The following is a 144,179-nucleotide window of genomic DNA, read 5'->3' as shown; positions in this document are numbered from 1 at the left end:
ATATATCGTATCTTTTTTATACTTTTAATTTTTTTTTTTTATATTTGTACACGGTGTTACAAGATGCACGTTTAACACTTGGGTAACATTTATTACTGTTATATAGCGCCTCCTATAGGTAATCTGTGGTACTATTAGCACAGATATTCCGGTTTATATACAAACAAAAAAAAGACAACAAGAGGTGGAAACCTTACAAAAGACCACCCAGTCCATTCTCACAAATGAGACTGACTTAATGCAAGTGACCAATTTGTCCAGTAAAATGTTATCTATTGAACATCAGAATGTACTAAAGAAGGGTCTATCTTTCTGCCTTACAGGCTGCCTTGATAATTTTGAAACAACTAAAAACATACAGTTGTACCTAAGGAACATACTTTTGAAGAAATAATTTATGAAAAACAATGACCTCACATGTGAAATTGAAGTTATAAATACAAATTGGACAAATGAAGAACAAACAACTCCTAACAGTACAAGAGCCTAAAATTGCAACATTTTATGCCCTACCTAAGATCCATAAAAATTCTACTATACCCCCCGGTCGTCCAATTGTCTCTGGCATTAATAACAACTGAAAAAGCGAGTCAATATGTTGATTACAGACTCAGAGAATTTGTCACGCAGCTACCATCTTTTGTGAGAGACAAGATGGGAGTCCTGCACCATGTAGAAAATATCCAAATTAAACAAGACACAATTCTAGTACAACAGATGTTGAAGCTTTATATACTAGCATATACCATCAACTAGGCATTAAAGCTGTCTAAAGCCTCCTAGAGTCATCATCTAAAGAAGATAAACTACATGACTGCTTTATTTTGCAATTACTAATATTCATACTCTTTCATAACTATTTTGTATTCGACTAACAATTTAATTTACAAATAAGAGGTACCGCGATGGGTACAGCATGCACACCAACTTACGCAAATCTTATCCTTGGATGGTGGGAACAACATACAGTGTTCTTAGATGATAAGGCATCCTTTACAGATCATATCCCTCTATGGCTGCAGTACATAGATGACGTGTTCTTCCTGTGGGAAAGTCCATTAGAGACACTCACACAATTCTTACAAAAATTAAACAGTAATAACCTAAATATCAAACTGACCTATGAATGGAACTACAAAGAAGTGACCTCCTTGATTTGCAGATATCCAAAGATGAACTGGGCACTATTCAAACAGATCTTTTCAGAAAAAAGACAGCAACCAACAAAATCCTTCATGCTACAAGTGGACATTCACCTAACACAGTAAAAGTATTACCAATAGGAGAATTTCTTAGAGTTAAAAGGAACTGATCTGGGGGGGCGTTGCTAAGAAGAGGCCATGATCGGTCGCTTTTCATGAAGCTCCTGGGGCTATCTATCTAATATACAAGTTATACGGATCTTATCTCATCCTCTACCTACAGCAATCTACTACTACTTATCTTGTAATTTTGAACTGAATTAAGATGGGCTTATAATAATACCCAGGACCTGAACTAGCCAGTAACAACTTTCGTCCGTTATCCGCACTTGATCCTGCACTATCTCCTTCAGTTTACTCAAGCTCAACAGATTCACTATCGGCAATCCGAGTGTGTAAATTGATAATATTCTCAACCTGAGGAATCTACTTTTGAAAAGCTTACACATCTTGGACTCTTAATTCCCATAACGAATTAAGGCCTAGATTTAGAGTTCGGCGGTAGCCGTCAAAACCAGCGTTAGAGGCTCCTAACGCTGGTTTTGGGCGCCCGCTGGTATTTGGAGTCAGTGATTAAAGGGTCTAACGCTCACTTTGCAGCCGCGACTTTTCCATACCGCAGATCCCCCTACGCCATTTGCGTAGCCTATCTTTTCAATGGGATCTTTCTAACGCTGGTATTTAGAGTCGTTTCTGCAGTGAGCGTTAGAGCTCTAACGACAAGATTCCAGCCGCCTGAAAATAGCAGGAGTTAAGAGCTTTCTGGCTAACGCCGGTTTATAAAGCTCTTAACTACTGTACCCTAAAGTACACTAACACCCATAAACTACCTATGTACCCCTAAACCGAGCTCCCCCCACATCGCCGCCACTCGATTAGAAATTTTAACCCCTAATCTGCCGACCGCCACCTACGTTATACTTATGTACCCCTAATCTGCTGCCCCTAACCCCGCCGACCCCTATATTATATTTATTAACCCCTAACTTGCCCCCCACAACGTCGCCGCAAGCTACTTAAAATAATTAACCCCTAATCTTCCGACCGCAAATCGCCGCCACCTACGTTATCCCTATGTACCCCTAATCTGCTGCCCCTAACATCGCCGACCCCTATGTTATATTTATTAACCCCTAATCTGCCCCCCACAACGTCGCCGACACCTGCCTACATTTATTAACCCCTAATCTGCCGAGCGGACCTGATCGCTACTATAATAAAGTTATTAACCCCTAATCCGCCTCACTAACCCGATCATAAATAGTATTAACCCCTAATCTGCCCTCCCTAACATCGCCGACACCTAACTTCAAACATTAACCCCTAATCTGCCGACTGGAGCTCACCGCTATTCTAATAAATGTATTAACCCCTAAAGCTAAGTCTAACCCTAACACTAACACCCCCCTAAGTTAAATATAATTTTTATCTAACGAAATAAATTAACTCTTATTAAATAAATGATTCCTATTTAAAGCTAAATACTTACCTGTAAAATAAATCCTAATATAGCTACAATATAAATTACATTTATATTATAGCTATTTTAGGATTAATATTTATTTTACAGGCAACTTTGTAATTATTTTAACCAGGTACAATAGCTATTAAATAGTTAAGAACTATTTAATAGTTACCTAGTTAAAATAATTACAAATTTACCTGTAAAATAAATCCTAACCTAAGATATAATTAAACCTAACACTACCCTATCAATAAAATAATTAAATAAACTACCTACAATTACCTACAATTAACCTAACACTACACTATCAATAAATTAATTAAACACAATTGCTACAAATAAATACAATTAAATAAACTATCTAAAGTACAAAAAATAAAAAAGAACTAAGTTACAGAAAATAAAAAAATATTTACAAACATAAGAAAAATATTACAACAATTTTAAACTAATTACACCTACTCTAAGCCCCCTAATAAAATAACAAAGACCCCCAAAATAAAAAATTCCCTACCCTATTCTAAAATACAAAAATTACAAGCTCTTTTACCTTACCAGCCCTGAACAGGGCCCTTTGCGGGGCATGCCCCAAGAATTTCAGCTCTTTTGCCTGTAAAAAAAAACATACAATACCCCCCCCCAACATTACAACCCACCACCCACATACCCCTAATCTAACCCAAACCCCCTTAAATAAACCTAACACTAATCCCCTGAAGATCTTCCTACCTTGTCTTCACCATCCAGGTATCACCAATCCGTCCTGGCTCCAAGATCTTCATCCAACCCAAGCGGGGGTTGGCGATCCATAATCCGGTGCTCCAAAGTCTTCCTCCTATCCGGCAAGAAGAGGACATCCGGACCGGCAAACATCTTCTCCAAGCGGCATCTTCTATGTTCTTCCATCCGATGACGACCGGTTCCATCTTGAAGACCTCCAGCGCGGATCCATCCTCTTCTTCCGACGACTAGACGACGAATGACGGTTCCTTTAAGGGACGTCATCCAAGATGGCGTCCCTCGAATTCCGATTGGCTGATAGGATTCTATCAGCCAATCGGAATTAAGGTAGGAATTTTCTGATTGGCTGATGGAATCAGCCAATCAGAATCAAGTTCAATCCGATTGGCTGATCCAATCAGCCAATCAGATTGAGCTCGCATTCTATTGGCTGTTCCGATCAGCCAATAGAATGCGAGCTCAATCTGATTGGCTGATTGGATCAGCCAATCGGATTGAACTTGATTCTGATTGGCTGATTCCATCAGCCAATCAGAATATTCCTACCTTAATTCCGATTGGCTGATAGAATCCTATCAGCCAATCGGAATTCGAGGGACGCCATCTTGGATGACGTCCCTTAAAGGAACCGTCATTCGTCGTCTAGTCGTCGGAAGAAGAGGATGGATCCGCGCTGGAGGTCTTCAAGATGGAGCCGGTCGTCATCGGATGGAAGAACATAGAAGATGCCGCTTGGAGAAGATGTTTGCCGGTCCGGATGTCCTCTTCTTGCCGGATAGGAGGAAGACTTTGGAGCACCGGATTATGGATCGCCAACCCCCGCTTGGGTTGGATGAAGATCTTGGAGCCAGGACGGATCGGTGATACCTGGATGGTGAAGACAAGGTAGGAAGATCTTCAGGGGATTAGTGTTAGGTTTATTTAAGGGGGTTTGGGTTAGATTAGGGGTATGTGGGTGGTGGGTTGTAATGTTGGGGGGGGGGTATTGTATGTTTTTTTTTACAGGCAAAAGAGCTGAAATTCTTGGGGCATGCCCCGCAAAGGGCCCTGTTCAGGGCTGGTAAGGTAAAAGAGCTTGTAATTTTTGTATTTTAGAATAGGGTAGGGAATTTTTTATTTTGGGGGTCTTTGTTATTTTATTAGGGGGCTTAGAGTAGGTGTAATTAGTTTAAAATTGTTGTAATATTTTTCTTATGTTTGTAAATATTTTTTTATTTTCTGTAACTTAGTTCTTTTTTATTTTTTGTACTTTAGATAGTTTATTTAATTGTATTTATTTGTAGCAATTGTGTTTAATTAATTTATTGATAGTGTAGTGTTAGGTTAATTGTAGGTAATTGTAGGTAGTTTATTTAATTATTTTATTGATAGGGTAGTGTTAGGTTTAATTATATCTTAGGTTAGGATTTATTTTACAGGTAAATTTGTAATTATTTTAACTAGGTAACTATTAAATAGTTCTTAACTATTTAATAGCTATTGTACCTGGTTAAAATAATTACAAAGTTGCCTGTAAAATAAATATTAATCCTAAAATAGCTATAATATAAATGTAATTTATATTGTAGCTATATTAGGATTTATTTTACAGGTAAGTATTTAGCTTTAAATAGGAATCATTTATTTAATAAGAGTTAATTTATTTTGTTAGATTAAAATTATATTTAAGTTAGGGGGGTGTTAGTGTTAGGGTTAGACTTAGCTTTAGGGGTTAATACATTTATTAGAATAGCGGTGAGCTCCGGTCGGCAGATTAGGGGTTAATAATTGAAGGTAGGTGTCGGCGATGTTAGGGAGGGCAGATTAGGGGTTAATACTATTTATGATAGGGTTAGTGAGGCGGATTAGGGGTTAATACATTTATTATAGTAGCGCTCAGGTCCGCTCGGCAGATTAGGGGTTAATAAGTGTAGGTAGGTGTCGGCGACGTTGTGGGGGGCAGATTAGGGGTTAATAAATATAACATAGGGGTCGGCGATGTTAGGGCAGCAGATTAGGGGTACATAGGGATAACGTAGGTGGCGGCGGTTTACGGAGCGGCAGATTAGGGGTTAAAAGTGTAATGCAGGGGTCAGCGATAGCGGGGGCGGCAGATTAGGGGTTAATAAGTGTAAGGTTAGGGGTGTTTAGACTCGGGGTACATGTTAGAGTGTTAGGTGCAGACGTAGGAAGTGTTTCCCCATAGGAAACAATGGGGCTGCGTTAGGAGCTGAACGCTGCTTTTTTGCAGGTGTTAGGTTTTTTTTCAGCTCAAACAGCCCCATTGTTTCCTATGGGAGAATCGTGCACGAGCACGTTTTTGAGGCCGGCCGCGTCCGTAAGCAACTCTGGTATCGAGAGTTGCATTTGCGGTAAATATGCTCTACGCTCCTTTTTTGGAGCCTAACGCAGCATTTGTTTGAACTCTCAATACCAGAGTTAAATTTATGGTGCGGCCAGAAAAAAACCCGCTGAGCGTTAACAGCCCTTTTACCGCCAAACTCTAAATCTAGGCCTAAGTAAGGAGACGACCTATAATTCATTATCTAACCCCCCCAGCCTTCCGGGTACAACTGGCCTACCTAAATACTGACTCACAGGATGGAGGATTTCCTATTAACCATAGAAGCTTTGCTCCTTGATCTGGGTCGGAAGATGGACATCGGGTTTGCCAGACTCAAAGCTTGCATTTTGGAGGCCTGTATAAAAGATGGCGCCCGACTACCACGAGCCACGTATGACACTACTAACCCAGCTGCGCATCACCTACTTGCAAATCATACCTCAATCAGCCGACCAGAAGAGTTTAGACAGACTCCGGATGACACCACAGCAGGACTCTATGTACGCAGTTCAGAGGCATCTACCGCAGTTCACTTGCACCGCTCCTGTACAGTCTCACAGAAGCCCGGGAGTTTGAGCGCCACTTTGCTCCCAGACATGGTATGTCTGACTCACCCTCAACTACCCATCTCTACTTCAACCCCAATCGGGGAAATGATACTCTCCCTCTCATCTCCAGTGTCCTGGTCGGGGGATGCGGCCGGCTCCTGCTCGGGTCACCCGGGGCTCCTTCAGAATCACTCTGCCCCAGAGTCACCAAACGAGAGGAAAGAGACTTTAATGTGTATCTCCCTAGATCGGTTCAAGGCAGAGCTCTCCCGGGTATCTTTATTTGTCCTTGACACAACTATCGACAAAGAGTTGGTCCTGTATAACAGCGGTACAGACCTGAATCGCTCTTGCGTAGGTGAGACTCAAAGAAGGCTTTGTTATGCATCATAAGCATAAAACTAAGGGTTAATTTCTGAACGTTAATATCTGCATCTGTTTTCACACTATTATATGTTATCTGTTTGCTGGTTGGGGTTCTGACATGTTTCTACTGTGTGGTGGGCTAGCAGATTACCTCCTAACATGAATATGCATTTATTTAATTGTGATCATATGGAGAAAAACTTTAGCAAAGATTATGTGTAGAACTAGTTGGTTATTTTGCACACAAATTCATCATCAGATGGAACCCAGAGATAGATTGTATAAATCCTTACACACTCTCATCACTTTTATGACGCATCATTAGAAATCATCTTTGGAGTAACTTTTAGCTTCTCCCTACTACTGGATCCCTAAATTTTAAAGGAATGGTTATAGTATGGTGTCCCATGGCTCACTCTAATAGTTCAGGTATCTCACACATTCACCCTAAGAAATTAGATTTGCTTGAGACAGGTACCCATTTGTACTATGTTATGCCATATGCACCTTAGCTCTCCTATGTCTCTTACAGTTCATATTGGTTATGTTTAAGGTCTGCACTTGATCTTGATTTAGGAGTTGTATGAGAGTATGATATGTTGCTAACACAGTGACCTGTAATCTTGACATATATCTCAAACAACGCTACGCCTTATGGGTAGCTGTGCTTATGTTCCATTATGAAGACTCTATTACTTTTGGATTCACATACTTCCCCATAGTCTCTTGATTTTAACACCTAATTAAGAACTAACATAGTCCAATATGTATTCTAGTACGCCCTGAATGAGTATCTCACTATCTTGATGTAGTTCTCAGTAGCAGCTCCTAATAGCCTTCACACCATGTAGACTTCCATATCCCCCCATTAAAAAACCCCCTCCTTGCAAGTTATTCCATATCAACTCAGACAACATACTCCCCTAGACTTTAATATTCCATCATACTTCACTCCCTATCAAAATTGCCACGCCTTTAGAATCACCCACTTGTTCTATAAATAGTTAATGTCCTGGAACTGTACATATAAGAATTTGTAAAATTAGAGGTGCAAGATACCTGTTTATTACAATGAGCTATGATGTTGTTTTATTTGCGAGTTCTAATAACTGTCACTTATGTCCAATTCCTGTTCTATATGAAGCACAACTTCAAAGAAAGATACCTTCTCTATTAGAGATATACTAATTTGCTCACCTCCCCACCCCATTGATTTCCCTCTTAAGCTTACTTATTACCTATATACTTAGTTATGGTTTTTAGTGTATATGTACCCTTTGTTTTGGATTCTTGTTTAAAAATACTCCATCCTGCCTCTAATATTGAGTAATGTTTAAAGGCCCGATTCCCCCCTCCTACCTTCTTACAGAGCAGCTCTTGCCTGCTGATCTCCCCCTCCCCCCACCTTCCAACACTTAGGTCCAAAAGTGACCATCCCAGAAGCTAACTTCCTCCTTATAGATTTCATTAGTCTCCATAGGTCCAAAAGTGACCTCAAGTCAAAGAGGAATCAATCATAGAAATAATATAAAATAGAGGTTTAAAATACTGGCTCATAAAAAACCAATGTGATGCTTTACTTTTGTAAAATACTACTTGTAAGCGTTACTTTATTTTTGTTATTTGTGTTTTATGATGTCTCATTTATATTGTATAATCCTCACAACCTCAATAAAAACATATATATGTTATTGATCTGACGCAATAACATATACAATACGTACAAATGAACTATGACAAAGATTAAAACAAAGGGGTTATAGCAATCAAAGTATCAAAAAAGCAAGACAAAGGGTGAATTCCGCCAATAGACTGGAACTCCTGAAGAAAATGAATAAAGCCAAAGATCAAACAACTAGACTGATACTAACATACACGCCCCAATCGCAAGATGTAATACGCATTTTGAACAAACATCTTAATATTCTCAAAGCAGATCCTAGTCTCAATACTATCATAGGTGAGAAAATACAGATAGGATACAGACGCACCAAAAATCTGAAGGACATGCTAAGACCTAGCCACCTTGTAAAGAGGAAGGTTAAATGTGACCCTATAGCTTTAGGCAATTTCAAATGTAGGAATTGCTCAGTCTGTAAACACATACTCCCAGTTAAATCAATAACTGACAGATTTGGGAAATCTCACAAAATCCAATCTCACATAAACTGTAATACAGAGAATTTCATCTATGCTGTCAAATGCAGCTGTGATCTTTGTTACATAGGGTTGACCTCTAGAAAACTACATATAAGAATGCTTGAGCATCTCGGTAATAGAAGGAATGCTGAGAAAGACAAAAGAAACCACAAAAACCTAACAAGCAAGACATCCCATTTCTTTACCCAACATTAAGGTAAAACCTCAGAATTCCAATGCTATTGTATATAGAGAATATCTATGGGAATCAGAGGTGGGAATTTGGAAGAAACTTTATTAAAGAAGGCAGGCCGCTGGATTTATCTGTTGAATTCAGTATACCCATATGGTCTCAACGAACATAATAACTTTTTTACATACCTCTAAGACCTGTACTTTTACATACAAGAACAAAAATCTGAGGTTCTTTCATATTTTATTTAATTAATTAGAGCAGATCTGGGAATTTCTAAACAAGATAGTAAATAGAATACATTCTGTAATACAGTTATCTATTATTCAGTTTAAAGAGAACATTATACATATTTTTTAGTCACTTTAAGAGACTTAGTAAAATATATTAATTCGAATCACTGTCACTTTTTTGTATACTTTTTTGTAATACACATGTTGTTTTTTACATTTATAGAGCAAATTGCACTGCAGCACTGTATCCAATATCTACATAACCACAATCTTTAATGTCTTATCAACACACAATAGTGTCATCATTCAATAAGAATTAACATTTATCACAGACTAGGGCCTCTATTTACCAAAGTCTGGCGGACCTGATCTGACAGTGCGGATCAGGTCCGCCAGACCTCGCTGAATACGGAGAGCAATACGCCCCCTGCAGACTCGCGGCCAATCAGCCACCAGCAGGGGGGTGTCAATCAACCTGATCGTACTCGGGTTGAATTCCGGCGATGTCTGTCCGCCTGCTCAGAGCAGGCGGACAGGTTATGGAGTAGCGGTCTTTGTGAACCCTGCTTCATAACTGCTGTTTCTGGCGAGCCTGCAGGCTTGCCAGAAACACGGGGCATCAAGCTCCATTCGGAGCTTGATAGATAGGCCCCCTAGGTCTCATTTTCACAGACCCTCATAATCATTTTTGCACCTTTACTGCCAAGAAGTACAGTATATAAATATACCACTGATCAGCACTTTTATTTGTTACACACCACATTTTAAAGTCACACAGATTGTCTCTTTACTGAATCTATACACAGTTGTTAGGTGGTAATAACCTAAGACAAGTTTTAGTATAAGTATCATATTTATTCTAGACATAGATTACTATATGTCCTACAATATTTCTGTATTAGCAGAATAATAATTCCAGAAGTATTAAAGTTTATTTCCCAATATATTCATAGACCTGATCCACAATTAATATGGTTGTCATGAAATAGAACCATCAAACAGCTGAATACTTCACAAATATATGCAACACTAAATCAGCTAATAACTGCCTATAATTCCTATAACCACAGTAGGATCCCATGTGCAATGATGCACAAGATACAAAAAGGATCCGATTCGCCGACTACAACAAAGAGGCATGGCCTACGTCACAAAAAGCCGCCAATGACGTGGCGCCTGCCTTAGAAAAAGCCGGAAAACCGGCGATACATGTCAAGGGCTTATGGGACCCTTTGTTTTTAATGATTCTAGATCAGTATAACAGCTGCTAGTTCAAATCTGAGTTGCCATAGAGCTATATACTCAGACTCTCTCAGGTTATATGGGGTATAGAATTACTAAGTCGACTATCTTTAATAATTAAGGTTGCAAGTGTAATAATTGGTATAAGTGGGCAATCACACTTGGGGGCCTATCTATCAAGCTCAGAACACAAAGGCCCGTGTTTCTGGTGAGTCTAGACTCGCCAGAACACAAGTTATGGAGCAGCGGTCACAAAGAGCGCTGCTCCATAACCCTGTCCGCCTGCTCTGAGCAGGCAGACAGGAATCGCTGGAATTCAACTCGATCGAGTACAATCGGGTTGATTGACACCTCCCTGCTGGCGGCCAATTGGCTGCGAGTCTGCAGGGGGCAGCGTTGCACCAGCAGCTCTTTGAGCTGCTGGTGCAATGCTGAATACGGAGAGCGTATTGCTCTCCGCATTCAGCGATGTCTTGCGGACCTGATCCGCACTGTCGGATCAGGTCCGCAAGACATTTGTTAAATTGGCCTCTTAGTGACCACAAGCTATTATTATTTATAACAAGCTCAAAACTTTTGATAAACACTAATATACATTTTAAGTGGGCGATTTTATGTACAACCACAGTTAATTATTAGCAATACTATAGCAAGTAAAGCACACTTATAAATAACACTAATGTGAGTGGACAATCACATTTATTACTACAGTTTGCTATTATTGATACAATATCTGCTAATTTAAAGACCAATATCTGTACTTAATATCAATATACAGTAGTTATTATATAGAAGTGATTACACTAGTAAGCCCAGTTGACATTTCCTACCAAGAACTTCAGTTTATGGTTCACCTGTATTATTATTATTATGATCTCCGCCAGTAGATTATAGTGACACAATATTGCTATATAAAACGAGTGGTAGAGTAAACCCGCAACCACAGATTCATAATACTATCAATAATTTTATTAACAGTACTGAACATTAGGTGATTACCTAATCAGATTTGCGATCACAATATATCCACTTTTCTGAGGTTACCATAAGTAGTTGGTTGCAGCTCTTACTTAATTTTAACACGAATACATCGATACATGCCACAGAAATAAACCTACCTCTGTACAAATGACCCGGTATAGATATATACTGCTTTAAGTTTGCACCAAGCATCATTACCTAACCACTGCCAATCAACTTATTTTACACTTGTCGACACTTATATCACAGTATGAGCCATATCATTACTTGCTGAATAATTGGTCACCCCATATAATACTCAACCTACAATGTTGTATTTATTTATATCTCCTGGTTTGATTCAATTCAGGATGTATACTTTACCTATCAGCCCGCATTTGTCTAGTTGTTTTTAGTGTACCTATTTTTTAATCGTAACCAATAAAGAATTATTTTTACTTGATGTTGACGTAACCACCAACTAAAACTTTTTAAAGGAAATCGGAGTGCTACAGTTTATTCTTTTTTCAGCTTTCTTTAGCTGCATCTGTAAATGTTGTATTAATACACAGCACCTCTGTGCCACTCAGATAACATATTCAAGGTCAATAAAATATTACTAAGACCCTATCCCTTATTTGATTACAGGTGACCCTCGTTTTACAACGGTTCAATTTATACCGTTTCAGAATAACAACCTTTTTTTCCAGTCATGTGACTGCTATTGAAAAGCATTGAGAAGCAGTGCATTTATTAAAATAGCCAGTAGGTGGAGCTGTCCGCTTGTGTTGCAGCAAAGCCAAGCAAGCTGAAATTAGGCCCTGGACTTTGTGAATGAGAGTTGGATTATTTACATCTCCAAAGATGTAAAATATTTACATCTTTGGAATAGAAGTGAAATGTTATTCTGTATTTTTTGGTCTTGCCTTAATAAGTTTGCCAATTCCCTTGTTTGCTTGAGTAGTTAAAATTGCCTTTTGTGGTATTTCATCTTATGAATATTATCCAAATTTCTGTATATTTTCTCTTTGATGGGCACTGAGATTTGTTTTTATAAAAACTATTGTTTATTGCACAGAGAACAGAGGCAGATAAATATTTTATTACCTTTTTGTACCAACGTCTACATCCACTCTATATTTGTAAACCTAGAAAAAAATATCTTCCTTAAAAGAAAATGACACTATTTTTTATTTACTTTCTTACATATGGCAAACATATGATTTGTTTTATAAATGGTTTTGATCATAAATAAATAAAATTATAACATGGGTAGATTTTCTTTATTAAAAAAAAATCTCTAAATATTAATTACAATTTTTTTTTCTCATATACAGTATTCTTCATATTGTTATAATAGGCAATCATAGACTACGATCAATGAATAGACCTATGTGTGAAATTCAAATACATTCAAACATACATATATAACTGTCTACTCATATATTACAGTAGTTTCACAGGACAGGTTCCACTCCGAACAGGCCTCGCCATGGTCGACCAAAGAAGTTGAGTACACGTGCTCAGCGTCATATCCAGAGGTTGTCTTTGGGAAATAGACGTATGAGTGCTGCCAGCATTGCTGCAGAGGTTGAAGTGGTGGGGATCAGCCTGTCAGTGCTCAGACCATACGTCGCACACTGCATCAAATTGGTCTGCATGGCTGTTGTCCCTCTTCTAAAGATGATGCACAAGAAAGCCCTCAAACAGTTTGCTAAAGACGATCAGACTAAGGACATGGATTACTGAAATCATGTCCTGTGGTCCTATGAGACCAAGATAAACTAATTTGGTTCAGATGGTGTCAAGCGTGTGTGGCAGCAACCAGGCGAGGAGTACAAGACAAGTGTGTGTCTTGCCTACAGTCAAGCATGGTGGTGGGAGTGTCATGGTCTGGGCCTGCATGACTGCTGCCGGCACTGGGGAGCTACAGTTCATTGAGGGAACCATGAATGCAAACATGTACTGTGAAATACTGAAGCAGAGCATGATCCCCTTCCTTTGGAGACTGGGCCACAGGGCAGTATTCCAACAAGATAATGACCCCAAACACACCTCCAAGATTACCACTGCCTTGCTAAAGAAGTTGAGGGTAAAGGTGATGGACTGGTCAAGCATGTCTCCAGACCTAAACCCTATTGAGCATCTGTGGGGTATCCTCAAACAGGAGTTGGGGAAGCTCAATGTCTCTAACATCCACCAGCTCTGTGATGTTGTCATGGAGGAATAAAAGAGGACTCCAGTGGCAACCTGTGAAACTCTGGTGAACTCCATGCCCAAGAGGGTTAGGGCAGTGCTGGAAAATAATAGTGGCCACACAAAATATTGACAGTTTGGGCCCAATTTGGACATTTCCACTTAGAAGTGTACTCACTTTTGATTCCAGCGGTTTAAACATTAATAAGTGTGTTGAGCTATTTTGAGGGGACAGCAAATGTACACTTTTATACAAGCTGTACACTCACTACTTTACATTGCAGCAAAGTGTCATTTCTTCAGTGTTGTCACATGAAATGTGAGGGGTGTACTCACTTTTGTGAGATACTGTATGTATATATATATATATATATATATATATATATATACACATATACACACTTTTTATTTGACTATATATGTATACAGTATATATTTATATTTATATACACTGTATATATATATATATATATATATATATATATATATATATATATATATACTGAATCCAAGTAGTGCACTCTCACTTGCCAACCAAAAACATAGACCAGGGTGCTTAAAGTAATAAAGTGTGCTGTGCTTAAATCCAGTGAGTGCTTATTACCTGACTTGATTATATATATATATATATATATATATATATATATATATATATATATAGTTTTTATTTGAGTCTCTCTCTCTCTCTCTCTCTCTCTATAATTATGTATTTTTGCTATCAGCCCTTCCTCAAAGTGACCAGTATACAATTAAATGAATAGAGAATATTACTTATGTCCCAAACAAAAGAATTTCAGACAATGAGTAATTAGCTAGTATGAAAGTGATACATAAATCCTGGGGCACTTGGGACTGCTGAATGTCAGTTTAAGGGGCTTATAGAGTTATGTACTGTATAATGATAAATGGGTCAACCATATGTAAAGAAATAGAAACACAAATAGAAATGACCTTAAGAACTTATCTCGCCTTAGAGGAGTGTAATGCAAGACTTTTGGAAACTTTAATGAATAGGTTGATTTCATGCAAATATATTATTAAGAAACATTAGGAACTTTTGTTAAAATGTGTAAGGTTTTGTAGTTTAATAATATTTAGTTTTTAAGTTTTGTTATAACAATTAGGGGTTAATTACTGCATTGCATTAGATCACTCCCTGAATTTTATTTTAATACATGTATCTACTATATTCAGCTGAATATTACCCAAAATATACAGTATTAACAGCTGCAAATGATATGCATTTGGTAAATTATAATTTTAAAGGACATTAAACACGTCTTGCTTTTGGGTAAACATGCTTGTGCCACGCCCCCTAGGAGGTAAAAAAACAAATTCTAGAATCTGCCGATATAACAGAAGATTTATGTAATGCACATTACAGTATTTTGAAAACCTCTGCTACAGGTTTGACTTTTTGGTCTCTCTAGGATTTGTCGGACAATGTACAATTTCTAGCCAAGCCCTAGCCAAGACATTACTACTGTATATACATTTGTTTAATATCAGCATTACAAATAATTTATTAATTTACTGGATAAATAAGCAGGAAATAACAAAATAAATATATCATACAAATTTCCTGGAATAAACTGTAACCATGGAATGCTGCCACATATTAAGTAAAGAAAACAAGAGAGAAGGGACAATAGGATAGGACTTCTGCTGAGAAATGATTTTACTACACATTGTGTTATTATCTTAATTAGAGAATGGCTGCTCCACAGTTGCTATCTAATGTAAATACCAATTTTAGCTTCACTACTTGGCACTTGGTACCCAATTCACAGAGTCTTCCCATATTTTCCTATAATTTCAAAAATAATTAATTAAAGGGACATAAACCCAAACATTTTCTTTCATGATTCAGATAGACCATACAATTTAACCCCTTAAGGACAAGTCCATTTTTCAATTTCTTTCCCTTAAGGACCAGGGCTATTTTTACATTTCTGCGGTGTTTGTGTTTAGCTGTAATTTTCCTCTTACTCGTTTACTTTACCCACACATATTATATACCGTTTTTCTCGCCATTAAATGGACTTTCTAAAGATACCATTATTTTCATCATATCTTATCATTTACTGTAAAAATAATTATAAAATATGAGGAAAAATGGAAAAAAACACACTTTTTCTAACTTTGACCCCCAAAATCTGTTACATATCTACAATCACCAAAAACACCTATGCTAAATAGTTTCTAAATTTTGTCCTGAGTTTAGAAATACCCAATGTTTACATGTTCTGTGCTTTTTTGTAAGTTATAGGGCCATAAATACAAGTAGCATTTTACTATTTCCAAACCACTTTTTTTGAAAATTAGCGCTAGTTACATTGGAACATTGATATCTTTCAGGAATCCCTGAATATCCCTTGACATGTATATATATTTTTTTTTAGAAGACACGCCAAAGTATTGATCTAGGCCCATTTTGGTATATTTCATGCCACCCTTTCACCGCCAAATGAGATCAAATAAAAAACATTTTTCACTTTTTCACAAATTTTTTCACAAACTTTAGGTTTCTCACTGAAATTATTTGCAAAAAACTTTTGCAATTATGGCATAAATGGTTGTAAACACTTCTTTGGGATCCCCTTTGTTCAGAAATAGCAGACATATATGGCTTTGGCGTTGCTTTTTGATAATTAGAAGGCCGCTAAATACCGCTGCGCACCACACGTGTATTATGCCCAGCAGTGAAGGGGTTAAAAAATAGGGAGCATGTAGGGAGCTTCTAGGGTTAATTTTAGCTTTAGTGTAGTGTAGTAGACAACCCCAAGTATTGATCTAGGCCAATCTTGGTATATTTCATGCCACCATTTAACCGCCAAATGAGATCAAATGAAAAAAAAACCTTCCATTTTTCACAATTTTAGGTTTCTCACTGAAATTATTTACAAACAGCTTGTGCAATCATGGCACAAATGGTTGTAAAAGCTTCTCTGTGACCCCCTTTGTTCAGAAATAGCAGACATATATGGCTTTGGTGTTGCTTCTTGGTAATTAGAAGGCCGCTAAATGCAGCTGCGCACCACACGTGTATTATGCCCAGCAGTGAAGGGGTTAATTAGGGAGCTTGTAGGGTTAATTTTAGCTTTAATGTAGAGATCAGCCTCCCACCTGACATATCACACCCCCTGATCCCTCCCAAATAGCTCTCTTCCCTCCCCCACCCCACAATTGTCCCCGCTATCTTAAGTACTGGCAGAAAGTCTGCCAGTACTAAAATTAAAGGTATTTAAAAAAAAATACATATGCTGATGTTTAGGATCCCCCACCCTTAGCCCCCAACCTCCCTGATCCCCTCTCAAACAGCTCTCTAACCCTCCCCCTCTAATGTATTAGTAGCCATCTTGGGTACTGGCAGCTGTCTGCCAGTACCCAGTTTACAATAAAATATAGTTTTTATTATTTTTTTTTATAATGTTTCTGTATTGTAGCTTGCCCCCCACCTCCCTCCCTCCGAGATTCCTTAGATCATTTTTATTATTTATTTTTTTCCCCACTTTCTGTTAAAAAAAATTCTGCAGTGTAGCGGTTCCCACCCGCTCCCTACCCGTTCCCGGCTCCCGTGCGCGTGACCCGTGCACGTGCGCATTCCCGTGCTCGCGCCCCGGCAATCCCGCCCACGATCCCGCCCTCCTCCACATCACATGGCCCATCGATGGCTGCCCACCCGCCTCCCAGACTGGCTCCCACCCACCAACGATACCGGCCATCGATATCCGGTGCAGAGAGGGGCACAGAGTGTCTCTCTCTGCATCGGATGGCCAAGGAGAGTTATTGCAGGATGCCTCGATGTCGAGGCATCACTGCAATAACCGGAAAGCGGCTGAAAGCGATCAGGATCACTTCCAGCCGCTTTAAACCCTAATGTCGTACAGGGTATGTTGCTGGTCTTTAAAGACCAGGTTGTGTGCGACGTACCCTGTACGACATGCGTCATTAAGGGGTTAAAACAACAACTTTCTAATTTACTTCTATTATCAATTTTTTGTTGAAAAGCAGGTAAGGTAAGCTCAGGAGTGTGCACGTGTCTGCAACACTATATGGCAACAGTTTTTCAACAATGTTATACATTAGCAAGAGCACTAGAGAGAAGCACTATTTCCTGTTATGTAGTGCTTCAGGCATGTGCACGCTACCTATCTAAATATCTCTTCAACAAAGAATAACATGAAAACAATAACATTTGATAATAGAAGTAAACTGGAAACTTTTTTTAAAATGGTATTATCTGTCTGAATCATGAAAGGAAAAATGTGGGGTTCATGTCCCTTTAAGTAAACAAAAAATTAATAAACAATAATTGATGGGTGAACATCTGTTAAAAACCCCATAATAAATACCTCCTTTGTCATTTCATCTATTATTCAATTGCTGCAATAAAGTAGAAATATGAATGTTAAATGTAACAAGTGAGGCCTAGATTACAAGTGGAGCACAAAAATATTAGTGTGATTGTGCATTAATATCACTTCTGTTCTTGCTCTCCTATTACAAGTCCAAAGTAATTGTTTATAGCTCAAGCAATCGTCTACTGTGTACTAACATCTGCATGTCAGATACTTGCGTTAAATTCGCCACATAATAGACTTCTGTGGGGATGCGCAGTAATATCAATGTCAGTTAAGCAGAGGGTGCATTAAACCATTTGTGTGCAAGTATTATTATTATCAGTTATTTGTAGATCGCCAACAGATTACACAGTAGTAGAGTTATTTATGTAGTTTTGTGCTATACTAATTATAATGGTTTTGCTACATTTTACAACAGTGTTTTTGATTAAGCTTAAAGTGACGCTGAACCCACATTTTTTCTTTCGTGATTCAGATAGAGCATGCAATTTTAAGCGACTTTCTAATATACGCCTATTATCATTTTTTCTTCATTCTCTTGCTATCTTTATTTGAAAAAGAAGGCATCTAAGCTAAGGAGCCAGACAATTTTTGGTTCAGTTCCTGGACAGCACTTGTTTATTGGTGGGTGAATTTATCAGCCAATCAGCAAGAACAACCCAGTTTGTTCACAAAAATGTTCTGGTTTCTAAACTCACATTCTTGCTTTTCAAATAAAGATCCCAAGAGAATGAAGAAAATTTGATAATAGGAGTAAATTAGAAAGTTACTTAAAATTGCATGCTCTATCTGAATCACAAAATAAAAAATGTGAGTTCAGTGTCCCTTTAATAACAACACTTAACTCACCACTTGTAAAACTAGCGCAATGAATGCCCTAACAGCGCTCCCAGTACTAGCCATTAAACATAGACGGCTCTGTAATATAACAAAAAAGTTTCAACTGCGTTAAAATGCTTTGGTTAAAATATTTATCAATCCTCTTGTAATACCAGATAATGAATTATTCTATGCATAAGGTTGTGCAAAAGATAACGCACCCTGGATCTATTTATCAAGCCGTCAACTTACTTGCATTCAACGGCACCAATACGCTCGCCTAAGATCGCCTAACATCGCTGCCGCAGACCTGAATACGCTCTCCAAAGTTACCAAAAAAGCTGTCAAAAAGCCACGCACCAAATACGGGGCGATGAGCAGCGGACTGTTTTTAACTAACAGTCATCGATTTCGCTGCTCTTCAGCTTTTTCCCAGCTTTATTGGTACCCTGTCACTAAACACCCACACTATACTATACTGTTTACCCCTATACCGCCACTCCCGGAGCCCACCGCAACTCTAATAAATGTATTAACCCCTAAACCTCCGCCCATGGACCCCGTCGCAACTAAATAAAGTGTTTAACCCCTAAACCGGCGCTCCCGGAGCCCACCGCCACCTACATTATACTTTTTAACCCCTAATCTGCCGCCCCCTACACCGCCGCCACCTACATTATACTTATTAACCCCTAATCTGCCGACCCCTACACTGCCGCCACCTACATTATACTTATTAACCCCTAATATGCCGCCCCCTACACTGCCGCCACCTACATTATACTTATTAACCCCTAATATGCCGCCCCCTATACCTCCGCCACCTACATTTTACTTATTAACCCCAAATCTGCCACCCCCTACACCGCCGCCACTATATTAAATTTATTAACCCCTAAACCGAAGTCTAACACTAACACCCCCTAACTTAAATATAATTTAAATAAATCTAAATCAATATTCCTATCAATAAATAAATTATTCCTATTTAAAAAAAAATACTTACCTATAAAATAAACCCTAAGATTGCTACAATATAACTAATAGTTACATTGTATCTAACTTAGGGTTTATTTTTATTTTATAGGCAAGTTTGTATTTATTTTAACTAGATAGAATAGTTATTCCAATCAGCCAATAGAATGCAAGCTCAATTGCATCAGCCAATAGGATTTTTTCTACCTTAATTCTGATTGGCTGATAGAAGTCTATCAGCCAATCAGAATCTAAGGGATGCCATCTTGGATGACGTCACTTAAGGGTACCTTCATTCAACAAGAAGACGTCGTAAAAGGAGAATGCTCTGCGTCGGATGTCTTGAAGATGGAGCCACTCCGCGCCGTATGGATGAAGATAGAAGATGCCGTCTGGATGAAGACTTCTGCCCATCTGGAGGACCACTTCTGCCCGTCTGGGGGACCACTTCTGCCGGATTTGTTGAGGACTTCGTCCCGGTTGAGTGAAGACTTCTCCCGGTCAGGTGATCTTCAAGGGGTTAGTGTTAGTTTTTTTAAGGGGGTATTGGGTGGGTTTTAGAGTAGGGTTGGTTGTGTGGGTGGTGGGTTTTATTGTTGGGGAGGATTTTTAATTTTTTTTTACAGGTAAAAGAGCTGATTACTTTGGGGCAATACCCCGCAAAAGGCCCTATTAAGGGCTATTTGCAATTTAGTGTAGGGTAGGGCTTTTTTTATTTTGGGTGGCTTTTTCATTTTGTTAGGGGGATTAGATTAGGTGTAATTAGTTTAAAAATCTTGTAATTTGTTTATTATTTTCTGTAATTTAGTGTTGTTTTTTTTGTACTTTAGATAATTTTATTTAATTGTATTTAATTGTATTTAATATAGGGAATTAATTTTATTATAGTGTAGTGTTAGGTGTTAGTGTAACATAGTTTAGGTTTTATTTTACAGGTACTTTTGTATTTATTTTAACTAGGTAGTTATTAAATAGTTAATAACTATTTAATAACTATTCTACCTAGTTAAAATAAATACAAACTTGCCTGTAAAATAAAAATAAACCCTAAGCTAGATACAATGTAACTATTAGTTATATTGTAGCTATCTTAGGGTTTATTTTATGGGTAGGTATTTAGTTTTAAATAGGAAAAAATTATTTAATAATAGGAATATTTATTTAGATTTATTTAAATTATATTTAAATTAGGGCAGATTAGGGGTTAATAAGTATAATGTAGGTGGCGGCGGTGTAGGGGGGGCAGATTAGGGGTTAATAAGTATAATGTAGGTGGCGGCGGTGTTGGGGGGGCAGATTAGGGGTTAATAACTTTATGTATGTGGCGGCGGTGTAGGGGGGCAGATTAGGAGTTAATAAGTATAATGTAGGTGGTGGCGGTGGCGGGGGGCAGATTAGGGGTTAATAAGTATAATGTAGGTGGCGGCGGTGTAGGGGGGGCAGATTAGGGGTTAATAACTTTATGTAGGTGGTGGCTGTGTCGGGGCAGCAGATTAGGGGTTAATAAGTATAATGTAGGTGGCGGGGGGCGGATTAGGGGTTAATAAGTATAATGTAGGTGGCGGCGGTGTAGGGGGGCAGATTAGGGGTTAATAAGTATAATGTAGGTGGCGGCGGTGTAGGGGGGGCAGATTAGGGGTTAATAAGTATAATGTAGGTGTCGGCGGTGTCGGGGGGGCAGATTAGTGGTTAATAAGTATAATGTAGGTGGCGGCGGTGGTGGGGCAGCAGATTAGGGGTTAATAAGTATAATGTAGGTGGCAGCGGTGTAGGGGGAGGCAGATTAGGGGTGTTTAGACTCGGGGTACATGTTAGGGTGTTAGGTGTAAACTTCACCATAGGAATCAATGGGATATCGGGCAGCAGCGAACATGAGCTTTCACTGCTTTCAGACTCCCATTGATTCCTATGGTATCCGCGGATTGAAAACCAGGTATGCTGGGCCGGAATAGTGGCGAGCGTACCTGTTAGGAATTTGTTAACTAGCAAAAGTAGTCAGATAGTGCCGAATTTGCATTCGGAACATCTGTAATGACGTAAGCATCGATCTGTGTCGGACTTTGCCCGGCGGATCGTATGTTACGTCACAAAATTCTACTTTTGCCGGTCTGTAGGGTTTGATAACTAAGGGGAATCAGGCTCGCCACAAATACGCTGCGGAATTCCAGCATATTTGCAATTGACGGCTTGATAAATAGATGCCCCTGTGCTAATGTGCCCTAGCCTTTAATTTTCACATGTAATGAAAATTGTTGAAAACTTTTTTAGGGTTTAGTACTATTATACTATTGATTGATTTTAACATTCCCTAAATATCAAAGATATAGAGGTATTAAAAATGCTCATCTCTAACATGAATGATATATTTTTAATATTAAATGACATTACTTATTATTTATATTGCTACCCTATTTACTGTATGCATACATCCTGACATTTTCTGGAGGTTTTTAGTGACAGGGAGTAGAAAAGACTTGTGGGTAATAACTTTAGTGAATAATCTGATTTCATGCAGTTGCATTAAATTGTGGTTTGTTCCACAATCCCTATAGAGACCAAAAAGCAAAATCTATAACATAGATTTTAAATATGCTGCACATTGCATATATATTAGCTATTTGATTTGCAGCTTACACAATTTGCTTTTTGGCCTACCTGGGGTCATGGGACACAGAGCCGTCTTTAATATTGATTGGATCCTGGGCAAACATTTTCTTGCCCCCCCCCCCAAGCCAAACCCGAACACTCTATCGCTGTGCAGCAAAAAAAAATTGTAGTGTATACCTATGGATATGTTTTGTGATTAAATAATTAAAAAATATCACAAGTAGAGCACATACTGGGAGTTTTCCAGCACTGAAATCTGCAATGTCATTTTGGGTTGCCACTTGCCAGTCACCCCACCAGGACCTATGCAAATTCGCAGTCCCCTTTGCCTCAAACATAGCCCCCCTCGGCCTTTACCCTCATAACCCCAATCTCTGCACCCACAGCTCCCCCTCATCATCCTCATCAAGCGTTCCAGTAAGCTGTCACCTGTTTTCTGTCACTGTGTCACACATTCAGAAGTCTCCCCAATTCCCATGTTAGCTGTTGCCTGTGGTGTGCATGTGCCCTCAGGTGCCGTCAGAGCCTTGCTGTAAGACCATGGCATGAGAAGTCTGTCAAGAGTGTTGTGTCTGGATTATAATGTATAGTATGAAGACATGTGGTGATCTGCCCTCTGGGGATCACAGATTCATGTGTGCTTCTCCAAAAGGACAAGCAGACAGATTACAAATATCAGGTACAATTCAATATGCTAAGCAGCTTCCTGTTATAGGTTTTGTGACAGTGACAGTGCTGAGCCTGAGCTCTAGGTGAAAGGGCCCAACCACATGCCTGAGCAACACGCTGCATAATTTTGTCTCAGATCCTTGTGACATTTACTTTAATTTAAAGTAAATATCACAAGGATCTGAGACAAAATGATGCATTGGGAGTTAAGCTAATAGATTCTGCTTAGCAGTAAGCCGCAGCACAGACTTGTTGAACTTGTCTGCAGTTTTTAATGTGGGAATAGGAATACCAGAAGGAGCTGCTAAATCACTTTTATTATCTACCTGGTAGCTGCTGCTAGATCCAGTCCGTCCGGCTAAAGGAAAAGAACCAATATCACTGCAGTCACGTGGCTTCCGTTCTGACTGTGAGTTCACCGGACCCGTCCTTTAGCTGCACAGTGTCTAGATGCTACTCTAGCCAGGTTTATAATTTGACTTTCTGACTGTAGTGAAGACAGTAGCTGTCCGGTAATTTTAAATAATGTGTCATGGTTTCAGGTGGTCTGAAACCCGGACGGGTGGAAACCCTAGGGCAGCGTGGGCTAAAGGGGCAGCTCAGCTGCTATGGACCCCACAACAAAGACTGCCCATTTTGCCCCGTGTTAAAGATGGCCCTGATGGGACAGAAACAATTTTTACACACAAGCAAGAGATATTTGATGACTTTTTATATGATCCATTACCAGTTGTTTGCATATCATTTACAGCTGTAAATAATGTATTATTTGTCATTTCAATCTAATCTATTTAAATAGTATAAAAAAATAAAAAAGGAACATGAAAGCCTTTTTTTTTCTTTTGGGATTCAGATAGGGCATACAATTTCAAACAACTTTCCAGTTAACTTCTTTTATCACATTGGTTTCATTGCCTTGAAATCCTTTGTGAAGGAGTAGCAATGCACTACTGGGAGCTATCTGACCACATCTGCTGAGTCAATGACAAGAGGCATATATGTGCAGCCACCAATCAGCAGCTAGGTCTCAGTAGTGTATTGCTGCTGCACCTTCACAAAAGATATCAAGACAATGAAACACATGTGATAACAGATGTAAATTGGAAAGTTATTTAATATTGCATGCTCTATCTGAATCATAAAAAGGTTCTTTTTGACTGTCCATTTGAGCATATTACGCTTTCCATGTGTTTGAGAAATAAACATTTTCTTTATGGTTTGACAAAGTTTATATCGTATAACAATCTCAGATTCTGCTGAGAGTCTTTATTTTGTTTAACAATTAATGTTGTAGTAAACACAGCATTTCCCTCTGGTTATATGGTCTTTAGTACTAACATTTCCAAACTTGAGTGTCTCTCTTGGAAAAACAAATGAAGGAACATTATCACGTTTTTTTTCCCCTGCTTGCAGCTAGTGAAGTTATTGATCACTTTGTTAATTGCTTCAGATGTTGTAGACCATAAGGAGTTATTAAATGGGTGAAAAATTGGACAGTTGCCATTATATGATGAATCAATAAAGAAGAACATTCATATTTTTATTAATATAGCCATAAGTTGGTTGAGAAATCTTTTTTTCTCTTTAATGTGAATATCTGTAGTAAATGTCAGTCAAGTGTTTTACTCTGAGGCAGAGCAGTGATTAAGCAAACAAGTAGGGTCCTTATTTTAACTTTGGATACTGGGATTTGTTAAACAAAAGGGGAACCTGTGGGAGTGACAGCATGGCAGAATACTTAAAGGGACACTGAACTCAAATTTTTTCTTTCATGGTTCAGATAGAGCATGCAATTTTAAGCAACTTTCTATTTACTTCTATTATCAATTTTTATTTGTTTTCTTGCTATCTTTATTTGAAAAAGAAGGCATCTATGCTAAGGAGCCAGCAAATTGTTGGTTCAGTACCATGGACAGCACTTGTTTATTGGTGCTGTCCAATCACCAAGGACAACCCAGGTTGTTCACCAAAAATGGGGAGGCATCTAAACTTAAATTCTTGCTTTTCAAATAAACATACAAAAAGAATGAAGACAATTTGATAATAGGAGTAAATTAGAAAGTTGCTTAAAATTGCATGCTTTATCTGAATCACAAAAGAAAAAATTTGGGTTCAGTGTCCCTTTAAATATTTACAGTACAGGATGGTTGAAAGCTCGGTCAATTCAAATTATCCAAAATTCACATAACTAGATATGGATAATTATTTTATTTTATTTAAATGCACCATATTTCTTCCAAAAAAACAAAAAAAACAAAACAAAAAAACAAACAAAACAGTACAAATCACTGATATGAATTAAAACTTTACTAACTAATAGTTGATGCTCAGTCATATTTTAGGTGCTATAATTCAGCATCTACTAAATTGTGGGATTGGTGAAATATGATGACACTCACTAAAGTATACATGCAAGAATATATTTTGGACTAGGCAAACAAGGCATTTGCAGGGTGGTAGACTGGGGGTGGCACTTGTCTAACAATAGCCTTCTGGCACATATTGAGCCGCCTATGGGGAAAACTTTGGGTCAATTGATAATCACAGCACTGGCTCACATAAAGACACTGTGTTACTAGTTCTCTGAGTGCTCTTTCCCTCAAAATAGGACCTGTAGCTGCAGTTCCTACCCAGGGCAGTGCCATCAGAGCACTTGTTTGGAGTCGACTTTTATTCTGGAGTCTGGACCCATAGCTCTGGATGCTAAAGGATATATAAATGTGCTGTGATGTGACTGCCTGCCTCAAGGTAGGACCTATTGCCTTTAGTTTTGTTGGCTTTCAACACTTAGTATTGTGTTTGGGGAAGTATTGTTTTAAGGGCAATAAGAACATGTGTCTCCATACAAATCAACTTGTCATATCAGAATATTTAAAAATTTGGGTGCAGACTAATAGACAAACATCTTTTTTCTTTTTTAAACTCTCCTAAAATAAACAAGAACACTTTTGAGCCTGTAACACAGAAAACAATAATTATCAGGAGGAATACATAAGAAGAAGGCCACTCTTGGATCTTCATAGTAAAATATTACTCTACATGAAAAGATTACTGGACTATATATTATGGTTCAACAAATATTAAGAACATATAAACATAAATAACTTATGTCGCTCTCATTTTTCTTATAGGTATGGACAAATAATAAGTAAGCATATATAGATCGGTCATATGTCTTTTTGTGAGCTAGTTAATACCTATTGATAGAACTGAATAAAACTCTTATTGCGAGTATTGTTTACAGCTCCCACCTTGAACACTAGAGGCCACTTTTGGACCTTATTATCACAAAAACATTAAAATGGGGGGGGGGTATAATAATAGCCATTGTGTTGGTAAGTGAATAGATAAACATGGCACTTATCAAACTTAATTAGGCTCCCTCACCATTATCAGAAGTCACTCTTGGAACTCGAGTGTCCTTTCAAAATTATGTAAGGGAATATAATTGCACTGTAACTATCTTGAACATTACTTTTAGTAGGTATGTACACTAGGGAAAAGACAGGAACCATAATGTTACAACATATAAATCATACATAATAAGCCATAACAATAATGACCCATAAAGTATTATACCAAACCATAAGTGAAAAAAATGTGTGGACCACAGCTGGAAGAAAATAAAACTATGTCACTTGTAGGTAATCATAATTGTATAAGTAAACACAAATGGTTACCTGGTTTGTGAAAATTTTCTAAAGGAAATATTGTCTTCAAACATAGACCTTGTCTCATATTTATTACCCTTGAGAGATATCAGCAAGCCATTAAAAATAGGCAATAGTTCCTATGCAGCAATGTAGTGTTATATCAGCAGCAGGGAGATAAGACCTACATAAATGTACCATTAAGCAATTGTAAACAGAGAAAATCTATTAGCACTGACTTCTGAGATAGCTATGCCACTCCTGCCGCTAGCAGCACAACCAAATTGCCAAAAAAACAGCAGGGATGTCCAAGAAACTAAAATAGAACCAATCTCCTCTTTAAGCTGCATCTCAATAAGTTTAGGGTATCAGGTACCATTTTCCTAGTATAGAAGGACATTCTAGCAGCTTTTATAAGATATTTTGGGGTGTTGACAATTTAGATACATTGTATCAATCATGGGCAAAATAAGTAATGCAATATAGTGTAAATAAATATATATATATATATATATATATATATATATATATATATATATATAAAACTTAGAAATCACAAATCCTAAAAAACTGTTTGAAAAATTGGAGAAACTAAGCAAAAAGCAGTACAAAATTGGCATGATAGCTTTAATCTTGAAAGATATGTAAAATATAATATTGTACCCCAGGGTCTCCAATTAGGGAAGTATTCGAATATACTGAAATAGAGCTACTTTCTGAGTGGGACACAGCTTTACACAAATGTTCTACAACTCTTATGAATATCCTAATTAAATATAGAAACAGAAAAGTAGACACCCTTACTGAACAGATCACTGATATCAGACAAAGACTGAATAATTTTAAGGGAGATGTCTACTATAATGAACTGGATAGGGACAATAAAAATATGATTTTAAGATATGAGAAAATAGTGGAGAATAGAAAAAGAGATACGTTTCTAAGAGATCTCAATATGCATAAAAACAAAATAAGAGAAGACAACACTATTTCCCAAAATTTGGGTTTCACTTGTGAAACAAATGATACAGATGGAGGAATAGAGAGTCCACAGATTGCACATATAGACAATAGGGATGATGAAAACTATGAACAAATTTACTCCCCTAGCTTCTCATTGGTCTACCAAGGAAGCAAAAATAATCCAACCTCTGAAGAAGGGAACAAAGTTACTCCTCACAAAAGTAATATGATTATGAATGAACTTAAAATTAATAAAAATAATAAAAACATGAATAAAGATCTCACTAACAGACCTCTTTCTAACAGCAATGGAGGGCCTATAAGTAATAAACCTAAACCACATTTTTTAGGGTATTGACCACAACAATATCGATCCCACATGAATCAGGCTCAGTATTACAACCCTGTCTATTCCAACAGGAGGTACGATCAAAACCCCAGACCCCCTATAAACAATGGGACTCAGGGAACACCAACTCACTACTTACACTATCCTCATCACATATATAATCAGCAATATCATCACAAGAATCAGAGCCAGCATTACAGGTAACCACCATTTTATAACCCCCAAGAAGGACCAGTGAATACTCCAAACTGGAGGAAGAAATCTTACCAGCAAAAAAGGAGAAGAGAAGACGAAGAAGAAGGCAACGCAGAGCAGGCAGAAGAATACAACTTAAAAAGAATAAGATCAACATAAATGTAGATCCTACTCTAAACGACCCTAATACTGAAGTAAAAATATTTAACTTATCATCTAAAATTTTAACAATGGAAGAATGTAATATTCTTAGCAAGGGATTGGCCATCGCACCCACAAAAGGACCAAATTCTTTTAACCTATTTATTGATCTACACAAATTCATTAGAAAATTAACTCTTAACAGACATTTTCAGAAAATTAAAAAGGAGAGAATAATAGAACTAAACACAGTGAATACTAACACATTGGACGATAAGGATTTGGAAGCTCTCATAAACTTAGAGTCCCTATTTGAGGAGGATCTTACATGTATTGATTCTAGTGATACGCCCTCTAATATTACTCCCACAGTTATATTCCCTCCACATTCCAACTTTAAACCTGTATCAACTTTTTTTCCAACACAATCCAAAGGAAACTACATACCTGTGTTTGAAAAATTAGTACAGGAAGATCTTTTAAATATGTGTGAAAAGTATAAAATAAAGAAAGATAATCTAACAAAAACGGAAAAAGTGATCTTGAAAAAGATCAAAGATGATAGGGATATAATTCTAAGGGAAGCAGATAAGGGAGGTGGCATTATCCTACAAGATAGGGTAGATTATATTAAAGAAGCAAATAGACTTCTAGGGGACACTGATACTTATAAATTGCTGAAGAATGACCCCTCTAAACCATACCTCCATGAATATAATAATCTATTGGATACGGCTAAACATGAGGGGATCTTAAATGACTATAAATTACAGTTTTTAACACTATCTACACCCAAAATTGCCACCTTATACCATTTACCTAAAATCCACAAAGATCAGATTACCCCTCCTGGGAGAACAATTATCTCAGGCATAGGGTCTCTAACGACCAAATTATCCGAATTTGTGGATTCTTATCTCCAACCCTTGAAACCAAAACTAAAATCATATATTAGAGACACACCAGATATTATTTGTAAACTATTAGGAATCAAGTGGCAGGGCCACTACTGATGGGTAACATTAGATGTGAGTAACCTATATACCAATATTTCCCATACAAATGGTATTGAGGCAGTAGAATACTGGCTCATTGAATTGACTAACTTGAATAAAATTAAAATGGATTTTATTAAAGAATCTATTAAATTCATTTTAGAAAAAAAATATTTTAATTTTAATAGTGAATTTTATTTACAAGTAGGGGGTACAGCAATGGGAACCAAATTTGCCCCTAGCCAACCTATATATGGGACTATGGGAGGAGAATTTTATATGGAGGAATAACCCTTTTATGAAGAATATTAAAACGTTTTATCGACGATATTCTAATAATTTGGGAGGGTGATGATTCAAATATCTTTATAGATTTTTTAAAATTTATAAACAATAATGATTTTAACTTAAATTTTACAGAAAAAATCCATCCTGTTGAAATTGAATTTTTAGACTTAATAGTATATCATGAGAACACTAATATCCAAACCAAACTCTACAGGAAATCTACTTATAGCAACAGCTATCTTAACGCCCACAGTAGCCATCACCCAGAATGGATAAAGAGTATCCCCTATTGCCAGTTTCAAAGAATAAAAAGGAACTGTTCCAAAGGGAATCAAAGATTCTAGAAGGGAAACTTATTAGCAAAGGATACAAAGTAGACAATATACAAAAAGCTTTTACAAAAGTAAATGTAATGGATAGACAAGTAATGCTGAATATGAATAAGAAAGAAAAAACAAAAAGGAAAAAAATCCCACTCATGATCACTACTTATAATGAGGGAGCTAATAATATAAAAAAAATCTTAAATAAACATTGGCATGTCCTCAAAAAAGACACACTTTTGAGTGAAGTAACAATGGTAAAACCTCAACTTATCTTCAGAAAAGGTATAAATTTAAGATCTACCCTTGCACCTAGTAAACTAAAATCAGGAAAAGAGAATATTGGAGATAGGACAAAGAACTGGTAAAAAACTAACACTAAAGGTTTCTTTAAGTGCAATCGTCTAAATTGTGAATCCTGCAAATACCACTACAATAGGAATAAACCTACTAAATTACAAATTGTAGAACTGATCATGTATTTTATCTAATGTAATGCGACTGTAAACTTCAATATGTAGGTCGCACTATTAGACCGTACAAAATAAGACTTTTGGAACACATTAGGAATATCGAGACAGGTTTTAAAAAACATAGTGTCTCCAATCACTTTCAAATAAAACATAATATGGATCCAAAAAGCCTCAAAGGCACTATCCTGGAACATATTTAAGAACCACCGGGGGGTCTGAGTAGGGAACTACATTTAAGGCGGATGGAGACCCAATGGATCAATAAACTGGGTACTATGTCCCCAAGAGGTCTAAACAAGCATATAGATAGAGCAGAATTCTTAGTCTAACTGTTGAAAAATACTATATTATGTATAAATTCACTTGCTTACACCAATAAATAGCAATCCTTCGTAGTCTTTCTCTATACCCTAGGTGTTAATACAATCCATACAGGGTTATCTGTATTTTATCTCATTATCCATTCACTATGGAATTTGGATACTTAAAAATATATATCTTATTATATTCAGGATATTTATCACCTGCTTCCTATTTGTATATATTTGTATAAACATGAGAGAATATATATATATTTTTCAACACATATATTACAATAGGTTTTTCTCTCTTTTTTTTGCAATATTATAAACATACACTGTTTTTTTCTTGTAAAAACTTGCTATATGTATCACTTTACCCTATATTCACGATTTCAGTAATATGTATGTGAGAGGGTATATCTGATTCTGAACATTTCATCAATTTATTACCATATCATATCACTTGACGTATTTTTTACTTGTATATAGTGGTATAAAATTGTACTACAGATTTATTGTTACTAGTATGTACAGAAATACATATACCTTTTATCTCACTACATTATTTTATTATTATTTGCACTTGGTTTTCAAATTTAAAATCATGAATCTACTTACCTACTTATGGGGACGCTATCTCAATCACATACTATCCCTCTGAGGAAGAAGGAATTCATCTCGATCCTTTGAAACGCGTCAGGGTATATACTTTTCTTTATTAATTGAATGAACTCATTTAAACTTATTCTAAATACGTTACTATTGGGTACCTGCTTCCAGATTACTTGTATGACATTGCCTTTTGTTCTATGTGGATTTTGGAAATTTTTGCTACACTGTCTACTGCATTGAAACCGATTGGAGTTACTCACTGTTACGCTAGAAACATACCTCACACTGTTTGAGGTTACTACATGTGAGTTTAATGATTGTTTGTTTTGTCTATATTGCACATTAAAACAGTATTACACTATTTGTGATTTCTCTCTTCTATGGGCTCATCCCTGTGAGGAGGCCAACAGAAGTTTAAAGCTACATACTCCAAGAGGAGGATGGAAATCCTGAACATTCTGGGAGGAAACTACTGGATGTGAACTATCCCATTACTACCTACTACAAAAGGTGGATGAGAACATAAAGACATCCTTCTCCATACCGGACACACCTGTACCAGTACCCAAATACCCCTTGCAGTGTGGCTACTTACCTCATTAGATTAAGGTAAATTATGGTAAGGGGATTCACACTACTAATAGTATTACAGTGGACTTGCTACCAATTTAATACTTGTCTACACATTCATTTTTTTATCAAGATTTTATCTTTTTAATGATAACCAATCATTTATATTTTATGTTTTAGATTATGAATTTTTAAGCGCTGTTATCCCTTGTACCTATTTTTAACCTTTTCATATATTGGAGTGTTTGCACTATCCTTTCATGAATTTATTTTGGTGCTGCCTATTTTAAGATCTGTTCTCTGATCTGTTACATTCTACTTGGACATACATATATATATATATATATATATATATATATTGCCTCTAAACTTCAGTCTTGATAAAGGCCTGTATTAAGGGGCCAAAACGCGTTGACTGAACTGGTAAGCCTATTTTCTACACAATTGGTATTTTAAGAAGCAATCTGCACTATTGTATTTTATTTTCACACAGGAGAACTCAAAGAGGATTTTAACTGACCACTGAGAGACTGGAAACATCCAATGGACCCACATCACTAGAATTTTTATTTTTATTTGAATTTGAATTTTTTATTTTTATTTCTATTTTTATTTTCATTTTTATTTTTATCTGTATTTTTATATACAGATATATATGTTTGAATGTTTACATTTTTCACTTTTTTCACTTCCTCAATTATCGGCATCATTTTCATTTGATTACGACACTGATGACACTATATTTTCAAGGTTATTCTATTTGACTTTGGACATTTCCTTTTTATATTTTTAAGCACATGTCACTTGACTTTGGACACTTCTTTAAATTTATTTATCTTTCTATTATTTAATTGTAGTTTTTTAATTGTGTTTTTTGAATTGCGTTTTTTGAATTGTGCTTTCACATTATGTACACCACTTAGTCCCCAAGAGAAGTTTAGATAGGTAAGTTTATATAGATCATACAAGGTTAGCAATATCTGCAAGGATTTATTTGCACTGGTTTCAGAGTTGCACCTCAGATAACGCCTGCTTGAAGTTTCTGTGATTTTATGTATATTTTATACACCTTTTTTCATTTAATATTGTGCATGGATCCATGTTTTTACTCTGTTATAATGTATGTTATTATATTTTAGCAATAAACATCATCTTTTACATACATACTAGTTACCACTCCCTCAAGCCCACCAGTACCTTAGCTTCTTTTTGCTAGGCAATACGATCCCACCTTCTGTCTTTGTAGTATGTCTGTATGTGTGCATGTGTATAACTCTTTGGAGAAGATTTATTATGAACTGTCGAGCGGACATGATTCTCTACAGCTCAACATTGCTAAATGCGGACAGCATACATTGTCTGCATTTAATATTGCACAAGCATTTCTGGTGAAATGTTTGTGCAATGCCGCCACCTGCTCAATGGCGGCCAATCGGCCACTAGCAGGGGCTGTCAATCATCATCATCATGATTTCAATCTGCCACCTAATCTCTTTATAACCATTGACTGTCCATTTGAAAAATTAAACAGACTAATTTTTAGTGCCCTAAATAATGGTGCCATCTGAAGACTGTAGAAAAGTCAAAAGCCTTTGCTTCCCTGAGCAATGGAAAGGGAATTTTCTGGCAATCAGTTAATATTTTCTACTTTTGCAAATGCATTTTGATCTTGCAAAAACACTACAGTTTGCAGTTTTTCCTTAGGGAACCGTAACAAGCAAGCATCTAAGGACATCTACAATGAAAAAGCGTCAATAGAATTGCAAGCATACAACTCATTCCGTTCAAGCCGCCTATACTCAGGTGAAGATAATCTCAAATCCTATCCTTGAGGACAGTTTTAACTAGAACTTTATATATAAAAAAATAGGATGGGCTAAATCAATAGTTCAATCAGTATTTTTTTGGAAAACACAAACAGATCTATAATGAGCTTATCAGAATCAGCGGAAACTAGCTTCTTGTCAACTACTGCACTAGTATTAAACTTGTATGAAAAGGCTGTCATTTTTAACATCTGTATTTCACTTGAAATCAATATGAATTCATACTTTTATTAACCTTGCAGCACTGAATGTCTTTTAAAGTAATAATTCAATTTAAAAAAAAAAAATGCTTTTCACTTCATATGTCAAAAGGAGACAAATCAACATTTTCTTCATATAAATCTTAAAGTATATAATGCATATTTAATTAGCGGAAAAAAGTACATTTTAGTGTGAAAGTCACATTAAAAATGTAAATTTGAAAGTACTCTGAGCATTTAACTGAAAAATGTACCTCTTGACTTCACATTTATGAAAAGAAAACTAATGCCGCTGAGCTGTAAAAACTAAATTACCACAAAACAGATTGAAAGAAGCCGTTTTAATGAACAAACATGCCATTTTCCCCATCTCATTTAGTGCAAATGGTTTCTTGTGTTAAATTCCCGAATAGTTAACAAAAATATTGACTTTCTCCCCACTACTGACAGAATTGATGTAAAATAGACCCAGACTAATGGCCCAGAACTACAATTCCCAAGACCACATGAAAGAAATCTAAAGAAAAGATTATATTTGCATAGGGAACTTATGCTACTAAACAAATTTAGTTTTGTCACCACATTTTGTAATGTTTTTTATAATATTAATGATTGCAATCTTTTTAAACCAGTTTGTACTTTTAAAACATAAAGATCTCATCATCAATGTAAACTCTTTTAATTATTAGTTTGTAGACTTTATGTGCTTGTTAAAAGACCATTAAGTACAATAAAATGCCATATTTAACAAGTGCATTATAAATAATAGAATGCAATAACACTTATTTTGAGTTTCTGACAAGCAGTAGATTTTTTTTCTGAAAAATGTTTTTCCCCACATCTGTTAGCCCCCTGTATCATGCAACAGCCATCAGCCAATCATATACTAGCATACTTATGCACTGTAAACCTGTGCACATGCTCAGTTGGAGATGATGCCTCAGAAATTGTGCATATAAAAGGACTGTGCAAAATTTGATAATGGAAGTGCATTGGAAAGTCTGTTAAAACTGCATGCTCTGCACTATTTTAGTGTTTCTTTAACCATTAGCAATATATCATATTCTAGCAGTAACAGCAACCATCTTCATAGACTTTTGAACCCTTCAGTGTCACAAACATTCAATGATTGTATGCTTAGATATTAATGCAATGTAGTCTTCTGAAACCTGACCACCTGCCAGATTCACTGGTGGGATAGTGGAGGGGTGGTGATAGAGCTTCATAAACTTTGCAGGGTTACCTATCGAGCAAAATTGATGGTTGACTAGAGTCCAACAATGTGCGTGTATGGTCCAGAAGCATTTACCTGAGAAGCATTGCAGAAACAAGAAAGCATTTCCTCCAACCTTCTACCTAGAATTGATGACTTGGCTGTATTATAATATGTAGTGGGGAGAGAGATTGAAAGACATGCTTGCTTGCCATTTAAGTATTCTGCAAGTTTACATTTTTATCAAAAGGTGCTATTATTGTTAAGTGGAAGCATCTACGAACAACAACAGATCATTGATGAAGTAATAGATCCCTCAAGCTTTCAGAGCTGGGCTGCCGAGTGCTGCAGAACATTTTGAGTAAAAATATTTTTTTCACCATTCACTACAGAGTTTCATACCACCTCTGGAAGCAACATCAACACAAGAACTGTTTATTGGGAACTTTATGAAATGATTATCCATGCGAAAGCAGCTGTACATAAGCCTCACATAATCATGCACAGTAGTGTAAAGCATGCCATCACTGGAAAGTAAATGTGTTCTCTGGAGTGATGAGTCATTCTTCACACACACAATCTGGGTGTTGCCGATGCCAGGAGAATGCTACCTGCCATAATGCAAAGAGCCTACTGTAAAATTTCGTGGATGAGCTATAATGGTGTGGTACTATTATTCAGGTCTTGGGCTAGGTCCCTTAGCTCCAGTAAAGAGCCATCTTAATGCTACAGGATACATAGGCATTTTAGACAATTGTGTGGTTCCAACTTTGTGGCAACAGTTTGGGGAAGGCCCTTTTCTGTTCCAGCATGACTTTTCCTATGAGCAAGGTCAAAACAGACATTGTTTGATGAGTTTGGAGGGGAGTAACTCAAGTGGCCTGATCAGAGCTATGACCACAATCCTATTGAACACCTTTGGAATTAATTGTAATGCTGATTTAGAGCCAGAACTTCATGTCCAGCATCAGTATCTGACCTCACAAATGCTCTTTTAGCTGAATAGGCACAAATCTCATCTTGTGGAAAGCCTTACCAGGGTAGACAGATTGTTGTTATAGTCAGAAAAGGGGAGCCAACTACATATTAAAGTCCATTGTTTGGAATATGATGTAGTACAAGCTCAAGATCATATAGGCATGATAATCAGGTGCTCACACCCCAAGCACTGATAAGTGCCATACCAGGGCTGACTAAAAAACACAGTACCATATTTTTTGGAGGGGCCATATTGGCTTGCACTAGATATTTACAACTAGTATTAACTTTGCGGTATGATGCCCTAGGAACTGGGTTAGCACACTTGAGAATATGCATTCAGGTTAGCGAGAGAGTGGAGTGTTAGCTTTTTTTCCACTTTTTTTTCTCCTTTGTCTTCTATGGGGGAATGTGTTATCATGCATGCAATAGTCTAACTTCTGCGTTTTGCGTGCATCAGGTTAGCATGTGAGCGATAACTTTTTACTTTCAACTTATAATACTAGTGCAACCTGACAAAAGTTTTCTTCTAAAGCAGTTAATGCTCAAGCTGGAGCGTTAAATACTGTTCCACTTGTAATCTGGCCCAGAGTGTCTTCAGTTTAGCTTAAAAGAACATAAACCCTACATTTTTTCTTTCATGATTCAGAAAGAAAATGTTAAACAACTTTCCAATTTACTTCTATTATCGAAATTTCTTTGTTTTCTTGTTATTCTTTGTTAAAAACGAGGGATGTAAGCTCAGGAGTGTGCACGTTTCTGTTTTGCTACAATGTTTTACATTAGCAGGAGTACCAGATGGCAGCACTATTTCCTGTCATGTAGTGCTTGCACGTTACCTACCTAGGTATATAGAATAACATGAGAATGAAGCAATTTGATAATAGAAGTACATTGGAAACTTTTTTTAAAATTGTATTTTCTATCTGAATAATGAAAGAAACATTTTGGGTTTCATGTTCCTTTAATATCTTATGTGTGTTCTAAGAATAATACATAACCTGTTTATTGAATCGGTATAATTACAGTATATTGAGTAAAACTAATTTATCTATTGAAAGTAAAGAGGTTGTTTGATAAATGTTTTGGCTCATACTCACTAACCGAACTTGGCTAATTAGCCATATTGTGCAATTTCTAGATATGATCTTGTCCTCACTAGTGATGAGGTGTAGGTTTATTGAGAGGATTGTGTCAGATCCATAGACAAGGAAGACCAGAATAAAACAAAAGGCTTGTTAGGAGAGGATATGAAGAAAAAGAATTGCAGGAAGTAAGAAATAGAATGAAATTAGCAAAACGGGAAAAAGGGAAAAAAGGTTGACAGATTGTCATTTGTTAGTACATATAATACTTTGTTATTAGAAATACAATATCATTAAAAAGAATTGGTATATTCTACAAAAGACATGTCCTAATATTAAGACATTTTTCCAACTCCCTAGGGCATCATTCCGCAAAAGTAATACTAGAGGTAAAAGTCTAGTGCAAGCCAACATAGCCCTCCAAAATGAAAAAAAAAGATTACACTGTGTTCTTTGTGCAGCCCAGGTATGGTATTTATTCATGTTTGGGGTGTGCACAGTGACATTTAAGGTGGAGAAATTTCTCATCCATACACTAATAAAAAAAAAAAAAATGTTTTAGAATACTATGCATGTAAGTCAAAGGCATGTGGTCTATGCCTTTAAATGTTCATGTGGGCTTTTATACATTGGAGAAATGACTCAAAAATTCAAGGAACAAGTATGCCAACACAAGTCCACAAGTAAAAATCCAAAAACAGCAGATCTGCCAGTACTTTCAAAAATAGGGAATTCAATTTAATCCCCTTTATCTAATGGCAATTATTGATATTGGATTATGTGCTATAGGTAAATTATGTATAAATGATAAAGAGGTAACAAGTGTAAAATATGCTGGACATTTGTTCTTATGTTTATATATCTCCTTTATCTAAACACTCTTCTTAAAGGGACACTGAACCCACATTTTTTTCTTTCATGATTCAGTTAGAGCATGCAATTTTTTTTTTAAACCATTTATTTATGTCCAACAATGAGTACAAGTTCCATGAAAACAAGAAGCCATGATTTTAGAGTTCATAAACAACCAACAGACAGAAAAAGAAAGACAATGGGGAGAAAATAATGATTATTAACCAAAATTACATATTACCCATCATGTGCACAATTGATAAAACCTAAGCCGTCTGCCTAATTTTTTATTACTCATTGTTGGAGTGTTTTATTTATAAGGATTGAGGAAAAAAGAAGAGGGAAAAGGAAAGAAAGAAGAAGAAAGAGAAAAAAAAAAAAAAAAGAACAAGGGAAAAAAAAAAAAAAAGTCCCGGATCTCTCATTCCCTCCCCAATTCACCACATACCCAACACCACTAATTCCGAATTCTTAAATGGGGAGATTAAGTAATCGATTTCTCTCTCAGGGAAAATCTTAATAAATGGAGCCCACTTGTCAAAAAATTTCTTTACATCAGGTTCATTGTCTATGTTAGTATTTTTCTGTTCTAAAACATATTGTTTCTTTAAATGATCCCTGATTTCAACAATGGTTGGCACCGACCTCATTTTCCATTTCTGACAGAGCAGATATCTGGTAGCTAAGATAGATAGATTAACTAGTTTCTCATTAGGCTGTCGCCCTATTCCAGATTTCAGACAGAATACAATCTGGAACAGGGAGAGAGATATTTGTTCAATTTTAAGTTTACTTTTAAGCCAGTATTCCAGCTTGCTCCAAACATTGCTCACTCTAGGACATTGCCAGAACATATGAACTATGTCAGCAGCAAAATAAGAACATTTGGGACATTTATTAAATTGATGATTACGGACTCTGAGGCCTCTTTCCGGGGTGAATTATGCCCTATGCAAGAGTTTTAAATGAGCATCACGCCAATTGAGGGAGGATGTTGTTTTTGTTACTTTATTAATTGACAATTGGATAGTTTCTGAGTCAATATTGCTGTGTGGTATTAAAGTATCCCAGGACCCGGCCAGTTTTTCCAATATCGGGGTTGCTTTGGTAAGGTTCAATGAGTAGTAACATGGGGCAATAGACATGGAAGAATTTTTAGTTATCATTAACCAGGTTTCTAAATTTCCCAAGGTCCAATTCCATCCGATCTTGTGTACAAGCTCTGTAATATAGTGTCTTATCTGTAAATATGCATAGAAATCTTTATTTAATAAATTGAATTCATGTCTCAACTCCTCAAAAGATTTAATACATTTTCTCTCCTGATTGACAAAGTGAATAACCCTGTCCAGCCCCTTGCTATGCCATCTATTAAAGATAACTGAATCCAATCCTGGTTGGAAGTAGAGCATGCAATTTTAAGCAACTTTCTAATTTGCTCCTATTATCAATTTGTCTTCATCCTCTTGCTATCTTTATTTGAAAAGCAAGAATGTAAGTTAAGAAGCCGGCCAATTTTTGGTACACAACCTGGGTTGTCCTTGCTGATTGGACAGCACCAATAAACAAGTGCTGTCCAGCGTTTTTAAAGCAAAAATTAGCTGGCTCATTAACTTACATGCATTCTTTTTTAAATAAAGATAGCAAGAAAATGAAGAAAAATTGATAATAGGAGTAAATTAGAAAGTTACTTAAAATTGCATGCCCTATCTGGATCACGAAAGAAAAAATGTGGGTACAGTGTCCCTTTAAGTTTGATTTTAATCTAGGGCATATCCTTTAAAGGTATGGCAAGGGTTAAAATAAAGAAAAATATGTAATGCAGGAATTCACACTCACTTGGTTGCACAGGATTGGCTCTTGTTTTTTACGGGATTGGGTTTAAATGTCTTTATGGCATTGTGTTGTATTAGCTTGATAAAGGAGCAGGAGCCCCGAAATGTTGCTGAAGCTTTAATAAAGTTTCTCACTTTTGGTCTTATACTCTGGAGTGCAACTTTATTATGACTTTAGACCATGATCATAGATATAAGTTTAAAAGTCTCACAATTCTGACTTCAGGGGCAGGTAACAACTCATTCTGAATGTATTATGCTTTAGCCCTTATAAAACATATTCAGCTTAGTAAAAAGCAAACGTTCACCAAACATAAAATATTTACACTTATAACTATTTTAACTATTACCCCTTCTATCATTTACTTGTATACACCAAATGTAAATGTACTTATATAAAAGTTAATAGTTGCTAGAGGTTTCTGTCAGGTGGCCATTATTACTGATGATGTGATAGCCATAAGGATATGAAATATGGCAACCCCTGCCCCCCCCAAAAGAAAAACATGAGACAAATGCAATTAGGAATCTACCATTGTTTTTAAACTCCCCCAACAGAGGCTTAAGTCATTCCCTTAAATACTAAAAGCTAGATTACGAGTAGCCTTCTAAACCGCCTATTCAAACCCTAAACTACAAATAAAGCCCTTAAAAATTACTTTTGTAGGGCATTGCCCTAAAGCGTGTTAGCTATTTTTCTTTAAAAAACAAAAGCAAAAAAAACCTCTACCATTATCCCCCCTAAAAAAAATTCTATCTAAAAAAACTACTCTAAAAAGTTCCTTTTAGGGGATTTAGCCCTAACGCCCCCCCCCAAAAAAAATCTAACACTAACCCCTGAATATGGTACTTACCAAAGATGAAACCGAGCGGAGGCACTCCATCTTCATGCCGGTGGCGATCTTCTCATCTTCATCCGAGTGGAGGTCCATATTTATTCCGGTGGCGCTCCATCTTCTTATCTTCATTGCGGCGGCAGTTTTCATCTGAGATGAAGATGGAGTGTAGCTGACTGGATTCATTTTTGGTGAGTACCATCTTCGGGGATTTAGTGCTGGATGTTTTTTTTTTCTAAAAGAGCTAAATGCCCAGCCAAATGTCCTTTTTGAGGCAATTTTAAGAGCATTTTTTTAGATAGACTTTTTTTGGGGGGATTGGATGTTAATGTTAGAGGTTTTTAGTGTTTTTTTGTTTTTGTTTTTTAATAAAAAGCGCTAAGACACTTTAGGGCAATGCCCTACAAAAGGCCCTTTTAAGGGCTATATTTGTAGTTTAATGTCAGAATAGTATTTTTATATTTTGGGGTGTTTTTTTTTAGTTTTAGAATAGGCTTAACTCTTTTTTTGTTGTTGTTAATTTGTTTGTTATTTTTATTATAATGGTAAGGTTTGTCTGTTTTGGGATAACTTACTCAGTGTTAGATTAGGGGGTTTAGATGTTAGTGGGTTACTTTGCGGTTGAGGGTGTGATGGTTTAGGGGTTAATAGTGTAGAAGGTTACTTTGCATTGCGGCGGTTCAAGCGAACGCATTTACTTTCACCTAGTAATACAAATGCACCTTACCGCCCAACTTTGCCCATAGAAAATATGTGGGGCGTAAATTTGCGATAATTTTAACAGCGCCACTTGTAATATGGATTTGAGCATATCGCATTTATACTCCTCGTGCTAACAATATCGCTCCACTTATAATCTAGCCCTAAATGTCATAACTTTGAGAAACTCAGTGTAGGACAATTTATATTAATAAAATCTGAATAAAGGAACAATCATTTGTACAGCTTGAATAGCACTTGCTGCTTGTATTATAAGCAAAATGTACCACTTTTTTTTACTAGTGGCTGGTGAAAACACTGATTTTAGAAATGTACCTATCTGCAGAATATGGTGTTTATATACAATGTTCTACAATGCTATCTGTCTGTTGATTGGGCATAGGCCATGTTGGAGATTGTAATCAATAAAGATGGTGCTGCGACTGCAAATAAGCCAGGAGGTATGAGCCTTAGATAGAATTCCATTTTGCAATTACCAAATAGCACAGCTATTTCTTATGGGTTCTGTTTATATTTGCTATTGTTTACACAGATAGGCATGATTTCTGTTTACTGTTATGGCAGTGACGGAGAAAAGCTTTTGTTTAACAAAACAATAAATTATTTTTGCAAAATAATAACTATTCAAAATAGTTAATTGTATAATGCATAGACTCCTTTACTGAAGATCTAAAACCTTAATCACAAATAAAGCATGAAAATGACATATTATGTTCTTTTAAAACAAATTATAGGTACAGAATTGGAGAATTGGGGGTCATTGTGAAGTCATTGTGAATTTAAAAAAGATCTAATTATCTGTGACAGACATCTCAGTTGAAAAAACTATAATTAATCTTTTCAATACCAGTTCTAGTACTAGCCTGACAAACTACGGTATACAATGTTTACATTTTTTATGATGTTTGCCTTTCCCATTAGTGGTTTTTTTCCAACTTTTTTCTTCTGTGTAAATACTTAAAATGTTTACGAAAATGTGTATGTTCTTTTTCAATTTATGTGCATTTAACATATTCGGTGTAGAAAATCCAGACGTAACTTTTCTCTAATATATGATGTGTGGCCTAAAATAATCTTTTTTCTTGCCATGATTAGAAAAATGATTTTAACGATGACACCAAATAAGACATTTGTGTAAAGCTTTCAGCTAACAGAAACTGAAATATTGAATAAAACAAAAAACAAAACAAAACAATAATACTTCATTGAACTGGAGATGATTGCAAAGTCTACTCCACAAGCTTCAGATAACGCATCTCTAAGCTACCTATATGTTTTTTTAATTTCTACAATCATACAAACTATACAAGTGAGTTTAGCTTGAACAATTAGTTGTATTGCTCTGTTTTACTTGTTATTGGTACTATACTTACACATATATACCAATCAATGCATTCTACAGTAATATTATATAGTTATAGTGATATAATTAATAATAATAATAATAGTATGTTTATCAAACATTTTATTTTGATTTATAATTGACAAATGCAGCAGGGTCAATTCTTGTTATTATACAGTATAAATCACAGATAATAATTATAGGTTATAAATGGATATGTGCGTTTTTGCAGATGATACAATTATTTGTGACAGAGCTGACATTCCAGAACTGGTAGAACAAATGAGCAATGAAAACAAAATGTTAGGATTATGCAAATTACTGGGAACTAAAATTTAACCCCCTATGTTGCTGGTCTTGGGCCTTGCTTTTATAATAGCGTGGCTCTCGCCGACAGCCACAAGACTGCGCTATTATAGCCGGCCTGCTGGAGGGAGGAAGGTTGTAATAGAGCTGCACTATTATGGGCCAAAAAAACCTTAATGACCAGTGACGTAAAGGAAACGTTGTGGTCGTTAAGGGGTTAATAACGCAAACTATTGTATTTAGGATGCAATAACCCAAAGGAGAGAGTGAATGACACTTTACTGATAGTAACAAAAGATAAATGCAAAAATATTTTTTTTGTATTTTGTTCATACAAATAAATGATTAAAAATGACATTTTGTAAAAATTATCATAGCATTTTATATGCTAAGGGCCAGCTTTGACCTGCTTTGTATTTAAATAACTCTTCCATTGAGGTTATGAAAGACGCATGGCCAAACACAATGGTTAAACCTATAAAATAAAGGTCTGTCTATATCATCTTCCTCTTCATATTGCAAGTGATGACAGACAAAACAAAACAAAATATCTGAGGAAGGTTCTATCGACAAACTCCTCCAGACAATGTGGAAAATGGTGAAAAGCCTTATAGAGTTTCAAAGGCTTTCCATGCTGTGTATTGATGTATCTTGTTTTTAATATTCTGAGTTTATTAAAACAACTTTGAGGTTGATCACAATATTTTAGAAAAGTGTATCAAACAATTCACAAAATCATTAGACTTTAATGTTGAATTTGTAGAAAAACAATTTGGTAAACTCTTCTAAACGATTGTGATCGACCTCATTGTGTGTTAAATAAACAAATACTCTTTACAATAGAGTGAAAAGTAACTCTCTCCAGTAACCTTTAATAATCTTTACAGCAGCATGTGAAAACCTTTAATTTGACCTGAAAATTATAAATCTCTAGGCTACTCTTTATTTTGTTTTATTTTAATGACATTCATTCTCTAATGCAGAGCTACAATTAAAAAATGTTGCCCTTCTGAGAGCTGACACAAAAGTCAATTCAGTGCCAGAGTAGAAACACACAAGTGAATGAAAAGTCTCAAGCTAAAGAGCTCCCTGCTCTGAAAACAGAATTTCAATTGGGTTCACATAAAGACCTGAATTTATAACAGCAAGCTTTGCTATAATTACCAGTGATAACACAAGGGACGTAGAATGTCCTTTAGAATGCAGCTGTAGGCGTGCGGCTGTCTATCTAAAATGTAGTGCAGTTTAATCATTTGTAGTTCATAATGTGATTCAATAGAGCAAGAAGGAGTTGCAAAGATTGACATGTGTGCTGCTGTAATTCCATCAGCCTGATATTTTATGATCATACTATCTAAGCTGTTTTAAGCCTTAGGTGATGTAACTAAGCTATATTTGTAAGATCCAATGACAGTTTTATAAATGTTAAGCTTTTTGCTGTTTACAGATAATAACACTGCAATCTTTTACATTCACCTTAATGTTATGAAAAAAATTGATACTGGTTTATATAGCTCTGATTTTTCTCTCTAAGTTTTAGAAGTATTGTGTCTTAATGTTTAATAATTGCTTGAACTATTTATTTTTTATTTATTTTTTAAATATTTTTTTTATTGAGGTAATGAGTTACAAATTCGGCAGAATGGTGTACAATCAGGAAAAATCATGTGCATATACTTAACGATAGAGTGAGACAAGCATATTCAAACTGTACATTTGAAACATTGGGATTAGCCATTCTGGTTCAATGAAATACAGTAATTATATTAAAGATAATCTTGTTTCCTGAGAGTTTAAAGTCCTGATCGTGAGGGATTATACCTACTTTTGTGTGAATTATACTGATATGATATGGAAAGTAATGGATAAAAATAGATGCAAACTTGTATAGAACTTTATTAGGAGGACAGGGCGACTGGTGAGAGTGTTGGTAAGAGCTTGAGAGGGGAGAGGGAGAAAAGAAAGGAAAAAAATAAATTGTTGCGATAATTGATGCATATATTAAAGACATTAGTCGGGAAATAGCTCCGCCCAGGGGGACCAAGTTTTATAGTAAAAGTCAACCTTGTCGAGGTCCTTGTGGGGATGTAATTCCATATTTCTGATGTACTGTATTGTGGAGATGACTTGGGACAAAGCTGGGGGTTCTTTATTCTTCCATGTTCTGGCTATCGTTAGTTTAGTGGCCATACAGAGATAGATTATGAGCACATTGCTAGCTGGAGTGAGGTTCAGAATTCCCATGTGTAAGAGGCAGATCTCCGGATTGTAAGGTATGGCTATACTTAGTTGATTGAGAATAGTGTAATGTTTAAGCCAGAGGGGCTGAATTTTAGGGCACGGCCACCAAGTATGGGCGGCAGAACCTATTAGTCCACAGTCTCACCAACACATGGGTGAATGTATGCCGTAAATCTTATGGAGAGCGGATGGAACTAAATGTCATCTTATGAGGATTTTGTAGTGAAGTTCCCAGAGGGTGAAACAATGTAAGAGGTTTTTTATTAATTAGAGTCTCATAGTGCCATGTATCGGTCTCAGACTCGAAGCTAAGTTCTCGTTCCCATGAACAATGTTGTGCTATTTTGTGGTGACTGTGGGGTTGAAGTAAGAGGGTATAGTGGAATGAAAGAACCTTTTTATTAATAGTGGCTTAAAGCCACTTTTGTTCCCAACATGTGAGATTTCCAAGGTTCTGTTTAGGATAGGCCCATGATCGTAATAAAGAGCTAATGCAATGCACTTCATACTTGATGGGAGTAGGAATCTGATACATTAAACAAAATTGAAGATGAGGCATCCAGGTATTATAAATATAAAAGTCTGTAACATGAATAATTAGAAGAGTCTGCCAGATGTTAATGTGGGAATCCAGTAGACAATAAAGATCACTGGCCAGAATAAGCACAGGGGAAGGGTGAGGAGCTATATCTAGCTTATGTCTTACTTGGTCCCAGAACTGCAGGGTATCTAGAATTATGGGATGAAGATTTCCCAAATGCTTTCTATAGTGTGTAGGGATCCAGGGGAGATCTGAAAGTTTGAGCCCCAGCGGTAAGAATGAAGCCTCTATTCTGTGCCAGCACGGAGCTGGTTCCAATGAGTTCCAGCTTAATATGTGTGAAAGTCGGGCAGCATGATAGTATAGAATGACATTGGGCAAGGCTAGGCCCCCCTTTTCTGATAGGTCTTTGTAGAGTTTGACTGGAAGTTCTAAGTCTTTTGTATCCCCAGAAGTAGGCATTAATGATGCTCTGTAGTCTATTGAGTATTGACCTGGGGATGTTAAGTGGGATGCACCTGAAAAGGTAGGTTAGTTTGGGTAAAAAGGAGATCTTGATAACAGCTATTCTCCCTGTCCAAGATATCTCTCTGAACCTCCAGGAGTTCAATAAGTTACTGAATTCCAGGAGTCAGTAAAATTCCTAGAGATGGTTAGGGAAGGATCTGATCTTAAGTATGTGCCCAGGATTTTTATAGTTTTTGAATTCCAGAGGAATTTGTACCATTATTGTAGATGGGCTAGATCATCAGGTGGGATGTTAATATGACGTGCTTCTGTTTTGGATATGTTGAGTTTGTAAAAACCTAGTAAGCTGAAGTAAACAAGGAGTATAAAGACTCTGCTGGGATGGATGTTCCTGGGGAGTTTAAGAGTAGAGTGATATCATCAGCATATAATGAGATTTTATGTTGTGAGTTCCCCGAGTGGAAGCCTACTATGTCAGGGTCTAGTCTGATAGACTGTGCCATTTGCTCTATTGCTAGAGCAAACAAGAGAGGGGAAAGCGGGCACCCTGTCTCGTGTTGTTAGATATTTCAAAGGTGTGGGATAGGAAGTCTAATCTGCTTACTTTGGCTGTGGGGGATATATATAGTGCTTGTATTGCAGACAGAACTAGGCATGTTAAATGCCCTCAAGGTCTCCCAGAGGTAGTCCCATCTCACTCTGTCAAAGGCCTTTTTGGCATCAAGAGACAGAGCAAGGAAGGGAATTCTGTAACTAACAGCAGCTGATAGAATGCCCAGTATACGTCTAGTGGTGTCTGGACCCTCTCTATGTGGTATAAAACCTACCTGGTCTAGATGGACTAGTGAGGGGCTACCTTTATATAGTCTATTGGTGATTATTTTTGCATAGAGTTTTGTTTTAGGCTACCTCCGGTATTTGGAGTCATTAAAAAAAGGGTCTAACGCTCACTTTTCAGCCGCGACTTTTCCATACCGCAGATCCCCTTATGTAAATTGCGTATCCTATCTTTTCAATGGGATTTTTCTAACTCCGGTATTTAGAGTCGTGTCTGAAGTGAGCGTTAGACATCTAACGACAAAATTCCAGCCGCAGGAAAAAAGTCAGTAGTTAAGAGCTTTCTGGGCTAACACCGGTTCATAAAGCTCTTAACTACTGTACTCTAAAGTACACTAACACCCATAAACTACCTATGTACCCCTAAACCGAGGTCCCCCCACATCGCCGCCACTCGATTACATTTTTTTAACCCCTAATCTGCCGACCGCCACCTACGTTATACTTATGTACCCCTAATCTACTGCCCCTAACACCGCCGACCCCTATATTATATTTATTAACCCCTAACCTGCACCCCACAACGTCGCAGCCAGCTACCTACAATAACTAACCCCTAATCTGCCAACCGCAAAGCGCCGCCACCTACGTTATACTTATGTACCCCTAATCTGCTGCCCCTAACACCGCCGACCCCTATATTATATTTATTAACCCCTAATCTGCCCCCCTCAACGTCGCCTCCACCTGCCTACACTTATTAACCCCTAATCTGCCGAGCGGACCGCACCGCTATTATTATAAAGTTATTAACCCCTAATCTGCCTCACTAACCCTATAATAAATAGTATTAACCCCTAATCTGCCCTCCCTAACATCGCCGACACCTAACTTCAATTGTTAACCCCTAATCTGCCGACTGGAGCTCACCGCTATTCTAATAAATGTATTAACCCCTAAAGCTAAGTCTAACCCTAACACCCCCCTAAATTAAATATAATTTTAATCTAACGAAATTAATTAACTCTTATTAAATAAATTATTCCTATTTAAAGCTAAATACTTACCTGTAAAATAAGTCCTAATGATCCGGCTGAAGTCTTCATCCAAGCGGGGCAGAAGAGGTCTTCCATCCGATTGAAGTCTTCATCCAAGCGGGATCTTCTATGGTCATCCATCCGGAGCGGAGCGGCAGGATCCTGAAGACCTCCGACGCGGAACATCCATCCTGGCCGACGACTAAACGACGAATGACGGTTCCTTTAAATGACGTCATCCAAGATGGCGTCCCTCGATTCCGATTGGCTGATAGGATTCTATCAGCCAATCGGAATTAAGGTAGGAATATTCTGATTGGCTGACGGAATCAGCCAATCAGAATCAAGTTCAATCTGATTGGCTGATCCGCGTCGGAGGTCTTCAGGATCCTGCCGCTCCGCTCGGGATGGATGACCATAGAAGATCCCGCTTGGATGAAGACTTCAATCGGATGGAAGACCTCTTCTGCCCCGCTTGGATGAAGACTTCAGCCGGATCATGGACCTCTTCAGCCCCCCGCTTGGGCTTGGATCAGGACATCGGAGGAGCTCTTCTGGATCGATCGTTGAACCTGGTATGGTGAAGATAAGGTAGGAAGATCTTCAGGGGCTTAGTGTTAGGTTTATTTAAGGGGCGTTTGGATTAGATTAGGGGTATGTGGGTGGTGGGTTGTAATGTTGGGGGGGGGTATTGTATGTTTTTTTTTACAGGCAAAAGAGCGGAACTTCTTGGGGCATGCCCCGCAAAGGGCCCTGTTCAGGGCTGGTAAGGTAAAAGAGCTTTGAACTTTAGTAATTTAGAATAGGGTAGGGCATTTTTTTTATTTTGGGGGGCTTTGTTATTTTATTAGGGGGCTTAGAGTAGGTGTAATTAGTTAAAAATTGTTGTAATATTTTTCTTATGTTTGTAAATATTTTTTTATTTTTATTTTTTGTAACTTAGTTCTTTTTTATTTTTTGTACTTTAGATAGTTTATTTCATTGTAGTTATTTGTAGGTATTGTATTTAATTTATTTATTGATAGTGTAGTGTTAGGTTTAATTGTAGATAATTATAGGTATTTTATTTAATTAATTTATTGATAGTGTAGTGTTAGGTTTAATTGTAACTTAGGTTAGGATTTATTTTACAGGTAATTTTGTAATTATTTTAACTATTTTAGCTATTAAATAGTTCTTAACTATTTAATAGCTATTGTACCTGGTTAAAATAAATACAAAGTTACCTGTAAAATAAATATTAATCCTAAAATAGCTATAATATAATTATAATTTATATTGTAGCTATATTATGATTTATTTTACAGGTACGTATTTAGCTTTAAATAGGAATAATTTATTTAATAAGAGTTAATTAATTTCGTTAGATTAAAATTATATTTAATTTAGGGGGGTGTTAGTGTTAGGGTTAGACTTAGCTTTAGGGGTTAATACATTTATTAGAATAGCGGTGAGCTCCAGTCGGCAGATTAGGGGTTAATAATTGAAGTTAGGTGTCGGCGATGTTAGGGAGGGCAGATTAGGGGTTAATACTATTTATTATAGGGTTAGTGAGGCGGATTAGGGGTTAATAACTTTATTATAGTAGCGCTCAGGTCCGGTCGGCAGATTAGGGGTTAATAAGTGTAGGCAGGTGGAGGCGACGTTGTGGGGGGCAGATTAGGGGTTAATAAATATAATATAGGGGTCGGCGATGTTAGGGCAGCAGATTAGGGGATCAGGACCCTGGGGAAGTCTCCCTATGGGTGATGGGGGAAACCAGACGTGGACTCCTTGCCCAGTGTGCTTAGAGGAATGTGGCTGCACCTCACTGACGAGGCCCATAGGAGGCCGAAACGATCGTCTGGGGTTGTCATGTTCCTTGTTCAGAGGAGAATTGCCTGGTATTTCGGGGCTGGACTGACCTTACTTGGCGGGATCAGACTGATATACTTCAGGAAAGTTTTCTTCTGTGAAAAGCACACTGGTCTAAAAGAGGCTGCTTCCGGGTGGTAAATCGCCATAGAACAAGCCACTGAGCTGTTGTTTGTTCCTGGTAGAGCGCTTCTCTCTTTGTATGCAAATTATTATGACCCTGGGGAAGTCTCCCTATGGGTGATGGGGGAAACCAGACGTGGACTCCTTGCCCAGTGTGCTTAGAGGAATGTGGCTGCACCTCACTGACGAGGCCCATAGGAGGCCGAAACGATCGTCTGGGGTTGTCATGTTCCTTGTTCAGAGGAGAATTGCCTGATATTTCGGGGCTGGACTGACCTTACTTGGCGGGATCAGACTGATATACTTCAGGAAAGTTTTCTTCTGTGAAAAGCACACTGGTCTAAAAGAGGCTGCTTCCGGGTGGTAAATCGCCATAGAACAAGCCACTGAGCTGTTGTTCATTCCTGGTAGAGCGCTTCTCTCTTTGTATGCAAATTATTATGACCCTGGGGAAGTCTCCCTATGGGTGATGGGGGAAACCAGATGTGGACTCCTTGCCCAGTGTGCTTAGAGGAATGTGGCTGCACCTCACTGACGAGGCCCATAGGAGGCCGAAACGATTGTCTGGGGTTGTCATGTTCCTTGTACAGAGGAGAATTGCCTGGTATTTCGGGGCTGGACTGACCTTACTTGGCGGGATCAGACTGATATATTTCAGGAAAGTTTTCTTCTGTGAAAAGCACACTGGTCTAAAAGAGGCTGCTTCTTGGTGGTAAATCGCCATAGAACAAGCCACTGAGCTGTTGTTCGATCCTGGTAGAGCGCTTCTCTCTTTGTATGCAAATTATTATGACCCTGGGGAAGTCTCCCTATGGGTAATGGGGGAAACCAGACGTGGACTCCTTGCCCAGTGTGCTTAGAGGAATGTGGCTGCACCTCACTGACGAGGCCCATAGGAGGCCGAAACGATCGTCTGGGGTTGTCATGTTCCTTGTTCAGAGGAGAATTGCCTGGTATTTCGGGGCTGGACTGACCTTACTTGGCGGGATCAGACTGATATACTTCAGGAAAGTTTTCTTCTGTGAAAAGCACACTGGTCTAAAAGAGGCTGCTTCCGGGTGGTAAATCGCCATAGAACAAGCCACTGAGCTGTTGTTCGTTCCTGGTAGAGCGCTTCTCTCTTTGTATGCAAATTATTATGACCCTGGGGAGGTCTCCCTATGGGTGATGGGGGAAACCAGACGTGGACTCCTTGCCCAGTGTGCTTAGAGGAATGTGGCTGCACCTCACTGACGAGGCCCATAGGAGGCCGAAACGATTGTCTGGGGTTGTCATGTTCCTTGTTCAGAGGAGAATTGCCTGGTATTTCGGGGCTGGACTGACCTTACTTGGCGGGATCAGACTGATATATTTCAGGAAAGTTTTCTTCTGTGAAAAGCACACTGGTCTAAAAGAGGCTGCTTCTGGGTGGTAAATCGCCATAGAACAAGCCACTGAGCTGTTGTTCGATCCTGGTAGAGCGCTTCTCTCTTTGTATGCAAATTATTATGACCCTGGGGAAGTCTCCCTATGGGTAATGGGGGAAACCAGACGTGGACTCCTTGCCCAGTGTGCTTAGAGGAATGTGGCTGCACCTCACTGACGAGGCCCATAGGAGGCCGAAACGATCGTCTGGGGTTGTCATGTTCCTTGTTCAGAGGAGAATTGCCTGGTATTTCGGGGCTGGACTGACCTTACTTGGCGGGATCAGACTGATATACTTCAGGAAAGTTTTCTTCTGTGAAAAGCACACTGGTCTAAAAGAGGCTGCTTCCGGGTGATAAATCGCCATAGAACAAGCCACTGAGCTGTTGTTCGTTCCTGGTAGAGCGCTTCTCTCTTTGTATGCAAATTATTATGACCCTGGGGAAGTCTCCCTATGGGTGATGGGGGAAACCAGACGTGGACTCCTTGCCCAGTGTGCTTAGAGGAATGTGGCTGCACCTCACTGACGAGGCCCATAGGAGGCCGAAACGATCGTCTGGGGTTGTCATGTTCCTTGTTCAGAGGAGAATTGCCTGGTATTTCGGGGCTGGACTGACCTTACTTGGCGGGATCAGACTGATATACTTCAGGAAAGTTTTCTTCTGTGAAAAGCACACTGGTCTAAAAGAGGCTGCTTCCGGGTGGTAAATCGCCATAGAACAAGCCACTGAGCTGTTGTTCGTTCCTGTTAGAGCGCTTCTCTCTTTGTATGCAAATTATTATGACCCTGGGGAAGTCTCCCTATGGGTGATGGGGGAAACCAGACGTGGACTCCTTGCCCAGTGTGCTTAGAGGAATGTGGCTGCACCTCACTGACGAGGCCCATAGGAGGCCGAAACGATCATCTGGGGTTGTCATGTTCCTTGTTCAGAGGAGAATTGCCTGGTATTTCGGGGCTGGACTGACCTTACTTGGCGGGATCAGACTGATATACTTCAGGAAAGTTTTCTTCTGTGAAAAGCACACTGGTCTAAAAGAGGCTGCTTCCGGGTGGTAAATCGCCATAGAACAAGCCACTAAGCTGTTGTTCGTTCCTGGTAGAGCGCTTCTCTCTTTGTATGCAAATTATTATGACCCTGGGGAAGTCTCCCTATGGGTGATGGTGGAAACCAGACGTGGACTCCTTGCCCAGTGTGCTTAGAGGAATGTGGCTGCACCTCACTGACGAGGCCCATAGGAGGCCGAAACGATCGTCTGGGGTTGTCATGTTCCTTGTTCAGAGGAGAATTGCCTGGTATTTCGGGGCTGGACTGACCTTACTTGGCGGGATCAGACTGATATACTTCAGGAAAGTTTTCTTCTGTGAAAAGCACACTGGTCTAAAAGAGGCTGCTTCCGGGTGGTAAATCGCCATAGAACAAGCCACTGAGCTGTTGTTCGTTCCTGGTAGAGCGCTTCTCTCTTTGTATGCAAATTATTATGACCCTGGGGAAGTCTCCCTATGGGTAATGGGGGAAACCAGACGTGGACTCCTTGCCCAGTGTGCTTAGAGGAATGTGGCTGCACCTCACTGACGAGGCCCATAGGAGGCCGAAACGATCATCTGGGGTTGTCATGTTCCTTGTTCAGAGGAGAATTGCCTGGTATTTCGGGGCTGGACTGACCTTACTTGGCGGGATCAGACTGATATACTTCAGGAAAGTTTTCTTCTGTGAAAAGCACACTGGTCTAAAAGAGGCTGCTTCCGGGTGGTAAATTGCCATAGAACAAGCCACTGAGCTGTTGTTCGTTCCTGGTAGAGCGCTTCTCTCTTTGTATGCAAATTATTATGACCCTGGGGAAGTCTCCCTATGGGTGATGGTGGAAACCAGACGTGGACTCCTTGCCCAGTGTGCTTAGAAGAATGTGGCTGCACCTCACTGACGAGGCCCATAGGAGGCCGAAACGATCGTCTGGGGTTGTCATGTTCCTTGTTCAGAGGAGAATTGCCTGGTATTTCGGGGCTGGACTGACCTTACTTGTCGGGATCAGACTGATATACTTCAGGAAAGTTTTCTTCTGTGAAAAGCACACTGGTCTAAAAGAGGCTGCTTCCGGGTGGTAAATCGCCATAGAACAAGCCACTGAGCTGTTGTTCGTTCCTGGTAGAGCGCTTCTCTCTTTGTATGCAAATTATTATGACCCTGGGGAAGTCTCCCTATGGGTGATGGGGGAAACCAGACGTGGACTCCTTGCCCAGTGTGCTTAGAGGAATGTGGCTGCACCTCACTGACGAGGCCCATAGGAGGCCGAAACGATCATCTGGGGTTGTCATGTTCCTTGTTCAGAGGAGAATTGCCTGGTATTTCGGGGCTGGACTGACCTTACTTGGCGGGATCAGACTGATATACTTCAGGAAAGTTTTCTTCTGTGAAAAGCACACTGGTCTAAAAGAGGCTGCTTCCAGGTGGTAAATCGCCATAGAACAAGCCACTGAGCTGTTGTTTGTTCCTGGTAGAGCGCTTCTCTCTTTGTATGCAGCAGATTAGGGGTACATAGGGATAATGTAAGTAGCGGCGGTTTACGGAGCGGCAGATTAGGGGTTAATAATAATATGCAGGGGTCAGTGATAGCGGGGGCGGCAGATTAGGGGTTAATAAGTGTAAGGTTAGGGGTGTTTAGACTCGGGGTACATGTTAGAGTGTTAGGTGTAGACGTAGGAAGTGTTTCCGCATAGCAAACAATGGGGCTGCGTTAGGAGCTGAACGCGGCTTTTTTGCAGGTGTTAGGTTTTTTTTCAGCTCAAACAGCCCCATTGTTTTCTATGGGGGAATCGTGCACGAGCACGTTTTTGAGGCTGGCCGCTTGCGTAAGCAACTCTGGAATCGAGAGTTGAAGCTGCCTTTTTTGGAGCCTAACGCAGCCTTTATGTGGACTCTCAATACCAGAGTTATTTTTATGGTGCGGCCAGAAAAAAGCCGGCGTTAGCTTTTCGGGTCGTTACCGACAAAACTCTAAATCTAGCCGTAAATTAATAAGTGAAATAGGGCGATAACTACCACAGTCCTTTGGATTTTTACCTGGTTCTCTGTGGAAGGCACCTTTCTTCATTACTTCGTTAAACATCCTACATAATATTGGAGCAATTAAGGGATGTAAAGTTTTCTAAAATCGACCACTGAAACCATCAGGTCCTGGAGATTTGCCTAACTTTAAAAAAAAATTTCCAACAAAGTTTTTTATTGAGGTGTCATACAGATGTAGACATAAAAAGAAAATACTTGCATTTACACAATCGCATGTACTTAGTTTTATATGAACATGGTCAAAACAACTTTGGATACACAATCTTATATACTAGTGATCTGTTAATCCAGTGCAGGTGTTATGAGAAAAGCGCAAAATAGGATCTCAGGGGTAGAAACCGCTGGTCCACAGTGAATGGTGGACATCCACCATATGTGGACTGAGTGCCGAAAATCTTGTTCAGAGTGGTGGGTACTAAGTGCCATCTGACCAGAATATTGTAGTGTACGGATCTACTACACATGCTCTGGTCCTGCCCTAGACTATACAGATTCTGGGGAATGCTAACGAGGTGGGTGAACTACATAATCAATAAAAACTTAACCTTCATAGCTCAGGACATAATATTCCTTGATATCCAAAATCTGCCTACAAAAAACTCATTACTCATATACAACATAATACTCCTAGCTAGGAATAGCATACTGCAATATTGGCTGAGTAGCAGAGCCCCAACACTTACAATCAAACATAAAATGCACCAACAGTTGATATTCAAACAGATAGACGTACAGGGGGATCTGCAGGAAAGAACGAAGCACTTTATGAGGAAGTGGGAGAAATACATCCTAACCTTAACTGAGGCACAGCAATTCCAGATAATTTACCCAATAAGAAACTCAGAGTACATATTGAATGCTCAACTAAGAGGAGAGTGGCAGTTAGACACTGATAAACGGATCTCAGAAGGGATGACAACTTCATAAGTATACTTAGTAACGGCAGGCTGGCACCCTGGGGTGGGGAATTCGCTCCAGCTCAAGACTTTTGTGTTTATTTGTGTTATGTTCTGTTTTGTTCTATAAGAAAATGGAAAACTGAAGACATACATATGCAACAGTAGCCACAGTGTACTAGATAAACCAAAGACTGGATTTAGTTAGACCCAGAGCATTGTTGCTATTGGACTATCTGTTGAATGCACTGTTAACTAATACTTACTGTACCATCTGTTAAATGCTGAACGTATATGATATGTTTTTCTTCAAAATAAAAGTTTAAAAAAAAAAATGTTTTGAAAGTATCTCCAATTTCCTTAGGGGAGAATACTAAGTAATAAATTATTTTTAGCCTTTCCAAGTCTGATTGTACTTTCTGCAGTTCTAGAGCCTGTATTTGTTTTTTGGTGCTTATGATTTTGTCATTTAACATGCTTGAGTAAGTGGTGTGGAGTAAATTTCTAAGTGTTCTTAATCGTGTGTTAAGGGCAGAGAGGGAGGATCCCTGTTTTTTACATATAACTGTATCCTTCTTGATGAAGTGACCTCTAAGATATGCTTTTAAAGATGCCCATAGAATCTCTACTGAAGTTTTGGAGTTGTCATTAAAGGTAAGAAACTCAGAGATAAGCTCTTGGAGCTCAAGTTTGTTAATAGGATTGGTGACTAACCAATCTTTGAGTTGCCAAGGGGGAGGGTGTGGATTAGCAACATGGGGACCAAGGGAAAATGTCAGGACATCATGATCTGACCGGGAAATCGGAGAGATTCTGGAGTACGTTATATGATCAAGGGTACAAGAACTTGTGAAAAAGTAATCAATATGGGTGTGTGATCTATGAGGGGATGAATAGAAAGTAAATTCTTTATCATTTGGGTGGAGCAATTTCCAAACGCCATATAGGTCATATTGGCGGAAGAGATTCCGAAAAGAATTAGAAAGGGAGTAAGAAGATCTTTCCGATGAGGAGATTTTAGGTCCTGTTCTATCGAGGGTGGGATCCCAAATAAGTTTAAAATCTCCCCCAAGAATCAGTACACCCTGCTTCACGGCTGAGACCGACCTCAGTAATTTTCTAAGAAACTGTGACTGTTTAGTATTTGGGGCATAAGCGTTAACTAGAGTGACTATGGTGTCATTTAATTTACAAATTAGTATAATGAAATGGGCTTGCGAATCACATTCCACATGGATGGGATGATATTTTATGTTAGAGCTAATAAGTATAGCCACTCCTCTAGTTTTTGATTGGAAAGATGCCTCTGCTACTATCGGGTATTTTTTGTATGTGCGTGTGTTACCTGAGGAAGAGAGCCAATGGGTTTCTTGGAGGAAGGCTACATCTGCTCTGGTTCTCTGTATGTAGTTTAGTAGAAGGCTACGTTTCGTAGGGGAGTTAAGTCCTTGGGTGTTTAGTGTGACTAGTCGAAGGTCTTTCATACTGAAAAAAAGGGATAGGGAGAAGGGGAGGTTCAAGTTGTATAATAGGGAAATGTCCCTGAGATAGCAGATTATAGTCTCGCTCGAAATAAGTAGAAAACAGAGAAAGAAAAAAAAAGAAAAAGAAAAAAAGAGGAGGAGAAAAAAGAGAGAGTTAGATGGCGATCAAGTTAGGAATCAGTGGATAATATTTTTCATGTGGTAGGAATAATTTGGAAGTGATCAGCAGGAAAAAGCTGCTTTAAGTTGGGGGAGGGGTAAGGTGTAGAAGAGGGTTAAGTTGGGAGAGGGGGAGGGGTGGGTTCGAGAGAAGGGGAGGGTGAGGGTGTGGAGGTAGATTAGATGAAGTAGATTAAGTGATGCGACTTCGAATTAAGTTGACAATTCTAGGATGATGTGGAGAGGATAGTATCATTATTTCAGGGTATAATTTGTGTGATTATGTGAGAGGGGAGGGGTAAGAGGAATATTAAATAGAGATGGTAATATGGTGTAGAGATTTAAGTTAAGTGTGTGGGTATTAGGTAGGGGTACCAGAAGAGAAAGTGCACACCTCCCCCAGTTATGGGTAAGGATGATGAGCCATTAGGGAAGTATATGTGGATGTAGTCTTAGGGTAAAATTAGGTCAGTAAGTGAATGGGACTGGCTATAAGACTGGCTATAAGTTGGAGTTGTTAAAAGGAAAAGGAGAAAAGGAAAAGGAGATGTAGACATATGGGCATGGTTTCTTATTTCTATTCTTATCTTCTTTAAGGTAGTTCTCAAGTTGGGGATATATAAAAGTTGCCTAGGGTTCAGGAATACCAAGAAAACAAGGAGTTATTAGGAGGAGGAAAGAACATTAGGTTAAGTGTAAATCAGACATCAATCCTGTGTCATATTTGCATAAGGCTAAATTTTGTAAAACAGACTATTACTAGCTGATTAAGATCAAAATGTTGTCATAACATTGGGACACATTATAACTGTATAAACAAAGTCTCAGCAACCTGAAGAGAAACAAGATTAAACACATATAAATTTCAATAAGAGATTATATATAATCCTAAAAACAGTAACTAAGGTAAAAACAAAAACCTATATTGGTGAACAAAATATCTAGACTGATGCCAGACTAATACAATAGTTCTGTATTGGAAAAGGATACATTACATCTTGTTAGGGGTCGTAAGACCAAAATGTTCCAGCATACAGTATATGGTGGTAAGGAGTCATGGTAAGACCACCATAAAGTTCCAGTTTCTATGGAGCGCAGGAAAGTGTCTTCTCTAGGATCAATAGTGTGCTTTCTTTTGGGAAGTGGTGTAGCTTTCCTAGGTAACGGTTGACACTCTGGAGCTGCTGTCTTGAGTGTATTAGTGTTCTCGGTTCTTCTGACACTCTAATCTTGGGAGCCGTGGAGGCTTAAGGATTGAAGAAGTTTCATCCCGGTCCGGTGAAGTGATAACATATGAGTGGTCCTCAAAGTTGAAAAATATCTTTACTAGAAAGCCGCATCTGTATTTCACATAATTTTGACGTAAGGTCAGGGTAAACTGTTGTAATGAGTGTCTTTTGGTTAGAGTGTGTGGTGATAGATCTGGGAATATTTTTATGTTATGATATAGATCCTTCATGTTCTTATTGAGGAAAGAGGCTCTGAGGAGTTTTTCTTTGACAGTATAATAATGAAGTCGGATGATAACATCTCTGGGTGTTTCTGAGGTTGTGTTTCTCGGACGGAGAGTTCTATGTGCTCTGTCAATCATAGGGTCATGGTCCTGGAGAGCCTAGTAATTTTTTGAGTAGTCCTAATAAGATAAGTTCTGCAGTACCAATAATAGCTGAATACTCCATATTCTGATGTTATTGTGGCGTGACCTATCCTCTAGGTCTGTAAGTTTCGATTCCAGATTGGATATCATTTCAGCTAAGTTTTGAGTATAGGACACCAAATTTGTATGATCTATATTAAGGTCTTCATGTTTCCTTTCCAGAGTCTCCGTACATTCTCCCAGAGAGGAGATATCTCTTTTGAGCTCACTTATAGAATTCTTGAGGTCTTGTTTAAGAGATATGTAGCGATTATCCATTTTATCTGACAATGCTTTGATGGAGTCGAGTATAGGAGAGTGAATAGTAGAAGATTTGTCTGAGATAAGATTTTCAGGTTTATGAATTCCTTTAAATAAAGCAATAGAGTCTCTGGAGTCTTCATCAGAGGCCTCTTGATCAGCATGTATCTTGCTATTAAGGTGATCCGCTAATGTTCTTTTAGGGTTGTCTTGGTGTTTTTGTTTTTTCTTCACAGATTGAGCAATTTTGAGGTATAGTAGGTTTCAACTTCAAATGGATATGGTGTATATAAGCTATAGCTTCCCTATGTGGTAACTGGGAGAAGTGTGTCCGGCACCCCTAATCCAGGGTGTTTTAGCACTGCGTGGTTAGCAGGTTAGGTCAGGAGAGGAATCGTGGTAATTTGTAGAGTAATATCTGGTGATCTTCTGAGTTTATATAGGATGGAGAAGTCCCAGTTTGGGTTGGTAAATGGTTAGAAGCTGAGTTAGATCACAGGAGACTGTATTTGTACCTCTCTCCTAGTGCTACCTATTAGCAATGTGGGGAATTGGTATAGGGATATGACCCGCAGGCAAGAAGGGCCGGCGGGAAAGGTAGGAAAGAGGTTTAGAAACTGAGGTGAATAGGTTGGTCCTGTTTGGTAAAAAAACTTTAGACCTGTATATTGTCTAGTGCGTAAATATAGAGGTGTTGTATAGTCTCAGGGACCATAAGTGGTGCAATATAGCCAATATTGTGTTTAGAGTCCTGAATGTGGTGAAAAGTCTCACCAAGGTAGGGGGAGGAGAAGGGTATAATATTACTGAGTGGGCCTGATTGTTTCTGAGAATTTGTGTCCTGTGTTGAGCAGGTATTTAAGTTATACTGTAAATCCTATGTTTACCTGCAGTCTGTTGCTAGAGCCGGATCTGTGCTGCTGGAGCTGTTAATTAGGAGAACGGATCTGTGCAGTGAAGAGGTAGAGAAGATGGATCTAAGGCCACGTGGGTGGTAAGCCCTCTGTAATGTCTCCCCAATCTGGACTGTGCCAGATCACGCTATGCATTGGGAGAAGTTAATGGAGCTGTGATTCAGGGAGTGTTAGGTGTATCCTCTTCACTATAGTCTTATGGGCTGTAGTATGAACCGAGATCATTGGCTCTCTTATCAGCGGCCGTTCACGGCCTAGGTCATGTGACCGTCTTCACCGGTGCCAAGTATGTGCAGATCGGCAGCCCCGGTATGTGTCAGAGGGACCAGAACAGCTTACAGGGCAGACCGCAATACCGAGTAAGGGTAAAAAGGGGTAAAATATACAAACAGCATAGTAGATTTTTAAAACATTGTAATGCTGGTATTACTAACCTAACAAATGCAGTTCTGTTTCCTAATTTATGTGTAACAATTCAGAGGGCTAAATATAAGATGGCGACCGACTGGTTTCCATTCTGGAGCAAACTGTGAAATTAGACTATTTCCTTTAATGTAACCTAACATTTTAGGGTAAAGGAAACCTAGTCATCTTTACAGAACATATGTGCCTTGTGATCAAGTTTATTTATTAATGGTCAGTCAGTCTTCTAAAATTTAATTAGAGCCTCATCATAGCTTCCTTACCTATAATGACCATAATTACTGATCTTTATTGAGCACTCTTTCCTATAAGCAATTCAAAGCTTACTGCTTGTAGTCTACTAATTTCTGATGGTCTCTATGTAGAGACTAAAGTCTGAGGTAATGTATAAAATATGATGCCTATTTAAAGGAAAATACCATAAATTGTCTCAAGCAATGCACCCAGAACATATGAATTCAGTATGGAAAGCAACCACAATTTTTATAGGAAATAAGATTCAACAAAGAAAATTGCACTGTGTATACAAAGAGTGAAATTGCCAAAATGACAAATTTTACATCATCAGATCTCTGCAATATACATGACTTAGCCTTGTTATAAACCATTTTATGTACAGAATGTTACATATTTTTGTGCACCTCTTGTAGGTCATATAAATCAAGCTGTTATAAAAGATGATTGGCCAGATTACGAGTGGACACCGCCGCCACTTACTTATTAACCCCTAATCTTCTGCCCCCAACATCGCCGCCACCTACATTATATATATTAACCCCTAATCTGTCACCCCCAACGTCGCCGCCACTATACTAAATATAAGTCTAACCCTAACCCCCCCTAACTTAAATATAATTTAAATAAATCTAAATAAATATACCTATCATTAACTACATTATTCCTTTTTAAAACTAAATACTTACCTATAAAATAAACCCTAAACTTGCTACAATATAATAACTAATAGCTACATTGTAGCTAGCTAGGGTTTATTTTTATTTTACAGGCAAGTTTGTATTTATTTCAACTAGGTAGAATAGTTATTAAATAGTTATTAACTATTTAATAACTACCTAGCTAAAATAAATACAAATTTACCTGTAAAATAAAACCTAACCTAAGTTACACTAACACCTTACACTACAATTAAATAAATTACCTACATAAAATACAATAAAATAAAATAAAATAAATTAAATTAGCTAAATTACAAAAAAAAAACACACTAAATTACAGAAAATAAAAAACAAATTACATATCTTTAAACTAATTACACCTAATCAAATAGCCCTATCAAAATAAAAAAGCCCCCAAAATAAAAAAAAACCTTAGCCAAAACTTAACTACCAATAGCCCTTAAAAGGGCCTTTTGCAGGGCATTGCCCCAAAGAAATCAGCTCTTTTTCCTGTAAAAAAAAAAAATAGAAACACCCCCCCAACAGTAAAACCCACCACCCACACAACCAACCCCCCAAATAAAATACTAACTAAAAAACCTAAGCTCCCCATTGCCCCATTTAGCTCCATTGCGCCCCAAAGTCCCGAACCTAAAAAATAAACCCACCCAATACACCCTTAAAAAATCCTAACACTAACCCCCGAAGATTCACTTATCGTGAGAAGTCTTCATCTAAGACGGGCAGAAGTGGTCCTCCAGAGGGGCAGAAGTGGTCCTCCAGACGGGCAGAAGTCTTAATCCAGATGGCATCTTCTATCTTCATCCTTCCCGGCGCGGAGCGGGTCCATCTTCAAGACATCCGACGCAGAGCATCCTCTTTAAACAACGGCTTCTTCATAATGAATATCTCTTTAAGTGACGTCATCCAAGATGGCGTCCCTTAGATTCTGATTGGCTGATAGAAAAAATAAACCCACCCAATACACCCTTAATAAAATCCTAACACTAACCCCTGAAGATTCACTTACCGTGAGAAGTCTTCATCCAAGCGGCAAGATGTCCTCAACGAAGCTGGCAGAAGTGGTCCTCCAGATGGGCAGAAGTTGTCCTCTATCTTCATCCTTCCAGCGCGGAGCGGGTCCATCTTCAAGACATCCGACGGGGAGCATCCTCTTCAAATGACGTCTTCTTCGTAATGAATATCTCTTTAAGTGAAGTCATCCAAGATGGCATCCCTTAGATTCCAATTGGCTGATAGAATTCTATCTGCCAATTGGAATTAAGGTAGAAAAAATCCTATGGGCTGGTTGAATCAGCCAATAAGATTGAGCTTGCATTCATTGGCTGATTGGAACAGCCAATAGAATGCAAGCTCAATCCTATTGGCTGATTTGATCAGTCAATAGGATTGAAGTTCAATCCTATTGGCTGATCCAATCAGCCAATACGATTTTTTCTACCTTAATTCACCCAATCTGAACAACTCCACACCAACACCATTAAGCAAAAATCTTTAGAAAACTTTAAACATTGGGTATTACTATCTAGAGAGATCATAAAGCTATCAAGGAATTCAATAACTTAATTAGATCAAAAAATGGCAATTACCCATCCAAGCTATAGGGTCTCTAGGGGCTAGGGCTTGTTTCAGAGGAAGCAATGCCATTCCATTTTATTATTCAGGCCCTTTGGGGCTAGGGTTTCCAGCTCATAGGTCCATCTAGCCTCTCTCTGCATGAGGATCTTGTTCCTGTCTCCTCCTCTGTGTGTGTGTGGGGGGTGTATGGTCAATTATAGTGTAGCGCAAGTCAGATACACTATGTCCATTTTGAAGAAAGTGGCGTGCCACGGGCTGATCCGAATCTTGATTGCTGTGTGGATGGCACTTCTATGAATTGCCATCCTAGTTCTCAAGTTATCACTCATTTTACCCACAATAAAATACACTGCAGTGTAAACGACATGACTCATTGTACATGTTACCCTATGCTTAAGGTAATATTTCCTCCTATTTCTAGGGTGGTGGAAAAAACTACCTGTGAGCATCCCATTACAGGTTGTACACCCGCTGCATTTGACCATATACCCCCCACAAAGAGGAGGAGACAGGAACAGGATCCTCATGCAGAGAGAGGCCAGATGGAGCTATGAGCTGGAAACCCTAACCCCAAAGGGCCTGAAATTTAAAATGGAATGGCATTGCTTCCTCTGAAACAAGCCCTAGCCCCTAGAGACCCTATAGCTTGGACCTAGTTATTACTGCTATACATTGCTAGTAGTTAATTGCCATTTTTTAATCTAATTAAGTCATTAAATTCCTTGATAGCTTTATGATCTCTCTAGATAGTAATACCCAATGTTTAAAGTTTTCTAAAGATTTTTGCTTAATGATGTTGGTGTGGAGTTGTAGTATTATGAGTGGTTAAGTAAGAGATGTTAAGATTCCTGATTTTATCTTTTGTCTTTTAAATAACATTACTTTGATACACATAGTAACACTGTTGTTTTGGATGTTCACATGGCAACATATGGTGTTCTTTGTGATGCAAGCTATGTGCCGGGTGCTTATCATAGACATCTATGCATGTGGTAGTTCGTACTTCTAGTGGTTTTTGCAGAAATCCCACAGTGACTTTTATAATATAAGCATGTCGCTAGCACAAACACAAGGTGATTACTATTTTGTTCCTTGGGTTAAACACAGTATATTTGGTACACGTAAATAATATGGTGAGTAAATGTTGTTGATTGGTTACCTGGCAACATACGGCGCCTTGGATGACACGAGCTATGCGCCGGGTGACAATCCATCCTTTCTAATCACGAATTGGTAGCATCTGGCGATGGTTACTTGGCAGCGTACAACGCTTTGATGACGCAAGCAATGCGCCGGGTGGCTCCCGCCGGGATGTACACAGGGGTGAGTAGGGTATATAAGTTTGCACTTGTTTTGTTTATTGATCTATGTAAGTCTGAAGACGGGGGTGAAACTCTGAAACGTCTCGATTTTGGATTAAAAGAATTTGATGTTTAAATCCGGTGGGTGCCTGCTTCTTTTTCACTGGATTTTATATATATATATATGTTCCTCGTTTGCAAGAAGGCACTCACTGGTCTTTAGTGAAAACAATTTTTAATTCATATCAAAAAGCAAGTACATCCATAACGTTTCGATGCCGTTATGACATCTTTATCAAATGTTCTGCCAGTATCAACATCATAGAACAATCATGTCCCCAAAGTAGAAAAAATATTCATAATATATACAGTATATATTCATATATATATATTATACCTTTTTAAATTGTGCTTTATCTAATTATGTTAGCATGTAGCAAATGTAACAAGGCTTGTAATTCATGCAACAATGTAAAAACTTGTTGCTAGGGTCTCTGATCAGTAGAACAAATGTTTATCACATTTGAACATTAATTCCCAAAGACTTACATAGAAGCCTAGGAGAATCAACACTGGTGTATTAGTATTCAAATATTTGAGATACAGTTAACGTTTATCAGCAATATATATGGCCATCATTTATTGTATTAAAGCGAAATTCAATTAAAAAAAAATATTTCATTATTCATAGAGCGCATACAATTTTAAACAACTTTCCAATTTACATATTTGATCTAATTTGCTTTGTTCTTTTATTATCTTTTGATGAAAAGATACTTACAATAGATAGGCTCAGGAGCAACAATGCACTTCTGGGAGTTATGTGCTGATTGGTAGCTGCACATATATGCCTTTTCTCATTGGCTCACTTGATGCGTTCAGCTAGCTCTGAATTATGCATTGCTTCTCCATTAACAGAGCATATGAAGCACATGTGATAATAAAAGAAAATTAGAAAGTTGTTTAAAATTGTATGTTTTATCCTAATAAGTATAGACAAATCTATATTATTGTTACAGACAGAAAACCCTTTATCCAAGCTGCTTGGGACCAAACAGGTTTGGATTTTGGAATTGTTTGAATTTTGGAATATTTGCATCTGCAAAATGGGAGAGTCTAGAGCAGTGCTTTCCAAACTGTGTGCCGTGACACATTAGTGTGTCGGCGACAGTGTGTAGGTGTGTCCCTGCTTCAGTACAAATTTTTTTTAATTTTTTTTTTTTTTGGTTTCCGACTTTCCGCCTACCGGCTATGCATATCACATGGTTGACACGTGATTGATACCTAGTGGGTCACAGATCATCTTAACTTATTGGCGCAGCTCAGTGGGAACTGAAACGATTCCCATTGGCGGCACATTGCTCCTGTGTAGTCTGCTCAATCTGCTTGTGACTGCATGTGTAGTCAGTGAGTGGTACAGCTGTGTGTTTGCAGCGTGGGCAGTAGTCAGTCAGACTCGTAGAGCTCTAAGGGCGGCAGCTTAAATGCTGAGCAGAAGTCAAAGTGTTTTTTCTCTTGTTAAGTGTATCCAGTCCACGGATCATCCATTACTTGTGGGATATTCTCCTTCCCAACAGGAAGTTGCAAGAGGATCACCCACAGCAGAGCTGCTATATAGCTCCTCCCCTCACTGCCATATCCAGTCATTCTCTTGCAACTCTCAACAAAGATGGACGTAGTAAGAGGAGAGTGGTGTATTATTGTTAGTTTTTTAACTTCAATCAAAAGATTGTTATTTTTAAATGGTACCGGAGTGTACTGTTTCATCTCAGGCAGCATTAGAAGAAGAATCTGCCTGTGATTTCTATGATCTTAGCAGAAGTAACTAAGATCCATTGCTGTTCTCACATATTTTGAGGAGTGAGGTAACTTCAGAGAGGGAATGGCGTGCAGGTTTTCCTGCAATAAGGTATGTGCAGTTAATATTTTTCTAGGGATGGAATTTGCTTGAAAATGCTGCTGATACCGGATTAATGTAAGTAAAGCCTTAAATGCAGTGATAGCGACTGGTATCAGGCTTATTAATAGAGATACATACTCTTATAAAAGTGTAATATAAAACGTTTGCTGGCATGTTTAATCGTTTTTATATGTATTTGGTGCTAAAACTTATTGGGGCCTAGTTTTTTTCCACATGGCTGGTTTGATTTTTGCCTAGAAACAGTTCCTGAGGCTTTCCACTGTTGCAATATGAGTGGGAAGGGCCTATTTTAGTGCTTTTCTGTGCAGATAAAAATACTGACAGAGACATTCAGCTTCTTCCTGCATGATCCAGGACATCTCTGAAGGGCTCAAAAGGCTTCAAAGTCGTGTTTGAGGAGGGTAACAATCACAGTAGACTGTGGAAGTTGTTGTGACTGTGTTTAAAAAACGTCTTTTGCATAATCTAGACGTAATCCGTGCCTTGAAGTTTTACTTACAGGCTACTAAAGATTTTCGCCAAACATCTAACCTGTTTGTTGTTTACTCTGGACAGAGGAGAGGTCAGAAGGCCTCGGCAACCTCTCTTTCTTTTTGGCTTTGGAGTATAATCCGTTTAGCCTATGAGACTGCTGGACAGCAGCCTCCTGAAATGATTACAGCTCATTCTACTAGAGCTGTGGCTTCCACCTGGGCCTTTAAAAATGAGGCCTCTGTTGAACAGATTTGCAAGGCTGCAGCTTAGTCTTCCCTTCATACTTTTTCCAAATTTTCCAAATTTGATACTTTTGCTTCTTCGGAGGCTGTTTTGGGGAGAAAGGTTCTATAGGCAGTGGTTCCTTCTGTTTAAGTTCCTGCCTTGTCCCTCCCATCATCCGTGTACTTTAGCTTTGGTATTGGTATCCCACAAGTAATGGATGATCCGTGGACTGGATACACTTAACAAGAGAAAACATAATTTATGCTTACCTGATAAATGTATTTCTCTTGTAGTGTATCCAGTCCACGGCCCGCCCTGTCCTTTTCAAGCAGGTCTAAATTTTAATTAAACTACAGTCACCACTGCACCCTATGGTTTCTCCTTTCTCGGCTTGTTTCGGTCGAATGACTGGATATGGCAGTGAGGGGAGGAGCTATATAGCAGCTCTGCTGTGGGTGATCCTCTTACAACTTCCAGTTGGGAAGGAGAATATCCCACAAGTAATGGATGATCCGTGGACTGGATACACTACAAGAGAAATAAATTTATCAGGTAAGCATAAATTATGTTTTTATGCAGCTAGCTCCCAGTAGTGCATTGCTGCTCTTGTTCTTGATATATCAATAGGAAGTGGAAGCTTAAAAGTGATTGATGATGCAATGCGAGTGTCTTTATCTAATATTCCACCAAATATTCCGAAACTGTGTTCATCCCATCAACCTCATTCATCCCATTAAAATAGTAAGTAGCTGTTGGTGTTATTAAACTGTTTTTTAATTCTTGCACATACTTACTGTTACTTGTACATTTCGTTATATCATTTATGCATGTGTCTGTATCTCTTAAAACAAGTTAGTTTAACCTCCTGTTTGCTAGTACAACTGAATTACTGTGTCACGAAATGATGTAGGTCTAAAAAGTGTGTCACCAACATGAAAAGTTTGGAAAGCTCTGGTCTAGAGAGTGGAACCATAAGTAAATAACAGTATCTTATGTCATTTAGCAACATTTACTTGTCATAATACAGCTTATATATGTAACCTAAATGTAGTTTTATATCATTTGTAATACTTTTGTACCCTCAGAAAGATAGGGCAGTACTGCAATCAGAAAGGTAATATGTGTTGTTTTAAATAAATATAGACGATTGTTTGCATTTTAGAACACAAAAAACAAATGGGCTCCATGTACTAAAAGATGAGCGGACAAGCTTCTCAACTCAAGAAGTTGTCCGCTCACCTTGGCTGCATATAGGTAGCGGATGAACAGGATCTGCTGCCCGTATGTATCCATACACGCTCAAGTGAGCATTTAAAGCCCGCCCCTTCTCTCACATGAAAGTTCAATGGAAAAGGCAGCACCATCAAGTTCATCAGCAAACTTCTTTTATTCCTTTTAACCAGGAGCAGGTACAAAATATCAGGACTAGGTTTCAGGTTGTTAACCCTTAGTCATGTCTGTGGTACAATAAAATGCATTATCTGAAATACCTTAGCACAGGTGCCAAACTCCTCCCATTTAATCATGACATCATTAGTCAAGTAAGTTAAAGGGACATCATCCCCCAACACAATGCATAAACATAATTACACCACACCATTAAAAATATAGAATATTAGAAAACAGTCAATACAATTATTTTACAAAAATTGATTTAAATCATAATCTCTATTCATCCCCTTAGAGGTTAAAGGGACAGTAAATCTAAAAAATAATGTTATATAATTCTGCACATAGACAGAGCAGGAGCGAGCTGCACTTTGTGTTATGGTGCGGTCAGGCCGGGCTGTGACTCTACAGCTGGTCCGATGTGCTGTGTAATAAAAACAGACCCGCTCAGAAGAGCACAGAGAGAGGGTCTGAAAAACTGACATATTTTAAAAAAATTCAAAGGGAATAAAAGGGTTTATAACAATAGCACTAATATAATGTTATATAATTCTGCACTATGTGCAGAAATAGATAACATTATTGTTTAGGTTTACTGACACTTTAATGCATCAAGTTTGTGAATCCATAGCATCTCCCTCTTTTTAATAGGGTGTGGGTGGTGGGTTTTAATGTTGGGGGGGATTTGTAATTTTTTTTACAAGTAAATTGATTAGTTTGGGGCAATGCCCCGCAAAAGGCCCTTTTAAGGGCTATTTGCAATTCAGTATAGGGCTTTTTTATTTTGGGGGGGCTTTTTTATTTTGTTAGGGGGATTAGATTAGGTGTAATTAGTTTAAAAATCTTGTAATTTGTTTATTATTTTTTCTACTTAAGCTAATTTTATTTAATTGTATTTATTTGTATTTAATTTAGGGAATTAATTTAATTATAGTGTAGTGTTAGGTGTTAGTGTAACTTAAGTTAGGTTTTATTTTACAGATAAATTTGTCTTTATTTTAGCTAGGTAGTTTATTAAATAGTTAATAACTATTTAGTAACTATTCTACCTAGTTAAAATAAATACAAACTTGCCTGTAAAATAAAAATAAACCCTAAGATAGCTACAATGTAACTATTAGTTATATTTTAGCTAGCTTAGGGTTTATTTTGCAGGTAAGTAATTAGTTTTAAATAGGAATAATTTAGTTATTAATAGTAGGTTTTATTTAGATTTCTTTTAATTATATTTAAGTTAGGGGGTGTTAGGTTTAGGGTTAGACTTAGGCTTAGGGGTTAATAACTTTAATATAGTGGCGGCGACGTTGGGGGCAGCAGATTAGGGGTTAATAAATGTAGGTAGGTGGCGACGATGTTAGGGACGGCAGATTAGGGGTTTATAAAATGTAACTAGTGTTTGCGATGCGGGAGATTGCGGCGGTTTAGGGGTTAATATATTTATTATAGTGGTGGCGATGTCCGGTTCAGCAAATTAGGGGTTAAACATTTTCTTTTAGTGTTTGCAATGCGGGAGGGCCTCGGTTTATCAGTTAATAGGTAGTTTATAGGTGTTAGTGTACTTTTTAGCACTTTAGTTAAGAGTTTTATGCTACGGTGTTAGCCCATAAAACTCTTAACTACTGACTTTAAAATGTGTTACCAGTCTTGACAGGAGAGGGTCTACCGCTCACTTTTTGGCAGACTCGTAATACCGGCACTATGCAAGTCCCATTAAAAAAAGCGGATACGCAATTTACGTAAGTGGATTTGCAGTATTTCCAAGTCTGGCCAAAAAAGTGATTGGTACACCTGTACCTGCAAGACTCGTAATACCAGCGGGCATTAAAAAGCAGCATTAGGACTGTCCAACGCTGCTTTTTAAGCCTAATGCAAAACTCGTAATCTATGTGTTAATTAGGTAAACCACAAAGGTAGCATTGCAGGTAAAGTATCCATTGATACCATACTTTCTACCAGTATATGGATGGAAAAAATTGTCACCCTTGACCAGGCTGCCACAACTGGAGCAGCCAAGGCAAGGAAAACAACCCTTCTTTTGACTTGTCAGATAACCTGTATTATCTCTCTTTAAAGTCCCCACATCTGCTCTAACCAAATAATCCCTTAGATTAGGAGGGCGGGTATAGGCTGGCATAGGGGCATTTGCAAAAATCTCTAGCCCTGGATTACAACCCCTTATTATATGCCAATGGTGTCTAATAATACGTTGGATATCAGGACTAAGGGTATTAAATTCTGAAACAAAAACCATCCTATCTTGAGGGCCCGTGTTTCTGGCGAGTCTTCAGACTAAAGACCGCTGCTCCATAACCCTGTCCGCCTCATCAGAGCGCCACAATTCAACACAATCGAGTACGATCGGGTTGATTGACACCTCCCTGCTGGCGGCTCATTGGCCGCGAGTCTGCAGGGGGCGGCGTTGCACCAGCAGCTCTTGTGAGTTGCTGGTGCAATTCCTAATATGGAGAGCGTATTGCTCTCCGCATTCAGCAATGTCTGTCAGACCTGATCTGCACTGTCGGATAAGGTCCGACAGACATTTGATAATTCGGCCTCATACTCTTAAAAAACTCCTATATGAAATTTACAGCACAATCTTGTTTACTTTTGCTAAATTAATATGGCTTAAAGGGCTGCTAAATAGAAAAAATCAGCTTGAAGCATTTATTGACAGCTAGCCTCAAATGCTGAAAGCTCATTAAAAACAGAAATAAGTCAATTTCCCTGCTATGTCAACAGTTTATGTTAATCAATATAAACTAGAACACAAAGATCTTAAATGGAGACTGTTACACTAGGTTCTTAAAATGTGTAAATTAAAGGTTTATTCATTTATATGCTTACTCTTTGTAGTTTATATTTGTGTGCACTTATGTTAAGAAAAAGCACTTTTGGTTATTTTGGCAACTAGAGACTGAAAAATAAATGAAATGTAGCAAGAAATTGACAGTTTACTAAAAATTAGTATTTTACAGCTATTTTATGCAGTTGTTCTTGTTTCAATATCTATTTAATATTTTGTTAAAATTAATAACGTTTATATTTCTAGTTAGGTATCATGGTAAGTAAGTATGCTTGGTCTCAGGAGCAAAGTGAGCATACACAAGAATCAGGTAAGTATGCTTGGTCTCAGGAGCAAGGAACAATATAAGTGAGGCAATAACTCAGCCCAGAATGAGCCTAGGGAGCAGCAGCTGAAGAAAGAGACTCTCTGCATTCAACAAGTCTGGAGGGTCGGTCCGGGAGCGGGTCTCCCCAGGTAAGTACCCTTACAGCCTATTCGCTTGATATCTTTTTTATTGATGAAAGAAATGCCCCCTGAGGTGTCAACACTTGGGTCTAGCAGAGCATTAAAATCTCCTCCAATCAGTAATATCTCTTTTCCCGCATTCTAGCACTTGGTTAACAGCTTTTTTTTTTTTTACAAACAATGACTGAAGCTAATAGGGGGCATACACATTTACTATAGTGAACATGCCTATGGGGATAAGGAATCTCACCTCCGGGTCTTTTTCCATGTGACAGCATTGAAATGGTATGTTATTATGGAATATGACACCAACTATTTTCTTTTTGGTAGGTCCAGATGCAAAAAATTATTTTGGATATTTGTGATATTGTAGCTTCAACCTACATAAATACTGTATTACCATAGTGTATTTTACAGGTACATTTAACCCCTTGGCATAAATGTCTCAAAATTCAAGGAGGCATTGACGGTTGCCTCTGCATGTCCAAACTGCGGGGGGCCCAAAGTGAAAGGAAATTGATGTGTCTAGTGACTCTAGTTCATTAGGGAAAAAATAGAGGGGTAGAAATATAAGAAAAGGTGGGAGTACTAGGGTGCTAATAGAACAAAACTAGAAGTGGCCTATATATAACCAGGAACTACTACAAGTTCACCCACTTAGGAAGGTGTAGGTCTGCTTTGGGTACAAATATTTGAGCAAATCTTCCAGGTAGCATATATTTATATGTGTATGTATATACATACATATTGTGACAGAAAGCAAGGCCTGGTTATAAATGGAAGATATTTAAGACCAAGCATTGTACATGCTATTTCTCCTTTCTGTTAAAACCCCAGGGAGAGAGACTGTGTGTTTGATTATGCAGTTAATAAACTGTGTTCTGGGTCCCTGGCGTTTGGGATAATTGGAGAGAGGGTGGGCCATTATCCCAGACAGCTGTGAAGCTGCCCAGCAGCTAATCACAGGTGTAGCTAATTCGAAGTTGTGAGGGTAGCAGCCTCACTTAGGCCTAGGTCAGAGAGTTACACAGCTACAGAAGCTGGTGTGTGTTTGTTACACTGTGTTAAAAGACTTTTGTTCCTATGAACTGTAAAAGGACATTATTTTGACAAAGCACTTGTGGAATGCTGTGAAGTGCTGGGACATACTTGAAAGTACTGACCTTTACAAAAAGTACTTAACATTGCTGCAGAGGAAAGATTTCCCACTTTTGAAAATGAACTGCCTGTTTGTTATTGCTGTGAAAAATAAAGCAGAACCCCGAACGCCAGAATCAAGGTAGGGGTAATTGACCCCTATTGGCTGAATGTAGTTCAGCTTTAGGTCAAGTGGGCGTGGCTGGAGACAAAGTTTTAAATTTGTTGGTGTATAGTGGATTTGCGCTCTTTTTCAGTTACTTACCTGAGCGGGAGAAGAACGGCTTCAGTGCTTACCTGCCATGGACGCGCTGCTACAGGAGCTGACGGCGATGGCCAGAGGAAGAGGAGTAGAGTGGATCCGGGAGCAGCTGAAGTCGGTTGAGGAGCCTCGCGCGGGGACGTCAGGAGTTGCAGGAGTCAGCGGTTCCAGTAAGAAGAGACCGGTGAGATCAGCTGGGCCCCCGTCAAGGTTGAGTCCTGAAACATCCAGCTCGAAGAGGAAGTCGGCGAAGACCAGGCGGAGAGGTTCTTCAAGCAAGAGGCCGGTGGCAGAGAAGGCGACAGGATCCGGTGCATTAACGGCGCATGGCGGTGACGTCATTGCGCCCCGGAGGCCCGGTGGGACTGCAGGAGAGGAGAAGACGGTGTCGGGTAAAGTGGGGTCTGGTAGGGGGGCAATGTGGAGGGTAGTGTGGCGGTAGTAAAGGGGCCGGGGGGCATGTTTAATGGCGGCAATGTGTTTGTGGGATATGTCAAGGATATTATATAGCTATCGGGTATGTTTGTCTTTTATTCTTGAGGGGAGAAGGCTGTCAATTTCCTGCCTGGCAGTGAGGGGGTTAATATTAATATTGGGCCATTTACGTTGGTTACATTATAATTTTAATGTCATGGAATATATTGGGGTATGTTGGTATATGTAATTGTAAAAAAGAAGGGGTGCATTATGCTAATTTTCTTCTGGCTGTTTTATGTATAAAAAAAAATAATAAAAAAAATAAAAAAAAAATATAAATAAAATTTAAGGAATAATATTAATAATAAAAAATTGTCGAATGGTAAGTTGGTGAATTTATTTGCTTTTTCCTTGCTTTAATGTTTTTTATTGGGGTTGTATGGCATGGGTTTTTTGTTTGATATTATGTAGGTGAGGAGCTTTATTAGTAATTGTAGGGCAGGTTTTATGTAAAAAAAAAAAAAAAATAGGTGTTTCTTCTTTGATAGGTTGCAAATTTATGTTTTTTTCCCTAAGTTTTTATAGGTGTTCCTGAATAGGTAGGTACTAATTTGGTTTGGGTTATTGCTTACGCAGGTTGCTGAGTTTAGAGTGAGCAGTGTATGTAGATGATGGTGGACTAAGAGGTTGTTTTTTGTTTTTAAAAAAAAAAAAAAAAAAAAGAACATAGGAAAAGGGTGATAGTGGGATATGTTAAAGATAGTAATTTGGGGATGAGAGCTAATGTCTCTAATTCTTTCACGCAGTGGTTTACCAGGAAGCACACAGTCTTTCTAGTGGAGGAGAAGAGGCCCCTACACCTCAAAGGGACCCGGTTACGGAGCCGCTGCTGGTACTGGATGCTGGCAGCAACTTTGAGGAGGAAGAGGAGATAGAGGAACCTGCGTTACCTGGACAGAGTACGGCTGGTCAGGTAGGCGATGCGTCTACCCTGGTGCAGCTTTTGAAGTTATTATCTCCTGAGAAGGGTGTAAGGGTTTCAGGGGGGAGCAGGGTTAGTGAGAGTAGGGTTAGAGAGAGGGAAGGGGTGCAGGGGAGTAGGTCATCAGGGGGGGTCAAGCACTCACACCTTCCCGTGCTTTGCAGTCCCCAGGATCTGGAGATATTACGGTGCCCAGCAGGCATCAAAGAAGGAGGTCAAGGTCGGGTCACGGCCGACGGAGATCACATTCACCTTTAAGAAGATCTACTGTTGTTCATTCACCTACTTGGGTGAGGGTCGAGAGTTCAAAAAGCAGTGGAAGAAGAGAGAGAGGACGTTCACCTTCTAGGAAATCGAGTGGGAGCAAGAGGACAGGCGAGAGCGGTAGAAGGAGAGAGGAGGTAGTGACAACTCAGGACGTTCCCAGGGTTGGAGCAGATAATCGGGAGAGTACAAGGACGGCGCCCCAGTCTTCAGGTGATTCAGCTGGGGGTGCTGTGGTGGAAGGATCGGGTTTGAAGTGTGGAGAACGTGAGAAGCTGCTGAATGGTTTGAAGGCGTTGTTCGCGAGTTTGGAGGCTCCAAGTGGGGGGGAGTCAGCCGAAAAGGCATCGACCCCGGGAGCCATTGTGGCTCCGGCTGAGTCAGTTGCGTCGGTGAGTGGAGCCATTTCGGTTTCTCAGGTGTCGGCTGTTTCGGTTTCGGGTAGTTCAATTAAGGTAGCTGAGGAAGCCTTGAGGCGTCCGTGCTTGTGTTCCATCGGTCCTTTGGGGATTCATCTAACTGTGGAAGTTAAAGAAAAAATATGGAAGAGGGAATTCCTAGAAATGTTTTCTTTGTTGCTGCTGGACCAAGTGGTGGAGTTAAAGGAGGATGATAAATCCGAGAAAGGCAAGAAGGAGGAAGATGAAAGGAAAAAGAGGTAGAGTTTACCTAAGACCCTAGGTAATTGGTCGAGAGCCTTTTGCATTCTTGCTAGTGTGGTAACGGAGAAGTGCCCGGATCAGGGTGGATCTTTATTTTGTTATTTCGATGAGATTTCGAATGCTTACCGTACTTATGGAGGTATGGCATGGTGGCGTTATGACGAGAAGTTTTGTCAGAGGCTGGCAGTGAGACCAGAAATGCGATGGGACGATCGTGACATGAGCATTTGGCTCAAGATCATGACTCCTTTAAGGGGTCAGCCTTTTCGTGGTTCAGGGGTCGGTTACTCCGGCCCCTCGGTTAGTTCGGGATCTGCAGTCTCAATGCGTAAAGGATTATGCTTCCAATTTAACGATGGAGCATGCCGGTTTGGAGCAAGTTGTAAATTCAGGCACGAATGCTCTGGGTGTGGCGGTAGCCACAGTTTTTCAAGGTGTTTCAAAAAAGGAAAGATTGTTAGTAAGCAAGGGGAATCTACTCCTTCGAGCTCAGACCCCGGTGAAGATAGGAAGGATGGTGGTTTGGCTAGAGGCTTACGCCAATAAACGAGGAAAACGAGATGATGCTGAGCTGCTTCTTTCCGGCTTCAGCTCAGGTTTTGTAATTCCTTTCAAGGAAGGTGCTGGTGGGAAATTTAGTGGGAATTTGAAGTCAGCCAGGAAATTCCCTGAGGTGGTTAGAAAGAAGTTGCAAAAAGAGGTTTCTTTGGGGAGAATGGCAGGCCCATTTGTTTCTCCTCCTTTGGAGAATTTGAGAATTTCTCCATTAGGAGTAGTTCCTAAGAGGGTTGAAGGTCAATTTCGTTAGATCCACCACCTGTCTTACCCAAAGGGTTTTTCTGTCAATGATGGAATTGATCCGGAATTGGTCTCGGTTAATTATGCGTCATTCGACAAAGCTGTTGATTTGGTTCGGGTTGCTGGCCGAGGAGCTTTGTTGGCTAAAGTTGACATCGAAGCGGCATTCAGGCTGTTGCCGGTTCACCCTCGGTGTCATCATCTTTTAGGTTGTAAATTTGATGGTTCCTTTTTTGTGGATTTGTGCCTTCCAATGGGGTGCTCTATTTCTTGCTCTTATTTCGAGAAGTTTAGTACATTCATTGAGTGGGTGGTCAAGCAACGAGCTCGGTTGTCATCTTTAGTTCATTACTTGGATGACTTCTTGTTTGTGGGCCCTGAGGGTCCAGAAGTCTGTAGGAGGCTGAGGTTGACTTTTGATCTTGTTGCATCTGATTTTGGTATTCCAATAGCTGAAGAAAAATCAGAAGGTCCAATAACTTCTTTGTGTTTCTTGGGTATTGAGATTGATTCAGTGGCTATGCAATGCCGTCTACCTTGGGATAAGGTTGTTGACTTGTTTCAGTGCATCCAAGGGGCTTTGTCGTCTGAGAAGATAACTCTGAGGTGTCTTCAATCTTTGTTGGGCAAGCTTAATTTCGCATGCCGAATTATCCCAGTTGGTAGGGTTTTTTGTAGAAGACTTGCATTGGTGACGGTCGGGGTAGTTGCTACCCATCATCATATTCGTTTGACAAAGGTCATGAAGGATGACCTTCGAGTATGGTCAGCCTTCTTGAAGGATTTCAATGGCCGGTTGGTGATTCAGGAAGTAGATTGGTCTGATGAACGTTTATGCCTGTTTACTGATGCATCTGGTTCTTGCGGTTTTGGAGCCTATCTGAACGGAAAATGGTGCGCGGAGGTTTGGCCTGAAGATTGGGAACCTTTGGGTTTGACAAAAAATCTAACTTTTTTGGAACTCTTCCCTTTGGTGGTCGCTTTAAAGATTTGGGCTTCTGAGCTCCGAGACAAGCGGGTGTGTTTTCACTCGGATAATTTGGGGGTGGTATATTCAATTAACAACTTGACTGCAAATTCCCCCCCGGTTATCAGTTTGCTGAGAGAATTTGTGCTGGAGTGTTTGAGGCTTAATGTCACTTTTAGAGCTGTTCATGTACCGGGCAAGGTGAATTCTATTGCTGACGCTCTTTCCCGTTTTCAGTGGGAGCGGTTCAGTTCGGAGGCTCCGGACGCGGAGACGGAGGGTGTGAATTGCCCGAGGGAATTGTGGCTCCTGGGGTATCCTTAGTTTGGGACCTCGTGAAAGCGGCTCTTGCTCAGTCCACCTGGCAGGCTTACGCCCGGGTATGGAAGTTATGGATAACTGTGGTGGATGGTAGGGAATGGTTGGCATCTAGGGAATCCTGTCGTGAGATACTTTTGGGTTGGATTATGCAGTGGAGGACTGAGTCTTTATCATCAGCGGAAATTCGCAGGAGACTTGCAGCTTTGGCTTTCTTGTTTCAGTTGGGTGGTTTAGAGGACGTAACCAAGAATTTTGTAGTAAGAATGGCTGTTCGTGGTTTGTGCAGGAAGAAGCCATTAAAGGACGGTAGAAGACCGGTTATTTTCTCATTGTTAAAGAAGTTGGTGGGTATTCTTCCTCATGTCTGTTATTCTGATTTTGAATTTTTATTGTTCCGGGCCGCTTTTGTTCTGGCCTTTTTCGGGGCTTTTAGAATTTCTGAATTGGTACGTAAGAATAGGAAATGTGCTAGTGGCCTTCGGTGGAGGGACATTTGTTTGAATAACAGGAGTTTGGACATATGGTTAAGAAAATCAAAAACTGACCAGTCTGGAAAGGGTAAATTGTTTAGTTTAAGGGCGGTTGGCGGCCCGTGTTGCCCAGTTGGGGCGGTGTTAGCTTTTTTAAAGGTTAGGAATGGAGTTAATGAGGCTTTCTTGATCCATCAGGATGATTCTGTGCTTTCAGTTTTTCAATTTGTATCTGTTTTTAAAAAGTGCCTTGTTTTGTTAGGGTTAAATCTTTGTGAATTCGGTTCTCATTCATTCCGCATTGGAGCTGCGACGGAAGCTCAGCTCCTGGGTTTGGAGCCTCAGGTGATTAAGAAGATTGGTAGATGGGAGTCTGACTGTTTCAGAGTGTATGTGAGGCCGGGGTTGGTAGTTTAAAAATAAAGATAGAAATAAAAAAAATAAAAAAATTAAAAAGTTTGTTTTTCTTTGTTCTTCTTTTCAGGTCCTTTGAGATGTTGGGTTATCGGCCATTCTTACGTTTATTGGGCCAGGAAGGCTGCTGCTGTAAAAAAGGATGGTGCCCAGCTGGGTTTTTGTAAGGATAAATTTGTTTTGAGGTGGTTCGGGGTTAGGGGCATGAGGTGGTGTCAGCTTTTGGAATCTGTAGTTAATTACGCTAGGTTGTTTTCGCCTCCTAATATCTTGGTTATTCATCTCGGAGGGAATGATCTGGGTTTTATGGCACAGAAAACATTGGTGGACAAGATTAAGTGGGATTTGGACCAGTTACATACTTTGTTCCCGAGTTTGGTAATTGTGTAGTCGGACATTGAGTGCCGGCTGGTTTGGAGGGCAGCGTGGCACTGTGTTAAATTGGAGAATTCTCAGCGTAAAGTGAACCGTATGGTGAGTAGTCACGTTAAAAAGTTGGGGGGTCTCGCTTTGAGGCATTCAGAGTTTGAAGGGGAATCGGGTAAATGTTTTTTCCTCCGAGATGGTGTTCATCTTAATGAGGTAGGTTTACATTTATTCAATTTTACCCTAAAGGAGGGTATTGAGTTGGCCACAGCCTTGTTGGGCGGTGTTCGATGTTAGTTCGAGCTGTGGTGGGGTGCTTGCCCTGGGTGATGGCTTACGCCATGGTTGGGGTTCATGGTACCTCCTGTTGGGATAGGCAGGAGAGGTGATTTTTCATGGGGAGGCATGCCTTATGGGTTCAGGCACGGAAAATATTTATTTGGTAGGGCAAGCCCTGGTTTTATGGTTTTAAGTTTTAAATAAAAGTTATTTATGTTGTTAATAATAATAAAATATGCTGCGGCCTTTTTTACCCCAACTTTGGTGTTTGTGTTATTTATTTGGGATTGGGTTTGTTGGGGGACGGAATGTATGGACAATTTGGGGTCAAGCAGAACCCCGAACGCCAGAATCAAGGTAGGGGTAATTGACCCCTATTGGCTGAATGTAGTTCAGCTTTAGGTCAAGTGGGCGTGTCTGGAGGCAAAGTTTTAAATTCGTTGTTATATAGTGGATTCGCGCTCTTTTTCAGTTACTTACCTGAGCGGGAGAAGAACGGCTTCAGTGCCCACCCTCCCTCCCTGTTTTTTCTTCGTTATAAAAAAAAAAAAGTTGATTATAGATAAATAATTGAAAAAAAAAAGTTTAAAAGGGTAAAACGTGTTCATATTGTTTAGTATATATGGTTGTCGCAGCAGGGGCGGGGTGCTTGCCCTGTGTGATGGCTTACGCCATGGTTGGGGTTCATGATACCTTCTGTTGGGATAGGCAGGAGAGGTGATTTTTCATGGGGAGGCGTGCCTTATGGGTTCAGGCACGGAAAATATTTATTTGGTAGGGCAAGCCCTGGTTTTATGGTTTTAAGTTTTAAATAAAAGTTATTTATGTTGTTAATAATAATAAAATATGCTGCGGCCTTTTTTACCCCAACTTTGGTGTTTGTGTTATTTATTTGGGATTGGGTTTGTTGGGGGACGGAATGTATAGACAATTTGGGGTCAAGCCTTTTAAACTACAGTGTACTGTCTTGTGCTGCATGTGTGCCCTAGAAGACCATTGTTAAAAGTGTTCCTGTTACAATATATACACATATATACACATGTATATACATATTCACATATATACACTTTGGAGCCCTTTTCCACTTAAAAACCTTAAAAGCTGAAACATATTTTAATATTTTAAAAATGTGTTTAAAGGTGTTTTTACTGTAAACATTTTACATCCCAATGCTCTTCACCTAGAAGAAAGTATTCTTAGTATTTTTAAATACATATTTCTATATATATATGTATATCTGTATATATCTATACCTGTATATATTCATATAGATATATAGGTATACATAAAAAAAAATAAAAAAAAAAAAAAAAATATATATATATATATATATATATATATATATATACATATATATATATACAAATATCAAAGAGATAGACACAGAACTCACCAGATTTGGGAAAATTTAAATATCACTTTTATTTTCGTCAAACTAAAATGAGATATTCCCCAAATGTTTCAGTGTCTGACTGAAACCTTTCTAAATGGGAAATTAGATGAAAATAGCGGTATACAGTGCACAAATCCCTCACCTCTATTTCTACCCCAATCAATCAGTGTTTCCGTTCACCAATAGCATGTCTCCTCCCCATGGTGCACGCCCACCTACGAATACACAATGCCGCATGGCTAATTAGCCTAGACAATAAGAGCGTGTCACATGACTATTATGCCACAGGTAAAAAGTACCTGAGAGAGACATAAATATCCGACTCAAGCGATCAGAACAGTATAATACTTCATAAAAAAACACTGAAGTCCAACATCGTATTGAGTCCTTTGGAAGCTTCCATGTCAAGATGGTAGATCCACTGCGTCTAAGTCTGCAGCAACTTTTTGTGTCTATCTCCTCTCCTCTTAAGTGGGGGTACAACATCGATTAACATAGCCTGCAGACTAGCAGCTGTGTGCCCAGCCTGTAAAAAATGTGCCACTGGCTGATTTGAGATACCATTTTTAATGGCCTCCCTAATGGCACAGCAATGATTTGCCATCCTCTCTCTGAAGGTTATAGTGGTCTTCCCGAAATATACCAGGGAACATGGACAGGACAGTGTATAAATTACATAATTGCTGGTGCATGACAACCTATGTCAGATTTGATTGTGTTTGCCATTAAAAGGATGATTAAAGATTGGGCCAGTGATCATACTGTTGCATGTCGTAGAATCACTACATTTATAGCAAACCCAACGTCCTTCTCTCATCCAATCAGGATCCCTTTTGGTAATATCTTACCGGGTCATTATGGACAAGAATGTCTCTCAGATTTGGTGGCTTTTTATATACATTACAAGGTGTTCTCATATGTGTAAATGGTAATGTCTTATCTGTATGATCACCCAGTTAGAGCTAATGGATGTTTGGTTATTCTGTGACAATTTAACCAATATTTTTTCAATATCCGATCTCCTTTAACCCCTATCCTTTAGTTTCTCCTTCATCACCCCTTCTTGGCTGTTCCTAGTGCTGTCCAACGCATTGTTACGGGCCACCCTCGTGAGCTGAGAGGAAATGACACCCTTTTTCTGATGTACTGAATGAAAACTATGAGCCAACAACAAAAATTTCTCTCAGTGGGTTTTGAATATATTGAGGTTCCAACCCTCCATCTACCCCCACACTCAATCTTGGTGATATGCAAATCCAAAAAAGGAATAGGTATTTTGCTATATTTAAATTTAAAGGGTAATAGGATAATCATATTCATTTAAAGCATGTATCCATGTTTTGAGGGTCTCTTCTGAGACCACCACACCAAAAAAAACATAACTGATATATCTTACATAAAATTTGATGTGTTGTAATAGTAGTGGTTTCATGATATGTATCTCATACCATTGCATGTACAAATTTGCATATGTGAGAGCCATATTGGAACCCATTGCCATTCCAGCTGTTTGCAAATAGAAGTCACGTTCAAACTTAAAATAGATATTTTCCAAACAAAATGTCAATAGTTCCAAAAGAAACTCAATAGGAGGACCCACATACCCTGAAGAAGCACATACCATAGACCTGACAACCTGTACCCCTTCAATATGAGGGATAACCGTGTACAGACTATCCACATCCATAGTAACCAAAATATAATTCTGTTCCAACCAAGTAATATCTCCTAACCTCCTCAAAAGTGTTGATGAGTCTAGCAGGTAGGAAAAAGAGTCTTAACTACTGGTTGTAAATTGAAGACAATGAATTCAGCCACATGAGAACATAAAGACCCCCTGGAAAACACAATTGGTCTGCCAGGGGGGATCCATTATAGACTTATGCACCTTAGGAAAAAGATACAACACAGGTGTCACCAAATATTCAGTAGTCATGTAATTGTGTTCATGTTCATCAGTAGCTCCAGCCTCAAAACCATGTCTCAAAATGACATCTATGATCTTTGTATAGGTTATGGTAGGATTCCCATTTAATTTAATATATACAGAGTCATTGGTCAATTGTCTAAGAGCCTCCCTTCTATAATCTGAGTAGTTATGAATGACTATAAAGACGCCCTTATCTGCTGCTTGAATAATGATAGAGGTATCATCTTGCAAATTTTGTAAGGCTATCTTTTTCATTCTTAGTCAGATTGGAGAAATAATATCTAACTTTAGCCTGTTCACAGCCATTAGTTTTTAAACTCAATACAGGACTGCTATTGCTATCCGGTGGATCAGTAATCAATACTATGGAGGTGACTGTTTCTACACAGAATTCCGCCTCTAGTGGGTGTGATGACACAGTAAACAAGGATTTCCTATGACCTTATTCTTTTGGTATTTGAGGAAACCAATAGCTTATGTAATTTGATTAAAATTTAGATCAATGAGGTTAAACAACAGAGTTACCACATGATTGTAGATGACACTAGTAAGAACTGGGTTAAGAAGCTTGAGGCACAGGTTGTCAAATATAGGAATGATTTACTCACCTTTAAAAACAACACATAAATCACTGTGGAATCAGATTATTGTGAGAAACAAATTTACAGATGGCTACATGGTAAAGATGACACAATTCCAATTCAGACAAAGGAGACAGCCTAAGGTTAGATGCAACATGGATACAGTTGATAGTAGTGGGGGTGACTAATCAGTGAAAGAAACTTTAGTTTAATCTGAAGCTAGTAGTACTGAGACCCCTTTAGGGGAGATAACCCCATGATCCTCAGGAAAACCTCCTATACCTATGCCTAAAAGAAACAAAGGAGGTCCCACTTTAAAAGGGGAGGGTACAAAGAACAAAAAAACAAAAGGTGTTGAACATTGTATATAACTTGAGTGACCTTCCATTGAGTGAAGATGAGATGAATGTGTTGAATAAGGGTCTGTCCCTACTCCTAAGATTGACAAGTTACAGGTCAATGTTGATATCTTTAAGTTACAACGACAACTGAAGTTGAGAGATTTGTTTAAGGACAAAGCACAAGCTAAATTCAACACCTTCAAAACATCCACTGGGTTTGACCCCCCAAATTCTAATCCTTCAATATGTAGTTTTACACGTATGTTAACTAATGACTGTGAACAGGTTAAAGTTAGATCTTATTTCTCCAATCTGATTAAGAATGAAAAGATAGCCTTATAAAGTTTGCAAGATGATACCTCTTTTATCATTCAAGCAGCAGATTAGGGTGGCTCTATAGTCATTCCTAACTATTTAAATTATAGATGGGAGGCTCTTAGAAAATAGACCAATAACTCTGTATAAATTGAATTAAATGGGAATCCTACCAGAAGCAATAAAAAGATCATAGATGGCATTTTGAGAGATGGTTTAGAGGCTGGAGCTATTGATGAACATGAACACAGTTACATGACTACTGAATATCCGGTGACACCTGTCTTGTTTCTTCTTCCTAAGGTGTATAGGTCTATGATGGACCCCCCTGGAAGGACAATTGTGTATGCCAGGGTTCTTTATGTTCTCATGTGGCTGAATTCATTGACTTCAATTTACAACCAGTAGTTAGGTACTCTTTTTCCTAACTGCTAGACTCATCAACACTTTTGAGGAGGTTAGGAGATATTACTTGGTTGGAATAGGATGATATTTTGGTAACTATGGATAGGAATAGCCTGTACACGGTTATCCCTCATGTTGAGGGGGTACAGGCTGTCAGATCTATGGTATGTGCTTCTTCAGAGTATGTGGGTTCTCCTATTGAGTTTATTTTTGAACTATTGACATTTTGTTTGGAAAATAGCTTTTTTTTTTTATAAATAATTTTTTATTGAAAATAATATTATGATGACAACATTTTTCCATATACATCTGGTAATGATAGAGCATGTAGATTTACAAGAGACAAAATGACATCAGGTGTGTATCTATAGCCATGGTATGGGAGTCATTTATTACATTTATTAATGGTCTATCCAATAGATGTGTAGATGGTTATATTGTTATATATTGGCACTCTTAAGAATTTAGTTTTATGATAGAAGAATATATGGTGAGTGTTGCCATATTTAATTACACTGACAGTTCAAAAGCACATTAAGATACAGAGGAGTAAAAGGTATATGAGGACAAATGTTGTGGTGATAAGTTGAGTTACAAGGTGTTCTATAAAGAAGGCATGTGGGGAGGGGGGGTGTAGGGAGGGAGGAGAGAGGGATGGAGGGGAGGGTAGAGTAGGGGGGTAGGAGGTAGGATAATAATGAAGAAGGAGATTTACTTCTCTTAAGGAAGGGCACCTCAAAACATTCACGGTGAGGTGCACCCTCTGGGGTTGGGGGGAGACTATTGCCAAGGACAGGCTGGTAGTGCATGTAGGAGTGGGCCCTATTATTTATTCTGCATCAGGTAGGTCTCCCAGGGTTCCCAGATTAGGCTAAATGTTGCTGACTGATTTCTCATCCTAAAGACGTAGTCCTCCATGGATTTAATATATTGTAGGTAATCAACTACACCCTGCCACCTTGGAGGTTGCGTTTTCTTCCAATTTCTGGCTATCAGCATTTTAAGCGAGGTCAGCAAATAGATGTAAAGGTATCTCTTATGAGTAGGAAATGTTTTGATTCCTATGTGGAGTAGGGCCAGGCTTGGGTTACCCGGGTCTGGTAATTCTAAGGCCATACAGACTGCCCATAATTTAGACCAAATCGGTCGGAGTCTGTCGCATGGCCACCACACATGGAGCGGAGTACCTACTTCCCCACAGTCTCTCCAGCACATAGGTGAATGTCCAGGGTACAGGGTTTGTAACTTAGTCGGTACAAGATGCCATCTAGTAATAATTTTGAAGTAGATTTCGTACATTGTCACACAGTGCAGAGCAGATTTGGTTGTTGCAATGGCTTTAGACCAGTCAAGTGTCGTGTGGATTTGTCGCATTTCAGTCTCCCAGGAGGTCATGTGCCTTGTCTTTATAAAGGTGGGGGGTCCTAGAAGGCAACTATAATGAGTGGTAAGGGGCTTATACAATTGTAGGCCTGCCCTCCATCTAATCTCCCAGATAGTGGGAGTCCTGATTTTATCAGTCAGGAATCCCCACGTTTTCATGAGGGATCGCAGTCTCATATAATCTAACTCTAAGTGATGAGGGAGGGCAAACCTTGTAATCATCTCTTGAGGTGAGAGGAGGCTATCATTAAGATAGAAATCCCCTAAGGATATAAGTTCTAACGGTCTCCAGTTAGTGAGCCTCACATTAGAGAGCCCCTGTAGAAGAGCAATAATGGGATGGATTGGCAAAGGATTTGGGGCTATCAACAGGTTGTGCCTCAGTTGAAACCAAGCCAACTGACAGTCTTTAATTAAGTGATTGGAGATAGTGATCCTCGATGCTAGGTGCGGGGGGAACCATAACAGATCTGAGAGATCTATATATACCAGCAGAGATGCTTGTTCTAACTTTCTCCACCTCGTGGGTGGGAGGTCCCGTCCCCAGGTTGAGACGTGAGAGATCATTCCTGCCTGATGGTATAGTTGAACACTCGGTAAGCCTAGACCTCCCCGCTCAATTGGGGCCTGCAGGGTAGCCACCGCAACTCTAGGTTTCTTATTGTCCCAGACATATGAGTTGAATAGGGTTTGGAAATTTCTCAATATCTTCGCCGGAACTGGAATGGGGATACACCTCATGATATAAGTCAGCTTGGGGAGGATCATCATCTTCAAAGCAGCAATCCTGCCCATCCATGATATCTCCTCATATTTCTTTGACTTCAGTTGGGTATCAATCCCTATTAGGAGAGTAGTATAGTTGTACTATACCTCTAATGTGTGACAGAAATACACCTAGATGTCGTATCACTCTCAGTGACCACTTAAACGTATAAAGTCTCTTGAGGGCTTTCTGTTCAGTCTGGTCCAAGTGCATCATGTAGGCCTGCGTTTTAGTCACATTGATTTTATAGTTCGAGATCCTGCTGAAAGAGTCAATGGTTTCCAGCAAGGGTTTATAGTGACAAGACTGGATTTGTAAGAAAAAGAGATCATCAGCAAAAAGCGCAAGTTTCTGGAGTGTATCGTGTATCTGGAGGCCTTGAATCATGGTATTTTTTCTAATTGATTCTGCAAGTGGCTCCATAGCAAGCACAAAAAGGAGCGGGGACAGGGGGCACCCCTGTCTGGTCCCATTGCTGATACTGATTTTAGGGGAACAGAAGCCCAGAGCGTTAACCACAGCTTTTGGGGATGCATAGAGTGCCGCAATCACTGTGCAGAAAGATTGGGGGATCCCAATATTTTCCAAAACGTCGAACATGTAGTCCCATCCCACCCTGTCAAACACCTTTTCTGCATCTAGGGACAGGGTGAGAAGGGACAGTCCCATGTTGGCCGCCTCCATAAAGATATTCAGTAACCTGCGGGTGTTATCCGTGCCTTGTCTGCCCTGCACAAATCCCACCTTATCCAAGTGGATCAGCGAGGGTAAGTGTCGTCCAAGTCTGGTTGCCAGGACCTTAGCGTAGATCTTCACGTCGACGTTAATAAGTAAGATAGGCCGATAGCTTTCGCACAGTGTTGGGTCTTTCCCTTCTTTAGGGATAGTCAAGGTATTGGCCTCTAGGAATTCCAGAAGGAAAGCCCCGCCTCTCGCCACCTCACTATAAAGTCGAAGCAGTAAAGGTGAGAGCACCTGGGTGAAGGTGCGGAAGAACAAGACTGTAAAGCCATCCGGGCCCGGTGCCTTATGAGGTTTCAGGGTTAGGATAGCTGCCTTAATCTCATAGAGGGTGAAGGGACTGTTTAAGTCATCCATGGAGTCATTGTCCAAGGATGGAAGATTTAGTTTCGCTAAGAACTGTTGGATTACCTTTCTACGTGGGCCTACTTCAAGGAGGTTGTTGTCTAGATTATATAGGGAGGTATAATACTCAGCAAAAGCCTTTCCTATGTCTCTAGGGGAGTAAACTGCCCCTTCTGCCGTCTTGATTGTAGGGATTCTGGCTTGAACTGTGCGGTTTCTAAGTTTACGGGCGAGCAGCCTATCAGCTTTATTCCCTTTATAGTAGTATAATTGTTTAAGTCTAAATAGGTTAGCCTAAACCCGATGCTGTTCTCTCTTATTGATCTCATCTCTAAGGGAACCTACCTGTGTGGCTAGGATGGGAGAGGGGGCTTTCTTATTTGTGAGCTCAAACTGTCGCAGTTCAGCATAAAGTTTGGCAAGGGGGATCATAGTTTTAGCTTTTAATTGCGCGCTCTTCTTCAGAAAATGGCCTCTTAAGTATGTTTTAAGGGAGGCCCACAATATTTCCAGGCTTGTATCTCCCGTATCATTGAGTCACAGGAAGTCTAGGATTGTTTCTAGCAGCTGAGGGATCTCTACTTCAGAGAGAAATTGGTCCGGAAGTCTCCAAGAGGGTCTGCCATCAGGGGGCCGTAAAATAGAACATTGAGCACTAACTAGGTCATGATCTGACCAGGGGCAATTCCTAATGCGTGGGGTATGAAATTTGTCCAGGGTCCAAGAGTCACATAATAGGTAGTCAATCCGTGAATAAGAGTTGTGTTGCTTAGAGTGATGTGTATAAGCCTTTTCAGTTGGGGCGAGGCATCGCCATATGCCATGTAGGCCATGTTGGTACATGAGTTTATGCAGTGCATTAGATTGAGTAGTCACATTCCGGTCAATAGGGTGTGCGCGCGCTGTTTTTTATCTAGAGCAGGATCCCAGATTAGATTAAGGTCTCCCCCTATCAGTAAGTGGCCTCTCCTAAGTTCGCCCAACCGTCCCAGGAATTTCCTCATGAATGGGATTTGTTTATTGTTTGGGGTGTAAATGGAGGCTAGTGTATAGAGTATCCCATTTAAGGTGCAAACTATAATAAGGTATCTACCCTCAGTGTCTCGCTCAACATATTCTATCACACAGCAGACATCTCTGTGTATTAAGATTGCTACTCCTCTCTTCTTTTCTGAAAAGGAAGCAAATTCACTGACTGGGTAATGGGTCAGGTTTCGGAATTGTCGTGCGTTTTTATCCCAATGTTTCTCCTGTAGGAAAACAATGTGTAATTTGGGGAAAGCCAGATAGTTGGATAGCAGACTTCGCTTAGTGGGGGAGTTTAATCCCTGGACATTTAAGGTGGCCACAGTTATAGGGGCCATAGGTCAAAGGAGCTTGAGATCCAAAAGGGGGCATCTCATTAAGTCTAGGAGCCTGGAATCGTTAAGGGGCAGGAACAGTGAGGGTCACAAAGGGGAGGAGGGAAGGGGAGAGGGGAGACACCGGTGTAATAATGAGGGGGGAGTAGGTGAGGTGCGTAGTTCAGCAAGTGTATCTGTCTGATTTATCTTATTGGTATGCATCTTTATGATACTGTCTAGTGATTAGTGATGTGTATATAACACTATCTTAATGAGTGTTCTCTCTCCAATAGTGATGTCGCGAACCTAAAATTTTCGGTTCGCGAACCGCGGACTCGAACCGCCATTGAATTCAATAGGCAGGCGAACTTTAAAACCTACAAGGACTCTTTCTGGCCACAATAGTGATGGAAAAGTTGTTTCAAGGGTACTAACACCTGGACTGTTGCATGCTGGAGGGGGATCCCTGGCAAAACTCCCATGGAAAATTACATAGTTGAAGCAGAATCTGTTTTTAAGCCATAATGGGTCTAAATCAACTAACATTCCCAAAGTGGCTGTCTCAAAACATCCCGGACAGAAGATAGCTTGATAGTGATAGATAGGATAGATAGATATACATAGATTGATAGTTAGATAGAATCGATAGAAGAGAAATAGATAGATTTGTTAGATATATAATTACCCTAATAAATTATAATAATCAAACATGCATTCTTGGACCCAACTAGCTTGTGTCAATTAGTACTTTTCTTAGCACTTCAATCCCTGTTCCCCCCCCCCCTATCGGGGGAGTTCTATATGGCCTGCCAGATTACCCTGAAAAATTATAATAATAAGACATGTGGTCTGCTACCTATTTTAACGAGGTTGTGTTTTAAGTACTACCATTCTTAGCACTTTAATCTCTGCAACTCCCCCTATTTGGTGAGGTCTATACAGCCTGGATGATTACCCATACAAAATATAATAATAAGACATCTGCTCTTGGTCTGCGACCCATGGTAACTATGTTGTGTTAATTAGTAATGTCCTTCGCATTTTAATAGCTGTTACTCATACTCACCCTATCGGTGGAGGTCTATATGGCCTGCATGATTACCCTTACAAAATATAACAACCAAACATATGTTCTGGGACCCATGGTAAGTAGGTTGTGTTTTATGTAGTACTGTTCTTTTCATTTTCATACCTGTTACAACACCAAATGGTGGCAGGTCTATCTGTCCTTCATGATTAGCTGCACCCATACCCAAAAAAAAGCCGAGTGGTCTTAGACTAACACCCATGGCTAACTCTGTTATTTCAATTAGTACTATTCTTAGCACTTTCATCCCTGTTACGGGCGGTCTACATGGCCATCACGATTAGCCGAACAAAATACTACAATCCAACCTTTGCTCAGTCTTCATAGGCCCTTCATTGTCTGTATTTTGATAGTACAGTTCTTATTATTTTTTATAGCTGATACAACACCGAATGTTGTCAGCTCTATATGGCCTGCATGATTAGCTGCACCTAATACAAAAATAAATCCAAGCGGTCTTGGATTAACACCCATGGCTAACTCTGTTGTTTCAAGTAGTACTATTCTTAGCACTTTCATCTCATCATCCCTGTTACTTCCAGGACTCTCGGTGGTTGCGGTCTACATGGCCATCATGATTAGCCTAACCAAATACTACAATCCAACCTTGGCTCAGTCTTCCTAAGGCCCTTCATTGGCTGTATTTTGGTAGTACTGTTCTTATTACTACATGGTGGTCTACATGGCCATCATGATTAGCCTAACCAAATACTACAATCCAACCTTGGCTCAGTCTTCCTAAGGCCCTTCATTGGCTGTATTTTGGTAGTACTGTTCTTATTAGTTTAATAGCTGATACGACACCGAATGTTGTCAGCTCTATATGGCCTGCATGAATAGCCGCACCCAAAGCCAAAAAAAAGCCAAGCGGTTTTGCACTAACACCCATGGCTAACTCTGTTGTTTCAAGTTCTACTATTCTTAGCTCTTTCATCTCATCATCCCTGTTACTTCCAGGACTCTCAGTGGTGGTGGTCTACATGGCCATCATGATTAGCCTAACCAAATACTACAATCCAACCTTGGCCCAGTCTTCCTAAGGCCCTTCATTGGCTGCATTTTGGTAGTACTGTTCTTATTAGTTTAATAGCTGATACGACACCGAATGTTGTCAGCTCTATATGGCCTGCATGAATAGCCGCACCCAAAGCCAAAAAAAAGCCAAGCGGTTTTGCACTAACACCCATGGCTAACTCTGTTGTTTCAAGTTCTACTATTCTTAGCTCTTTCATCTCATCATCCCTGTTACTTCCAGGACTCTCGGTGGTGGTGGTGGTCTACATGGCCATCATGATTATCCTAACCAAATACTACAATCCAACCTTGGCTCAGTCTTCCTAAGGCCCTTCATTGGCTGTATTTTGGTAGTACTGTCATCCTTTTGAATAAAAGATTACAGTAAAGGCATTGATTTTAGAAACCCACAGATCATTATTTGCAACCGTGAATTTAGCAAAAAAAATTGATTACACACCCGTCACACTTATTTATGCTCAGGCCTTTTTAATACGAGGGTCCCGGAGCCTCAACTGAAACAACAGCATGAAAGAGGAGATATGTCATCCTTTTGAATAAAAGATTAGAGGAAAGGCATTGATTTTAGAAACCCACAGATCATTATTTGCAACCGTGAAATTAGACAAAAACATTGATTAGACAGCCGTGACACTTATTTATGCTCAGGCCTTTTTAATACGAGGGTCCCGGAGGCTCAACCGAAACAACAGCATGAAAGAGGAGATATGTCATCCTTTTGAATAAAAGATTACAGGAAAGGCATTGATTTTAGAAACCCACAGATCATTATTTGCAACCGTAAATTTAGAAAAAAAAATTGATTACACACCCGTCACACTTATTTATGCTCAGGCCTTTTTAATACGAGGGTCCCGGAGCCTCAACCGAAACAACAGCATGAAAGAGGAGATATGTCATCCTTTTGAATAAAACATTACAGGAAAGGCATTGATTTTAGAAACCCACAGATCATTATTTGCAACCGTGAAATTAGAAAAAAGCATTGATTACACAGCCGTGACACTTATTTATGCTAAGGCCTTTTTAATACGAGGGTCCCGGAGCCTCAACCGAAACAACAGCATGAAAGAGGAGATATGTCATCCTTTTGAATAAAAGATTACAGGAAAGGCATTCATTTGAGAAACCCACAGATCATTATTTGCAAACGTGAAATTAGAAAAAAACATTGATTACACAGCCGTGACACTTATTTATGCTCAGGCCTTTTTAATACGAGGGTCCCGGAGCCTCAACTGAAACAACAGCATGAAAGAGGAGATATGTCATCCTTTTGAATAAAAGATTACAGGAAAGGCATTGATTTTAGAAACCCACAGATCATTATTTGCAACCGTGAATTTAGAAAAAAAAATTGATTACACAGCCGTGACACTTATTTATGCTCAGGCCTTTTTAATACGAGGGTCCCGGAGCCTCAACCGAAACAACAGCATGAAAGAGGAGATATGTCATCCTTTTGAATAAAAGATTACAGGAAAGGCATTGATTTTAGAAACCCACAGATCATTATTTGCAACCGTGAATTTAGAAAAAAAAAATTGATTACACAGCCGTGACACTTATTTATGCTCAGGCCTTTTTAATACGAGGGTCCCGGAGGCTCAATCGAAACAACAGCATGAAAGAGGAGATATGTCATCCTTTTGAATAAAAGATTACAGTAAAGGCATTGATTTTAGAAACCCACAGATCATTATTTGCAACCGTGAATTTAGAAAAAAAAATTGATTACACAGCCGTGACACTTATTTATGCTCAGGCCTTTTTAATACGAGGGTCCCGGAGCCTCAACCGAAACAACAGCATGAAAGAGGAGATATGTCATCCTTTTGAATAAAAGATTACAGGAAAGGCATTGATTTTAGAAACCCACAGATCATTATTTGCAACCGTGAAATTAGAAAAAAAAATTGATTACACACCCGTGACACTTATTTATGCTCATGCCTTTTTAATACGAGCGTCCCGGAGCCTCAACCGAAACAACAGCATGAAAGAGGAGATAAGTCATCCTTTTGAATAAAAGATTACAGGAAAGGCATTGATTTTAGAAACCCACAGATCATTATTTGCAACCGTGAAATTAGAAAAAAAAATTGATTACACACCCATGACACTTATTTATGCTCAGGCCTTTTTAATACGATGGTCCCGGAGCCTCAACCGAAACAACAGCATGAAAGAGGAGATATGTCATACTTTTGAATAAAAGATTACAGGAAAGGCATTGATTTTAGAAACCCACAGATCATTATTTGCAACCGTGAAATTAGACAAAAACATTGATTAGACAGCCGTGACACTTATTTATGCTCAGGCCTTTTTAATACGAGGGTCCCGGAGCCTCAACCGAAACAACAGCATGAAAGAGGAGATATGTCATCCTTTTGAAAATTAGATTACAGGAAAGGCATTGATTTTAGAAACCCACAGATCATTATTTGCAACCGTGAAATTAGAAAAAAACATTGATTACACAGCCGTGACACTTATTTATGCTCAGGCCTTTTTAATACGAGGGTCCCGGAGCCTCAACCAAAACAACAGCATGAAAGAGGAGATATGTCATCCTTTTGAATAAAAGATTACAGGAAAGGCATTGATTTTAGAAACCCACAGATCATTATTTGCAACCGTGAAATTAGAAAAAAACATTGATTACACACCCGTGACACTTATTTATGCTCAGGCCTTTTTAATACGAGGGTCCCGGAGCCTCAACCGAAACAACAGCATGAAAGAGGAGATATGTCATACTTTTGAATAAAAGATTACAGGAAAGGCATTGATTTTAGAAACCCGGGGATAATTTGTAGCAACCGTGAATTTGAATTAAAAAAATGGTTGGATGGACACCCAGTACAATTCTTTCTCCGTAGGCCTTTTTATAAGAGGGTCCAGGACCCTCAAACAAAACACCAGCAGGAAAGGGGACATATGGCATACTTTTTAACAATAGAGTAAGAGTACAGGAAAGACATAGATAATTTTTTGCAAATGTAAATTTGAATCCAAAAAATGATTCGATGGACACCCAGTACACCACTTTCTTTTTAGGCCTTTTTATAAGAGGGTCCTGGACCCTCAAAAAAAACACCAGCAGGAAAGAGGACATATGTCATACTTTTGAAAATTAGATTACAGGAAAGGCATTGATTTTAGAAACACAGAGATCAGTTATATGACCCGGGAAATAGAAAAAAAAACATTGATTGGACACCCAGTACACTTCTTTATCCTTAGGCCTTTTTAAAAGAGTGTCCTGGAGCCTCAACAGAAAGAACAGCATGAAATAGGACATATGGCATCCTTTTGAAAAATAGATTACAGGAAAGGCATTGATTTTTGAAAGACAGAAAAAATAAGTTACAACTGGGAAATCTAAAAAAACATTGAATAGACACCCAGTACACTTCTTTATCCTTCGGCCTTTTTAGCAGAGGCTCCAGGACACTCAACAAAACCAGCAGTAGGAAAGAGGACATATGGCATCCTTTGTGAAAAAAAGATTATAGGAAAGGCATTGATTTTAGAAACCCGGGGATAATTTGTTGCAACCGTGAATTTTAATTAAAAAAAATGATTAGATTGACACCAGGTACAATTCTTTATCCATAAGGCCTTTTTATAAGAGGGTCCAGGACCCTCAAACAAAAAACCAGCAGGAAAGAGGACATATGGCATACTTTTGAACAATACAGTACAGGAGTACAGGAAAGGCATAGATTTTAGAAACCCATAGAATTTTTTTTTAAAATGGAAATTTGAATAAAAAAAATGATTCGATGGACAGCCAGTACACCTCTTTCTCCTTAGGCCTTTTTATAAGAGGGTCCTGGACCCTCAAAAAAAACACCAGCAGGAAAGAGGACGTATGGCATCCTTTTGAACAATAGAGTACAGGTACAGCATTGATTTTACAAACCCAGAGATCATTTTGGTCAAATGTTAAATAGAAAAATAAAAATGAGTGGCCAACCAGTACACCTCTTTCTCCTTAGGCCTTTTTATAAGATGGTCCTGGACACTCAAAAAAAACACCAGCAGGAAAGAGGACGTATGGCATCCTTTTGAACAATAGAGTACAGGTACGGCATTGATTTTACAAAACCAGAGATAATTTTGGTCAAATGAGAAATAGAAAATAAAAATGAGTGGACACCCAGTACACCTCTTTCACCTTAGGCCTTTTTATAAGAGTGTCCAGGACCCTCAAACAAAATACCAGCAGGAAAGAGACCATATGGCATACTTTGGAACAATAGAGTACTGGTACGGCATTGATTTGTGAAACCCACAGATAATTGTTTGTAAACGTGAAATAGCACCAAAAACCATGCTTGGACTCCCACTCCAGGTCGTTCTCCTTCAGCTTTTTTATAAGAGGGTCCAGCACCCTCAACAGAAACAACTGCAGGAAACACCACCACATATGCCATCCTTTTGCACAAGCGAGTACAGGTATGGCATCCATTTTAGAAACCCAAAGATAATTGAGAGGAACCAGGAACATTTTTATAAAAACTGGATGGGGCAACCATTACTACAGGTCGTTCTCCTTCAGCCTTTTTATATCATGGGCCACGACCCGCAACAGGCACAACAGCATGAAACAAAACATATGCCACCCTTTTGCACAATAGAGTACAGGTATGTCATAGATGGAACACGGAGATAATTTAGAGCAACCAAGAGACGGATAAAGATGCTTGGTCGGTCCTACTCTTTCAAATTTGTTGCATTTTGCGTTCAATTAAATGGTCCACCGGATATGAGTGGTGTGTAAAGTTGTACAATTCGTAACAGTTTAATCACTAGTGTTATGTGCCTTATTTTTTTATTTGAGTTTTGTACCCACAGAGATGCAGCAGAGGCCAGAAAAATTAGGAATGTAAAAATGACTGAAACATTGGGGTATTGTTGGAGCAACTGCTGTAGCAGCAGCCAGAAAAATTGATGTTTGTAAAACATTTATAAAGTGCCCTAAAAGCTTGTGGCTTGAACACTAGTTGTTGGCGGATAAGTCAAGCAAGTCCTCCGTCTTTATAACCAAAAAAAAAGGCCAGCCTGTGTACCAGTTGTAGCCCAAGGCAGCTCAGATCATCATCAGTAGTTTTTTATTCAAATGTATCGCCCAATGTCAGTCTCTTCGGGATCCAGCCCTCATTCATTTTTATAAAAGTGAGATAGTCAAGGCTTTTTTGACCTAGGCGACTTCTCTTCTCAGTGACAAAACCTCCTGCTGCACTAAAAGTCCTTTCGGACAGGACACTTGAAGCGGGGCAGGCCAGAAGTTCCATTGCAAATTGGGATAGCTCAGGCCACAAGTCCAGCCTGCACACCCAGTAGTCAAGGGGTCCATCGCTCCTGAGAGTGTCGAGATCCGCAGTTAAAGCTAGGTAGTCTGCTACCTGTCGGTTGAGTCTTTCTCTAAGGCTGGATCCCGAAAGGCTCTGATGGTGCATGGGAGTTAAAAAGGTACGCATGTCCTCCATCAACAAGACATCAGGAAAGCGCCCGGTCCTTGCCGCCGTGGTCGTGGGAGGAGGAGGATTAATTTCATCTCTTCCCCTGTTACATTCCCGTGGTGCTGTGACATCACCCTTATACGCTGTGTAAAGCATAGTTTTTAATTTATTATGAAAATGCTCCATCCTTTCCGACTTGCGGGAATTTGGTAACATTTCAGGCACTTTATGCTTATACCGGGGGTCGAGGAGCGTGGACACCCAGTACAGGTCGTTCTCCTTCAGCTTTTTTTATACGAGGGTCCCTCAACAGGCACGACAGCATGAAAGAACCCATTTGAACAAGGTTGGATGCTGAGCTAATCATGTCGCGTTCCTCCTCCTCACTGATCTCACTGATGGTATCTTCTTCCCCCCAGCCACGTACAACACCACGGGTACCAGAGAGGTGACAACAACGAGCACCCTGGGATGCCTGTTGTGCTCGGTCTTCCTCCTCCTCCTCCAAGCCACATTCCTCCTCTGACTCCTCTTCCTCACAATCCTCTTCCTGCGTTGCCGCAGGTCCAGCAAGCGATGCTGATTCGGCTGTTTGTGGGGGTGATGGACACCACAACTCATCCTCTTCCTCTTCACGCTCATCTACTGCCTGATCCAGCACTCTTCGCAGGGCACGCTCCAGGAAGAAAACAAATGGTATGATGTCGCTGATGGTGCCTTCGGTGCGACTGACAAGGTTTGTCACCTCCTCAAAAGGACGCATGAGCCTACAGGCATTGCGCATGAGCGTCCAGTAATTTGGCAAAAATATCCCCAGCTCCCCAGAGGCTGTCCTAGCACCCCGGTCATACAAATACTCATTAACAGCTTTTTCTTGTTGGAGCAGGCGGTCAAACATTAGGAGTGTTGAATTCCACCGTGTCGGGCTGTCGCAAATCAAGCGCCTCACTGGCAGGTTGTTTCGACGCTGGATATCAGACAAGTGCGCCATGGTCATGTAGGAACGCCTGAAATGGCCACACACCTTCCTGGCCTGCTTCAGGACGTCCTGTAAGCCTGGGTACTTATGGACAAATCGTTGTACAATCAGATTACACACATGTGCCATGCACGGCACATGTGTCAACTTGCCCAATTTCAATGCCGCCACCAAATTACTTCCATTGTGAGAAACAACCTTGCCAATTTCCAGTTGGTGCGGAGTCAGCCACTGATCCACCTGTGCATTCAGGGCGGTCAGGAGTGCTGGTGCGGTGTGACTCTCCGCTTTCAGGCAAGTCAACCCCAAGACGGCGTGACACTGCCGTACCCGGGATGTAGCATAGTACCTGGGGAGCTGGGGGGGTGCCATAGATGTGGAGCAAGACGCAGAAGTTGAAGAGGACTCAGCCGAGGAAGAGGCTATGGAAGAGGATGGAGTAGGAGGAGTAGAGGAGTTAGCAGCAGGCCTGCCTGCAAGTCGTGTCACCAACTCTTCTGCAGAGCCACGCATTCCATGCTTGTCAGAAGTCAGCAGGTTTACCCAATGCGCAGTGTAGGTGATATACCTGCCCTGACCATGCTTTGCAGACCAGCTATCCATGGTCATATGGACCCTTGCCCCAACGCTGTGTGCCAGACATGCCATAACTTCCTTTCTCACAACAGAGTACAGGTTTGGGATTGCCTTTTGTGAAAAGAAATTTCTGCCAGGCACCTTCCACTGCGGTGTCCCAATAGATACAAATTTTTTGAAAGCATCAGACTCCACCAGCTTGTATGGTAAAAGCTGGCGGGCTAAGAGTTCAGACAAGCCAGCTGTCAGATGCCGGGCAAGGGGGTGACTTTGAGAAATTGGCTTCTTACGCTCAAACATGTCCTTGACAGACACCTGACTGTGGGCAGATGACCAGGAACTGCAACGTAAGAGAGACTGAGTGGAGGATGGTTGAGAGGGGGCAAGGAGGACAGCACTAGTTGACGTGGCTGAAGATGCTGGAGCAGGAGGAGGAGGGCGGCTTTCACTTTGTGTGCTGCTTCTACTCATGTGTTCTTCCCATCGGCCTTTGTGATGGGAGACCATGTGCCTTCGCAAAGCTGTTGTACCTAGGTGGCTGTTGGACTTCCCATGACTCAGTTTCTTTTGGCACAGGTTGCAAATGGCATCGCTGTTGTCAGAGGCAGACACACAAAAAAAATGCCACACTGCTGAGCTCTGCGATGACGGCATTCTGGTGGTGGCAACAGCATGCGTTGATGGGCATCGGTGGGCTGTCTGGCTGACCCCTGGTGACGATGCATGCTGTCTGACTGTGCCACTAGCAAATCGTCTCCTCCTCCTCTCTGTCTCCCCATCTGAACTTTCCCCCTCTTCTTCTTCTCTTCTAGCAGGCACCCACGTGACATCCACCGACACATCATCATCAACTGCTTCACTTGTATCTGAAACATAAAGAAAGGAAGCAGCAGCGGGTACAACATCACCATCATCATCACACCGTACCTCCATGTCGGTAATGCTGCCTGACTGAGACTGATCACTATTATCTACATCCTCTGTCAATGATGGTTGCGCATCACTCATTTCTTCAAAATGATGTGTCAATAACTCCTGTGACAGATCAAGTGAAGCGGCTGTGGTGCTAGTGTTGGTGGTGGTGACAGGCGGCGGAGTGTCACTGGTCACTTGAGACCTGCCCAAAGCACAGCTGGACTTAGATGGTGTGTCAAGGTTAGGAGGACTAGCAGCGGAAGCTGAAGAAGATTGGGTTTCCTGTGTTAGCCATTCAACTAGGTCCTCCTCAGAAGTTTTTGCATCCCCCCTGGCACCCGGCGTCTGAACAATGTGCATATTTGTAGGGTCTAAAGGAATCACAGCACCACGACCATGACCACGGAACCTGCGGGGTGGCCTGCCTCTGCCTGTCATTTTTTTTTAAATGGACACTAACAATACTATTACACCAATTGAGTGGTGGCACTGTGAAAGTGGGCACAGTATACGCTGTGAGACTGACAACAACAAAAAAGACAGATGTTTTAAAAATCACAAATTTTTAATTTTTTGAAATATTACTAGTACTGTGGCAACAAATATGATTGTTTGGCACTATTTGGCAAATGAGCCTGTCTGGCACACATGCTGGGAGAAAGGAAACTGCAATTCAATGGCACTAGGAGACTGAAGAATCACAGTCAAAACAGTTATGATTAACAAAAATTCCAATCCTGTTACAATAAATATGAGTGGTGGCACTAATTGGCTAGTTGGGACTGGCACACAGGCAGGCAGGCAGGAGGAAAATGCAATTCAAGGGCACTAGTAGACTGCAGATTGACAGTCAAAACAGTGTTGATTGACAAATTTTGCAATACTGTTAAAAGAAATATGATTGCTAGCACTAATTGGATAGTTGGGCCTGGCACACAGGCTGGCAGGCAGTAGAAAAGTACAATTCAATGGCACAAGCAAAATGAGGATTAAGAACAACCATCAAGATTTTTTTTATTTTAATTAGTAACTATACTGTGACAACAATTAGGATTGGTGTAAATAGTTGGCAAGACGGCCTGGCACAAAAGGATGGCAGGCAGGAGGGAGATGCAATTCAAGGACACTAGGAGACTGATTAATGACAGTCAAAACAGTGATGATTGACAATTTTTGCAATACTGTTAAAAGAAATATGATTGCTGACAACAATTGGCTAGGTGGGCCTGGCTCACAGCAGGCTGCAAGGCAGGAGGAAAGTGCTATTCAATGGCACCAGCAAACTGAGGTTTCAAATCACAGCAACTATTACCAAAAATTTTAATTTTTAATTATTAGAATACTGTCACAACAAATATGATTGGTGTAAATATTTTTTAAGTAGGCCTGGCACACAGGCTTGGAAGGCTGTAGAAAAGTGCTATTCTAGGGCACTAGCAAACTAAGGATTAAGATCATCAACAATAAAGATTTTTTTAATTGTAATTAGTAACTATACTGTGACAAAAAATTAGGATTGGTGTAAATAGTTGGCAAGACGGCCTGGCACAAAAGGATGGCAGGCAGGAGGGAGATGCAATTCAAGGACACTAGGAGACTGATTACTGACAGTCTAAACAGTGATGATTGACAATTTTGGCAATACTGTTAACAGAAATATGATTGCTGACAACAATTGGCTAGGTGGGCCTGGCTCACAGCAGGCTGCAAGGCAGGAGGAAAGTGTTATTCAATGGCACCAGCAAACTGACGATTCAAATCACAGCAACTATTACCAAAAATTTTAATATTTAATTATTAGAATACTGTCACAACAAATATGATTGGTGTAAATATTTTTTAAGTAGGCCTGGCACACAGGCTTGGAAGGCTGTAGAAAAGTGCAATTCAAAGGCACGAGCAAACTGAGGGTTAAGATCATCAACGATAAAGATTTTTTTTATTGTAATTAGTAACTATACTGTGACAAAATATTTGGATTGGTGTAAATAGTTGGCAAGATGGCCTGGCACTAAAGTATGGCAGGCAGGAGGGAGATGCAATTCAAGGACACTAGGAGACTGATTACTGACAGTCTAAACAGTGATGATTGACAATTTTTGCAATACTGTTAACAGAAATATGATTGCTGACAACAATTGGCTAGGTGGGCCTGGCTCACAGCAGGCTGCAAGGCAGGAGGAAAGTGCTATTTAATGGCACCAGCAAACTGAGGATTCAAATCACAGCAACTATTACCAAAAATTTTAATTTTTAATTATTAGAATACTGTCCCAACAAATATGATTGGTGTAAATATTTTTTAAGTAGGCCTGGCACACAGGCTTGGAAGGCTGTAGAAAAGTGAAATTCAAAAGCATGAGCAAACTGAGTATTAAGATCATCAACAATAAAGATTTTTTTAATTGTAATTAGTAACTATACTGTGACAAAAAATTTGGATTGGTGTAAATAGTTGGCAAGACGGCCTGGCACAAAAGGATGGCAGGCAGGAGGGAGATGCAATTCAAGGACACTAGGAGACTGATTACTGACAGTCTAAACAGTGATGATTGACAATTTTTGCAATACTGTTAACAGAAATATGATTGCTGACAACAATTGGCTAGGTGGGCCTGGCTCACAGCAGGCTGCAAGGCAGGAGGAAAGTGCTATTTAATGGCACCAGCAAACTGAGGATTCAAATCACAGCAACTATTACCAACAATTTTAATTTTTAATTATTAGAATACTGTCACAACAAATATGATTGGTGTAAATATTTTTTAAGTAGGCCTGGCACACAGGCTTGGAAGGCTGTAGAAAAGTGCAATTCAAAGGCATGAGCCAACTGAGGGTTAAGATCATCAACGATAAAGATTTTTTTAATTGTAATTAGTAACTATACTGTGACAAAAAATTTGGATTGGTGTAAATAGTTGGCAAGACGACCTGGCACAAAAGGATGGCAGGCAGGAGGGAGATGCAATTCAAGGAAACTAGGAGACTGATTACTGACAGTCTAAACAGTGATGATTGACAATTTTTGAAATACTGTTAACAGAAATATGATTGCTGACAACAATTGGCTAGGTAGGCCTGGCTCACAGCAGACTGCAAGGCAGGAGGAAAGTGCTATTTAATGGCACCAGCAAACTGAGGATTCAAATCACAGCAACTATTACCAAAAATTTTAATTTTTAATTATTAGAATACTGTCCCAACAAATATGATTGGTGTAAATATTTTTTAAGTAGGCCTGGCACACAGGCTTGGAAGGCTGTAGAAAAGTGAAATTCAAAAGCACGAGCAAACTGAGTATTAAGATCATCAACAATAAAGATTTTTTTAATTTTAATTAGTAACTATAATGTGACAAAAAAATTGGATTGGTGTAAATAGTTGGCAAGATGGCTTGGCACAAAAGGATGGCAGGCAGGAGGGAGATGCAATTCAAAGAAACTAGGAGACTGATTACTGACAGTCTAAACAGTGATGATTGACAATTTTTGCAATACTGTTAACAGAAATATGATTGCTGACAACAATTGGCTAGGTGGGCCTGGCTCACAGCAGGCTGCAAGGCAGGAGGAAAGTGCTATTCAATGGCACCAGCAAACTGAGGATTCAAATCACAGCAACTATTACCAAAATTTTTAATTTTTAATTATTAGAATACTGTCCCAACAAATATGATTGGTGTAAATATTTTTTAAGTAGGCCTGGCACACAGGCTTGGAAGGCTGTAGAAAAGTGAAATTCAAAAGCACGAGCAAACTGAGTATTAAGATCATCAACAATAAAGATTTTTTTAATTTTAATTAGTAACTATAATGTGACAAAAAAATTGGATTGGTGTAAATAGTTGGCAAGATGGCTTGGCACAAAAGGATGGCAGGCAGGAGGGAGATGCAATTCAAAGAAACTAGGAGACTGATTACTGACAGTCTAAACAGTGATGATTGACAATTTTTGCAATACTGTTAACAGAAATATGATTGCTGACAACAATTGGCTAGGTGGGCCTGGCTCACAGCAGGCTGCAAGGCAGGAGGAAAGTGCTATTTAATGGCACCAGCAAACTGAGGATTCAAATCACAGCAACTATTACCAAAAATTTTAATTTTTATTTATTAGAATACTGTCCCAACAAATATGATTGGTGTAAAAATTTTTTAAGTAGGCCTGGCACACAGGCTTGGAAGGCTGTAGAAAAGTGAAATTCAAAAGCACGAGCAAACTGAGTATTAATATCATCAACAATAAAGATTTTTTTAATTTTAATTAGTAACTATACTGTGACAAAAAATTTGGATTGGTGTAAATAGTTGGCAAGACGGCCTGGCACAAAAGGATGGCAGGCAGGAGGGAGATGCAATTCAAGGAAACTAGGAGACTGATTACTGACAGTCTAAACAGTGATGATTGACAATTTTTGCAATACTGTTAACAGAAATATGATTGCTGACAACAATTGGCTAGGTGGGCCTGGCTCACAGCAGGCTGCAAGGCAGGAGGAAAGTGCTATTCAATGGCACCAGCAAACTGAGGATTCAAATCACAGCAACTATTACCAAAAATTTTAATTTTTAATTATTAGAATACTGTCACAACAAATATGATTGGCGTAAATATTTTTTAAGTAGGCCTGGCACACAGGCTTGGAAGGCTGTAGAAAAGTGCAATTCAAAGGAACGAGCCAAGTGAGGGTTAAGATCATCAACGATAAAGATTTTTTTAATTGTAATTAGTAACTATACTGTGACAAAAAATTTGGATTGGTGTAAATAGTTGGCAAGACGGCCTGGCACAAAAGGATGGCAGGCAGGAGGGAGATGCAATTCAAGGAAACTAGGAGACTGATTACTGACAGTCTAAACAGTGATGATTGACAATTTTTGAAATACTGTTAACAGAAATATGATTGCTGACAACAATTGGCTAGGTAGGCCTGGCTCACAGCAGGCTGCAAGGCAGGAGGAAAGTGCTATTCAATGGCACCAGCAAACTGACGATTCAAATCACAGCAACTATTACCAAAAATTTTAATTTTTAATTATTAGAATACTGTCACAACAAATGGTGTCTACATAAATCTCTAACAGGAATGCAACTTGGAGGTGATAACTTTAAGCAGTGCCGTTAACTGTCATGGACCTCGGGGGGAGCAGGGGGAGTGCCATGATCAGGTGCTGCGTAAGAGGAGGCAATACTGCTCATCATCTCCCATATTCCCCCCAAAGTCCACGAACCTATACATGAGACTACATAGCTAGTGATAAATAATACATAAGTAACATTCTAAGAAACATATTATTTTTTGAAGATCAATACACAGTAACAGCTTTGCAACATTACAACATAATTACCATACAGTGTTACCGGGCGATCTATTCTCTGTCTTAAATACTAATAGATAGGCAAGCCTTAACTGTGTCTTCGGAGTATAGGAGAAGGCGAGCGTTGCAGAGTATCTAGAGGCAAAAGGTGGTAAGAAGTCTCTGGGGAGTAAGGGGGGGCGTTAGAGATGGGGATATTGGAAAAACTTATTGATCTAAATCCTAATTTCAGAGGCCTTAGGCATATTGTGTCAGTAGAATGTGACAGAGTGTCATGTCTCGGGATATATCCTAAGTCCGTAACAAGCTAGATGGGGTGGTCATCCGGTTTTCAAAAGGAACAAACAAGTATAATAAAGTTATTGAACGGCATATAGACACTTTATGTTTCTTCAAATATTACAGAAGTAGCAAATAAATTTGAAGCACAAAAAAGAAAAAGGGAATTAGGAAACAAAAAAAAGAATGAGAAAAAAAAAAGGTAATCTATGCTAGACAACAGTAACAGAAATTAGGGTCCATGTAAATAGGTAGTCAATCCGTGAATAAGAGTTGTGTGGCTTAGAGTGATGTGCATAATCCTTTTCAGTTGGGGCGAGGCATCGCCATATGCCATGTAGGCCATGTTGGTACATGAGTTTATGCAGTGCATTAGATTGAGTAGTCAAGTTCCGGTCAATAGGGTGTGAGCGTGCTGTTTTTTTATCTACAGCAGGATCCCAGACTAGATTAAGGTCTCCCCTATCAGTAAGTGGCCCCTCCTAAGTTCGCCCAACCGTCCCAGGAATTTCCTCATGAATGGGATTTGTTTATTGTTTGGGGTGTAAATGGAGGCTAGTGTATAGAGTATCCCATTTAAGGTGCAAACTATAATAAGGTATCTACCCTCAGGGTCTCGCTCAACATATTCTATCACACAGCAGACATCTCTGTGTATTAAGATTGCTACTCCTCTCTTCTTTTCTGAAAAGGAAGCAAATTCACTGACTGGGTAATGGGTCAGGTTTCGGAATTGTTGTGCGTTTTTATCCCAATGTTTCTCCTGTAGGAAAACAATGTGTAATTTGGGGAAAGCCAGATAGTTGGATAGCAGACTTCACTTAGTGGGGGAGTTTAATCCCTGGACATTTAAGGTGGCCACAGTTATAGGGGCCATAGGTCAAAGGAGCTTGAGATCCAAAAGGGGGTGTCTCATTAAGTCTAGGAGCCTGGAATCGTTAAGGGGCAGGAACAGTGAGGGAGTAGGTGAGGTGCGTAGTTCAGCAAGTGTATCTGTCTGCTTTATCTTATTGGTATGCATCTTTATGATACTGTCTAGTGATTAGTGATGTGTATATAACACTATCTCAATGAGTGTTCTCTCTCCAATTGTTGAGAGAACACAACTTTTTAGGTGGGGGGGAGAGGTAGGCATGTGAGTCCTAACCCCAGTCAGCCGTTCTGACTTGTGCTTTAAGATTTCTTTAAGTGTAAGGGGGGGAGGCACTACATTCAATTGCTTAAGATTCAGACACATCTCATGTTCAGTGCCGGGCATTAGAGATGGGGATATTGGAAAAACTTATTGATCTAAATCCTAATTTCAGAGGCCTTAGGCATATTGTGTCAGTAGAATGTGACAGGGTGTCATGTCTCGGGATATATCCTAAGTCCGTAACAAGCTTGATCGGGTGGTCGTCCGGTTTTCAAAAGGAACAAACAAGTATAATAAAGTTATTGAACGGCATATAGACACTTTATGTTTCTTCAAATATTACAGAAGTAGCAAATAAATTTGAAGCACAAAAAAGAAAAAGGGAATTAGGAAACAAAAAAAAAGAATGAGAAAAAAAAAAAAAAGGTAATCTATGCTAGACAACAGAAATTAGGGTCCATGTAAATGGACCTTCTCACCCAACTTCAAGAACAAGGGGTTTTAAGTCCATCAGGTCAGCTAGAAAGTCTCTCAGCAAGTAGTCCAGTTTTGGAAGCAGCAGGAAATAGACGTACAGTGCTGTGTTGTTCAATCACTCATGTTCTGTCTAGGAGGGTTCTTGTCTTGGGTGTGTGTGAATCTCTTCTGGGTGGTGCTCACTCTTTGAGGAAGAGGCCACCACTCTGGGCCGACGCCCTCAGATCACTTACATTGTCTCTTCTGTGGTGGGTCTCAGGCAGTTCTTGTGGTAATAGGTCCCATCTTTGCAAGAGTTCTCTGGCTTGTTGTGGCAATGAGGCTATGAATTGCTGTCCTTCTTTGTTTATATACAACTTAACAGGAAATCCCCACCTATATTTTATGGCTTTATCTCTCAGTATTTTGGTGAAGGGTTGATAGTGGTGGCGCAGCTGGAGGGTGTGCGGTGAAAGATCTTGGTAGATTTGGACATCAGTATATTGTTCTGGGAGAGTTATATCACCTGCCAGAGCTCGAAGTAACTTATCCCTGAAGGTGTAATAGTGCAAGCGGGCTATAACATGCCTAGGCTTATCCCCCTCTGCAGTTCGAGGTCTTAATGCTCTATGTGCTCTGTCAATCAGCATTTCCTGACCCACTTCTGGGCCTAGTATAGTCGTAAACATCTCCTTTATGTATTTCTCCAGATCTTGAGGGGAGACAGCCTCAGGGATACCCTTCACCCGGATATTATTGTGTCGGGTTCTATCCTCCAAGTCGGCCAGTTTAACTTCCAGGTTAGAGTGCAAACATTTGGGTTTATCTATCCTTGTCCAGATGATATTTGGCCATGTTGGTTTGCTTTCTCTTACTCATATAGGCATTTGAATTCTGGGTTCTCTGAGGATATCCAACTACTTCTGTGCCAAGTTTCAGCCTGCTCCATTTGCACCAGCTGGGTGCTTTTTAAGTGTGAGTAATTTTATTCTTCTGTGCTGCTGTTCTTATTTGCATTGGCGATATTAGGCCATGGTGGCACCTCTGTGTTTTATTCTTTTCTAACTTCCAGGTCAGTAACTTGTTCCGCTAGATTCTGAGAGTAGCTGAGCAAGTTAGAGTGATCAATCATCAAATCTTCCTGCTTACGCTCTAGAGCGTCAGTTCGCTCCCGAATAGTTGCTATATTACGTTTCAGGTCTGCATGACCTTTCTCAAATTTCTTGGACAAATAATCGTGGTGTGAATCCAAAAGTGAGGTGATAGAGTCCATCAGATTATTGTTAGCCTCTGTATCTGTGCTCAACGAACGCCCCACTGACTGGATCAAAGTCGCCCCTTCATGTACTTCATTGAGGCTGCTAGCATCTGAGGCTTCTTCATCAGTGCCAGCTTGAGATCTAGAGGTGGGCTTGCTAAAGTTGTCTACTGCTGTGCGTTTTGGGGTGGTGTGGGGTTTCTGTTTTCTCTTGAACGCTTGGAAAATAACTTTTTTAAAGGGACAATCAACGCAATCATTTTTATTGTTTAAAAAGATAGATAATACATTTTTTACCCATTCCCCAGTTTTGCACAGAACACATGGTTATATTAATACACTTTTTACTTCTGTGATTACCTTGTTACTAAGCATCTTCTGACATCCCCCTGATCATATGGCTTTAAATTTATTATCTATTGACTTGCATTTAAGCCAATTAGGGCTATGTTGTTAGAACTCAGGGGTGTCAGCACAATGTTATCTATATGGCTCAAATGAAATAACTTCCCCTGTTGTGAAAAGCAAATACAAAATTATGTGATCATGGGGCTGTCTTTGGGGACTTAGTAACAGACAGAAATGTAGAGGTTTAAAGGTTATAAAGTATGTTAATATAACCCTGTTGGTTGTGCAAAGCTGCAGAATGGGTAGTAAAGGCATTATCTATCTTTTTAAACAATAACAATTTTTGTGTTGACTGTCCCTTTAAGTTCAAACGTGACTTCTATTTGCAAACATCTGGAAAAGCGATGGGTTCCAATATGGCTCTTACATATGTAAATTTGTACATGCTATGGTTTGAGATACATATCATGAAACCATTACTATTACAACACATCAAATTTTATGTAAGATACATCAATGATGTTTTTTTGGTGTGGAGGGGCTCAGAAGAGAAACATGGATAAATGCTTTGAATGAATATGATTCTCCAATACGCTGAAGTTTGAATATAGAAGAATATCTATTCCTTTCCTGGATTTGAATATCATCAAGATTGAGTGTGGGGATGGATGGAAGTTTGGAACCTCATTATATTCAAAACCCACTGGAAGAAATTCTTTGTTGTCAGCTCATAGTTTTCATCCAACACATCAGAAAAGGGGTGTCATTTCCTCTCAGCTCATGAGGGTGGCCCCGGAACAATACGTTGGACAGCACTAGGACCATCCAAGAAGGGGTGATGAAGGAGAAACTAAAGGATAGGGGCTACAGGAGATCGGATATTAAAAAAGTATCTGTTAAATTGTCAAAGCATAACCAAACATCCATTAGATCTAACTGAGAGATCATACAGATGGATAAGACATTACCAATCACACATATGAGAGCATCTTTGCATGATATATATATATATATATATATATTTGGCTGATGAAGGAGGCAAGACCTCCGAAAACGTTACAGAAATAAAAGTAACCTGTTTATGAAAGTCCTGAGAGTGCATTTTCTTTTGGCTGCATATCTTCTACAAATTTGCACCCAGGCATTTTTCCTTTGTGGGCGAGTTCTGGTGTTTTGGATACCTATATATATATATATATATATATATATATATATATATATATATATACAGGGTGTGCAGAATTATTAGGCAAATGAGTATTTTGACCACATCATCCTCTTTATGCATGTTGTCTTACTCCAAGCTGTATAGGCTCGAAAGCCTACTACCAATTAAGCATATTAGGTGATGTGCATCTCTGTAATGAGAAGGGGTGTGGTCTAATGACATCAACACCCTATGTCAGGTGTGAATAATTATTAGGCAACTTCCTTTCCTTTGGCAAAATGCGTCAAAAGAAGGACTTGACAGGCTCAGAAAAGTAAAAAATAGTGAGATATCTTGCTGAGGGATGCAGCACTCTTAAAATTGCAAAGCTTCTGAAGCGTGATCATCGAACAATCAAGCGTTTAATTCAAAATAGTCAACAGGGTCGCAAGAAGCGTGTGGAAAAACCAAGGCACAAAATAACTGCCCATGAACTGAGAAAAGTCAAGCGTGCAGCTGCCAAGATGCCACTTGCCACCAGTTTGGCCATATTTCAGAGCTGCAACATCACTGGAGTGCCCAAAAGCACAAGGTGTGCAATACTCAGAGACATGGCCAAGGTAAGAAAGGCTGAAAGACGACCACCACTGAACAAGACACACAAGCTGAAACGTCAAGACTGGGCCAAGAAATATCTCAAGACTGATTTTTCTAAGGTTTTATGGACTGATGAAATGAGAGTGAGTCTTGATGGGCCAGATGAATGGGCCCGTGGCTGGATTGGTAAAGGGCAGAGAGCTCCAGTCCGACTCAGACGCCAGCAAGGTGGAGGTGGAGTACTGGTTTGGGCTGGTATCATCAAAGATGAGCTTGTGGGGCCTTTTCGGGTTGAGGATGGAGTCAAGCTCAACTCCCAGTCCTACTGCCAGTTTCTGGAAGACACCTTCTTCAAGCAGTGGTACAGGAAGAAGTCTGCATCCTTCAAGCAAAACATGATTTTCATGCAGGACAATGCTCCATCACACGCGTCTAAGTACTCCACAGCGTGGCTGGCAAGAAAGGGTATAAAAGAAGAAAATCTAATGACATGGCCTCCTTGTTCACCTGATCTGAACCCCATTGAGAACCTGTGGTCCATCATCAAATGTGAGATTTACAAGGAGGGAAAACAGTACACCTCTCTGAACAGTGTCTGGGAGGCTGTGGTTGCTGCTGCACGCAATGTTGATGGTGAACAGATCAAAACACTAACAGAATCCATGGATGGCAGGCTTTTGAGTGTCCTTGCAAAGAAAGGTGGCTATATTGGTCACTGATTTGTTTTGGTTTTGTTTTTGAATGTCAGAAATGTATATTTGTGAATGTTGAGATGTTATATTGGTTTCACTGGTAAAAATAAATAATTGAAATGGGTATATATTTGTTTTTTGTTAAGTTGCCTAATAATTATGCACAGTAATAGTCACCTGCACACACAGATATCCCCCTAAAATAGCTATAACTAAAAACAAACTAAATACTACTTCCAAAACTATTCAGCTTTGATATTAATGAGTTTTTTGGGTTCATTGAGAACATGGTTGTTGTTCAATAATAAAATTAATCCTCAAAAATACAACTTGCCTAATAATTCTGCACTCCCTGTATTTATAATATTGAACAAGGAGACTTCTGAGAAGGTGACTACGGATACAGTGAATTTTGTGATCACATTCACTCCCCTTCATAGGGTTATAGAGAAATCCATTAGATCTAACTGGGAGATCATACGGACAGATAAGACTTTACCATTCACACATATGAGAGCACCTCATATGGTGTATAAAAAGGCACCTAATCTGAGAGAGATTGTTGTCCATAATGACCCAGTAAGATGTTACCAAAAGGGATCCTAGTTGTATGAGAGAAGAAAGTTGGGTTGCTATAAATGTGGCGATTTCACGACATACAACAGTATGATCACTGGCCCAATCTTTCATCATCCTTTTAAGGGCAAACGCTATAAAATCCAACATAGGTTGTCATGCACCAGTGATTATGTGATTTATACACGGTCCTGTCCATGTTCCCTGGTGTATGTCGGGAATATCACTACAACCTTCATAGAGAGGATGGCAATTAGGGAGGCCATTAAAAATGGTACTTCGGATGTAACAGGGTAGGCATCATATTCAAACGCACCACCTCCTATTCTAGTAAACGTTTATATCCCAAACACATGGCAAAGCAAATTAATTGCCACTATTACAACAAACTCCTAGAACTCCAGAACAGGGCAACTTCAACCTCCCTTTTTAACCCCAACTTGACACCTCAAAGGGCATCACATCGGTCCCCAAAAGAATTATTAAAAAATTTAGTCACACACTTGAAAAATTAGCAGTACATGTGATCTAGCATATTTTCAACCCAACTAAACAGGACTATACCTTCTTTTCCCACCCTCATGACTCTTACTCCAGACTTGACTCCCACTCTTTTTCAGACCAATTCAATCTAGCTCTAATGACTAACATCACAATACTATACATGAACTGGTCTGATCATGCACAAGTCGTCTGTTACCTAAACTGGCTCTCAATGCCAGATCACCCATTCCTTTAGAAACTAGACGATTTCCTGCTTAATGACCCTAATTAATTGACATAGAAAATGTATTGCTTGAGTACTTCACGCTTAATGATTACCCCGACCTACAGCAACAGAAAATCTGGGAAGCTCACAAGTGTGTGATACGAGGAAAACTTTTAAAACATAAGGCCAAACAGGCTAAACAAACTAGAACAAACTCAAATATTTCTCCTTTATGGTGACACTTCACACACACTTGAACATCAACATGTCAAATTACAGCCGTCAAATTACAACAAAACAGCCGTCAGATTACAACAAAAATATTATGAACAGAAAAACCTGGCAAACTTCTAGCCAGGGCACTCAAAAAGAAACAATTACAAATTACAAACATATATCCGTATAATAAAGGACAAACAAAACAACACTTATACAGACAGTCCTAACATTTCGCGATTACTACCACAGCCTATACAACCTAAAAGTCACCCCACATCCTATAAGCAACACTACTGGTCAATAATCTATCAAAGACAGTACATCCTTCTATGGGGTGCGTGAATTGTAAGACATTGAAATTGAGGAACTCGATGCCTTAATCATTACCAAAGAAATCCTCGACACAATTAACAATTTACCCACGGGCAAGAGCCCTGGACCTGACAGATTTACTACAAAACATTTAAAAATACCTTGGCACCTTTCCTGACCAGCCTATTCAATACACTGGACACCCCAAATGGACTCCCCCTTCTATGATCACTGCCTTTATCACCTTAATACCCAAGCTGGGGAAATCCCCTGACAGACCAGAGAACTATCACCCGATCTCGCTTCTTAATTGCGATATTAAAATACTTGCTAAGGTCCAAGCGAACCAATTAAAAAAATATTTACCTAAGCTGGTTTCACCTGACCAGGTGGGCTTTGTCCCTGGCAAAGAGGCCAGAGACAACACCTCCTCATTGACTATGCCCAACACCAACAAATACCAATGATTATAGTCTCCACTAATGCAGTGAAGGCTTTCAACAGGGTCAATTGGTCCTTCCTGAAAGCCACCCTGTTGAAAATGAGATTTGGCCATCGATTTATTAACAACATATTTTCGCTGTATACATCCCCATCTGCACAGATTAAAATAAACAATATACTCTCATCCTTCGTTGAAATATCAAACGATACCAGCCATGGATGTTCCTTGTCCCCCTTCCTTTTCGAATTAACTATTGAAGTGCTCGCAAAAAAATCAGGGACAATGATCAAATAAAAGGTATAAAGATAGGTGAAAAAGATTACAAAAATTTCTCTTTATGTGACATTGTACTGCTGACCCTCATTGATCCAAACTCTACATTACCGCTAGTCCTCAAAGAATTTGACTCCTATAGGAATGTCTCCAACTTTCTTCTAAATCAATCCAAATCTGAAACCCTGAACATCACCCTCCCACAGAGGGAACTCTGTGTCCTCTCACATATCTGCCATCTAAAAATAAGAACAGACAGACTCAAATACCTAGGTATACACCAGACACCTTCCTCGGAATCTCTCTTTGAAGCCAACTATTCTATTTTACTAAATGACAGTACTCAAGACCTGTCCTCATGGAAGAATATGATGATCTCTTGGCTAGGCAGAATTAGTGTCCTTAAAATGACTACCCTCCCTAGTATTTTATATTATTTACAAACCCTACCTATTCATCTGCCCCCTCGCTTCCTAACATGACTTCAGGGCACCATAGAAATGTTTGTATGGAAAAACATAAAGCCGCATATAGCCAAGAACACTCTCTATCTCCCTAAAGAAAATGGGGGGCTAGACCTACCAAACATCACTCTTTACCAAAAAGCCATCCATCTTCAACACCAAATCGAGTGGAGTATCAACTCCAAGAACAAAATGTGGGTTCAACTGGGCAGGACCATTTTGCAAGTTCCCAACTTAGGTGCTTTGGGTTGGTTACCAACAAAACCGGACCTTCACACATATCTAACTATCCACTGATCCGGGAATTCTTCAGACATTGGGATAAAATCCTACAAGAGCACCCATACATTTAGTCTAAACCTTCTCAGTTAACCCCATTCATCAATAACCCAGAAGTTCCTTTCTCTTTCCCGCAGGTCTACCAAACAAACAAGACACAATTAGATCAGGTGCCTTTCCACAGACTCATAACCAATGACAAATTCAAACCTCTAACAAACCTCAATAACTCAGGCATACCCTTCACCGGGTATTCATACAATCAATTCAAAAGCTACCTGGCTTCCCACAAACATTCCAAATCCCTAACTAGAGCCCCACCTTTCTAGAGATATTAACCTTATTACCCACCTCATTGAAGCACCTTATTACAATCAACTACCAATTACTGCTGCTCCCCAGAGACGCACCCCCCCCCCCACTCCCCCAAGTTTCACCAAACTCTGGAACAGGGACTTCCTGTTAGTGACAAAGACTGGGGTAAAATATTTCGTAATCACGCAAAAGCTTCTATATCAGCAAAAGTTCTAGAAACTAACTATAAATTCCTTTCCTGTTGGTATTACACACCAGAAAGACTCAGGAAAATGTTTAAAAACTTAGAAGGCAAGTGTTAGAGAGCCTGTGGGGGACATGGGATGTTACTCCATATCTGGTGGGACTGCAAACTCATTGAACCCTTCTGGCAGATGGTTCTGGACATGGCCAACTCTAAAATAAACGTCTCTATCCCCAGTGGGTGGGGGGTTTTACTGTTGGGGGGACTTTGTATTTTTTTACAGGTAAAAGAGATGATTTCTTTAGGGAAATGCCCTACAAAAGGCCCTATTGGTATTTTATTGTAGGCTAGGGGTGTTTCTATTGGGGGGGGGGGCTTTTTTGTTTTTATAGAGCTATTAGATTAGGTGTAATTGTTTTTATATTTGATCATTTTATTTTTTTGTAATCTTTTTATCTTTTATTTTTCATGATTTTAGTGTTAATTATTTTTGGTAAACTTTTTCTAGGATTTGCTTTGTTTAGTTGTAATTTAGATTTTTTAATTTATTTCGTAGTGTTAGGTTTTTTAAATTTGTAATTTAGATATTTTAATTGGTAGTTTTTTATTTTATTAGAATAGTAATGTTAGGTTAGTTTAATGATAGGTTTATTTTTATTTCACAGGTAAGTTTTTATTTATTTAAATAGAGTTATATTGTAATTTTAATTTAAAGTTAGGGGAGTGGTGGTTTAGGGGTTAATAGGTTTATTTAGTGGCAGAGATGTTGGAGGCCGGTGGTTTAGGGGTTAATAACTTTATTTAGTAGCGGGGATGTCGGGGAGTGGTGGAATAGGGGTTAATAGCTTTTATTAGTATTGGCAATGTCGGGGCGGCAGATTAGGGGTTAATAACTTTATTATAGTAGCGGCAATGTCGGGGGCAGCAGATTAGGGGTGTTTAGACTTTGGGTTTATGTTAGGGTGTTAGGTTTAAACGTAAAAAATTTTTCCCATCAATGGGGTTGTGTTACGGCGATCGCCATTCCACACTTCAGGTTTTAGGTGTCTGGCGAATGGAAAACACTGCTTGATTGGGGTAGAAATAGGGGTGAGAGGTTTGTGCACTGTATACAGCTATTTTCATCTCATGTCCCATTGTGAAAGGTGTCAGTTGGACACCGAAACATTTGGGGAATATGTCATTATAGTTTGACGAAAATAAAAGTGATGTTTTAATTTTTCACAAATCTGGTGAGTGCTGTGTCTATCTCTTCGATATTTAGATGTGTATATTATTGCACATAGCACCCCGGTGGATGTTTGCAGACTAACGGCGAGATTACAAGTTTTGTGTTAGGAGCTATGCGGTGCTAACAAGCAGTTTTTTCTCACCGCTCACTTACATGCAGCGCTGGTATTACAGGTTTTCAGAAACCCAGCGATAAAAGACAAGAAGTAACCCCTAATGTCATCTCATGTCCCATTGTGAAAGGTGTCAGTTGGACACCGAAACATTTGGGGAATATGTCATTATAGTTTGACGAAAATAAAAGTGATGTTTTAATTTTTCACAAATCTGGTGAGTGCTGTGTCTATCTCTTCGATATTTAGATGTGTATATTATTGCACATAGCACCCTGGTGGATGTTTGCAGACTAACGGCGAGATTACAAGTTTTGCGTTAGGAGTTATGCGGTGCTAACGAGCAGTTTTTTCTCACCGCTCACTTACATACAGCGCTGGTATTACAGGTTTTCAGAAACCCGCCGTTAAAAGACAAGAAGTGAGCGTAGAGCAAAATTTAGCTCCATATCTCACTTCAATACCAGCGCTGCTTAAGTCAGTGGTGAGCTGGTCGTACGTGCTCGTGCACGATTTCCCCATAGACATCAATGGGGAGAGCTGACTGAGAAAAAGTCTAACATCTGCCAATAAGCAGCATCAAACTCAGTAACGCAGCCCCATTGATTCCTATGGGGAAACGAAACTTATGTTTACACCTAACACCCTAACATGAACCCCGAGTCTAAACACCCCTAATCTTACACTTATTAATCCCTAATCTGCTGCCCCTGACATCGCCGCCACATGCATTATATTTATTAACCCCTAATCTGCCGCTCTGGACACTGCCGCCACCTACATTATACTTATGAACCCCTAATTTGCTGCCCCCATCATCGCCGACACCTACATTATATTTATTAACCCCTAATCTACCGCCACCAATGTCGCTGCAACCTACCTACACTTATTAACCCCTAATCTGTCGCCCCCAACGTCGCCGCCATTATATTAAATTTATTAACCCCTAAACCTAAGTCTAACCCTAACCCTAACACCCCCTAACGTAAATATAATTTAAATAAATCTAAATAAAATTACTATAATTAACTAAATTATTGCTATTTAAAACTAAATACCTATAAAATAAACCCAAAGCTAGCTACTATATAACTAATAGTTACATTGTAGCTAGCTTAGGCTTTATTTTTATTTTACAGGCAAGTTTGTATTTATTTTAACTAGGTAGAATAGTTACTAAATAGTTATTAACTATTTAATAACTACCTAGCTAAAATAAATACACATTTACCTGTAAAATAAAACCTAACTTAAGTTACAATAACACCTAACACTAAGGGAATAACCCAATAGGGGGCGCTATTATGTATAATATACAATATATATAAAAGCCCACGTGACCATATATAGATGTTTCAATATAACAACAATCAGCGGATGAATAATATAACAAAAAAAAAAAAAAAACAATATTATTGTGTGTATACACACTACTAGATACCAGAGTCCTAGATCGTAAATGGAGGACAAATGCAAGAAGTCCAATAAGTCCAATATGATTCAGGTGTCTGTCTTCTATGGAACTATAGGCAGCACTCAATCTTCACCCTCCAAAGGTTTAGCGAGTCTAGAAACAAATACAAGGAAAGAGGCGCCGTATGTGTGAATCTGAAACAGCTAACATCAGATATAGAGCAAGTGCAGGGTACTCACAATATAGAAAGGCACTCCAATGTGCCTATAGGAGCAGGCTGGTATTCACAGCAAACCAGCTAGCTGAACCGGCAATCCAGGATATCCTAAGGTAGGAGACTCTGTGTCTTAGCAGACTGTATTTACTGGGACCAGCGATATGGAAACAGGAGCTAGGTGCAAACAAAGGCACACCACTGTGTGAATCTGTGAGGGTACACTGGTAATTTTGCAATCTGTGCAGGGTACTCACATTCTGTGGCGGCACTCAATTGTACCAGTAGAAACAGGCTGGCTTTCTCAGCAAACCAGCTAGCTGTGAGGGATGTGAAGCAGGGAACTCTGCAACATTCAGGATCAACAGGTAGCTCAGAAATAATCAGTAGCAATGAGGATATATGGTTAAAAAATGGATTTAATAATATTAAAAGCAATTCAAAATACATATATCCCTCATGCACTAAAAGTAAGTGACATGCAATGCGTTTCTCGGTTTCAACCGTTTCATCAGGCATCTGATGAAACGGTTGAAACCGAGAAACGCGTTGCATGTCACTTACTTTTAGATGTCCGGTCGTCAGAACAGTAAGATCGATCTTCAGGGGGTTAATGTTAGGTTTTTTTAAGGGTGTATTGCGTGGGTTTATTTTTTAGGTTAGGGTTTGGGCCACAATAGAGCTAACTACATAGTATTTTATTTGGGGGGTTGGTTGTGTGGGTGGTGGGTTTTACTGTTGGGGGTTGTGTGTATTTTTTTTTACAGGTAAAAGAGCTGATTTCTTTGGGGCAATGCCCTGCAAATGGCCCTTTTAGGGGCTATTGGTAGTTTAGTTTAGGCTAGGGTTTTTTTTTATTTTGGGGGGCCTTTTTTTATTTTGATAGGGCTATTAGATTAGGTGTAACTAGTTTAAAGATCTGTAATTTGTTTTTTATTTTCTGTAATTAAGTGTTTGTGTTTTTTGTGTGATTTAGCTAATTTAATTTATTTAAATATGTATTTAAATTAGGTAATTTATTTGATTGTATTTAATTTAGTTAATTTATTTAATTGTAGTGTAGTGTTAGGTGTTATTGTAACTTAGGTTAGGTTTTATTTTACAGGTCAATTTGTATTTATTTTAGCTAGGTAGTTATTAAATAGTTAATAACTATTTAATAACTATTCTACCTAGTTAAAATAAATACAAACTTGCCTGTAAAATAAAAATAAACCCTAAGATAGATACAATGTAACTATTAGTTATATTGTAGCTAGCTTAGGGTTTATTTTATAGGTAAGCATTTAGTTTTAAATAGGAATAATTTAGTTAATGATAGTAATTTTCTTTAGATTTATTTAAATTATATTTAAGTTAGAGGGTGTTAGGGTTAGACTTAGATTTAGGGGTTAATACATTTAATATAGTGGCGGCGATGTTGGCGACGGCAGATTAGAGGTTAATAAGTATAATGTAGGTGGCGCGATGTTAGGGGCGGCAGATTAGGGGTTAATAATATTTAACTAGTGTTTGCAAGGCGGGAGGGCGGAGGTTTAGTGGTTAATATGTTTATTATAGTGGTGGCGATGTCCGGAGCGGCAGATAAGGGGTTACAAATTTTATTATAGTGTTTACGATGCGGGAGGGCCTCGGTTTAGGGGTTAATAGGTAGTTTATGGGTGTTAGTATACTTTTTAGCAGTTTAGTTATGAGTTTTATGCTACAGCGTTGTAGTGTAAATCTCTTAACTACTGACTTTAGAATGTGTTAGGAATCTTGGAGGTAGAGGGTGTATCGCTCACTTTTTGTCCTCCCAGGACAGACTCGTAATATGGAAGTCCCATAGAAAAAAGTGTTTACAAAGTTTAAGTAAGTCGGTTTGCGGTAAGGCCAAAACCTGCAAGACTCGTAATACCAGCGGTAGTAAAAAAGCAGCGTTAGGACCTGTTAACGCTGCTTTTGCAGCCTACTGCACAACTCTTAATCTAGCCGTAAGTGAGTGCACTTGACATGATTATATATATATATATATATATATATATGTATATATATATAAAACTATATATTTAAAAATAAAAATAAAATTTTCTTGTATGGGAAGAACATTGGAATGTAAAATAGGTATAGCCACCTTAGGATTTAGAGCTGTAGGTCTAATGCGGTTACCGGTTAGCATTTAAAGGATAAGGCCTCTAGTTATCAAACCGTCAACCTCAAATACGCTGGAATTCCGCAGCGTATTTGTGGCGAGGCTGATTCGCCTTAGTTATCAAGCCCTAGACACCGGCAAACGTAGAATATAGTGACGTAAGCTTCGATCCGCCGGACTCAGTCCGACACAGATCTATTCTTACGTCACTCCAGATGTTTCGCACAAAAGTTCGGCACAATCTGACTATTTTTGCTAGTTATCAAAAACTAGCAGGTATGCACGGCACTTTTCCGGCCCAGCGTACCTGGTTTTCAAACCGCCGCCCTGGAGACGGCGGATCCCATAGGAATCAATGGGAGTCTGACCATAGCGAAAGTTCATGTTCGCTGCTTCCAGACATCCCATTGATTCCTATGGGAGCTGTCTACACCTAACACCCTAACATGTACCCCGAGTCTAAACACCCCTAATCTGTCCCCCCTACACCACCGCAACTAAATAAATGTATTACCCCCTAAACCGCCGCTCCCGGAGCCCACTGCCACTATAATAAACTTATTAACCCCTAAACCACCGCTCCCGGTCCCCGCCGCAACTATAATATATGTATTAACCCCTAAACCGCCGCTCCTGGACCCCGCCGCCACCTATATTAAACTTATTAACCCCTAATATGCCCCCCTACACCGTTGCCACCTATAATAAATTTATTAACCCTATCCTGCCCCCCCTACACCGCCGCCACTGTAATAAAATTATTAACCCCTAAACCTAAGTCTAACCCTAACCCTAACACCCCCCTAACTTAAATATTAATTAAATAAATCTAAATAATATTTCTCTTATTAACTAAATTACCTATTTTACAGGTAAGTATTTAGTTTTAAATAGGAATAATTTATTAAAGTATAGTGTAGTGTTAGGTGTAATTGTATTTTACAGGTAAATTTCTCTTTATTTTAACTAGGTAGCTATTAAATAGTTAATAACTATTTAGTAGCTATTGTACCTAGTTAAAATAAATTGAAAGTTGCCTGTAAAATAAAAATAAATCCTAAGATAGCTACAGTATAATTATTATTTATATTGTAGCTATATTAGGGTTTATTTTAAAAGTATTTAGTTTTAAATAGGATTAATTTAGTTAATAAGAGAAATATTATTTAGATTTATTTAATTAATATTTAAGTTAGGGGGGTGTTAGGGTTAGTGTTAGACTTAGGTTTAGGGGTTAATAATTTTATTACAGTTGCGGTGGTGTAGGGGGGCAGGATAGGGGTTAATAAATGTATTATAGGTGGCGACGGTGTAGGGGGGCAGATTAGGGGTTAATAAGTTTAATATAGGTTGCGGCGGGGTTCAGGAGTGACGGTTTAGGGGTTAAACTATTTATTTAGTTGCGGCGAGGTCCGGTATCCGCAGGATAGGGGTTAATAAATTTATTATAGGTGGTGGTGGTATAGGGGAGCAGGATAATGGTTACTAGGTATAATGTAGGGGGCGGCGGTGTCCGGGAGCGGCGGTTTAGGGGTTAATACATTTATAAGAGTTGTGGCGGGGTCTAGGAGCGGCGGTTTAGGGGTTAATAACTTTATTTAGTTCCGGGGGGCTCCGGGGGCGCCGGTATAGGGGGTAGAACAGTATAGTTAGTGTGGGTGCTTAGTGACAGCTTGTCAATAAAGCTGTAAAAAAGCCGAAGAGCAGCGAGATCAAATGAGTGATAACTATCACAGTCCGCTGCTCATCGCCCCGTACTTGGTGCGCGGCTTTTTGACAGCTTTATTAATAACTTTGGCAAGATTTTTCAGGTCTGCGGCGGCGATGGTAGGCGAGCTTAGGTGGGCGTATTGAGCCGGCGAAGGCAGGTAAAGTAGACACGTTGATAACTAGAGGCCTAAATGTTGAACTCTATTGAATTCTATGGGGTTGCAATATCTGAAGTTCAGCTGTTTGTGCACATTGGGTTTGCTAGATTGCAAGCAATTTATTTTCAACTTGTAATATCAGCATTAACCCACCCGAGTTACAAGCTTACTATTAGCAGCGTTTGCATGTGAGCGGAAAACATTTTTAGCACATCACTTGTAATCTGGCCGTATATTTTATTATATATTTTATTATAATATATGTTTAAATAATTCCTTAAAGGGACATGAAACTCAAAAATCTTCTTTCATGATTTAGATAAAACATATAATTTTAAACAACTTTCCAATTTACTTCTGTTATCAAGTTTGCTTCATTCCCTTGGTATCATTTGTTGAAGGAACAGCAATGCACTACTGGTTTCTAACTAAATACATGGGTGAGCTAATGACAATCAGTATATATACGTAGTCACCAATCAGAAGCTAGAACCTAGGTTATTTGCTGATCCTGAGCTTTCCTAGATAAACCTTTCAGCAAAGTATAACAAGAGAAGGAAGCAAATTAAATAATAGAAGTAAATTGGAATCTTGTTTAAAATTGCATGCTCCTTCTGAATCATGAAAGAAAGAAAAAAATGGGTTTCATGTCCCTTTAAGTGACATAGCTAGTATAAAAGATGAGTCAAAGAAATTATTACCTCCATATAAATTTATTTTAATAAGGTTTGTTTTGTGTGTTTTAACTCCAGACCTCTGGTTAATTAAAACAATGTGCCCCAATTCCCCCCAAAATAAAGTGGACAGTTCCTTTATTAAAATAAAAAATATGAGAGAGAGAGAGAGAGAGAGAGATGCACACTGAGATAGCCAGCTGTTTAAATAAAGAGCTAGAGCTGATTACTGTTATTAAAATATACCTCTAAATAAGAAAACTTCAAATGAGTCATTTTCTAGTAAAATAAGTGCCAAAACCCTATTAATACACACAGACCAAAAAGCAAGTATGACATCCACACACAGAGAACAAGACAGTTTTCAGTAACTTATAAATTGCTCATTAAGGCAAAATTAACAAGGAAGAGCTTCATATCATCAAAGCTGTCAGATGCTCACTGTCAACACAGATGTTATCATGTTAATAATATCATATTATTACATATTTAGTAACTGCTGCACTTATGGGGCCTATTTACTAATATGCGAGCGGACATGATCCGATATTGCGGATCATGTCCGCTGCACATCGATAAATGCTAACAGCTCTCGGCATGTATCATTGCACCAGCAGTTCTTGTGAGCTTAATATATATGCCCCATATTCTCTTCATACTATGATCAGAAAATGTCTATTCTTCCAAAATGTTCTATTGTCATAGCCCAGCACAGCCGTTAATGTCATCTTTAAATATTAAAGATAAGATAAAATATATACTGAATAAATAATCTTTTCACACTGCCTCAAATCCCTGGAATAACATCTTATACATGAAAAAATAACATCAAAATTAAATGAATCTGTAAATGAAAGCTTGAAAATGAGATCTGAGTTTTGTAGAGCACTCTATAGAAGTCTAATAAGTGAAAGAGTTACTGAGGCTGTGCTATAAGATCATTAAGGCCAGATTACAAGTAGAGTGGTATTTATCGCTCCTGCTCACGCACTAACTCTAATTTTTGCGGGTACCGGGTAGTGCTCATATTAAAAGCTGAAAGTAAAAAGTTTTTGCTCGTTAGCTAAACCGATGCTCGCAAAAAGCCGAAGTTAGAATATCCTGACTTTGTTAATGCATTCCCACAAATAAGTTAATGGAACAAGAAAAGCGGAAAAAAAAAAAAAAAACCTAACACTCTACTCAAACGGAAACCTCTACTCTACTCAAGTGTGTTAGCCCGACATGAAAATTTGAATATTTCACATAGAAAATGTTCTTTTTGTACATAAATACATATTTCTACATATATTGGATGCTATTTTGGTACAGTATATATCTATACCTTTATATATAGATTATTATATATAGATATAGATATATACAGATATACATATGAATATCTATTTATAAATACTTAGAACATATTCATCCCCTATTTGAGAAACATTGAAATGTGAAATATTTACAGTAAATACAAAGTATAACACTTTATTAAAAATTAATATTGCATAAATATGCTTTAACATGTTTCTATCTACGTGACTGCAAAGGGCTCCAATTCACTTATATATATATATATATATATATGTCTATATACAGTTATGGCCAAAAATATTGGCACCCGTGGATTTCTGTCAGATAATGCACCACTTCACCCAGGGAATTGTTGCAATTACAAATGTTTAGGCATTCTCATGTTTATTTATTTGATTTGTATTGGTATGACACAAAAAAGTGGAGAAAAGAAAGCCAAATTTGACACATTACTCGCAAAACTCCAAAAATGGACTGAACAAAATAATTGGCACCTTCTCAAAATTGCATTCCAACGCCTAGATTTAGAGTTTTGCGTTAGCCGTCCAAACCAGCGTTAGGGGGTCCTAACGCTGGTTTTGGCCGGCTGCTGGTATTTAGAGTCTTGTAGGTAAGGGTCTAACGCTCACTTTCCAGCCGCGACTTTTCCATACCGCAGATCCCCTTACGTCAATTGCGTATCCTATCTTTTCAATGGGATCTTTCTAACGCTGGTATTTAGAGTCTTGGCTGAAGTGAGCGTTAGAACTCTAACGACAAGACTCCAGCCGCAGAAAAAAGTCAGGAGTTAGGAGCTTTATGGGCTAACGCCGGTTCATAAAGCTCCTAACTACTGTGCTCTAAAGTACACTAACACCCATAAACTACCTATGTACCCCTAAACCGAGGTCCCCCCACATCTCCGCCACTCTATTAAAATTTTTTAACCCCTAATCTGCCGACCGCACACCGCCGCAACCTACATTATCCCTATGTACAACTAATCTGCTGCCCCTAACACCGCCGACCCCTATATTTTATTTATTACCCCGTAATCTGCCCCCCCCCAACGTCGCCGCTATCTACCTACACTTATTAACCCCCTAATCTGCTGACCGGACCTCGCCGCCACTATAATAAATGTATTAACCCCTAAACCGCCTCACTCCCGCCTCAAAAACCCTATAATAAATATTATTAACCCCAAATCTGCCCTCCCTAACATCGCCGACACCTAACTTAAAGTATTAACCCCTAATCTGCCGACCGGACCTCGCCGCTACTATAATAAATGTATTAACCCCTAAAGCTAAGTCTAACCCTAACACTAACACCCCCCTAAGTTAAATATAATTTTTATCTAACGAAATAAATTAACTCTTATTAAATAAATGAATCCTATTTAAAGCTAAATACTTACCTGTAAAATAAACCCTAATATAGCTACAATATAAATAATAATTATATTGTAGCTATTTTAGGATTTATATTTATTTTACAGGCAACTTTGTATTTATTTAAACTAGGTACAATAGCTTTTAAATCGTTAATAACTATTTAATAGCTACCTAGTTAAAATAAATACAAAATAACCTGTAAAATAAATCCTAACCTAAGTTACAATTAAACCTAACACTACACTATCAATAAATTAATTAACTAAACTACCTACAATTATCTATAATTAAATCAACTAAATTACAAAAAACAAACAAACACTAAATTACAAAAAATAAAAAAGATTACAAGAATTTTAAACTACCGGTAATTACACCTACTCTAAGCCCCCTAAAAAAATAACAAAGCCCCCCAAAATAAAAAAAATGCCCTACCCTATTCTAAAATAAAAATTAAACAGCTCTTTTACCTTACCAGCCCTTAAAAGGGCCTTTTGCGGGGCATGCCCCAAAGAAAACAGCTCTTTTGCATTTAAATAAACATTACAACCCAACACCCACATACCCCTAATCTAACCCACCCAAACCCCCCTTAAAAACCCTAAACACTAAGCCCCTGAAGATCTCCCTACCTTATCTTCACCACGCCGGGTATCACCGATCCGTCCAGAAGAGGGTCCGAAGTCTTCATCGTATCCGGCAAGAAGAGGTTCAGAAGAGGGTCCGAAATCTTCATCCTATCCGGCAAGAAGAGGACATCCGGACCGGTAGACATCTTCATCCAGGTGGCATCTTCTATCTTCTTCCATCCAGCGCGGAGCGGGACCATCTTGAAGCAGCCGACGTCCTTTAAGTGACATCATCCAAGATGGTGTCCCTCGAATTCCGATTGGCTGATAGGATTCTATCAGCCAATCGGAATTAAAGTAGGAAAAATCTGATTGGAACAGCCAATAGAATGCAAGCTCAACCTGATTGGCTGATTGGATCAGCCAATCCGATTGAACTTGAATCTGATTGGCTGATTCAATCAGCCAATCAGATTTTTCCTACCTTAATTCCGATTGGCTGATAGAATCCTATCAGCCAATCAGAATTCGAGGGACGCTATCTTGGATGATGTCACTTAAAGGAACCTTCATTCGTCGGGAGTCGCCGGAAGAAGAGGATGGATCCACATTGGCTGTTTCAAGATGGTCCCGCTCCGCGCCGGATGGAAGAAGATAGAAAATGCCGCCTGGATGAAGATGTCTACCGGTCCAGATGTCCTCTTCTTGCCGGATAGGATGAAGACTTCGGACCCTCTTCTGGACCTCTTCTTGCCGGATAGGATGAAGACTTCGGACCCTCTTCTGGACGGATCGGTGATACCCGGTGTGGTGAAGATAAGGTAGGGAGATCTTCAGGGGCTTAGTGTTAGGTTTTTTAAGGGGTGTTTGGGTTAGATTAGGGGTATGTGGGTGGTGGGTTGTAATGTTGGGGGGGGTATTGTATGTTTATTTAAATGCAAAAGAGCTGTTTTCTTTGGGGCATGCCCCGCAAAAGGCCCTTTTAAGGGCTGGTAAGGTAAAAGAGCTGTTAAATTTTTATTTTAGAATAAGGTAGGGCATTTTTTTATTTTAAGGGGGCTTTGTTATTTTTTTAGGGAGCTTAGAGTAGGTGTAATTAGATAAAAAAAATTGTAATCTTTTTTTATTTTTTGTAATTTAGTGTTTGTTTTTTTGTAATTTAGTTTAGTTGATTTAATTGTAGATAATTGTAGGTAGTTTAGTTAATTAATTTATTGATAGTGTAGTGTTAGGTTTAATTGTAACGTAGGTTAGGATTTATTTTACAGGTAATTTTGTACTTATTTTAAATAGGTAGCTATTAAATAGTTATTAACTATTTAATAGCTATTGCACCTAGTTTAAATAAATACAAAGTTGCCTGTAAAATAAATATAAATCCTAAAATAGCTACAATATAATTATTATTTATATTGTAGCTATATTAGGATTTATTTTACAGGTAAGTTTTTAGCTTTAAATAGGATTAATTTATTTAATAAGATTTATTTTATTTCGTTAGATAAAATTTTTATTTAACTTAGGGGGGTGTTAGTGTTAGGGTTAGACTTAGCTTTAGGGGTTAATAAATTTATTAGAGTAGCGGCGAGGTCCGGTCGGCAGATTAGGGGTTAATACTTTAAGTTAGGTGTCGGCGATGTTAGGGAGGGCAGATTTGGGGTTAATACTATTTATTATAGGGTTTTTGAGGCGGGAGTGTGGCGGTTTAGGGGTTAATACATTTATTATAGTGGCGGCAAGGTCCGGTCGGCAGATTAGGGGTTAATAATTGTAGGTAGGTGGCGGCGACGTTGGGGGGGCAGATTAGGGGGTAATAAATATAATATAGGGGTCGGCGGTGTTAGGGGCAGCAGATTAGGGGTACATAGGGATAATGTAGGTTGCGGCGGTGTACGGAGCGGCAGATTAGGGGTTAATAATATACAGCAGGGTCAGCGATAGCGGGGGCGGCAGATTAGGGGTTAATAAGTGTAAGGTTAGGGGTGTTTAGCATCGGGGTACATGTTAGGGTGTTAGGTGCAGACTTAGGAAGTGTTTCCCCATAGGAAACAATGGGGCTGCGTTAGGAGCTGAACGCTGCTTTTTTGCAGGTGTTAGGGTTTTTTTCAGCTCAAACTGCCCGTTGTTTCCTATGGGGGAATCGTGCACGAGCACATTTTTGAAGCTGGCCGCGCCCGTAAGCAACGCTGGTATTTAGAGTTGCAGTGGCGGTAAATATGCCTGTACGCTCCTTTTCTGGAGCCTAACGCAGCCCTTCAGAGAACTCTAAATACCAGCGTTGTTTAAAAGGTGCGGGGGAAAAAAAAAACACGCGTAGCTAACGCACCCCTTCTAAAACAAAACTCTAAATCTAGGCGCAAGTTTTTAATGCTCCTGTAATTTGTAATTCAACTCACCTGTATCAATTAACAGGTGCTGACAATATAGAAATCCCACCGACAACCAGTTAAAATGGTGAAAAATTGACTCAACCTTTCTGTTGTGTGTTGAGCATGTAGAAGAGAAAGAACAACAAAGAATTGCATAAGGATTTGAGAACAAAAATTGTGGAAAAGCATGGACAATCTTAAGATTACAAATCCATCTCCAGAGATCTTAATGTTCCTGTGTCCACTGTGTGCCACATTTTCAAGAAGTTAACAGCCCATGGCACTCTAGCTAATCTCCCTGGACGTGGACGAAATAGACAAAGTTGATCAAAGATTGCAAAAAAGGGTTGTTCGAATAGTGGATAAAGAACCTTGATCAACTTCCAGAAAAATTCAAGCTAACCTTCCTGCACAGTGTACAAATGTGTCAGGTCGCACTATACGTCACCATCTGAATGAAAAGAGACGCTATAGTAGGAGACCTATGAAGATGTCCACAGCACAAATAATGTAAAAAAGTGTCTTTTATTGACAAAAATGAGCAATGTTTCGTGACTGCTGTCACTTAATCATGCTATACACAACATACTCAGTGATGCTTCTTTTAAACTGTTTGGCTTGGCGCCAACAACTTCTATCCTTGAGCGCCACCTAGTGTAAGAAGTATATAACTGTCTATCTCTACACTTTCTTTTCAAAATTTATTATACTAAATTTTTCAAAACATAATTTTTTATATACCATTTCTAACAGCTAATAATTACATCACAATTTCATATGCCACCAGCATACGCACCCTGCACCAAGTACTACTTTTAAGCCAATACCTCAATATTATTACATTCCTATGACTACATATTTACCAAAATACTGACCACTCAAAGTCCCTATTCATGCCATTTGGGACTAATGTCCCCAATTTATAAATCCAATACATCTTTTTTGTTTAAGTAATTTCTCCCGGTCACCTCCCTTTCTTAGTGGACCCACATGATCAATGACTTGCCACCTGAGTTGGCTAATACTATGGCCTTTTTCTAAAAAATGGTGTGATACCTGTGCCTCCCTGTCCCCGCATCTAATATTGGAGCGATGTTGACTAAGTCTGTCCTTTACTTTTCTTACCATCTCTCCAATATAGATGAGGGAACATGGGCATTTAATCAGATAAACTGCATAAGTTGTATCGCAAGTGAAAATATTTATAATAGTCAGTTTTTGTCCACTCCTAGGTTGGAAGAACTCTTTTCCTCTTATTATTAAATTGCAACTAATGCATCCCAAGCAGGGTTAACACCCTAAGTTCTTTTTACTTAGATAACCTTGCTGTTTTTGTTTAGATGGTCCTATATCAGACTTCACAAAATAGTCCCTTAGGTTTTTAACCCTTTTATAGACGATAATGGGTTTATCTCTAAATTCCACTATTTGACTATTACATCTCTGAAGTATATGCCAATGTTTGTTTATTATTTTGACTATTTGACTACCATGTATACTATATTGTGAGGAAAAGACCATTCTCTTGCTGTTATTTTTATCTTTATTTGTGACCACTAGATTTTGACTGCATTTATCTAAAACGCTTTGTGGATAACCTCTATTACGAATTTTTTTTTTGCATTTCTTCGGATCTCTTATTGTAATTTTCAGGTTCTGTTACTCTACGTTGAACCCTCATTAATTGGCTTTTAGGGTATTCCTATCAGTTTCCTTGGGGTATAAATCGAATTCCAATTTAGAATCTTTCTTATACACTCTAGTATCCAAAAACATGATACTTTCCTCGCTGAAATTCAATATAAACTCCAAATCTCTCACAGTAGAATTTAGGTCAGTAACAAATTTAATGAGGGAGTCCACGGGACCCCACCATACGCCAAAAATATCATCTATGAAGCGCCACCAGGCTCCTCCATAGTCTTTAAACAGTTCATTCTAATAAACTATTTTTTCTTCTCCCATACTCATAAATAAATTGGCATATGATGGGGCCATGTTGGACCCCATGGCAGTCCCTCTTATCTGAATAAACCAATCATCCTGGAACATGAAATAATTCCAGTACAGAATCAGCCTCAAAAGTTCCTCAATAAATGTACATTGTTGTTGTGTATACCCTCTATCAACATGCAAAACTTTCTTAATAACACCTATACCTGTTTTGTGTTTTATACAAGTATAGAGGCTTTAAATATCTAAAGTATACATAAAAAAACTATCACTGGGTAAATACAGATCTTTCACTTTTTAAAAAAAATCTCCTTTATCTTTAATATATGAACTGCACTTCATTACGTCAGTCTGCAACAATCTATCAATGAAAATGGATACATTAGAAAGGCTGAATCCACACTGGATATTATGGGCCTGCCTGGAGGAGCAGCAAGATTTTTGTGAATTTTTGGTATAGTATAAGAAACTGGTGTCCTCGGTTCCTTATTGTACAAATATTCTTTCATTTTTGTATCTATCACTCCAATCTTTGCTGCTCTCTCCAGGCAGGCCAACAATTCTCTCTGTATTCTATGAACTGGGTTTTGTGTCAATTTATTGTAAGTCCCTGGATCATTAAGTTGTTGTTTAATTTCCTCTATGTAGTGCCTCTTATCTAAAATAACTGATGCTCCCCCATTATCGGCCCCCTTCAAAATCACATTATCCAATTTATTTTTAAAAGTTTGTATGGTGTTCTTTTCTACCTTACTTATATTACTCTTTACCATTATACCATCCCTAGTGACCCGTGTGGATTCATCCTTTTCTAGTGTATCTATTTTCATTGATAGATTGTTGCAGACTGAGGTAATGAAGTGCAGTTCACATATTAAAGATACAGGAGATTTTTTTTAAAAAGTGAAAGATCTGTATTTACCCAGTGATCGTTTTTTGATGTATACTTTAGATGTTTAAAGCCTCTATACATGTATAAAACACGAAACAGGTATAGGTGTTATTAAGAAAGTTTTGCATGTTGATAGAGGGTATACACAACAACAATGTACATTTATTGAGGAACTTTTGAGGCTGATTCTGTACTGGAATTATTTCATGCTTCAGGATGATTGGTTTATCCAGATAAGAGGGACTGCCATGGGGTCCAACGTGGCCCCATCATACGCCAATTTATTTATGAGTATGGTAGAAGAAAAATTAGTTTATGAGAATGAACTGTTTAAAGACTATGGAGGAGCCTGGTGGTGCTTCATAGATGATATTTTTGGCGTATGGTGGGGTCCCGTGGACTCCCTCATTAAATTTGTTACTGACCTAAATTCTACTGTGAGAGATTTTGAGTTTACATTGAATTTCAGCGAGGAAACTATCATGTTTTTGGATACTAGAGTGTATAAGAAAGATTCTAAATTGGAATTCAATTTATACTCCAAGGAAACTGATAGGAATACGCTGTTACAGTATCATAGTTTCCATCCACGCCATCTAGTGGAATCACTCCCTAAAAGCCAATTAATGAGGGTTCAACGTAGAGTAACAGAACCTGAAAATTACAATAAGAGATCCAAATAAATGCAAGAAAAATTTTGTAATAGAGGTTATCCACAAAGCGTTTTAGATAAATGCAGTCAAAATCTAGTGGTCACAAATAAAGATAAAAATAACAGCAAGAAAATGGTCTTTTCCTCACAATATACTATACATGGTAGTCAAATAAACAAACATTGGCATATACTTCAGAGATGTAATAGTCAAATAGTGGAATTTAGAGATAAACCCATTATAGCCTATAAAAGGGTTAAAAACCTAAGGGACTATTTTGTGATACAGGACCATCTAAACAAAAACAGCAAGGTTATCTAAGTAAAAAGAACTTATGGTGTTATCCCTGCTTGGGATGCATTAGTTGCAATTCAATAATAAGAGGAAAAGAGTTCTTCCACCCTAGGAGTGGACAAAAACTGACTATTAGAAATGTTTTCACTTGCGATACAACTTATGCAGTTTATCTGATTAAATGCCCATGTTCCCTCATCTATATTGGAGAGACAGTAAGAAAAGTAAAGGACAGACTTAGTCAACATCGCTCCAATATTAGATGCGGGGACAGGGAGGCACAGGTATCACACCATTTTTTAGAAAAAGGCCATAGTATTAGCCAACTCAGGTGGCAAGTAATTGATCATGTGGGCCCACTAAGAAAGGGAGGTGACCGGGAGAAATTACTTAAACAAAAAGAGATGTATTGGATTTATAAATTGAGGACATTATTCCCAAATTACATGAATAGGGACTTTCAGTGGTCAGTATTTTGGTAAATATGTAGTCATAGGAATGTAATAATATTGAGGTATTGGCTTAACAGTAGCACTTGTTGCAGGGTGCGTATGCTGGTGGCATATGAAATTGTGATGTAATTATTATTAATTATTAATTATTAGCTGTTAGAAATGGTATATAAAAAATTATGTTTTGAAAAATTTAGTATAATAAATTTTGTAAAGAAAGTGTAGAGATAGACAGTTATATACTTGTTATACTAGCTCAAGGATAGAAGTTGTTGGCACCAAGCCAAACAGTTTAAAAGAAGCATCACTGAGTATTTTGTGTATAGCATGATTAAGTGACAGCAGTCACGAAACGTTGCTCATTTTTGACAATAAAAGACACTTTTTTACATGATTTGTGCTGTGGACATCTTCATGTGTGTATATACTTGTGGAATTGGCAGATTTCCACTGTGTTCACGAGCACTATTTGACCTGGCAGTTGTTCCACACTTGATTTGGATAGTAGGAGACCCAGGAGGACACCACTGCTGACGCAGAAACATAAAAAAGCCAGATTGGAGTTTGCCAAAACTTAATCGAGGAAGCCAAAATCCTTTTGGGAGAATGTGCTGTGGACAGATAAAACAAAATTACAGCTTTTTGGTAAAACCCATCATTCTACTGTTTTCAGAAAAATGAATGAGGCTTTTAAAGAAAAGAATATGGTCCCTACAGTCAAACATGGTGGAGGTTCACTGATGTTTTGGGGTTGCTTTGCTACTTCAGGCACTGGATGTTTTGGCTGTGTGCATGGCATTATGAAATCTGAAGACTACCAAAGAATTCTGTAGGGCCCAGTTTCAGAAAGTTGGTTCTCCGTCAGAGGCCATGGGTCTTACAGCAGGACAATGACCCAAAGCACCCATCTAAAAGAACCAAGAAATGGTTTAAGACAAAGTGCTGAATAGTACTTAACTGGCCAGCAATGAGTCCAGATCTCAATCCCATAGAACACCTGTGGAGAGATCTCAAAATAGCAGTTGGGAAAAGGAACCCTTCTAATCTGAGAGACCTGGAGCAGATGACGAAAGAAGAGTGGTCCAAAATTCCAGTAGAGAGGTGTAAAAAACTCATTGATGGTTACAGGAAGCAATTCATTTCAGTCATTTTGGTGTGACCTTTAGCAAAGAATAATGCACAGCCTGGTATTAAAAGTGGAGGATTAAATATTTTTTGTTAAAATTAAAATATTTTTTTTTTTCATTAAATCTCATAACAGACAAAGAAGAAAAACAAAACATAACAAAGGTGCATCAGATTTAAAAATAGCCATAATTGACATGTAGGTGTGGCCCTTAAGGCTTCTAAAATATTGATCTGAGGCCCCTGTGTGCTAGAAGGCTGGCATTACTAAATGGAGTTTGCCAAAACTTACCAGAGGAAGCCAAAATCCTTTTGGGAGAATGTGCTGTGGACAGATAAAACAAAATTACAGCTTTTTGGTAAAACCCATCATTCTACTGTTTTCAGAAAAATGAATGAGGCTTTTAAAGAAAAGAATATGGTCCCTACAGTCCCTAATGGTTATATTGTAGCTAGCTTAGGTTTTATTTTTATTTCACATGTAAGTATGTATTTATTTTAAATAGGTAGACTAGTTAGTAAGTAGTTATTAACTATTTACTAACTACCTAGTTAAAATAATTTACCTGTGAAATAAAGCCTAAGCTGCCTTACACTAAAACCTAACATTACAAAAAATAAAAAACACTAAAATTACAAAAAAAAACCAACAACCTACCATAACAAAAACTAACAAATGAAATTATCCAAAACAATAACAATGATTCCTATTCTAATACCCTTAAAAAAAAACACCCTAAAATAAAAAAACCCTTATCAATAATAAACTAACAAGGGCACTTAAAAGGGCCTTTTGTTGAGCCTTAAAAGGGCTTTTTGTAGGGCATTGCCCTAAAGATAACAGGTCTTTTCCTACAAAAGAAAACAAACACCCCCTAACAGTATACAAACCCCCACCCCCCAAACCCACAAAATAAAAATAAAGTAAAACCTAAGCTACCCATTGCCCTGAAAAGGGCATTTGTATGGGCATTGCCCTTAAAAGGGCATTCAGCTCTTTTGCTGCCCATTAAAATAAAAAATGGCTATTCTAAAAAGAGAAACCCACCCCAAAACGAAAAAAAAACATTACACAAAATAACAAACAAATTATCCAAAATAATAACAATTATTCCTATTCTAATACTCATTTAAAAAAAAAACACCCAAAATAAAAGAAACCTTATCTGTAATAAACTACCAATAGCCCTTAAAAGGGCCTTTTGTAGGTCATTGCCCTAAAGAAATCAGTTCTTTTTCAAACAAAAATACAAATACCCACTAACTAGCATTTAGCTCTTTTAAGAAATTCCCAACCCCTAATCTAAAAAAAAAACACCCAAAAAAACTTAAAAAAACCTAACATTAACCCCTCTTTAGGTACTCACAGTTGCAGAAGTCCCGCTTGACAGATCTTTATCCCGGCGGCTCCATCTTCATCCAGGCGGCATCTTCTATCTTCATCCCGGCGGCATATCCTATCTTCATCCCGGCGGCCTGGAGATGGTCCATCCTGAAGACATCCGGCATGGAGCATCCTCTTTATATGGTTGCCGCTATATACTGAATATTCAATAAAAGGGAGCCTTTTCAAAATGGTGTACTTTGCATTCCTATTGGCTGATTTGATTTTGGAAATTCAAATCAGCCAATAGGATAAGAGCTACTGAAATCCTATTGGCTGTTCAAAACAGCAAATAGGATGAGATCTTCTGAAATTATATTGGCTGTTCAAATCAGCCAACAGAATTTGAGTAGCTCTCATCCTATTGGCTGATTTGAATTTCCAAAATCAAATCAGTCAGTAGGAATGCAAGGGACGCAATTCTGAAAAGGCTCCCTTGCAGTGAAGACTCAGTATACAGCGGTGACCATATGAAGAGGATGCTCGGTGCCAGATGTCTTCAGGATGGATCCGCTCCGCGCCTCCGGGACGAAGATAGAAGATGCTGGATGGATGAAGACCTCGCCGCCTGGATGAAGACTTCTTGCCGCCTGGATGTCCAGACTTCAAGAACTGTAAGTGGATCTTCGGGGCTTAGTGTTAGGATTTTTTAAACTTTTTGGGGTGTTTTTTTTGTTTAGGGCTTGGGCTTTTCTTAAAAGAGCAATGCCCATACAAATGCCCTTTTCAGAGCAATGGGTAGCTAAGTTTTTTGTTAGAGTTAGGTTTTTTTTTATTTTGAGGGGTTAGTTGGGTGGTGGGTTTTACTGTTGAGGGGCTGTGTATTTTTTTACAGGTAAAAGTACTGTTTAACTTAGGGCAATGCCCTACAAAAGGCCCTTTTAAGGGCTATTGGTAGTTTATTGTAGGCTAGGTTTTTTTTTTATTTCGGGTGTGCTTTTTTTATTTTTATAGGGCTATTAGATTGGCTGTAATTATTTTTTATTTTTGATAATTTATTTTTTTATTTTTGGTAATTTAGTGTTTGTTATTTTTTGTAATTTAGTACTTTTTATTTTTTTGTGATTAGATACTTTATAATTTTTATAGTAGTGTTAGGATTTTTTTAATGTGTATTTTAGTTTTCTTTAATTGGTAGTTAGTTTAATTTTAGTTTAATAGTTATATTAGTTTAATTGTTAGTTTAGACTTATTTTTTTTAATTTGACAGGTAAGTTTTAATTTAAATTAAGATAGGGAAATTTTAATGTTAATATAAAGTTAGGGGGGCGTTACTAGTTTACATTAGTTTATTGCGATGTGGGGGGCTTTTAGTTTAGGCTTTAGTTTAATTTAGTATATTTTGTTGTGGGGGGCTTGCGGTTTTGGGGTTAATAGGTTTATTATAGTGGTGGCGGTGGCGGGAGCGGCGGAATAGGGGTTAATAACTTTAGTATAGTGGAGGCAATGTGGCGGATGTCAGAATAATATTTAAATAGTGTTTGCAATGCAGGAGGGCAGCGGTTTAGAGGTTAATATATTTATTATAGTGTGGGCGATGTTGGGGTGCGGGGGAATAGGGGTTAATAACTTTATTATAGTGGTGACGATGTTGGGAGCGGCAGATTAGGGGTTAATAACTTTAATATAGTATTTGTGAGGCGGGAGGGCCTCGGTTTAGGGGTTAATAGGTAGTTTATAGGTGTTAGTGTAGTTTGTAACATTTTAGTTATGAGTTTTATGTAACAGTTTTGTTGTGTAAAACTCATAACTACTGCTCTCAGATGGAGGTATGGAACTTGTCGGTATAGGGTATAACGCAAGCTTTTTAGCCTTACCGCAAAACTCGTAATGGCTGCACTATGGAAGTCCCGTGAAAAAACGTAATTTTTACGAGTGCGAGACTGACATTGCATTAAAGGCTAAAAGGCTTGCGGTACAGCTATACCGACAAGACTTGTAATGGCTGCGTTGGTGTTTTAGCTCTGAAATTACAATTTTTTCAGCATTAAAAGACAAATGCGAAACTCGTAATGTACCTGTTATTTTCTTTAAAAAAAAAAGTTCTTGTATATATTAAATAAAATCCCAATGAGATGCCCAGTTTTTTTAGTGCTGGGGGTAGAAGCAAGGTGCTGAAATTTCACGCTACAACATATTTTCTACAGTCTAATGAGACTAGATTTAACAATTCCCATAAGACATGAACCGCATTTGTCTCAGATAGAATGGGGATATAAGGATAATTGAACATCTGTCTGCACTGAACAAGTGAACAGAAATGTTGTCTATTTGAAAGAACAAAATGGAAAGAAATAAGCAATTGACTTTTAGAAACAGCAAGATAAAATAAAATGTGGTTTTATTTTCTGGTGTACAAAGTTATTATTGTTGTATTTCTGTCACTAAACTTACGTATCTAAATTTAGTGAATAAAGTACTCAAATTTGTAATATAGAGCCACAAATAGATTGGCTAATACAAACTATTACCTTTTTAGAAGGAAATTGTATCCTAAAGATAAGCTAGCTAGAGATGGTAGGGAGATTAAATGGTAAGGACATTCTATTCTTTCATGTCATTCTATAGATCACAGCTATACTCCCATTTTATATCACTCTTAGAAACAGTGCTAAATATATACAGAATGTTTCTCTGGGTTTTAGCTACAAGTTACTATTTCCATCCAATTACATTCTATGTGTATGAAATTCTGTTATATACCTGTATTTTTCCATATAACACATCTGAAATACCAGCTAATTTGATAGAGATCTGTATGATTTGGGCTGTAAATACTGTAACTTTAAATCTTACTGCACATTTTAGTCCACAGACATCTGTGTTTTGTTTCGTTCTGAATCGAAATTTGGCCGAATTCTAATAGATCCGAAAATGAAATTCGAAAACATCCGAATTGGTCCGAAACTAACCGCCACGCACAAGTCTAATAGCCCCCGGCATTCCAATCTATCATTTATATTTGCTATCACACATTACACAGCTATAACCTCACTTTATCTCATTCTTAGATTGGAACCTACCACAGATAAATGTGATGTCTTATTGTTTTGTAAATAGCCTATATCACCTAGATCAAGAGTTTTGCGCTAAACAGAGTGCGAAACTAACAGCAAAAAAGTTGCGTTATTTCACTCGCCATAGCACTGCCATTATTAGTTACTGAAAAGCCTCCTTGTGTGTGCGATATGTTGGTGTTAAGCTCCATACCGCACAAAATCTAAGGGCTGCTTGACGTGCTCGTACACGCTTTCCCCCATAGATATCAATGGGGAGAGAGTGTTAGAAAAAACCTGAAGTGCGGAATGAAAAATCTGCGTAACACCCTAACTTAAACCCCAAGTCTAAACACCCATAATCTGCTGCCCCAATATCGCCAACACCTAATTAAATTTATTAACCCCTAATCTGCTGCTCCCGACATCGCACACAGTAATAAAAGTTATTAACCCCTATTTTGCCCCTCTCCGACATGGCCAACACTAATAGAGTTATTAAACCCTATTCCGCCACTCCCCAACATCGCAGACACTATAATAAAGCTATTAACCCCTAATCCGCTGCTCCCCGATATCGCAAACACTATAATAAAGCTATTAACCTCTAAACCTCTGGCCTCCCACATCACCGGCACTATATAAACCTATTAAGCCCTAAACCGCCATCCCCCCACATCGCAAAACTCTAAATTAACTATTAACCCCTAAACCTAAAACCCCCCTAACTTAAAGGGACAGTACACTGTAAAATTGTTTTTCCATTAATGTATTTGCAATGACTTGTTATACCACCTGCAGAGTATAAAATATTTGAGAAATTGCATTTTCAGGTTTATTTGTGTACAGGGAGTGCAGAATTATTAGGCAAATGAGTATTTTGACCACATCATCCTCTTTATGCATGTTGTCTTACTCCAAGCTGTATAGGCTCGAAAGCCTACTACCAATTAAGCATATTAGGTGATGTGCATCTCTGTAATGAGAAGGGGTGTGGTCTAATGACATCAACACCCTATATCAGGTGTGCATAATTATTAGGCAACTTCCTTTCCTTTGGCAAAATGGGTCAAAAGAAGGACTTGACAGGCTCAGAAAAGTCAAAAATAGTGAGATATCTTGCAGAGGGATGCAGCACTCTTAAAATTGCAAAGCTTCTGAAGCGTGATCATCGAACAATCAAGCGTTTCATTCAAAATAGTCAACAGTCAACAGGGTCGCAAGAAGCGTGTGGAAAAACCAAGGCAAAATAACTGCCCATGAACTGAGAAAAGTCAAGCGTGCAGCTGCCAAGATGCCACTTGCCACCAGTTTGGCCATATTTCAGAGCTGCAACATCACTGGAGTGCCCAAAAGCACAAGGTGTGCAATACTCAGAGACATGGCCAAGGTAAGAAAGGCTGAAAGACGACCACCACTGAACAAGACACACAAGCTGAAACGTCAAGACTGGGCCAAGAAATATCTCAAGACTGATTTTTCTAAGGTTTTATGGACTGATGAAATGAGAGTGAGTCTTGATGGGCCAGATGGATGGGCCTGTGGCTGGATTGGTAAAGGGCAGAGAGCTCCAGTCTGACTCAGACGCCAGCAAGGTGGAGGTGGAGTACTGGTTTGGGCTGGTATCATCAAACATGAGCTTGTGGGGCCTTTTCGGGTTGAGGATGGAGTCAAGCTCAACTCCCAGTCCTACTGCCAGTTTCTGGAAGACACCTTCTTCAAGCAGTGGTACAGGACGAAGTCTGCATCCTTCAAGAAAAACTTGATTTTCATGCAGGACAATGCTCCATCACACGCGTCCAAGTACTCCACAGCGTGGCTGGCAAGAAAGAGTATAAAAGAAGAAAATCTAATGACATGGCCTCCTTGTTCACCTGATCTGAACCCCATTGAGAACCTGTGGTCCATCATCAAATGTGAGATTTACAAGGAGGGAAAACAGTACACCTCTCTGAACAGTGTCTGGGAGGCTGTGGTTGCTGCTGCACGCAATGTTGATGGTGAACAGATCAAAACACTGACAGAATCCATGGATGGCAGGCTTTTGAGTGTCCTTGCAAAGAAAGGTGGCTATATTGGTCACTGATTTGTTTTTGTTTTGTTTTTGAATGTCAGAAATGTATATTTGTGAATGTTGAGATGTTATATTGGTTTCACTGGTAAAAATAAATAATTGAAGTGGGTATATATTTGTTTTTTGTTAAGTTGCCTAATAATTATGCACAGTAATAGTCACCTGCACACACAGATATCCCCCTAAAATAGCTAAAACTAAAAACAAACAAAAACTACTTCCAAAAATATTCAGCTTTGATATTAATGAGTTTTTTGGGTTCATTAAGAACATGGTTGTTGTTCAATAATAAAATTAATCCTCAAAAATACAACTTGCCTAATAATTCTGCACTCCCTGTATATGAAGTAGCTGGTTTTGTGCTTTGAAACCACAGCCTATTGCAATGGGTTGAACTTAAGGTAATATCAGATCTTATTATGTTATTACTTTGTGTACACACACTTGCTTCCTTATCTTATAATTGTCTGGAACACCATAGCTCAATACAAAGAGAGAACAATGGAAAATGATAATTTTATTACTTAACTATCCTGCATCCGACTGAGAGTGTAACTTCTTCTGCTGACTGTGTTTACTTAGGCTTGTTAATAGCATATACTCCAGTATCAAAACTTTCAGTATAGGTTGGGAAACCACAAGCTAAATCAGCTATTTCAAATGCTGAAATAGGAGTAAAGGAGCTACTTGCAACCAATTTAATACACTCTAGCAGGTAAAAAGGATCATTGGGAATAATTTAAAAGGGAGAAAGTTTTTGGGTGAACTGTCCCTTTAAAATGAAAATCACAATATAACTATCTTATAATAAATAAAAACTTACCTGTGAAATAAAAATAAAGCTAACATTAAACTATAAATTAATCTAACATTACTATTCTAATAAAATTAAAAAACTACCAATTAAAAAATCTAAATTACAAATTTACTACGAAAAAAAATAAAAAATCTAAAATTACAAAAAATAATAAACATTAATTTATGAAAAATAAAAAACACTAAGCTTACAAAAAATAATAAACAAAATTATCAAAAATAAAAACAATTTTTTTAATCTAATAGCCCTATAAAAATAAAAAACACCCCCAAAATAAAAACACCCCCTAGCCTACAATAAACTAAAAATAGCCATTAAAAGGGCCTTTTGTAGTGCATTGCCCTAAGTTAAACAGCTCTTTTACCTATAAAAAGATACAAAATCCCCCAACAGTAAAACCCACCACCCAACAAACCCCTCAAAATAAAAAAACCTAACTCTAAAAAAAAACTAAGCTACCCATTGCCCCTAAAGGGGCATTTGTATGGGCATTGCCCTTAAAAGGTCATTCAGCTCTTTTTCACTGCCCTTAAAAGGGCATTCAGCTCTTTTACACCCAAGAAAATGAAAAAAAAAAAACACTAACCCCAGAATATCTACTCACAGTTCCTGAAGTCCGGACATCCATCTCCATCCAGGTGGCGATATTTTCATCCACCTGTAATTTCAGATTTTATTTTTTTTTCGTAGTGTTAGGTTTTTTTAAATTTGTAATTTAGATATTTTAATTGATAGTAATTTTTTATTTTATTAGAATAGTAATGTTAATTTAATTTATAGTTTAATGTTAGGTTTATTTTTATTTCATAGGTAAGTTTTTATTTTTTTAAATATAGTTATATTGTAATTTTAATTTAAAGTTGGGGGGGTTAGGTTTAGGAGTTAATAGTTTAATTGAGTGTTTTGCAATGTGGGGGGCCGGTGGTTTAGGGGTTAATAGGTTAATTTAGTGGTGGCTATGTGGGAGGCCGGAGGTTTTTGGGTTAATAGGTTTATTTAGTGGCGGCGATGTGGGAGTACAGAGGTTTAGATGTTAGTAACTTTATTATATTGGAGGCAATGTCGGGAAGCGGCGGATTAGGGGTTAATATATTTAAATAGTGTTGGCATGCTGGTGGACGGCAGATTTGGGGTTATTAGGTTTATTTAAAAGTTGCGATGTGGGTGGGTGGCAGATTAGGGGTTAATAAATTTAATATAGTATTTGCGATGCAGGAGGTCGGCGGTTTAGGGTTTAATAGGTAGCTTATGGGTGTTAGTGTACTTTGTAACAGTTTAGCTATGCGTTTTGTGAAACATTTTTGTTTTGCAAAATTCATAACTACGGCTCTCAGATGGTGCTATGGATTGTGTCGGTTTGAGTGCTGAATGGATGTTGCGTTACAGGCTAAAATGCTTGAGGTATAGCTATACCAACAAGACTCATAATATGCATTCCTGGCCATTACGCTGGAATTGCCATTTTTCAGCATTAAAAGCCGTACCGCAACACTTGTAATCTAGCTGTATGTTACTTGCTATTAGATACTATGGCTATTTCATTATGTCACATGTTCTTGGTACAATACAGATTACAGTAATAATCTAACTTTAAAAACCTGCCATTGTGCTTGTGATGTACCTGTGACAATAACATGTATGGCATATCTTGCAGTTCAGTCTGAAAATGATTTTTTTCACTCTCATTACATATGATGACTGTTCAGCTTTGCTATTAGCTATTATCTCTCTTTTTTTTTAACTCTTTGAAGTCACCGCTCGAGAGATCTGTGAGATATATCTCAGCACCTGTTCGTAATATAAATATTATTTATTTCTGTCTTTTGTTTCCATGCTACTTTTATTTTTCCTCCAGTTAAACTGTATTTATAATTGTCATTCCACGGAACATAGCTTTAATCCCACTTCATTTCAATCATAGACCCTAGGTGGCCGAATCATCATTGTGGGGGCTGTAGCGGATCATGTCCACCGCACATTGATAAATGCCGACAGCATACACTGTTGGCATTTATCATTGCACAAGCATTTCTAGTGAAATGCTTATGCAATGCTGCCCCTTGCACATTCCTGGCCAATCGGCTGCTAGTAGGGGGTGTCAATCAACCCGATTGCATCTGATTGGGCTGATTGCTTCCGCCGCTTCAGAGGTGGTGGACCGATGCTTCTTAACTTACATTTCCAGTGAGCCGAAAAATACAGGGGTAAGTAGCAGCATCCGCTGCTTGGTAAATGTACCTCTAGATTTTTCTTTATTGTTTTTTGTACCCTTCCATTAAAATATATGGGCATTATTTTCTATTATTTTTTCTTATCATTCATTTGTTCATAAAATTCCATGTGTACATATATCTCTTGTTTTAATACTGGGTGCCCTGTTTATTTATTTTTTATGTTTTGTTATTTTTTAGTTAATATATTTGCATTAATCCACTGTTTTACTTCTGGTTTTTATTTACGTCTTTCTGTCTGAAAGCAGAGTGAAATATTTTTTTAAGCCCCTGCTGCCGTTCAATGCTGTTCTGAAATTGCCAGACTTGAAGAATGTTAGGAATGTTAGGAATGTCCTAAGGTATGTGGCCCCCTGGTCCCTTTCCTTGTTAAAAAAATGTAGTGTATCCATCTGGGGCACTTGCCTGGCAACTCAGGCAATCCCCCAGGATACAAACAGCATTGATGCAGTGACGATGAGTCACTGATACAATGTGACAGCCAATGAGTTGAATCATTGGCTTTTAGCACCTTCTGTTTCTCTCTTGCCTAAGTACAATCTGAGGTGAGAGAGGAAGACAGATCAGTGCTACATTGTGTCCCAAAGTGTCCCACAGTTCTATACAGTAGTAATAAATATATATATATATATATTATTTTTTATTATTATTTTTTAATGTATATTTTTTCCAGTGCTGATAACAATGTTATCTGCTTCATGTCATCATATTATACCACAGAAGAGGCTTACACCATTCTTGCGTGTGATTCAAATAGTGACACCTTTTCTTTATCTGACTATGACAAACTAACAGCATCAGATATAGAGCACATTTCTAGTGATGGTGCTCTTAGCCTGCCACCATCTAAAAGGAAGTCAGTTCAGTGGGATACAGCACTTCAAAGTGAAACAGTGCACGGTGTATAGGGTGAGCTGCATGTACCCCTATGACAATATAGTGTACAAGTAAACACCAGCACTGAAATTTGCGTGAAAAAAACTTTTATTGGGTTACATTAATAGCTATGTTTCGGGGCTTAACCCCTTAGTCATGCTCCTATAGTAGCAGTAGCATGACTAAGGGGTTAAGCCCCAAAACGTCGCTTTTAATGTAACCCAATAAAAGTTTTTTCAATCAAATTTCAGTGCTGGTGTTTACCTGTACACCATCTAAAAGGAGGCATCCTACAAATTCAGCTGAAAATTGGGTACCCCCAAACTTAACTGTCCCTGAAATACCCCCATATATGGCAACTCCAGGCATCACAACCTTCATTTCAGTTTGTGAGCAAATAACCTTTTCTAACTGAATACTATTAATTATATTGGCAGAATAATCTATATACATATAGGGAAACTTCTGATAATAAGGTGCAAACCCCTCTTAAATATTGCCAAACAATTCTTAGAAAAAAAAAGAGAGAAACAGAAAGGGGCTTATGCACACATCTCTATGAAAAAATATTCTTAAAATGTAATGATATTAGAAATTCATTAAAATGAAATAAATCATTGGATTTATTTAAATCCTGAAAATAGGAAAACTCAGAACTATGTACACAAACCCAGGATAGGAGGAAAAAAAAGAAAAAAAAGACAGCTAGAAAGTGTTCATCTCACTCCCCCCAGAGAGTCAGTAATTATACTTCCGGAAGGTGATAAAACACCTGTCTGAAAAGTATTCAGAAAATTAAACCCCTGACAAGAACATCTGTGTAGATGAATCCCTCATTTAATTTAAGGGAAGATTGATTTTTAGGCTATATATTCCATCTAAGGGCTAAATTACGCTTTTAAGGATAATGCCCAAAAAATTCCCTTTTCGGAGGAATGAGTAATTTTTTTTTGTTAGATTTTTTTAAAAGCTGATCGCTTTAGGGTAATGCCCTGCAAAAGGCCCTTTTAAGGACTATTGTTAGTTCATCTTTAGAATAGGGTTTTCTATTTTGGGGTGTTTTTTTTAATGGGTATTAGAATAGAATTAATTTATTTATTTATTTTGGTAATTTCTTTTTTTTTATTTTTTGTAATGGTAGTTTTTTTATTTTTTGTAATGGTAGTTTTTTATTTTTTGTAATGGTAGTTTTTTATTTTTTGTAATGGTAGGTTTTTTATTTTTTGTAATGGTAGGTTTTTTATTTTTTGTAATGGTAGGTTTTTTATTTTTTGTAATGGTAGGTTTTTTATTTTTTGTAATGGTAGGTTTTTTATTTTTTTGTAATGGTAGGTTTTTTATTTTTTGTAATGGTAGGTTTTTTATTTTTTTGTAATGGTAGTTTTTTTTATATTTTGTAATGGTAGGTTTTTTATTTTTTTGTAATGGTACGTTTTTTTTGTAATGGTAGGATTTTTTATTTTTTGTAATAGTAGTTTTTTTTAAAGGTAAGATTAGGTTTCTATTTAATTTTACAGGTAAGTCTTTTATTTTATTTTATGGTAGTTAGGATTTTTTTAAATTTAATTTTGGGGAATTTTAATTTGGGTTGTTAGGGGGTGTTAGCTTAGTGGGTTTATATGTTAGTTTATAACTTTGGGATGTGGAGGGTGACGGTGTAGGGGTTAATAGTTTATTTAGATACTTTGTATTGTGGTGGATGGCGTTTTAGGGGTTAATAGTTTATTTAGCCTACTTTGCTATGTGGGGGATGGCGGTTTAGGGGTTAGTACTTTATTTAGTGTTTG

The sequence above is a fragment of the Bombina bombina genome, chromosome 2 (genome assembly GCF_027579735.1).
Source record: "Bombina bombina isolate aBomBom1 chromosome 2, aBomBom1.pri, whole genome shotgun sequence".
Classification (NCBI taxonomy): domain Eukaryota; kingdom Metazoa; phylum Chordata; class Amphibia; order Anura; family Bombinatoridae; genus Bombina; species Bombina bombina.
Note: the sequence above shows the minus strand (reverse complement) of the source record.